Here is a 102739-nt window from a genome sequence, read left to right as displayed (position 1 = left end):
GTTCTTACCTTGCCATTTGTAAAGAATATTTCTTCTATTGTTTAGATAACTTTTGCATTTCACTGCATTGCTTTTTTTTTTTTTCCCCAGAGACTCCATAGCATTTAATTCTGGAAACAAGGGACCAGCCACCCACCTCTGACAACTGACTCAGCCCTGCACAGGAATAAAATGCTTCCATGATTTACAGTACGGGAAAAGTAAACTTCAAGAAACTCTCCAGAACAATATCTTATGCAGGGCACAGATGCAGATATTTGCATTTCTTAAACAATGTGAACAAAAGCAGTTACAAGCATTTGTAAGCTGACCTGAACTGTCACTCTACATGCTGCCAGTGTTTATTACTTAAAAGTCTTCAAGACTTTGAAGCCAGTTTCCCTAATCTTACTTATTTTTTACCTTCCCCCTCAAATACCTGCAGACACAGGCTTCCTATTACAAGCAACACAAGGTTCCTTGAACATTTTGTGTTCTCGTGTTGTCGTAAAACCAAGAGGGAACTGTTAAAGGCTCTGGTACCTGCGTTGTTTGTTAAAACAGCCTGAATCTGCTCTAATTTCCTGCAGTCATGCAAAAAGAAAAGGAATTACCCGAAGCACTGTTAGCTCCTGGCACACATGGACACCACTCACAACCACGATGCAGACAGTAGGTCACACAACATTCAGTAGAACAGAGACAAAACAGTGTTTTTTCAGCTTCTTCAGTCATGCCATTACCTGAAATCTGCTTCAGAGGAAATATTAATCACTCTGAAAAAGGGGAATTTCTTTCTGGGAAGCATCTAAGTGAAAACTGCTCTATGTCCAGGCTTGGAATAGCTCTTTCCATTAAATTCACCAACAGTGAGACACACCATGGGAATTCTGTTTTAGTTCTCTCTTCTACAGCAAGTGATAGCTTAGAACCTAAAATAGAAAGGCTGTTCAAGAAAGTGGTAATACAATACACTAACAGCACTGTTTGTCACGGAATGTTTTCTTTTTGGATATCTCACTTTAGGGTAAATATGACAAGCAGATCAATGTATTTTTAAATCTGTTGCACATTCAGATTTGTCAATGATGTCTTGGAAGTATTTCCCCCCCCCATACAATGTCAACATATCTTATTCTTCACACACTTAAAAATCCAAACAACCACTTAACGTTTTCTAAGATCATTTGGTTTCAATTTTCTTAGGAGCTACTTGCTACAGACTGTAGAACATGATGGTGTACAATGTCTTGCATGATAAAACACAGCTCTCAGTAGAAGGTAACGTAGCAAAAAAAATCCACTATTCCAGTCCCAACAGTTGCTATATTTATTCTTCCTTCTTTTGCGATTCACACTGTCCAGTTTTTGATCACTGCAAGTTACTTGTCAGGATCTTGGAATTTCTTGCATAGTAATGAGCACTATCCCACAGAACAAGTTAATGGTGCTATCCAAGAGGAAAGAGGAAAAGAAAAAGAACCACTCCATTATGTCCTTGAGCATAATAATGAAACACAGCAGAGAATAATTGCAATTTATCTGGACATGATGGAAGCAGGTAAGGAAGAATTCATAAAGGCTCTTGTGCATGCAACAGCTTTTATATCCTTTGAAGTTACTCCTTGGCAAACGACTTACTAGATCCATTCCCGTCCTATCATCTAAGTTTCCTCAGCTCAACTCCAACTACTGATTAAACCCACAGAAAGGCACATTGTAACAGTTAAACATGGCACAAGAACATTTTGTATAAAGCAGAGGATTACTTTTATTTCCAGGCGTGAGAAATTTAAGAGCAAATTTCTCAGGAATACAACTCATTTGAAAAAAAAAAAAAGCCATCAGCTTGTGGCACCACTGTTTTTCCTCTCCTCATACAGTTTATTGCACACATTTTTGTCAAGTGCAAACAGAACAGGGGTGAACAGCACAATGACAGACAATCTAAGACCTGCAAGATACATGAAGTCTTCCTAAAGAGGGAGGAAAATGAATAAGAAATGACTTTATGACCCGTAAAAACTTTAGAAATTTTCACCACGTTTGGAGTTAACAGTCAAAAATCGCCAGTACCAAAGAGGAGTATAAATTGCATTAGGCACACTGCTAAATGGTAAGGTAGGAAAAATACAGGGCTTTGAAGAAGCCCCTTGAAGCACAATAGAAAGGTTAAGGCATTACTGCAGGCTTGGTATCCAACCAGCTACGTAAAGGGCATCTTTGGGTCAGTGGAGTTTTTCATCTGGAGGAAATCTCTTCTTTACCTGTAAAGGAAGAGGCAACTTCATTATTCCTTTCCATGGAGACAATTTACTAACTGAAGACCTGGTTGTTAACAAACGCACTGAGAAATGGTCAAGAACTGCAGATAATTCATCTATGTGGATGTTTTCTTGGCAGTTTCATTTCTGGAGCTACTGCAAGTAGTTTTAGTTACATTATAAGCTGGTAGAACAACTATTTCCCCAGAATGTTTTCACTGCTGTAACAGCATCCAGTGATCTGGATGACAGCCCTTCTTGCACTTGCACGAAGACAGTTCCTGGTCTGAGAACACAGATTATGAATTAACCGAGTCAAGGAGAACAGGCAGCATTGGACCACATTCTTTGGAAGAGACCACAGCCCGTATTTACCATGGATACAGAGCTTTGTGTGCTCTTACGTGCTGCCATCCAAGCCCTTAACTTGGGGATACATGAAATGACGCTATATAATCATCCCTTGAATTGGAGGGAGATTGACTGAAAATACAGACCAAACCTGTGTAATCTGGCATGGATCAATCAGGTCAGCATATGTAGAGCTCCCCTCTAGAATGTGAGCAGCTCACTAGAGCATTTTTAATTTGCTCAGTTGGTAAAATAAAATGGGTTTGCTTAGATCACCTCTGGTTTTAAATAAGATCTCTCCACTTTGGGACTTAGTACTTCATTCTCTTTGCATTATCCATACTAATCCACCCAAACCTCAAGTGAAAGAAACAGAAGGCAGAAAAAAGTATAGTACTTTTATGCTGGAAAAGCACATCTTAAAAGCCAAAATTAACTGGTTGCTGTATTTATGGGAATCTGTGCAGCGTTAGAGGGATATATTCCAACTCTTATCAGATGGAATCTAATTCACAGCTCCTGTCTAGTCAAATTCCACAGGAGGCTCCAAGCGCACACAAGAGCAAGGAAAAGAGATGGAGCACCTCCCTCAACACTATGGGAAGAATTCTAACAAGACCATGTAGAGTGGTGTGTCCTGTGTCAGCACATTTCAAGCAAAAGAGAACAGATATTCGAGATTATTATATGCTTTTATTTTTTTAAACCATTCTTTTTCACAGAAACAAGAACCTTATACCAAAATTAGGCCAATGAAATCAGATGCACCAAAGGTTAAAACAAACTATGTCATGTAACACGACAGCATGTGGTATGCAGGTCTCATATTCCATTAAAAAGTTTAAAAATGGCAGTTCCTCACAAACTCTTTGGCCATGTTTGAAGATGCTACTTCCCTCTCTTCCTTGGTACTAATTTAACTTCAGCTGTCTGGAAAATCTTGGAGGGGGAAAGGCCTGATTCTTTTAGCAGGCACTTAAGGAGTTATATCTCACCTCCAGGCTCTCCTTGCTGGTTTCAACACACCATGAAGCCAAATTTTTATTTCCAAGGCATCTGCTTGTCCAGATAACCACATTTCAAGATCCCAGGCAAACTGAATCATCCTATGGGATTCAGGGATCTGTATGCCCATTACCAAAATACACTGTTCTCTGTTTTAGCTCACTAATTATATGTTAACACCCGAACAGTGAAATTGCTCCTAGGAAATTCTGCTTGACTGACTTAGCTAATTACAGGCCTCGACTTGAAGCAGGGCCAACTCTACCTTTAAATTCTGCTTGGTGCTTAAAAGAAGCTACAGACACATTCACGTGCCCCCAGTCTGACAACAACACTGTTCTCATGAAGCTTTCTTTGAAACAGAGGAGCTTTGCTTCAGCGTAACTGTCCAGGACACTTTACAGACAGCATTTAACTGAGCTATAACATCAGCTCTCACTGTCTGCTGTACTGGATTTCTGGGAACAGAAGCAACACCAGCAAGGGAGTAGGGGTAGGCAGTTAAACTTGAAAAGACAAAAAACCCCAACAACCCAGGTAAAAAACTTAGTGTGTCTGATTATTCAGTTACCAGCATACAAACTAAAATCATGCGTGCTTGTTTCCACATTTCCTTCATTTGAAACTTCAACTCCAAATGCTGCCATTCTGGAGAAACCCAACAGCATCAAGGTGCTTTCAGAACAACACTTTATTTTTGCCTGCCCTGTCAGAAAGCCCAGGAACTGCAACAACCACATTCCAGCAGCACAGCCCAGATATCAACCACCAGGCTCACCTGGGATTAAAGTTGCACACAGGCTGTCATTAAAAACATAATAAGCCATCCAGCTGTGAGCTCAGGGTTAGAGCTATATATTGACAGGAGATAAAGAACACTCTAATCACTGTTCTCGCTCTGACTTCCCAGATGAATGAGGGCAACTGTAGGTTGCCTTGGAAATCAGGACAGGTCTTAGATGAAATGGTAGTAGGCTTGAGGAGAGGTTTAACAATTGTTCAAGATTAGGAAATCCACTTATGCTAGCTATTAAAATTAACACCCCAGCCCAATTTTTTTTTAATGTTTTTAGATGAAATGTTTTGTTCTCCTTACAAACCCCTGAACACAGCACTACATGAGAGGACAGAAAGAAAAATAACTGTCAAGAATTCAGTCCAAGCTTTTCAGGTATCCAGTCAAGATTACCACCCAAAACATGTTTTGTGGCAGTCTACAGAGAGACAGATTTCTCCTGCAAAAGAGCTACAGCAGTTCTGATCACACTGCTTAGACCACCATTCAATTTCTCCTGAAGCTTTAACATACCAAATATATTAATAAATCTGATCATACTCACCTAGTCAATAAATTGCAGCAGAGGACAGACATCCTTAAGGCCAGTGATATTTAAGATACCAGATTGTTTCATTGCTTAACTGCGGCCCAAAGAGGGGGTTGAGTTGAGCCAGAATTGCAATCAGCCAACTGCAAGACAACCCCCCAACCCAACAGAGAGAACATCAGCCAAATTACAAACCTTATGATAATGGAAAGGCTTGACCAAAGCACAAGGACTGGCAGAGAAGAAAAGACCATTTTCAAGACGGTCTAGTAACAGATAAAAATTCTACTCAAGTTCATACACAAGGACCAGAAACAGGCAATGAAGTTATGGCACCAAATCTTTCTGCAACTGAAATAAATTGTCCTGTTCAATTTAAAGCAACACAAAACCACCTGACAGCATTTCCCTCGTACTTTGCCTTTGACAGGAAAGTGTTTTTAGATACACAAAACTCAGGTATTTGTGGGCTCAGAAGACAGAAACATAAAAGAACAGACCTTTCTTCAGTGCCTTTGAAGAATCCTTTAAACAGAAACCTCTGAGAAACATCCTCTCTCTCATTTGCTTTTCACTGCATGACAACCTGCTCTTGCAGAAAATGGTATATTTTCAGAGACTGAACAAAACTGAATTTCAACCTGGCCCAGAGGTCAAGGAATAGGGACCTGAAGCAAAAGGGTACAATGCTAGAGGAACACACACAAAAAAAGACAAAAAAATATACCACAAGAACAAACCCAATACGACAACAAACCCCAGACCCTGAGCAGAGCAGCCTTGTCATCAGAGCAGAGCACAAACTAACACTGCAGAAGCCACAGCCAGAACTGAGAACAAGAGGAATGTAGTTTGTGGAAAATATCCAGGAAAGCTAAACAGAAATAAATATTCCACTGTTAAAAGATATATTTGCTTTGTAAATGTTATAAGACTCAGAGAAAGCAATGGATGCTTCCATGGATTTAAATCTATGTTAAATACTAACTATATAAACACATTTAGTGAACACACTGGCTCATCTGTCTGCTATTTCTAGAATGCTTTGTAAGGAGGAGAAAAAGCAGAGCAGCTTTGTAATGGGAGCTGCCACAAATGTATCAGAGTGCTTAGGCAGTCATGGAAAATTCCACACAAACCTTGATGCTCCGACCAACAAACCAAGTGCAGGTCGGCTGCAAAACGCCTGGAACAGCCACAGGCAAAAGATGTGGGTCAGGCTTAAAGAAAACACATCAATCCTCTTCCAATTTACAAATATTTATTTACAATGCCCCTTTCAGTTTTGCAGAGAGTAGAACTCCAGTTAAAACAAGAGGCTGATCCTGCAGCAGCCCATCAGTCACACGAGCCTTGGAATACGCAGCAGGCTCTACTGAGGAATTAAAACGTCAGCGAGACACCTCCGAGAGCAGCCAACAACCTTTAGGTTGACACGTTTTTACTTTGCTGTCCAAAGCAGTGACAATGTGTTTTGAGACCATGTTAATCATTGTGTTAAATCTACTTAAGGGAAAAGCAAATTAGCTCTTAAAATTATCACGGAATTTATTTTGTGAGGGTTAATTTTCAGATACAACAGAGAGATCGAAAGGTGCCAGAGCACTGTGCCATCTGCCTTCAGCATCCTGAAGTAACACAAGTGGGAGGAGGGTAGGAACACTAAAAGCCTGTTAAAGCACATTATTCTTTTTCACTGTACAGCAGGAAGGAACTCCACGCACAAATCTCTCACCTCTCGCTGCTTCCCAAGTTCAGGCCCAGCATGGCTGTGAATTAAATGAGCTGGGAACACATTCAGAATGTCACCCTATGTAACCAGGCTTTAGGAAAAGCACTGTGCAGTTTTCAAAAGGCATTTGTTGGGGCCATGCTGGATACCCGAGCTCTGAGCCATGGTGGCATTAGGGCAATAGTACATTCCTTCTCCTGCTCTGTGAGGGCCTGGTAATTTAAAACAGTAGTTAATCTATGACTCCCTTGCATTCAAGGTAAGTCATGGAAAAGCTTTTCCCATGTTTTGCTTAAGCTATGCTGCTTTACACAATAGTCCATGGTGACAACACAAAACAAAACGCAGCATTCAGAGTAAAACAAACCTCTGTATCCAACGGGCAATGTTCCGGAGTTGCTAAAAGCAGGTATGGCATTTGAGCCACCCACAGGCCCTTAAATTCTACCAGATCCCACTTAGAACAGTTACTGTTAATTACCCAGCTCAGACAAGGAAATTAAAGTCCCTTCTGTTGTACCAGAAAGATTTTTTAAAAGGTCTTTCCACCATAACTGCCATCTGTCTGTGCTCGTGTTGCAAATTAAGGTCCTGCTATCTCTATTTAAATGTCAATTTGGGCATCCGTATTTTAATCCTCTTAGCATCAGTAGCAAATAATACCATTTTCTAAGCACCCTGCCCTCTGCTAGGACATCATGGTACTGTTCAGGAACTGCTTTGTAAACAGCAAAATAGATTTAGACTTTGACAGTACCTCCCAATATGGTGTAACCTATAATTTCTGCAGCAGTAAGACTTTGCCTTGTATTTTATGAGGTTCCTGAGGGTTGTATATTCTCCTTCAAAAGGCTGCTGGGTACAGGATCTGTACACAAAATAGGCACTTACCCATGCAAATATCTTCCACAGAACAACCAAATGAACACCATGTAATCAATATGGTTATTCAAAATTACTATTGTTAAATCTAAGCACAGAATAAACAGCTTTGAGTTGAAATGTGATTGACTTGAAATTTTGTTAGGATAAATTCGGTTTGTTGAAAATCAATTTGACAATCAAGTGGTGTTTAACGAAGACAGGAAATCATTTTTTTCCCATTTTCAACTGCAAAGGTAACTCAAGGAGCATGAAAGTAGATCCAGCAGAGTTCTAAACTCTACAAAAAGTAGATAATAGCACCAGCCACCTGCTAAGGACACACAAATACAGAAGACCATACCTGGAACAACAAGAATTATCTAACAAAGAATCCTCAGAAACCATTCTTTGGGCTTCCTTCAAGACTAGTATGAAAAATCAGTGTCTTTCTTTAGTCACCAAAAATTAAGGTCTGAAATGTTTTCAATGCCTCCTCTCCCCCAAAAGGAAGAGGACACAGGAACAACAAACTTCCATATGTTTGAGGAAAGAAAGGTTGGACCAGATGATCTTTCAAGGTCCTTTCCAACAAGGGCTGTTCTACAGTTTTATACGGAATAAACTAAAAAAAAATAAAGACTGTGTGACGAGGCAAGTTCTATCCTGGAATGTGAGAAGAAAAATCGGCTTTTTGTTGCATTCTGGCAAGCAGACACTACAAATGTCATTTATGTGGTTGGGTACAACTACTGAAGTCTTAAAACATCCTAATTTTTGGCTGCTTCTCTTTTTCCAAGATACAACTGGAGAAAGCCAAAGGGAATTTAGAAAACAAGTTGGAGCCTACAAAATTACCAACGAACCCTCTCACTGGACATGCAAGAACAGATTATAAAACATGATAATGATTTGTAATGGGTCTGTTTAGGTACAAAATCCACTGAAGTTACAAGGGAAATATCACTGTACATTCGAGAAGTTCACAGCATTCAGTCAAAATTTAAGAAATTCTACAACAGACACATTCCACATCATAATCCAGAGGATGCTGCAGATGCCACGTGGCCTCCACTTCAAGGAAACTGTCCTTCTTCAAACAATACAGACAACAAACCCTAAGCTTCAAGGATTTTAGAAGAGTGGGACATTATTTCTGTAGGACAAAAACAAGTGAGAACTTCAAACTCAAACAAAACCATAAAAAAGCTCAACCCTCCCCCTAAGAAAAAAACACCACCCAACTTACTGTAACCTAAATGCAGTAACCCAGTAAAAATGACCAAAAAGCTGCCCTTTCTTAGCCAAGCATTTGGGACCTACTGTGAAGCTGGGCTGCTACATACTTTATGTGCACGCAAGGAGACCTTCACAGCACTGAGACTCCCAGATTTCAATCCCAAATTCAAGCTGCTTGCACTGCAAAGCTCTTCTCAAGTTTCTATGTCCACTCAGCAAAACTTTAGTTTAAAAACTGTCATGGATATGAAACACAGAACAAAGTCTGCTGGACTTCGACAGTTAACTGATAGAATGATTTCTTAAGACTTCACCTGTCAAATGCTCTGAATAAAGAAATAAAGTTTAAAAGTATCTCACCTGTATAAAACCTGAATATCACATTATTAGACTAAACCAAACCTGTATAAGCTTGAACCCAACCCAGAACCAAACAGGCCTCTCCTGGAACATGCCAACACTGATAAGATCACATTTGGCTGCTGGTTCAGAATAAGTCTTGAGATTAGAGATGCATTTCTCTAAATATTCATATTAAGCTGCTTTGAGTAGCATAAAAAATGCCTAAATAGTTCAGGAAAGTGCAAATACTACTTGGGTTGAAATGGGACTCTAAATAATGATTTCTGATACAAGTTAACCCTTAAGATTGAACCAGACTTTTACCAATTTACTCTCCATAACAAATTCTTCCAAAGTTATTTCTGCATAGCACTTTCTTTTACAAACTAAGTCTCTAAAGTCTTTAAAAAAAGAGAGAGAGAAAACAACAAGCACACTTTCTCTTGCAGACTCCAGCTACAGCTGGCTTACCTCCTGATAAATAACACGATACAAGGAGCTCTCAGCAAGTCACTTTGTTATTGCTACTAACTCTCCCACAGAAAAGAGGCACCCTCAAAATATACTGTGCATTTAAACAGAAATGGTCTTAATATATCAAAGTATCACTAAAAAAATCCCCACGCAGAAGTTTTTCCACCCACCGCTCTACCAGATTTCCAGAATAAATTCAACCAAACTAAGGGCAAAACTCTTCAGTAGGTTTGAATTAGTAACACCTCAGAAATTAGTGTAAGGTATAAAGAAGGAAAAAGGCAAAAAACCCCAATCTGTGAATCAGAAAAATCCTAGAATTGAGCAACTGCCATTATACTTGTGAGTAAATGAGGCAGTGAACTAGAGGGAAGGAATATCGAGTCCTCACAGAGCACAGCTCACAGTTATGTGTCAGAGGACAACAAAAGGAATTCATTTTAATTCAGTGTTTTCCAATGGGAAAATGTTTTCTTTGGCACGTTGGAGGTCTTCACAACTAGAAATTCTAAGAGCTGTCAAAGAACACCATGTGACACATTCAAAAAGCTTCTTCCTGAATGTTCTGAGACTTTAAAAAAAGGAACCTTCGATTCCATCAGAACCGGGCCTTGGTCAGGAGGCAAGACATTATTTATACTTACAACAGGTAGCAGCAAACAGCACATGTCACCAGCATTGTGTTGATAACACTGCAAAGAAGGAGAGAAACAGCTGATCAGGTGTCATGTTGTGACTGACCACAAGATACATCAGCAAAAATAATCCCAGCAAACAAGAACAAGTTTAACTTTGATCATATGAAAGATGACTCAACATGAGTGTTCTGACTTCTTCCAGCTGAGTAAACTACAAAGGCACAGCACAGACTCTGCAAAAGGACTGACACAGCTCTGGAAACAGGATTTTACAGCTATATTTAACAAAAATCACTGTGAGGAGGAGCAAATCTGATGCAGTGTCCCTGCTCCATTTCACAGCCAAGGCTGCCAGCACAGTAAATCACTGAAACTGGATGTTATTGCACACAGCAAACACTTTCTTCATTTGCAGAATTCTATTTACAGAAAATTTCAGTGTCAAATTATAACTTTTCATTTCATAGAATAAATGAGGGTTTTACAAATTGAATACAAAATAAAATGTCAAAGCCACATGAAATGATCTGTAGTGTAAGATTTCCCTTTCTTGCTGAAAGAGAACTGTGTCAGAAAGCACAGTGAAGCTGAAAAGAAGGAAGAACCAAGCTCTTGAAATTGAAAATGGTAAAACTGCAGCTACACACACAGATGGTTTTGAAAGGGGAGGAAAGGAAATGAGGTTTTCTAACAGTGATCTCTGCAGCTCATGAAACTCAGTGGCAAAGTGGAGTTTTTTTTTTTTATTTTTAAGTCATAAAAAAGAATTTCCCTCTATGTCTTTCCTCCCCCAAATGAGTAACAAAATCTTATGGTAGGACAGTATCTTCCAACCCTTTTGTGACACAAGAACTTCAATATTTTTCATCTATCAATACACATCCACTTTGTCAACTTTCAAATGAATGCTACAAAGCCAACACAGCCTGGAACCTTTCCAAGGAGTCCCAGAGCCTTTGTTTGGGAGTTTTAACCTAGGCAATGGGAATTCTTAGGTCAGGTAAAGTTTGCACTAACTTCTTTTGTTAGGAAAACAGCAATCCTATTCAGAAACAAGCTTTGCATAATTCTTTAAAATGGGAAGTGAATAGACTACAAGGTATTGCTGCAGAACTAGAACACAGCAGTGCTCTATTCACACTTGTTAAACAATCACACTTTGGAATAAGGATACAACACCTGTTTGTGACCCACATATTTCACATACTTTCATGCCTGGAAGACATATTTCCAAGGTATTTCTGAGGACAGACAAGTTTCCAGGCATAAAAGGCTTAAAAGTGAGGCAGTAAATATCAGAGCCTGAGGAATATTCCTCTGGGTTTAGATAAACAACTGAGAGAAAAGACAGTTGGTACCTGTGGAGTAGAGGGGGTGTCAGAGAGAGGAAGAGAGGTTAAGAAGTCATTATCTCCTAGAGAAAAGAGAAAGACAAAAACTTGTCTGCTTTTTAATCTGAGCAGCCACAACCACTGCAGGAAAACCCTCTGCTTAGATGCCCCACTGTTGTCCTCTGCTACAAGGGCACCAGCACACATTTAACACAGAACCGAGATCTCCTATAGCAACTTTTCCAGTGTGAAACCAGAGGATGGTGGAGTAAGTTAGGAAAGGTTAAGTAAGGAAGGAAAGAGGAAGTTATTGCTCAAATACCACCTGACTAACAGCGAACCTCCTCGACACAGGGCGCTGTGTCTGCAGAGGTTTCACAGAAGGGTTTGGGTTGGAAGGGATCTTTAAGATCATCTCACTCCAACCCCCTGCCATGGGCAGGGACACCTTCCACCAGACCAGGCTGCTCCGACCTGGCCTTGGACACCTCCAGGGATAGGGCAGCCACAGCTTCTCTGGGCAACCTGTGCCAGGGCCTCAGGGGAAAACCCAAACCTGTGAGGGGTTGCGGGGGCACCGCTCGGCTCCGGGCCCTCCGGTCACGGCCCCGGGCCCGCCCGCGCTGCGCCAACACTGCGGGGGAGCCCGCGGGGCTGCGGGGAAACCTCCGCCGGGGCCTCCCCCCACACCCGAGGGGCCGGACGGGCCCGCGCCCGCCGCGCCCCGGTCACTCACCCGCGGTTCGGGCCCTTGGGGACGAGCCAGGGCAGGACGCCGCCGACCACCCCCCAGAACACGCTCATGACGATGATGGGCACGGCGAGGCCGCCGTACGCCATGGCCGGGCTGTGAGGGACCGGGGAGCGGCCCCGCCCGCGCCGCCCAAACCAACCCGCGGCCGCCGCGTCACCGCGGGAGCGCGCGGGGCGGGGGCGCGCCGGGGCCGCGGCGGGGGGGGGGGGGGGGGGAGTGATCCGTCTGTTCTGTGCTGCTTTAACAAAGACGTCAGTCTCTTTAAAGAAGAGTTTCAGCAGGACCCCGAAGGCTCTGGCGCCTTTCCAGCTCCAGAAGCAGCGAGGAGTTACCGGCTTCGACCCACTGCTCTACTCACCGCACCATATCATTTCCCTGTTTATTGCCCACCCGATGCTGCGACATCTCCGTTCGTTGTTCATAATCGGACCCCAGGAAAAACAGGCTGGCGGGTAAGGGGGACAGAGCTCCAAGGGCTGGTTCAGAGCTCCTCAGGAAACTGGGGACATGGGACAGGGTCCCACAGGGCAGATCTGCACCAGGAAAGGTCCCGGTGGCAAAGGAACCCCATGGGCTTCCTCAAGCACTGACTCAAGGCAGATACCTCGTATTCAGCAGCACGAACTGGAGGGACAAACATGAGCCTGCATAAGACCCTCAGTCACAGCCCACCAAACAAAGCTTTGCATTCAGGCTTATGAATGACTTCCCAAGTGCAAATGCAATTTTTCTCAATTCACAGCATCTCATTTTTCAGATCCTGTTTTGCAGGCAGATGAAATTCTTTCCCTGTCTCAGCAGTGAGAGGGCCACTCACTGAGGCAGTAAGTTCTCTTAAGTTCAGGGCTGTTTTCAACACACTGCAGCCACTGTCAATATGTAGGTAGAGAGTGCTAAAAAGAACTTCCTCTTACTGAAGAGTTCATCCAAAATAGCACCAGCAACAGCACTGAGACTGCTTCATCCCTACCCTTCTCAAACCAGTCAGCTCTACCTCACAAGCACTGGTGATAAACCCCCCTGTCAAGCTCTACCAATTATGTAAGGCCTGAAGAGATCACACAGCAAATTCAGTGCCTGTGTTTGCCCTCAACATGCCCACTAAACCTCTAAAATGTCATGTTTTATTCTCAAATTCATAAGACAGTTGAAAGATAATTTAAGAGGATTAGAGATGCATGGCTAGCAATAGCTTACTTCAAATATCCAATAAAATATTAAATATATACAGTGCACAGAATTGAAATGTTAATTTAAAAACATGAGCACATCCCTAAGGAACTGTTAAAGACCTGTGGAAGAGACAGAACTATGATGGCTGTTAGATTTGTGCTTTCAGGATTGCACTGCTCTTTCTACGGTTGGTTGAAACATTCCCTTATGGGAAAGAAGACGACATAGAAAGGTTTTTAATCTGATGGGAGTATTTCTTACATAGTCAGGACGCACCAAACCAAGACTTTCTAAATGAGAAGACACACAATAGGTTGAGTTTTAGCAGTTTTTTAATGGTGTCAAACAGGAACCATCTATTCTTGCATCTTTTCAATTGTTTCTTCTTTGTACTTGCCCTTCTCCTTCCCAACCTGGCGGGACTTCGCTTTACGCTCCAAGATCTTCTTGCGATCCTTGTCCAGCTTTAGCCTGGTGATCACCACCTGGAGAGAGGACAAGGAATTCAGTGTCCCTGCAGAGTTAGGACAGCAACCCGATGGACCCGTGGCACTGCAGCTCGGCCCTGGCACTAAAGTGTTATTCCCATGGATTATCTCATTTGGTTTGAGTAAACCCGAGGTACAGAATTGACTCTATTCCACAATTTTCCCAGGCACACCCAGGAATCGGACTACATGAACAGTTCTTTCAATGCAGCCAAAACATTGCACAAAGTGAAAAGCAGCCAAATTTCTACTGAACTACATTATAAAATAATGACTTAGAAGTACATATACTTTCTATTATTCAGCTCAAACATGATGGATTCCACATCCACCTGAAACACAGAAGAGCTGATCTCACCAAAAAGGCAACAAAGCACCACAGTGACTATAAAGACACTTTGAAGAACACCTGATATGGCACAGCTGTGATTATCAAATATGACTGACATATAAAGGGTAATTGTGCAGACCCTTCACTGCCACTGCCAATTGATGGGATTGCAAACAAAGCACCAGCAAACTGAGGCTCTGATTTCCAGCCCAAAAGCAGCCTTCAGTGTTTTTCTTGGATCACAGAATCCAGAAATAAGTGTGTTGGTATAACTGAAAGCAGTACTTAAAAAATACACCTGACAATCAAATCCTAGAAATCCCATAAAAGCTGCAGCAGCATTTCACACTCCTCCTCAGTTCCTTGTGTATTTAGGTCTCTCTTATTTGTAATTCCCACCTCTCTACCCAGCAGAGGTACAAACTGTTCATACAGCCCACTGCAAGTCTGTAACAAAACATTCCTCTGCTCCATTTGCATTAATAACTTGTGCAAAGCTTTATCAAGGTCTGGTTCCCAATTAATGAAAACCTTCCCAGAAATAAAGAACCAGCAGAAAATTCAATTTGTTTCACTACTGTTCACCACACAAGTATGTGCACAGGCTCCACCACAATGTCACCTTGTCCATCAGATGTTGTTGCTGCACACAAGTCGTGATGTTGTTTTGGAATAATTCTGCTCTCCCTCTGCTGAACACACCAACCATTTACTGCACAAAACCTGTTACAACTTGATTTTTTCCACCCACACTTCCGTATGTGTGCCCACATGGCAAGGCTGAAGCAGACTAAATTTATCTGCTTCAAACCAGGTTTTGGTGAGTGGTTCTGTTTAGTTTGAAATGTTTCCTGTTATGACCAAAACACACTTTGTCTGGTTTTCACTGACTCAACACTTCAGGCTAAAACCAGGTTCAGAATTTAGTTCACAACAGCCCACAAGAACAAATCCTGATTCTGAGCATCTATTTAAACATTTCTAACACCTCCTCAGCCAGTGCAAATGCCACATAGCAAAGACGAAGGATCATTCTAAACGATCTGTTCTGAGGTTTAAAAACATCAAGCCCTTTAAAGTGCTTTAGCAGGACTCCAAAGTCTCTAGTGGCTTTCTAACCCTAGAAACAAAGAGGAGTTACTGGTTTCAACTCACTTCTCTACTCGCGACACTATAACGTTTTTATTTGGGTTTATTACCCACCCAGTGCTGCAGTACCTCCATTATACATAGAATCACAGGATGGTCTGGGTTGGAAGGGACCTTAAAGATCATCTTGTTCCATCCTCCTGCCATGGCCAAGGACACCTTCCACTATCCCAGGTTGCTCCAAGCCCCGTCCAACCTGGCCTTGGATCCTTCCAGGGATGAGGCAGTCACAGCTGCTCTGGGCAACGTGTGCAAGGGCCTCACCACCCTCATAGGGAAGAACTTCTTCCTCATATCCAATCTAACCCTACTCTCTGTCAGTTTGAAGCCATATCCCCTTGTCCTGTCACTCCAGGACTATTGTAAATAGTCTCTCTCCATCTCTCTTGTTGGCTCCCTTCAGGTACTGGAAGGCCACAATTAGGTCTCCCCGAAGCTTCTCTTCTCCAGGCTGAACAATCCCAATTCTCTCAGGCTTTTCTCACAGCAGAGCTGCTCCATCCCTCTAATCGTATTTGTACCTCCTCTGGAATTGGTCCAACAGCTCCATGTCCTTCCTGTTCTGGGCCCCAGAGCTGCAGGCAGCTCTGCAGGGGAGTCTCACCTGAATGGGACAGAGGGGCAGAATCCCCCCCTTCCCTGCTGCCCACGCTGTGGGATCAGCCCAAGACACAGGAGTGTTCTGGGATGGGTCATTCCAGCCTCTCCCCCACCAGGACCCCCAAGTCCTTCTCCCAGGGCTGCTCTCCATCTGTGCATCCCCAGCCTGGACTGATCCTGGGGGTTGCCCTGACCCAAGTGCAGCACCAGCACTTGGTAACAAGTTCTACTCATACCAGTGCCCTTATGTGCCCCCCAGCTCAGCCCACAGGTGTCAGATCCCAGGTCCCACCGTACCTTGCTGGGGTGGATCCCCACGTGGACAGTGGTGCCGTTGGCTTTCTCCCGCTGCACACGCTCGATGTAGATCACATATTTCTTCCTGTACACCTGGACCACCTTCCCGATCTGCTGCCCTTTGTAGTGTCCCCGGACAACCTGAACACCAGCACAGGGAACACATTGACCCATGCTGCAAAAACACCCCTTGAACTTGAACAACCACCACACCTTATAAACCACTACTGAGTTATCCAGTAGGACACCAGAGCTGCACAGATTGAAATCCCATCTCAGTTCTTTTCACACACATGCCACAAAGACATCACCGACTTGACAATTCCTGCATCACTAAAATATAATGGATCAGAACTGTGCTTCGCCCTCACTCTCCTGCAGTAAACCCTAATGAAGCTCTGTAACTTTTCAGCCACAAGGCTTCAACTTGAACAGTTATCTTATTTTTTCACCTGTCATTGCACTTCATATAAAAAAAGCCACTTAACTTAGATTAATTTCCAAACCAATCTTTTAAATATCACAGGCAGCAAATAGTCTATAAAAAAAGAAACAATTTTTTGTGCTTTATTGTTGAAAGCTTTTAATCCAGCACGACAATCAATGCATATAAGTGAAGTGTAGTAAAACTGCCACCACACTTGTGTTTGTTCCTTGTATTGTCTTTGTCACTGATGTGAATTTGAGAAACAAAATGTGCTTGACTAAAGCTCAAGTCATGACTAGATTATCTTGGATTATTTCTGCAATACCCAGGGCAAAGCTGCAGCACCAATGTGAATTTGTCTCGTCCTTCCCTTTTGCACAGGCTACATATGGAAACAGAATAATTTAGGTTGGAAAAGATCTCGGAGACCACAGAGTCCAACCTGTGACCCATCACCACTCTGTCAACCAGACCAGAGCACTGAGTGCCATGTCCAGTTGTTCCTTGAATGCCTCCAGGGATGGGGACTCCACCACCTCCAGGGGCAGCCCCTTCCAGTGCCTGACAACCCTTTCTGTGAAGACTTTCTTCTGAAAACTAAAACCCAGACAGTTTCCCGTGTGACAGAGCAGCTCAGGGCAGTGAGGTACCTGGACCTCGTCGTCCTTGCGGATGGGCATGGAGCGCACGTTGTACTTCTGCCGCAGCTCCTTGGACAGGGGCGAGGACATGATTTTCCTGCGGATGTGGGAAGGGGCATTGAAGTGCCGCTTGCGGTTCTTGCTGCGGTCCGAGGTCACAAACGGGTTGAACTTCATTTTGCCTGCACAGAGAGGGGTAACAGCAGCTTGGGAGATGCTCATAACTCACACACACTGCGCTTCATCGTCCACCCACAGGGCCAGGGCACAAAAAAGCACTTTTAGCTATTTTTAATCCACTCACTGGTTAATGGACCCTCATAGCCTTGACTCCAAATGTTTAAGCCTCTTCCATGACTGACAACGACCCTGTTCCTACACATGTGCACATCGGACGCTTCTAATCCAAACCTCCCCATTCCCAGCACTCAGGACACCCGGATCCTGCCCTACAGTCACAACACTCTGACTTATCAACTCAATGGATATTTTGAGCTCGCGGAGGGAACTCGCCCTGCTCCGGCATCCTCAATAGAGCTCCTCTGCAGAGCACACAGGTAATACACCTGCAAATCCAAGACACTTTTGGCCTTTCCTAAATTTTAACAACTGCACTGCAAGACTGCCTGTCAGAGCACCACTCATCCTGCTGGCAAAGGATAAATTAAGGATAAATCAAATCAAAGGATGCTTTTGCTCAGCTCCACAACTTCCCAGTGCACAAACTGGCACCTCCTACGCGAGCTGGACTGTATCAACTTAATAATCCATAACCAAGGCACAGACCGAAGGAGTCCGAGCCCTTCCTGGAGCCCGAGCTCTCCCCGCAGCCCGAGCTCTCCCCGGCAAACCCGCCCCACAGCTCCGGGTGGGCCCCCGGTGACCCGGGCCCCTTCCCGCTCCCTCCCGCTCCCCTGCGGGGGCCCCGCAGGGCGCTGCGCAGGGTCCTGGCCGGGGATGGCGCGGGATGGCCCCCGATGATCCCGGATTATCCCGGATGCTCGCCCCGATCCCTCACCCGCTGCCGCCGCCGCGCCGCCCGCCCGGAAAAGGAGCCACGGGCGCTTCCGCTTCCGGGAGCGGCACCGCGAGACCCCGCGAGACCCCGCGAGACCCCGCGCGCCGGGCAGGGCCGCCGGCGCCCCCTGGCGGCCGGGAGGCCACACGGGCGGGGACAGAGCGGGGACGGACCCGGGACAGACCTGGGCATCATCCCCCACACCGACCTGGTACCAACCTTGACTTCATCCCCTGGAACCCACCTGATCGTCACCCCTGGTAGCCACCCGGGAATCATCCCCCGGTACCCACCTGGGCATCATCCCCTGGAAACACCCCAGACATCGCCTCCAGTACCCATCTGGGCATTGTCCCCAACGCCCACCTGGGCAGTGTCCCCCAATACCCCCCCGGGCAGTGTCCCCCAATACCCACCCGGGCATTATCCTACAGCATTCACCTGGGCATCATTCCCTGGTACCCACCTGAGCACCATCTCCCAGTGCTCACACAGGAATCACCTCCCATGCCCACCCAAGCATCATCTCTGGTAATCACCTGTGCATCCCCTCCTGTCCATCAGAGCTATTCAGCACCAGTTATTTCTCTCCATGTCCAGCCCCTCCCTGGCCGTGGATGAAAACAGGACCATACCACTGGTGCCTCCTCTCCAGCCCAGTCCAGCTCCCTCAGTGACACCAGCCCCATGTCCCTCAGCCCAAAGGGACACCAGTTCCCTGGGGCTTCTGCCAAGTTCAAATTCCCCAGCCCAGCCCCTGGTCCTGTGCCTGTGTCACCTGTCACCTCATCCTTTCCTCCATAAACCACCTCACCTGCACATACCACTTGCCTTTCAGGCAGATGTCACCCTAGTACCTATTTTCAGGACACAGATTAATTTATTCTCAAAGAAAATTGGTAGAAATAAACCAAGCAATTGGAGAAGATGCAGCACAGACATTTGGTTGGGTTTGGACTTATTAACAGAGGCTGGAAAAGTTCTGGACTGTTGAGTTGCAGCAGGCTGAGGTTTGGACAAACACCTTCCCCAGTGCCTTTACTCATCACTTACAGAATAAGGAACCTTCAGCACAATCCCACCACTTCTGGAAGTCTGTGTTCCAATCACTGGAAGCAGGCAGGATCTCTTCCTTCACAACAATGTTGTACAGCTGACACCAACATGAGTCAGCAACACCAGAACATAAAGGGAATTGGTTCCTTAAGATGGTGCAGATATCTCGAGCCCAAATTCACTGTGTTGTAACCCTTTACTATTTAATCTTTAATAATTGCCTCAGATACTTATTTCTAAATACTTATGAAGCAAGGCTAAATGGACATTAAAGGAGAGGGGGAATAAAAATCTGGTTATTTCATATACCAAGGGGCACAGTGACTAAAGCCAAACCCAGCAAGTCCCAAGCACAGTCCACTCACCTTTCATTAGAAAAGGGAGGTTAGGACACTTGGTACTGTACAAAACCAAGTACTGAATGTCCAGACATGACTCAGGGCCTATTACAAAAGAGCCTTGTGATAACTTTCACCACAGTGACCTGGCTTACAGCGATTTCACCGTGTGATAACATTCAGTTCACTGAAATCATAATTAAAAACAAAAGAAAAAAGCCCCCTTAGATTGATTTTGCAATGGTAGTGCAACGAGAAGCCAATCAAAACATGTAAGAGTTTTATTTTAATCACAGAACTAAAAAGGCTAATATTTTATTAACATAAGGTTGCAAATTAAAAAACAAATGCCAGAACTCCTCAATAGTCTCCACTGTAGAAATGCAAAAGACTTGTGCTTTGAACATCACTGTAACACACTGCAGGGCTGAGTCCTCCTCCCCTGCCCCCTTCTCTTACCTTCCAAGGGGAAACACCTCACTGACAGCCTCAGTCTGCAACTTCAAAGGAATATTCTAAAGCACAGACTCAACACAGTCATTGTCAGCCCCAACACTCTGTGTGTCACACAAACAGAGAACAACTTTAAATGAGAAATATTCAGGAATTGATAACTGGCCATCAAAACCGCAGATTTCAAGTTTTACAGCGCCGTAGTTGAACACAAGTATTTGAGAAACCAGATTGAACGTTCACAAGTGCATCTATTCCAATTTTTCATACCCTGTTTATGTTTTATTTTCTTAAAAAATCATCTTCAGCAGTCCAATACCGCCTAGAACACACCTAAGCACACTTTCCATAGATCTAAAAGTCTTAACTCCACCTTGCAAATGATCCTATGCCTCAAGTTCTCACCATGGGATGGAGTCTAGAGTTAGAGGGAATTTAAATGAAATTAATTTAAACTGGAAGTTCCAAATATTTTACTTCCCACAGGGATGTCTTTCTTGGAAATCCAAATATTTCTATCAAAATACTGACTTGAAAGAGCAAAGTCAGGAACAGGGATGAGCACCTATGATCAATGGTTCCCTTTGACTATGACCTGAAATTGGGTTTGTTTGCAATGATGTTTAAAAGCATAATTAAGCTCATTTTGTCTCTAGAAAGTTGAAAATAAAAGTGAAATCTACTGAGACATGTAGGCAGGGGCCGTAACTGCCTCACTTTCACATTTGGAGAGATGAAGAGCAGATTCTTCTGTAAACACATGATTCAGTACCATTGTGTGACCCACGTCTGAAGGACAAGCTCATCACAACCTCCAACAGCCCCAGAAGGTGGCCTTGGCTTGGCAGCACTCAAAGGCTTAGACATGGTTTAGAGAACCAAGGTACAGACTGTTTCTTCAGCCAAGTTCTGCCAGAACTTGAATACAATTTGGTTTTCACATCTAGCAAAAAAAAAAGTGATTTATGAGGTTATTGCAGGGGATATTTTGGCAGAGAAAGCAGGCACATGCATGTTATTTTGAAAAAAAAGCCAAATAATTTCACTGGTTTGGTTTAGAGAACTGGCCTGGACTGCACAGAAGGCAGTTTAACACAGACAGGGAGTGGAGGGAAGGACAGAAATAACACACCAGGGGACACAAGGAATCCGCAACCAGCTTCACTTGTTTGTGTCTAAGAAATTGTTCAAGGGGAGAAACTTCAGAAAATGATTGGTACAATCCACTGCACTGCAAAGATCTCCCCTGGCCCAGCTCAGGAGAAGGATGCACGACTCAGATATTAAAAATCCCATCTTTGTAATCCACTGGTTCACAAGCTGTGAGCAAAGACTCACGAAATCCAAAAGGAAAAACCAGGACATTTTTGCTGTAAGCTTCAACTGGTCACAGTGGATTAGAGGGAATTGCCATGGAAAATCCCGGCCACCCGGTGGGTACCAGTCGCAGGCACACGGACACACCCCCCAAATGAAGACAAGCATCTCATTTTCAAGTTGATTTTTGTAAATGGAAAAAAAATGTATAAAATCTATCCATACATGAACAGATACAGGAAGTTACACAATCCAATTTACAACTAAAGTCATAGCAATCAGTCCAGAATAAGAACAGGGAAAAATTCCAATGCTGTCGTTTGTCCCAAGTCACTACAGGGCAGATGACTGGCTGCTTCTTTGTGGTGCATGGATAAAACTGGCTACACCTTCCCTACTTCCACAGCAATGAGACAATTTCAACAGACATGTATTAAAATTGTTCTGAAATGCATCTGACTCTAACAATAACACTGAATATTCAAGGATTCATATCATTACAGCATAATGTTTGCCTCCAGGAAAAGGGGGCAGTAGATATTATCAAAGAGAAACCCTGCAACCGTCTTAGAATTTACAGCATTGAGTTAAGGATTTTTATTTTATGATTTTTATCCATCCTGGAACACTTAAAATTTGTGTGTCCTCAGCTCAGACATTCACAATGCATGCGGAGACTGTTACTACTCAAGGAACATGGATGGGGTCATGGAAAAAGCACTGGTGGGCATTTGGTCTAATTTTAGTGAACTCATGTCCACCATGACATGCAAGTCACACCTGGCAGTAGTTTTCCCCTCACGCCTCCATTTATTGGAGACCCCAGAAGACAAGGCTTGAAGGAATGGACAGGGAAGCTCAGGTACCATTTTAAGCAATAAAACAAAACTCCAAGCAGGGGCCAGCCTGTGGGAATGCTGCCCTGCTACTGCTGTACCTGTGGGAGAACAGTGTCAGCCCAGGGCTCAGAAAAGATTCCTGACTGAGTTTTTAAGGAAAAGGGAGGCACCTTAAATCCTGGAAAGTCAGATTTCCTGTGTTTGACAGGTGTACTGAATATACACACATAATGCAAGGAGGAAGCTGTGCTCATCCACCCAGAAGGCTGCACCGTTTTTCTGAGCACAGAGAATATACTACCTCTTTTCCACAAAACAACAGCAATAATAATAAAGCAGAAGTGCAGAATCCAGACTGTTGGGTGGTCTGTGTTTAAAAACATAAGAAAAAAATAAAAGCTTATGCTGTAAAGACAACAATTCCCTTTCAAAGCAAAGGCCACATAAAACTGTGTTGCTCAGTTTGGTTTTTACTTCATGCCACCTGTAAACACAAGACTGGATATTCAGTTTCTGGGAAGAAATGAAACCACTTTTAAATCCAGAGTAAAAGAAATGCCCTCCACTGCTGGGATCACAGGTTACCCAGGAAAAGGTAGCTGGGAGAAGGCTTCCTCTCCTCGTTTGTTCACTTCATTAAAAGGTTGTATCTGAACAACTGAGCTTTCAATAAAAGCACGAAACATTTCCTGATGTTATTTATGCCCTCTGTCTCTTAAGTTTGCCATGGGGACTAACACTTTCCATTCCTCACCAACAGATACATCACCTTTTTGGCACCATGGGTGGAATTTCTTCCTAATGTATAATTTTGCCCTATACAAAAGTCGATTGTCTAATCATGCAAATCCAACAGAACTCCAAAAAGTGCCACAAGACAGTTCAACTCTTTGCAATCTACTACCTAGTTTGTACACTGCCATAGGAACCTCCCAGAAAACACACTGTTGTCCTTATTTAGAGCTGACGGTGTATTTCATATATGGCATTTCAACCTCTCTTTCTGGGGGGAGGGAATCAAAATCCACACCCTGATTCCACTGATTTTTCCCTCTCAGAGCTCTGAAATGCATGAAATTTCTTTGATTTGTTGAAGACATCTTCACTGAACAGCCTGATTAGAGAAAAACATACTGATTCAATCAAATAGAAAATAAAGACAAAAACAGGTAGTGGTAGATTTCTCTATCTTTTCTCCTGTCCTTCGAGACGAGGGTAGAGTTTCACTGCTACTGCATTTTCCCCAGCTGGATCTTCTTCCAGGCCTCTGATGCTGTGAAAATGCAGGAGTCGAGGATCCCAGCTACAGTAAATGTTCCTCCAATGATGGCACATATCTGAAATTACAGAGGAAACACGTTTGTCAGTGATGATGGAAACTTTTATGCTGCTTAAACTGGGGGGAGGGTTCTACTGCTGGGGTATTTTCTAGAAGCACAGTAAGAACTAGGTAACTGGGGATGGAATTACATGGAAAATCATTCAGAAAAACCATTCCCTACAGCGGAATAAATTAGTGCTATCCTGAACTCATCACAGCCTGAGCCATTTCTAAATACCAGCTCCTACAGCACGAATTCTGTTCCTTTCCAGGCTAAACTCCACCTAACTCAGCTTTCTAGAAGCTCTGTGTTGTTCATATCTTCCTATTACTGTTTTCTACTATAAATACCACAGCCTTATAGTCTTTTCCCTATTTTACAAGATTCAGCATTTGCAAACAGGCAAAAGACACTTAAATAGCACGTGAAGGGCAGTGACTAACAGAGAAACCCAGCTCCCAGGGACACCCACGGCTCAGCTCGTCTAACACTTTCCATGACAAAAGGCTGCTCACAGAAGCCAATTTAACTCTTTGTGGGCTGAAGTTTTCCACACAAGGTGTCTTGGGTTGAATTATTTAAACACCAGTAAAAACAAAAAATCATTTTTCAAGAATAGAGTTAGGGAAAAAATTAATCTCCTGATTAGCATATCAGCCCACTTCTTAAGTGCTAGAAAAACACAGAAATATTCTGACACATCAAATCAAAGGTACCATGTCTTCAAGTATCGAAAATCAGGGGGCACCAGTGACAGACTTTGCAAAACATTGCTTCAATTTCCTTATCTATGAAATGGGGACAATGCCAAACTTGCCTCCCAGGGAAACTGAAGGAGAACACATCTGAAGGGTTCAACAGTAGTCTCAGTCTATGTGGAAACAGAATCCCAGAATCATTTAGATTGGAAAAGACCAACAATACAAAATACTTCCCTGATACCCTGCTACACTGGCTCACTGGTTTGGGATTCTTCTCTCTCTCTCAGCTTCTAGTTCATGGCAAAATCCCCATTTTTTCCTAGGCAGGTCCCCGTCAGGAGATAAGCTCTGTATCTTGTGCCCTTCCTGCAACCCCATGTTGTTATTCTCAGAACCACCTAGTCCTACACGATGTACAAGACCAAATTAAAAGAGCATCACAGTTACGAAGTAAAAAATGTGGGAGTTAAGAAATGCCAAGTCCTGTGTAATTAGAACTTGGCTGTTAACATTATTAGGTTACGTTATTGTGTATCATACTTTCCATGTGAACATTGCCCAGTGCAGTGCCCGGGCTGGGGTGGCACCCTGGGAGTTTTTTCCCATCCTGTGGTATTTGACTGCTGCCTCCTCAGGAGCAGGTGGTTTGTACTAACTCAGTATTCAGCATAAGTCATATGCTTTTGTGTCAAAAATAAGGTGGCCAGCAGGACCAGGGCAGTGATTGTCCCTCTCTGCTGGGCACTGCTGAGGCACCCTGAGTGCTGGGTCCAGTTCTGGGCCCCTCATGACAAAAAATACATTGAGGGGCTGGAGAGTGTCCAGGGAAGGACAATGGAGCTGGAGAAGGGTCTGGAGAGCCAGTCCTGTGAGGAGCAGCTGAGGGAGCTGGTGGGGCTCAGCCTGGAGAAAAGGAGGCTCAGGGGGGACCTTCTCACTCTCTCCAACTCCCTGACAGGAGGGTGGAGACAGGTGGGGGTCAGGCTCTGCTCCCAGGGAACAAGGGACAGGACAAGGGGAAATGGCCACAAGCTGTGCCAGGGGAGGTTCAGGTTGGAGATCAGGAAGAATTTCTTCACTGAAAGTGCTGTCAGGCATTGGAAGGGGCTGCCCAGGGAGGTGGTGGAGTCCCCATCCCAGGGGGTGTCCAAGGAACAACTGGTTGGTTGACAAGGTGGGGATCAGTCAGAGGTTGGACTTGATGATCTTGGAGGTCTTTTCCAGCCTTATTCTGGGATTCTGTAATATATATATTACAAAAATGCAACACAACTGGCACAGAAGACAACCAATGCCACACAACACGTTCCTTGCCACGTCTCTTCTCCCACACAGCACTATCCCCCATGGGCAAAATAACAGACCAAAAAAGTAACATAAGAGCAGCAGCAGCTCAGCAGGGATTCACAGCGGCAAAGGAACAAACAATTCATTAACAGTGAGTGAAGGCAGCAATAACTAAAGCTCATTTCCATGAGTATTTATAACCGAGATATGAGCATTTAGTGAGGTCAGTGAGACGAGGAGTTGCAGGATATACGGTTTTAGCAGGACATTTGGCATTCCAGCAGAACAAGGCTTCTAAAACCAGAGCACCAGCCTGAGGCAAAGTTAGTACTTTTAAGGGACAAGTCCAACTCCTACCCCTGTGCACCCCTCCTCGCTATCCCTCAGAGCATGACACAGGGTGACTTTTCAAGGAAAACGACCACCACAGAGCTGGGTTATTTCAGTTCAGAACAGCTCAGCTGACAGGAGATGTCACACCACAAATACAAAACCCGTCCAACACGAAGATTTTGCATCATATGGTAGGAAAATGTGATTTCAGTGCAGCAGTGTAAAGGGGTGGGGAATAGAAAAAAAATAAAATTCATCTGCACAGCTCTGTAGTGCTGAGTGTGAGTCACACACACCTGGCATCGCCTGGGGCCTGACCCCAACACAAACAGTCTTGGGTACTTGTGAATAAAGAAAGGCAGCACCAGCACTGGGCTCTAGGTCAGCACAGAAGCTGAGCCACAGTGTTCCTTTACCATCACAGTTCTAACACATATGGAAGGCAGGCATCAGGTATTTATTTATATTTAATGTGGTTTTATGCCAGGAATGATCTGCGTTTGGCTCTATGAGGTTACAGTTTGACTCAGGCCCAACCATTAAAGTATGAAGGAAAAGAAACACAGAAGTGGAATAATTCCAACTGTTAGAGCTCATGAAACATGGGGAATGCACGGGGGTTTGGAACAGAAGGTTATTACAGGAGAGCAGCTGGGATGCAGCCTGAGGTCTAAAGGAAAACATGAGTGGATATGTAGGAGGAGGCAAGGTTGCAAGCAAAGTGATAGAAAGGCAAGTGTGAGACACGACTGTGCACCTCTGGGATGTCCTAAAGTGTGAAAATTACTTTTAAGGACAGAGGGGACCAGTAGGACCCGTAGGTAATTCCTAGTATGGCAAGCTGCAGAATCCCACACAAAGATTTCTGGCTGATCTGCAGCACATCTTGCAGAATAATGCTGTCTTGTTTTTAAAACACCACAGGGCCGAATCTGATACCTGCCAGTAACAGCTCCCATGGCTGAAATTATTCTGCCTGCAACCATTCCATTCCAGCTCCTCCATCCCATTATTTTCAGTTTGATTTTCTCACACCTAGAGACCAGATGAGTCCTCTCATACCAGGAAAAAAAAATTTCTTTGGATTTTGAATGCTTCAGCAGAATTTTGGCTGCTTTTCTGCCTGCTCTCCCCTCCCAGCCCCTAGACTGACCTCATGATAAAACCTTCTTTCAGTTTGGCCACTTACAGGAACTCATAAATTTTCAGCAGTGAAACTTTCCCCCTTGCTCCATAACCTCAGCCATGAGGTCTTGAATGGCTTCTCTTTATGGGGAGATGCCTTGATTTTAAGCAGCACAGTTTAACAGGCAAAAGCAACTGTGTTTAACGCTATGCCACATTTCTGTGGTTAAACCCAGGATCCCTGGAAAACTCACAGAACAGTGACAGAGGCAGCACTGACCCACAAGTAACATAAAATCTTACTTAATACTGAACTTTTTGGAGTACAACATGTAAAGTAAAATTTATGCTAAACCAAAGCCTTTTGTCCTGCACAGGAAGCACCTCTCACATCGTACAGAAAATTAGGATGATTTTTCATACCACCAAAAAATCTAAGGAGCAGGCATGAGTTAGAGTGGGAACAGAGAAGATCTGGGAGTGCTGCTACAGTGCTATAATGCTGCTCTTAGCAGTGCTGAAGTTTTGGAGGGCAAACTCATTAGTATCAAAAATCATCATATCAAAGATAACCTTCTCAGCAGCAGGAGGAGATGCCTTTGGCTCTCTGCTGAACAGCCAACACCCCTGTCTCATCTGATCTCTCACATGGGGATCATCTCTCAACATTGTGTCCTTCCCTCTGACACCGTTTCCTCCCTAAAGTCTCTTTCAAGCCCACAGGATCATCCCCCATCCCTGGGACAAATTTAAATGTACTGAAAGCCACTTCATTGCCCAAGTAAACAATCAAAGAGCCCCATCCCAGAGTCTCCCTTGTGGTTTTTAAATTGAACAGCTGCTGCTCAGAACAAGCTGATGATTTCCATGGCCAGCCGGATTTGGGAATGACTCCGCATGCCCCAGCCCAGGCTCTGTCTGGCCCTCAGCCCAGTGCTGATCATCACTGACTGGTCTCCAGGGAAACTGTGATGCAAAAGGCCACACTGGAGATACAGGAAGGGGCTAAAGCACAAGGGAACAGATCATGTCATCAAAACAGGGCAAGGAAACCGAGGACGAAGGTGTTTTGATCCTCTGCTCCCCCTTCCAACCTTTTCAATGCCACCCTGGGCGCTGTACAGCTGTAAGTGTGGCACATCCACGGCCAGGGCTGCCCTCCTGCACAACATTCCTGGCCTAAATGAGAGGGAGAGCAGGTCACCTCTACCAGGGCCAGATGGGCCAGACAGAGCCAGGCTACGGCACCTGGAACAAGGATCTGCCTCTGCGTCAGCCCCGTCTGACGAGGGTCTGGTCACTGCAGCAGCCACTGCAGCACCAGCGTCATCCACAGCCTCCATGGGAAGGACGTTCAACTGGAAAGGCCCCAAGTGAGCTGCTTGACACTATGGCCATTTATAAGACCAAAAAAAGTAGCCAAAAATCAACTGTAAAACTCTTCTTAAGCAGTCCAGCAGTCAGAAAGTGCCTGGCTAACCTTAAAGACAGGATAGGGCAAAATTCAAGCTTGGGCCAGTGATGCAAAATTCAAACTTAGACCAGTGAGGAATGTGGCATGTGGAGAGGACTGTTATTTTGGGGAGGAAGAAAGGAGTAACTGAAATTCATATTTTATCATAATTCCTTATTTGATGAAAACTAATCAACCTTAAAATCTTTTTGGAAATAGAAGTGAATCTGTTGTTCTATTTTTAGATTCCCAGTAGGAAATAAGGGTTTCAGTTTTTGAGGTTACGAGATACAAATCCAAAAGGTCATTGTGGCAACCAGGGAGGAAACCCTCTCCTGTGGACCCCTCATGTAAACTCGGAAGCACGGTATCAAATTCAACAAAGATGCTATTTATATGCACACAATGGAATATCAGCAGTGAATCAATGCTGCAATGGATATGACAAGAATCCCACCTATTAATCATTTCCAAACCCTGTTTCCCATTAAAAACACCTCCCCACCCTCACCCCCAACAAGATGCATAGGAAAGCTCTGAGAGCATATTGTCAAGGAAGGATATAGAAGCAGTAGGAAATGCCAAGTCATGAAATGCTGATATTTGTCCCTTTTTAGGATTATGTTTTGAAATCAGACACGCTAAGAAGAGAAAGTCTTAAACCATGATGTTTAGATTCTGCTTCAAGTCCCTTTCTCTTGTTATTTGTGTATCCTAGAGATCACAAGCATGTCTGAAATTAAGTGAAAGGAACTTGCTGTTTATCAGAAGCTGTAAAATCAAAATATTGAAGTGCAACACAGCTACACTGTTTATGCTACTTCTAATTAAAATAGTTAAACAGTTTAAAAATCAAAATTTGAGGTCTTCATTCCAGCCAATTTATCAGCTCCTTCACACTCCACCATGCCTCACTGGCACAGCACACTGCAGCTTCAATTTTAAGCCAACTCCCTGAGGACTCATTTTTTAAAGGATCTTTAAATAGCTCTTTTCCTAACCAGCAGTTTGGACAGCACAGCTTTGTCATAGATGCTGAGATCAGTACTGCAGGATGCTATCTGGACAGATCAAAATGTAACTCGTCAGGAAAACACCTCTGGAATTTGATAATGCAGCTCTTCTCCACTTCTACCCAGAAGTAAATGCCTGGAACTGGAATTCCCATATTAAGCCAAGCAGCAGCACTGAGTAAAACAACTGCCTTGCATTCAGTGTCTTGCAGGAGAGGAGAGATGTGGCTGGTGGTAAAATCTCTGTTGCCAGTTTTGTCTCTATTTACTGTAAAAGTCATCCAAATAACCAGCAGACAGCAGGGACAGACAGCTCTGTGTCATCAAATAGTTCTCTTTCCCTCACATGAACTTTTCACAGAGCAAACCTCTCTAGGTAAGAAGAGGATGACTTCTGTGGGCTGGCACAAGTTGCCCAGAGAAGCTGTGGCTGCCCCATCTCTGGAAGTGTTCAAGGCCAGGTTGGACGGGGCTTGGAGCAGCCTGGTCTAGTGAAAGGTGTCTCTGCTCATGGCAGGGGGTGGAACAAGATGAGCTTTAAGGTCCCTTTCAACCCAACTATTCTATGATTCTCTGCACGTTTGATCTCATCATTAGCAAGCAGTTTATTGCAGCTTTACAGCACACCATGCTAGCTTTACTTCCAAGTTTCTGACATGCTGCAACAGAGCCCATTCTGCTTAGACAGAGCCTGGCACCTCTGGAACAACATAATTTTCCTTCTTTTTGTGCCTAGCTATTCAATCAAGTTGTCAGAGCACTGGACTTACCAGTCACCTCACTTACACTTCAGTACAACTGCAGTGATGTGCTGCTTTATCTCAATCATGTCACAATGCTCTGAAGCAGAAACTCAATTCTTCTGGGCAAGAAAGGCTCAGAAGATAAATGAAAGGCAGGCAGGAGAAGGGAGAATTAAAGGTTTAGAGTAACTCACCGACGTGATAAACCTGTACAAAGGCTGTCGCCTCTCTGTGTATTTCACTGTGATGGGGCTCAAATCGTAACGAAACCAGATGGCTGGGATAATGCGGCCAGTGTGGCTGTAGGCTACATACTCCTAGAAAAGAAACAGGGGGGAAAATGGCAGAAAATGTGAGTAATCTCATCCCACAGAGTGCCTGCAATAAAACTGCTTCTGTGGATTTGGCTCTTACTCCACGGTTTTGTACCAATCACCAGACAGAAAGACGCAAACAGTGAATTCATGTATTACTGCCCACCCCCCCTCCTTATCAAAGAGGAAAACAAGCTCTTTATAGTCTGATAATGATATAGCTGGGAACAGAGTGATGGTGATTACTCTCACCTTCATTCAAAGTTACAGAACTAAATGGAAAGGCTGACATTGATTCTCTAGTTTAGAGAAGCTCTATTTAAATACAAACAGCCTCTAAGTAGTTACAGGTGAAGTTTTTGCACTGTTAATCATATGTATGTATATATTTTGTATATATATCATATACTGGGATATTTATCAAACAAATGGAATTTAGTTTGCAAGAATCTGAAAATCCCTGCACTCCTCTGTAAGGCCCCCTTCCCACTGGGACCAACAATGGGAGTGCTTTGCCCACTCAGTATGAATCATGTGGAGCCATGTTTAAACCACGTTTAAAAATCAAGCTAAAATGAAACTGTATACAGAAAATATTGGCAAAGGTTCAAAAAATATTCCAGACTGGTTCAGGAGAGACATCTTCAGATTGCCAGTGATAATCTCCTTTAATCCATTTCTTTCCTAACAGGTACAAGGCCATCAGCCACAGGCCAGCCCCCCAGCAAGACACACTGCACAGTGCCCAGACAGAACAGATACTAACATCATATTAGTATCAAAAGTCATATCTTTTTGAGACAATATTTTGGTTATGCTCTCAGTGGAAACAGATATCAGTTTTCAATGATCAGGGCATTCACAGCTCAAAGAAAAATCCAAGAAAAGCAGGCTGGGGACTCAGCAATCCAAGAAGAGCCATCAGCACCAGCATGGCATACGATGCCTCTCTATCTTCCCATCTCCAGCCCTGTGACATGCTGCCAACTCAGATCACCTCTTCTCTTTCAATTCTCCTCTACACAGAGGCAAATACTTCAAAAAGATGAAGAAAAGACAAGCAATAGGACACTCACAAGCATGATACAAAAAATAAAATTTTGCTCTCTGTGAGCTCTGAGGGAGCTAATGAAACAGCATTTATCTTCATTAATCTTATATAAATCCCAAATTTTCCACTATTGAGTTTTTTTCCCATGGATGACAAGAGAAGAAGCCCCTAGTTATAATATTTTCAGGGCTCTTATTGGAGTTCTGCAGCACATCTTGGGACTGTGGTTATCTGGGGAAGTGAGGAAACAAAGGGTGTAGGAGGTAAGAGAGGAGACATAGCCTACACTTAAGACCCTCTTCATCTCTTCATACTTATCACTCTGTGCCAGACTATTGCAATGGCTTCCCATTTCTCTTTCCCACTGATCAGTCTGAGAGTAAAGGACTAAAGCACCAAAAGAAGAAAATGCAGATGCAGCACTGTTTCTCTGCACTTCAGTTTTGACAGAACTGACCTCATTTTTTCCTTCCTCTCCCCTTTTCCCCACAGCAATCCTGCCCTAATGAGTCAGTCTTGGCTGAACGCCCCCATTTGCAGCCAAGCTCACAGAAGTGTCAAAAGCTCCTCCCGTCTCTTTTCCAGAGTACTTTCAGAACTTCTATCGCAAGAGTCTTATCAGAACAGCAGTTGTGACATTAAGCAGAACAAATACATTGTAATCTGAACACAGGGAGATGTCCAAATCCCTGGGACACACCATACAGGCAAGCCCAAAAGTCACTAGACGGGAACATAAATCTGAGAACTAGTCCAGGAGAGTGTGTGCTTGATTATCAGTTGGGACAAACTAGCAGTAGTTAGATATTATTAACAGATTCTGGATTTTCATTTAGCATGCAACTGGCAAATAAGTTTAAACTGAAAGACGCTTTTCATCTTAAAGAGTAAGTAGGCTCTTTTTTTTTTCCTTTAAAAAAAATTCAATACATTGTATTACTAAAATGCTGGGCATGGCACTCAGTGCTCTGGTCTGGCTGACAAGATGGGTCACAGGTTGGACTCAACAATCTTGAAGCTCTTTTCCAACCTATATGATTCTGTGATAATCCACCACAACAAAGCAGGCACTGTGAAAGAGTCAACCAGTATATATTTGCTGCTACAGGTTCAGTGGCTTAATGTCTGAAATCAACATTTCTAAAAAGCTAAAAACTTGGCTAAATTATGTGTCTGATACATCCACCAAAAATGAGACTGCTTTATAACTGAAACCAGGTGTAAGTGATGTTTTTTATCTTCAGCTGGGTTACAGTTTCCATTCAGATGCATCTCGACACAAACAACAAGAGCTCCTGCAGCACGTGAAAACCTCCCATAAATCCAGATCAGTTAAACTGACAGATGAGAAAGTCAGGAGGAAGAATACCTTTCTCAGGAATGAAAACAATATCATCATCTGCTTTGACAAGCCCTCTCAACCCCAATCCTGGTAGATGCCAGCACCAGGAGCACCAGGAAGCCCCACTCTGAAGAGCTTCAGTTCCTCCTTCTCCCAGCAGAGGCTACTGCTCACCTACAAACACATGTACATGGCACAGCACAGAGCAGGGGGGGAAGAGAATGGTGACTGAACATCCTCCACACATCCACTGGGCTGCAACGAGGAGCCTCCTTGAGAACGACCTGCCTCTTTACCTTGTTTGCTACCGTGTACTGGTAGGAGTATCGCTGCTTCCCGCTCATGTCTTCGTACACCGTCGGGACTATCTTCAGTATATAATCGTGAGATGCAAGGGCTGTGGTCAAGAAAGGAAAGGAAAGTACACATTAGCATTCAGAGAAAGGAATCACAGCCTACACAACATTTCAAAGCAAAGGAAGTCACAAAAAAGGTACCTCCCTCCTCCTTATCTCAAGTTCTGTGACAAAGTGACAATTTCACATCCTACATTTATGTCCTTTGTACAGAACTTTGTCAGGTAGTTGGATGACACCAGAACTCACCCACCACTTCTGCAGGACCACAACCCACGGGGTTTGGGTTACCTGAACCTTCCTAACTGCTTGCAACTATAAATGGTAACACTTATCACCACCACAAAAGCCTGGTTAAATCAGGAACCAGCTCAGGTTAGAGCTGCAGCTCACTGAGCTCCTTTTGACAGAAGCAGCTGAGGCATCACCTGTGATTTCTTGTGCACCCATCTTTCTTTCTCTTCTTCCTTCTCCTACAGCTGCTTACCTTTTTTTTTTCATTATTTAAATGGCTTGTGTCATTTTTTGTGTCTGCTAAAACAGTTCTAAAACAGAATTCTACCTTACTTCTCTGCAGGATCCTTTAGCCAAGTGTAACACGACATTTGGCTCCTGGAGTAAAAAAAACCCCAAACCACAATTGTATAACTTCAGGAACAGCCACAGAAGTTTTGTTCCAAGAAATGGACAGGACTCATGTCCCGCAGGAGCCTGAACACTTGAGAGAAAAATCTATGCTGAATTGTAGCCTGCACTGGAAATTTCCCTTTGTGTGCTGGTCATAAAGCAGGGGAATGAAAATGCCTCTCCTTCCAGCCACAGTGTAGAACTTTAGGTAGGAGCTAACTTGTGACAGGAGAATAAGGGTAAGTTTTGGTGGTGGGGGAACAATAGGAATAGCACATGGATAAAAAACTGCCTAGTTCTGAGTCCGTCTTTACAGAGCTGGAAACAACGTCCAGTTTGCAAAAGGGCTGCAAAGGACATTTTGGGCTAAGCCTTCTCTGTAGTACTGGAGAAAATGGAAATGTCAGCCAGCAACATCTGGATCATTTTGGCTAAAGAGGCAAATGAAAGACTTCTGGATACAGCAGTGTTGTGTGAATGGCCCTGTTTTCCCTCCTGCAGAGAGTGGCTAAGACCTGTAATCACCAGGAATACATACGATTTGAGCTGAGCTTGTCTGCTCCCTCCAAGGCATTGAATGCTCCGTGAACATTATGGACCTGGAAAGCAAAAAGGTACATGAAGAAACCTGACAATACTCCTGATCTTTGCTTCCCTATCCTGTAACTAGATCAGCCTGATTCAACCTCTGCGAAAACAAAGCCTCAACCCAGTAAAAGATGACCTGAAATATCTTTCAGTGACCATCATCACAGAGGTTGGCTCCAAGTAAAAAAGTTGATTTCACAACACCCTACAAGATGAAACTCCAAAACCACTCCAAAGCTGAAGGAATTGCAGTTGGAAGAGGCCAGTTGTGAAATTTCATTGTGAGATTATTTCCTAAGAGCAGAGTTAACTGTGACATTAATTTATCAGGCTGAAAGAGAACTAAATGGGAGTCACACAGGTTAAAACTCAGGAGTTCTGCTGCAAAGGTAGCTCATGTCAGAGCAGTTGGGTTTGTACAGCTTGCACTCATTAGGCCAGTTGTCACACTGTGCCCTTGGAGATGGGAAGGACACATGCCATCATTGCCATCCCTTTAACTTTTCCTGCAGCTGATCCCAGGCATGCAAGTATCTGTTTGCCCAGAATAACAGGATTTCCATCCTGTGCCTTCCACATACTCTGATCTGCAGTTTGATGTCCACCAACAGAATAGTCAACCTGTGAACACTCCAGACAGGGAAATCCCCCAGCAAGAGCTGTAGGTTCAGACATTGTGTCACTCACACAATGTACATTAAGCTACACAGAAAGGACAAATAACTCCACAGCCTAGAAATTCCTGACCTTAAGTCAGACAACAGGGAAGAAGAGTTTGGAGTAAGTATTTGGTCATGGGTATGACAGGGTTTCACCTCACCAACAGGGCAGTGCAATCTCCTCCCCAGACCCTCTCAAACTGGCAGCACGTGGATGTATTTGCCTCATCCTAAAGGTCATTTCCCTATTCTGAACACTATGGAGTGGATGATGATTTGGAGGAAGCAGCAACTGAACCAGTTTTGCTCAGTAGAAAGGAAGTTCTAGAGAGACAAAATCATCACCAAGTTCAAGTGGAAAGTGCTGGTAACAGGAGCAGAGCAAGAGCAACAGATGAACCTGCTGCAGTGCCTTTCACCACATTTCAGATATTTTACACAGCAGCAACCATTTCTAAACTACATGTGAAGGCTGTACTTATTCTTTACTCATTGTAAAAGGCATATGAAGAAAGAGAAGCCCCTTCTTCAGTATTATGTTCTGTTCTTGATACAGGTAGGAAGTAAGTCTCTCTCAGCATATCTGAGCCAGAGACTTTAAGGTCCACTTCAAACTTCCTGTAGATGTTTCCCTCATGCAGATGAGACCAAAATTCAAACCAATGAATTCTTGTATGACAGGTAACCTAGTAAAGCCAGATGTGATAAGTAAGAAATTGTGCCTTTTAAATCATAATTTATCTTGAGTACTAGATCATGGTGTTGAATAATCCTGGTTTTAACCTTGTGAGGGGTCCTGTGTTCCCTTGATAGGTCAAGGTTGGAAGTTATTTTAGCCTGTTCTTCATCTCTGCTTGAGTTATATATCTAGTTATATGTCTTTGCATGTGCTTGTAGAGGTTAAAGCATAGGGTGTCCAAGGTCCTGGCAAGCATCTTTTTGAGGCCCATGTTACAGAAGAATTAAGTGTTGACATACAACATATGTGGACGTAAAACTTGGGCAGAGACCAACAGCAGGCTAAAATAACTTCCAACCTTGCATCTATTATGGGAAGACACCTCACAAGGTTAAAACCAGGATTATTCAACACCATGATCCAGCACTTCAGAGAAATCTACGTTTAAAAATGCATAATCTCCTACTTCCCACATCTCTTTCTTTACTGGGTTACCTGACATGCAAGAACTTCAACCTTGAAATTCGTCCTTGAATTTCAGTCTCATCTCAATGAGGGAAAAAATCTACAAAAAGCCTGCCACTACTGTGCATGAAGTACTGATGAAGACTTGAAGCTTCATCAGTAGATGATGAGATTCAAATCTGTGTTTCAAACAGACTGGTTTTTCTTAGTGGATCATTTTGGCAGGGTCAGTAACAACTTACAAAGAACTAGCTCCCAGCACATGACACAAGGGAATGAGAAGCTTCTCACCCTGTTTAAGAAATATAAGCATGTATTACATCAAAGCAGATGGAGACAACCCAAAATTTTCAAAGGTGCATCCAGACAGGTTTAAAGCTCTCCATACTTGCTGGCTCCAAGTGCTTGCTGAGTCTTGGTAGCCCCTGTTTAGAGAACATATCCTCCTTTAATTTGTGCTGTTGAACTCCTGTTTGCCTACAGGATCAGCAGCACCTACGTGCTCCCTTCTTGTGTATGGAGACGATGAGTAGTTATTTTGAACTCTGAAAATACTAATCTGAACTTGTCCAAATCAGGAGCCAACTACCTGTTTGCTAGACAGGTTTCTCACCACCAGAACCGAAGACACTCGCTCCTTTGCCCCCAACTGTCCAGGCTCCTCCTTCATGCTGATTCACACTTCAGCTCCCTTACTCCAAGACTCCACGATAAAACAATGGGAATGCTACCTCAGAGCACTGATTTCCCACGCAAAATGCAGAACTCCCTATTAGCGCTTACCTAATATTTTTCATAATCTCAGTGTGCTTTACAGACATTAAGCCAAGCTTATTTATATGCTAATATTTCACCGTTCCCACACAAGATATTTCCTAAAAGAAGCCGGGAGCAGAATCAGAAGACTACAAAGCAACGCTTAGACTTGTTAGCATGAAAAAGGGTTTTGGAAGTGGGTGTACAAGAAGCAGACTAATGAGACGTCTGTGCTGAGGAAGGAAGATTACAGAGAGACTATGGGTAAGCAATGTTTAGAGTGAGTCGCAAACTGGGTGTGCACATGCATAACTCCCACCTGTGATGCCAGCTCCTTGGAAGTAGGCTAGAGAAGTGCTGTAATCTGCCTTTATTGAGAAATCAGGTATTATTACATAACTTGCAACACCTGGTGAAATTCTATCCACTGGGCAAGTGCACACAATCAGCTTCTTCCCAGCAGGGAATTGGCAGTTCCAAGTCTAACTTGTGTTTCATAGAACAAATTTGACTAATAGGTGTCTGCTATACAAGTACAGTGAAGTGAATTAAAAAGAACTTGTCTGGTGCTTTGGTAAAGACAGTAGCAAGCACACACCTTCCCTGAGTACACTCACTGCTCCTCCACAAAGGCAGAAAAGTTTGTTTGCTGTGTTAATACTGAAAACAGGATTTTGCTGAGCCATGAATCCTCATTCCTACTCCCTGCAGGAAGATAGCCACACAGTTTTCCAAAAGCACTTTCAGTTTCAGAAGAAAAGAGCAAAGTTACTCTATGACTGGACACTGCTCCTCCCTGAAGTGGTGGCAGGGAACCAGCTGTGAACCCTTCCAGATATTGCATGGACACAAGTGATGGGCTTGCTGACCCAGGCAGTCCTTTCTTACGGCCTCCCCACACTGTACATGGCCCTTCCATAAAATCCAAAGTGTCTAATGCTAAACCCCTCTCATTGTATTCCCCTGCAGCCAGGGAATTTTCAGGGACGAGAACTCACCTGTAACTTGTCCCCAAAGGAGAGCTTGTGGATGACGTGAGTCATGTCGGGGTTCTGGGGCTGTGCAGTGGCGCTGTGCGTCGACACGTGAAAGTTACCAGGGACCTGGAATTAGTCAGGACAGGGAAGACAGGATTTCACATTTTACCCTTCAAGGCATTGCTGGGCTCTGTGATATGACATGGAAGTGCCTGGATCCATCCAAACTGTACCTACTGAGCAGTGGACAACCTCTGGCACGTCAGAGAAAGGCTCTGGGATACCTCCCTGCACTTGATCAACACTCAGATCGGATACATCCCACAGCCCAAGAGTTTGGCACCCTCATGTTGCTAGTGCTGCTGATTAGGAGCTGATGAGTGGATCACTCCCAACTTGAGGGATTCCCAACACTTAAGGCTATGTCTTTCATCCTATTAAAATAAAATTCCTGTCTCTGATAGGCAACAAACAGTTGCTTAATGTTTTACTCCCACATCTTGCATTTGTTAATGCGCCCCAATGCTGCAGAACAGCCCAGAAAGCTGTGGATATATTCTTCTTCCAGCACTGGTCGTGAGCAACTTTACATTTGAGATTGTGCCTAAGAATGAGTTTTAGATAAAAAGAGGAAAAACCCACCAAACCCAAGGGGCCTTCCCATACAAGCTAATCTAGATCTCCTCTTTCTAGCCCTGGCAGGAGACAGCAGGAGTCTTAATTTTTTAATCTTAAGTTTTTAAATGGAGGTAAATACAAAGTTCTGCAAAATACAAATTTCATTTAAGGACTCAGTTCCAAGACAGAAAGTGAGCACTGGTGTCATTCTGATGGGACCACTCCAGCATACACATAGTTTCCAGGTCACCAGCCCTGTTCCGTGAAGTCTTTCAGCAGATACAGCTCAATCACTGTTATGGAGGGTGCAAGAATATTTTTCTATTGAGAAAAGGTTGTGAAATGAAGCAACACTGAGAAGCAATGTGGCATGGCCTAAGACAAGAGTGGGAGGATGGTTATACAACTGGTGCCCACGGTGCTCTCTGCAGAGAGCACCAGCAGGGCCACAGGAGGCCACATGCCGGTTCCATGTGCTTTCAGGAAAGCTAATTTAATGACTTGAGGAACAGCAGTGCACTCCTGGGAACACTTTCAGGTGTGGACACCAGCTGTGTCATAAACAAGCTCAGTAAACAGGGCGGCAGACTCTGCGGTAAGAGGCACACAATCATCTCACTGTCACCTTGTCCTCCCTCCTCAGGCTCGAGAATAACACCCAAGTGCAACCCTCGGTCAAGTTTCAAAGCCTGGCCAGGTCCCACTCCAGGTCCCAGCTCACACAGAAGCCTGTACAATTCCTGCCAAGGGAATGCAGACCTCCAGGTCACACACAAGAGGTTCAGGTTGCCAGAGTCAGAAGTCCTGGATCAGGTCCCCTCCTCTGACAGCTGTCCCAGCCACTATATGAGACACAAATTAAGCACTGAAGGAAGTTCCTCACTGCCACATACATCACCCCCCTTCTGAGCTGCTTTGGTGATCAGGACACACGACATCTAGCAGACAAATCCCCCAGCTCCATGCTTTGGGAATTATCTGAACAAGAACTACCTTGCAAGAAGGTCTTTCCCAGTTTTGTGGACTATCAGTTGCCAGCAATCTTGGTGGCTTAGAGGTGAGGAACCAAATATCCTCTTTTTAAGTCCCTAATCCTTTCCATGCCACAGAATCAGTAAGAGGTTCTGCCTGTTATTTTTAGATATGATTGAACATGACCTGGGAGGAAAAGAAGGAAGTAGGATTTTGTAGCCTGTGGTACATGGAGAGGAGTGAATAAAGGGTGTGCCCTTCTTAGGACATCAGTGGGTCCCAGCACTGCCTCCCCCACCCCAGCTAGTCATCTCCAGCATTACATAGCAAGATTATTCAATCCTGAACACACCCATCCCAGAGAGGAGCCTCCTCCAGGCCTGGATTTTCATTCTTTGAGACAGAAGCGGAGCATCCCGGCAAAGCATGCGCAGAGGCCTCGTGCTGTATTCCAAACATCCCAGCACGGAGCCGCTTCTGTTCCGCTGGCACCCTCTAGTAGGGAACATTCCTGTCATTCTGCGGCTCTCGGAACAAAAGAGGGCTTGGATAGACATTGCCAAAGACCTCTCCACAGTGAGTCACATTCTGGAGGTGCAGAAGTTATGACAAGTAAACATAGAAGCCACTTGGCGTTTGTAGGGAGTGCACACACAGCCTAAACATTAGGCTGCTGCACTGAAAGGCAGCACTGGCTGCAACACAGAGCTGCTCTCTGCTGTTCAGCAATTCTATCTCGATTATCTGCTTTGGAGAGCAGAGAAAACCCCTGATCTAACACATTCCCTGTGAGTCTGGCCACGCAGCCTCCTCTCCCCACACCATCTGCAGCACCGAGATGTAACCTTCCCCCTGACCAGGGACATGAACATACACACGGCAGGAGAGGCACTGACACACAGATTTTTCAAGAGCATTTTACAAATGGATCTTGCCAGCATTTCCCCTGCCCCCACACACTCACCCACTGTCATTCCTACTCACCTTGTTGATGCTGAAATGGCCCTCAAACCTGCAGCCATCCCCATTATTGAGAGGGATCTTCATCGAGTTGTCGATATGACCCACTTCGTGCCTTCCCATTTCATCTTGGATGTCTAGTCCAACCACTGCATGGGTGGGAAGGGAGAAGACAAAAAAATCAAAACAAAAGACCAGGAAAGTTGCATAGGAAAAGCATACATTGCTTTTACTGGCAAAAAATCCATATCTCTTTTGTTGACATCTCAAATATTGTTATACCTGAAAGAACCTTGTCACCAAACTTTTCACACTGCCTATTTGACACAAATATACCTCCCATGTACTGCCAGCTGACTGCAATCTCAATTACACAAACAGAAAAACTTTAGGTAGACAAGCAGGTGATTTCAGAAAAACCAAAAACCAGCTGGTGCATTCAGTTACAAATGAAACTTGAGAGGTTTCTTGCTCCCAGACACAAAAAAGTTGCTATAAAAAAAAGGAAATGAGATTTAGAAAGAAGCCAGTGAGGGAGAGTAGTCACTAACACAGGCTGCAGAGTGAGCACAAGGTCCAAGAAAACAAGTGTCCTGGCCTGGAACAGAAAGCAATGGGATATTGGCAAAGGCTGCAGCTACTTGATCTCCATCCACCCTGTTACAGAAGAAGGGTCACTGTACCCGTTTGGGCTCATTTGAAGTATTACTTAAAACACAAAGAAAAACTGCTAAGTGAGAAGGGGTACTCACATTCACAATGCAGGTTTGGCAAACTGATGTTCAAATTCACTTCTATTTTACCTCCACTGTCTTTGTCTGGGTCATCCACATAGAGCTCATTAACTCTGGAGGGCAGAAAACACAGGTGGGTTTAGGCACACATTTCCACAGGGAAAGAACCAACAATTTGCATGGGGAGGGAAAAAAGGAGACTGGGAAGCCAGGGGTTGACTGTGATGTCTACAACCAAGTTACAGAGAGCATGGAGAGCTCTCCACAATGACATGGGGGCAAATCACTTAACTTTACTTATTGCTTGGCAAGTGCAGGGGGCTTTAAACAAGTCCCTTGTCCCAGCAGAAAACAAAATGCCTGTGCCCTTCCCTAACCCGAACTTCCAGAAGTGATAAAAAACAAGAACCTAATGCTGAAGAGGTGGCAGGCTCATGAGCTGCCCTCCACTCCCCTGGGCTGTTACTCCTTTTAGGAAGGAGGAAAGCACGTGCTTTTCCATTTGTTTCATAAATAGTTTTAGGAGAAGGCTGCTCTCAACCATCCCCCAGGAAAGCTTATTTGTGTCACTTTGTTATTGCCACCCAGCTGACAGAGCAGCGGCAAGAGAAGGCAGCAGGGCATAACTTGGATCTTCCTCCTTAATATCACATTTCAATCTATGAATGGTAATCAAAAGCAACAACTAAAATTGAGGAGAAGAGGATTTGAGCCAGGAACAGATGGGAAGACACATCCTGGACAGCAGGATCTAACACACTATACAACAATCTCCCAAAGAGTAATGCTGTTTCATAGCACCCACAGTGCTGGCACGTATTTCACAAGAGACAAACTACAGACAGAGAGTAAAAGGAATACAAGAGTATAAATATTTATTGTTGGCACATACAATCCATCCGACACATAAAAAATAAAGCAAAAAGACCCAACGCTGAATTAGCTGAACGGTCCTAGAGAATCCACTCTGGGGAAACTCAACAAACCGAACCAAGATGCTGCTGAGATTGCCTAGCAGCTCTTTTCCCTCAAAGTCCAACACTGTTCAATAAATAAGAAGATTCGGCAATTTATCTTCCAGTCAGACAGATTATAAAGTTATTATGGGAACTTTTGTTCAAACAAGCTACATAAAATAAGCTACCTTCACTAGCAAGTGCTCTGTATTATTTTATTTCACGCCCAAAGTGCATGAAACCCTTTGACAAGCCCTTGCTGAAGAGTCTATATGCTAACAGTCAAACCAGACTAAGGCAGCTACAAGACAGATTCAAAGTGATTTTGCTCTGGTGATACCTCTCTGGACCACAATGAACTGTTTGCCCCGTGGATTCAGAAGAAACAAACCTTCACACCGAGAAACACGCACGCTGCCAGTTTTTTCGGAGGCAATTACTCACAGGTCAGTGGGGTTTACAGACACTCATTTAAAACCAGCACAGCATTTGTCTTCAGCTTCACAGCCCTACCTTTCTCTGTTTTTAATTGGCTTGACAAGTTGCTTGCAATCATTACTCAACCTATTTTTCAAGTGATTAATAAAAATGACACAGAGGGAGGGGAAAGATTGCTCATCAGCGACCTAGTTAGAAGCTTCTTGGCTGAGCCCTCTTCTCCTGGGTGGAATGCACTCTGTCTTCTACGTGTTCATTACTGACAGATTGGGTAGGATCAGGATTAAGTCATATGTCCAAATACGGCTGGGAGGAGCAGCTCCAGCCAGGACAGGCATTAATCCCCCAAAGCAATGCACCTCTCAGTGCTCCCCGAGTCCTCCCATCAATATCCCAGTTGCCAGCCAACCTATTTCATAATGCCTGGCTGCTTCCCAGCTCTCTGCAGCCCAAGATATGAGCCATGCCCAGGCAGTGCCACAGGCAACTCGATGTTAGTGGCGAAAACAAGCATTCAGTGCTGGCAGAGAAGAGCAGCAGGTTCAGCAGCTCAGCTGAACATCCCAGCTCTCTGGAGAAAAGCTCTAGCAAGGTCAGTGTTTGCATTTGCTGATTTTTAACTCTGAACCTGTCAGAAGTCGCGTCTCCAGGCGCGCTCTGACGACAATGGTGTGTGAGCCTTTCAGTGATAAGCGAGAGGCGGCTGCAGGTAGAAATCAAAGGATAAACTGTGCACAGGGAGCCTATGGAAGCTCTCACATAGGAAGGCCAGTGATGAGGTCACTCGGTTGCAGACTGGATCACCGAGGCAAAGAGAAGTAGGCCAGTCTGTCCACGTCACACAGCCCATTAGCTGCAGATAAAGGAAACTGGTTTCCTGTCCCGCAGTCCGGTCACTGGACCAATGGTTCCCAGTCTGTCCCTTTGGCAAGGCTCACAGCCACTTCCTCCTCCTCCTCTTTACCTAGTAGCCCCCTGCCCCTCTCCCACTCACGTTCCAAATTTCATAATCCCATCTATCACTCTTTAGACATCTGACAGCTCGTGACAGTTGGTCCTTCCTTCCCCTCCCTTCAACTTGCAGAGCTGCCTTTCACAGAGCACCTGGCTGGATGGATCCTGCTTCTCTCTCCCAGCTCCAGCCACTGCCTCCTCATGGCAGCATCAGCCCTTGCTGAGGGCCCAAGCTGACAAATCTGGCAAGGTTTCCTATCAGGGGCTCCAGATTGAATCCTTTGTGTGTTATTGAGGTTCCCTCTCACTATGGGGAACCAAGGGCACAATGACAACACACCACAGGCTACAACACTTGCTGTGAGAAACATCAGAAGAAGCATTGCTTTCAACAAACTGGACATTTCACTCCCAAAATACATTCCAGAAACCTCACAGGTAACACAAACTTTCAGGGTCAAGGCTACTCCATCCAGGACCTCCCTGTGAACCACTGCCACCCAAGTCTGGATGAAGCTGGCAGAGGGTTGGCACTCACACCTTCCTTCCTATCCTCCTCCCCAGGGCCAAGAAGCCAAATTGCACACAGTCTTTCTCTTATTTAATCAGACTATCCTGGGATGTTGGGAAAAGCACTATTTACCACCTCTAGCCACTCTCCTATTCCCTGAAGGAATAATGCCTCTTGTGGAAGAAATGAAGCTGGCTCTAATTTATAACTGTCCCTCCCAGAACATAAAGTGTTCCAGGAGTAACAGTGGTTTAACAGTGAACGTGGGATGGTCACAACGGAAATAAAACCTGAGGTCAGGCAGAAGGACACTGTAAATGCAGCTGCTCCTATGGCTGTTTAGAGAGACAGTGTACAGGGTCATATTGTGACTCCAAAGACGGTGTGCACCTTCTCCAGATACCCCAAGTATGTAGGAGTTGGTATTTTTTACTGGTTGCTCCTAAGGAATATTTGAATAAAAGCAGCACAATAAAGCAGGGGTGAGGTGTAGAGCTCTGGAAGTACAACAAGGGCAGCAGGAGAGGTGAGAGGTGGACCTCTCCCCTGTGGAGCCTCCCACCACTGATCCAAGGAAAGGGAGGAAAGTTTTTCAGCGCAGCAGGAGCCGTGATCCACACAGAAGGAATCTGCTTCACTTCTGGAAAGAGCCACTTGGAAATACTTCACATTCCTGAGTGGGGCTTCTCAGTTGCTTATCCCATTTGCTTACAAACTTGCAGCATTACATGGAAAAAGTTGGAGGGACCCTTTGGCCAAGCGTGCAGATCATGCAAATGGCACGAAGGGAAGGGGAGAACCGCAGCGAGAGGGCAGGGCATCGCCTTCAGATTTTATCCAAAGAAAGTCAGACCCATTCCCCACACTTTAGGTCTCAGATTTATGACACAACAGCTTTGTTTCCCCAGAAACAAAACTTCCCCAGTAACCTATTTCCACCCAGCAGCCCTGGCCGCTAACATCAGACACTTCAGCACTTCAACAGCTGAAGAACCTGTGGCCCTTTGAATACAAGGGTGGGCACTGCATCAACCTTTCTGAGCTTCACATGCTGCCGGGGTGTTCTCTAAACAAATCCTCCTTGTCCTCTGTCCTCCTTGTCCTAAGTCTCTGCTTCAAGTTTTAGCCTTTTTTCTCCTTCTTTCTCAGCAAACAAACAGGCAGCCTCCTCCCATGTCATGAGCCATAGAGAAAATACAACCACTTACTCCAGCAAGCTGCATTTTACCTTGTCCTCCAACTCCCAGGAGGCACTCTCTGGTCTCCAGGACCCCAAGCTTAAGAGGGAAAAGAATTATTCTTTCTTGAGGGAGCCCAAAGCTTCTCAAAAGACTTTTTCAGACGAGCTCTCTTGGTTCCACTTGCCATTTCAGCTCTAAGCAACCACCTCTCAGAAATACAACCATCTAAAGCTGATATTTCTGCACTACCATCTTTTCAGTTGTATCAGACCAGAGAAGACCCAACACAGGACAAATAACCCATCTTCTCCTGAGTTTGTATGAAGAAACAACAATCAGGTCAGCAAGTTCTCTACTGTGTAATAAACTGTGCATGCGTCTATTGCTCTGCCATTTGTGATCTTCCTCCTGTGTCCTGAATCTCAATCAGTTCTTCATTGTGAAGGTCTTTGCCCCAGATTAGGTCTCGGCTCAGCTGTGAGGCACAGAAAACACGCTGTCCTACAAAGGAAGGAATTACAATTCTCCAGGAGGCAGGAAGAAGGAGAAGGGTTCGAAAGACGTCAATGTAGATTTGAGTCAGAAATTGCAAATGACATCATGACACGACCTTCCGCTTCCTGTAACCCACACACGTCCACGGGGACAAACGGCACAACAACCCCTCACAAATGTATAACACCTTTTATTAGGTAATCTCCAAGTTACTACGCAAACATTAATTAAGCTTCTTACCTGCCTACCTCTCAGGGCTGCTAAGTATTACATCCTTCTACAGAAAACTGCCTGTGCCAAGGTCAGTCCGTGGCAAGAGCAGGATTACAACTCCCATCCCCTTTTGTCCACAAGGCTCTACTGCCCATGCTGGTCTAGTCTGCTCCAGCATTTCATCTGCCTCAACTGGATGAGCTGGTAGAATTGGAGTTGCATCTCCAGCTTAATGTCAGAACACATGAATTGTGGCATTTCTTGGGTTATGCTCCAAGATTACGGTCTACAGCACAAGAAACCCTTGTTGCACCAGGATGACACTGCTGCACGTGCAGGTTGCTAAAATTTTTATGGGCCAAGAGCCACAAGACACATCCCACACATTTTGGAGAGTTCTGGGACAAAAAATCTCTGAAGGTACATTTGATAACAATTCTGCTTCACTGCAGGATCAGTCTTGGGCATGCAAATGAATCCAGTGTGGACAAGTAACGCTGGTCTCTGAAACTCCCAGTGTTTTGCTTCCTCCCACACTCCTGACAGCCTGAACATGAAAAGTCAGGGTGTGCTGCATGGGACGTGACCCCGGCTGAGGGGCTGAGCTGTGGGATATTCCTTCATCGGCCAAGGTATTTTCTGTAAGATTAAAGCAAGGAGGGTCCCCAGTCACCTTAATGATCCAGCCACCTTAAATGAAGAAATTATTTGGATATTGCCTGCCAGAGCTCAAGGAGCGTTTGGACAATACTCTCAGGCACATGGTGGGATTGTTGGGGTGTCCTGTGCAGGGCCAGGAGTTGGGTTTTGATGGTCCTTGTGGGTCCCTTCCAGCTCAGGATATTCTATGATTCTATGATTCATGATTTATGTTTTTTTGCAAAGACAGTAATTTTATTACAGATATTCTGCTGAAGTAATTAATTGGCTTGCAGGGGGCCACAGCCTTCCAATTAGCAAACTTGTCACTTTAGATAGGTTTTTGTCTGTTACTACATTACAAAAAAAAAAAAGAGAAAGAAAAAGAAAACACTGCCAGGAACAGTCTGTTGCTTTCTACAGTGAGCTGTGGCAGATGAATTAGTGTTGAGCAGCAACATTCATACCACAAGCACCACATTCATACCCTCCTACCCCTTCCCCTGGCTGCCAATGCAAGGCAGATGAGAGTAGGTAATTACATCTTTACTCCTTAATGATGGAATACTTGGAAAACTATTATTGATCTTACAGGACATAATTCATGACCTAATTACCGTGATAAAACTGCAAGATTATCATCTTGCCAGCTATTAACGTCTAGCGCAGATCTGAGTTAATTAGAAGAGAGATAGGTGATTTCTATGCTTTTGATTTGCAACACAGCAGCAGGATGAATGAGGACGGCTGCTGAAGGCAGGACGAGCCATTTCTATCCCTCAGACTACTCTCAATCTCTTACCCAGGAAATACCAGACACATTTAACACTTTAGCTTTGTTTCTTCAGCCACTTGAGTCAGTGGCTCAGTGGGACAACAGTGATGCTGTTCATTTTGCAGAGGTTCACATGTGGAATAGAGACCTCATTTTCTTTAGCTGTCTTTTACAGAATTGAGGGGATTCATCATCTAGGTTCTTGGTTTGGAATCATAGAATGATAAAGGTTGGAAAAGACCTCCAAGATCATTGAATCCAACCTTTGACTGTTCACCACCTTGTCAAGTAGACTAGAGCACTGAGTGCCACATCCAGTTGCCCCTTGAACACCTCCCGGGGGACTCCACCACCTCCCTGGGCAGCCCCTTCCAATGCCTGAAGTTTGGACTAAGTCTTCAGTGACTCTCAGTTTGGACAGAAAAAAAAAAAATCAAGAAGATCTTTGATTTCCAGAGATAAACTCCCCCTCCTCTTAATGTCAACCATGCGCCGTGTCTGAGCAAAGAAAAAACCCTCTTCCCTCACCAGCCCCTCATTGCGTTTTTCCTGAGAAGGATGTAGCCCCACCTAAGAACCAAGCTTTGATTTCCTTCATGGCTGCTCAGAGGCCTGTTAGGGTCACACGATAAACCTGTAAGATGAGCAGAGTTTTCTACCCTACTCAGGGCTCGTCTCCACAGGAAATCAGTCAGCAGCAAAATAGGATGTGTCTCTAAGTGTGTTACCTGTTCCATGAGCTTCCTGTGTGTCCCCTGGAACACACCACAGTGTCTTAGTTCGACTTCCTAACTGGAGTCAACTCCTGTGCACAGACACAATCTTAGTGCTCATTAGAAATGCTCACACGAGTTATGACACAGCTACTGTGATGCACACTGTCCTCCCCTTGTAGGTAATATTTGGGTTTAGTGTTATGACTGTGATCCTCGAGATGAGGGTGTAATTTTTTGGCTTTTTGCCACCCAGACAAGTCTTTAGCAGCTGAGACTATAAATGCTATGACAATGGGCTGGTCAAGGAAACACAGCTTTGAAGTTGGGCAAGAGTGACCAAACTGAGATTTCTAGTAATACCAGGAATTTAAGTTGCTACAGTCATATGAATGTAGAAGAAAGTCCAACAATGGGTAGAAGCCAGCAAGTATTAGGGGTTAGTGTGGTGCAGAGCAGACCTTCTTTTCCCACATTGCAGCACGAGTTCAACAAACCACAGTAACCTCTTGCTTTAAATGCAGACACCAAAGAAACCTCTCATTGGTGAGAGTCAGACAGTGAATCCTGTGGGCACCACTGCTGAGGTTGGTGCTGACCTGCCCTGCAGCAGGCTGGCCATGCACACACCACGCACAATTACTGGCTGTAACCGTGCTGTGAGGTAACCACGAGTCCACAGCAGAGAACCTGCTGTGCCTGACAGGAGGCACCAGGCCAAGTGCTCCCAATTTCACTTTGCCATCAAAAATGTGCAGCTATCCCCATTCAATCGTGCTTTGGCAAGCCATACTTCCCTTTAAGGGAAATATGACACAACAGGAGAAAGAGTGATGCATTCTCATAGTACAGCTGGCACTGGCGAAGCAGGAAAGTTCATCCCATGTAACTGCACACTCTTATTAATCATTCAGATCCTGGCTGATATTAGGAAACTTCACTCTGGGGGAGATACCTGTTGTGGGAGACTCAATACAAAGGAAACTTGAAGCTTGTAATAAAAGTTGAAGAGAATTGAACAGTTTGCACATAAGGAATCTTCCATATCTTCTTAAGTATTTGAATCATGGGCAAACAAGGCTCAAAAATCTTTGTGAGATAATATCTCCCCTGTTATTTGCTACCGCTCAGTTTAAATGGAGGCACAGAGTTCTCACACAGTTCCAGATCACGCAGAGCTCCCCTCTCATTATTCCCAGCTATGCTGTCACAACGCACTGCCAGTAATACCTGACTGAAAGGGAAGCACAAGAGGCTCACAACAACTTGTACTGGGTTTCTCAGAAGAGAAAGCAATGAGTAAGAAACGGAAAAAGAAAAGTTTACTCCTGCTTCACGAAGTCACTGAACTGGGAAGCACTTTAAGTGACTTTCTGAAGCATTTCCGCTGTCCCAGGGGAGCCTTTTCACAACTGCTGTGGGTGAATGTTCCCAGCAAGAGTCTGATGACTTGTAACTCATCACAAGGAGGTTTTCATACTCTCCGAGCTGTTGTGCTGGACGGCCCATGACGAATCAGGTTCCTGCAGTCATTTGTCTCAGACTCTTCCATGACACCCCCTCTAAAATTTTACTGCTTTATTGCTTGCAAACACCTTCTCCCCACACAGCTCCTGCTGGGAAAGGCAGTTACCATCTCTCTGAGGTTTTAATGAGGAACTTGTCAGCTGAGCATGCAGGAACTTACAGCACCTCCAATATCTTTGTGGAAAATGCATCATCTAGTTAAGAAAAAAGCATGAAGAGCCCTCAGAGAATCATACAATTCTCTTGTTCAAAAAGAAATTTCTAGTCAGGGAAGTACCACATAAAGGCATGTACATTCCTGGATCAAAATTAGGTAGATATTACTAATTCCTCCTGTAAGGCATTAACTAAAAGAAAAAAGAAAAGCAGATGAGAGAAGGAGATCTAAGAGGAGAGCAAGAAAAAGTGCTATTTTACTTGAAGCAATTTGTCCAGCTTTTCTCTGTTTTTTAAAACAAGAAATCCAAGGAAATTCAGCTCTGTGAAGTGACTGAAAAGGTGACCCCAGTATTTCACAAGCAAACACACGGAGCTGAATTCAAAGAAACAGGGAACGAGTAAGAAATCTAAGATACCATCTCGGAAGGAATGGCACAACAGGCACAAAAAATCAGCCAGAGCTTGATTACACTTCTGTCTTTAGGTTAAACATTAGTCAAGGTTAAAATTATTCCTGAAATTATATTTTTGACCCAAGACAGAGCTGCACAAAAACAATGAAAGAGCCTCATGGTTATCAGAATGGTCAATCTAAACACAGCACAGGAGCCCAACGCATTTCAGAGCCTTTTTGCTCAGCAGTGACATCTGTTGCTACCTGGACCATCATGTGAGTCTGACAGAAGTTCCACCCTTCCTAACTATCCAGGAACTGTGCATCACAGTCTAATGAGCTCACTGCTACATCAGCAGGATGATGGAGAACATTTCCTAGAGCCCCAAACAAAGGTACCTGTGTTAAAAGACACTAAAAGTTTACTTCATGGCAGGAGGAACATGAGAACAGGGAAAAAAATAAAATCTGATTAACTAAAATACTTGTTCTATGAGCAATTTTTAAGAGCAGGAATTATTTCCATTTTGCTCAAAGCTGTCTCTACCTGGGACAACTTCTCTTCAGGCACAAAACCTGTCAACAAGGTTTCCAAGTCAGGCTCAACTGAAAGAAGGAAAAACTCATACACTAATAAAGCCATCTGCATGTATCAGAGTCAGCTCTGACATTAAAAAAGGAATTACTTATATTAAACTAATAATAATAATTCATATTTTATGCAATTTATTTTTCACAAAAGCATCTGCATAAGTATCCAGGAAAGACTGGCAGCATGTGATACCCATTTATCCACAGGGAAGGGAGGGGAAAGAAAACACCTTGCCAGAGATCCCACTGTACCTGCAATGGGACCCCAGACTCAGAGCCATGTGAATCCAACCAGGAGGCACCACACACTTAAACATATGATATCACTGACAAAAAATACACAACTCTTTGAGAACCAATTTGAATCAAACAAGTACAAAGGAAAGTGCCTATTCAGGAGGAGAGGGGAAACAAATCTCAGGTGAGGACAAGAAATGAACAGCTTAAGGAATAAGAGGGAAACTGCACCCGATGGCACTGATCACCTTGGCACTCCTGTTACCTTACACTGGGTCACCACAGCACTGATGTGATCTGTGGTCATGTGAAAAATACTCACTGTACTCACAGAACACTCCAGTATGCAGCTAATAAAGGATCAAGCAGGTCTGGAACAGTTTTCTCTATCAAAAATATTTTAGAACCAAGTTCACTTAATGTATTTTAGTAAATTAAAAAACTGAACAAATGTTTGAAAATTTGGACTCAACCAAAAGGAATCCAAACCCCATCAGGTAACTAAGTGACTTAGTGAAATTACAGGAATATTTCTCTCAGGTAACAGTAAAGCTGTAAAGATCCATATATGCACATATATACAAACAAGGGAAAATATGACTTTTACTTACATTTCAGTGGCTATGAATCCGGTGAGCTCAGACAGGAAGAGAAACAGTATGAAGAGACAGCAGCAGACAGAGACTGGAACAGAGACAAGGAGAGGAAAAGGTTAGTTTTGCTTCTCTAACAAAGACAAAAACTGTTTTCACACAGGCATATGATTCCCTCCATGGATTTGTCAACCAGACACACTTGAGAACTATGACTCTCTAGAGTCCATGACCCAGAGGAGCCACCAGAGCTGTGACTTCACCGAAATGCCAACATCCAAAATCCTGAGGGGTATCATCATTTTTGGGCCACTTTTCCCACCATGATTTCCATCTCCCCATGGCTCCTGCATTCTCCATCTCCAGCACACAATGTTGGTCTGCCAGCTCTCCCTGTTCTTTACAGAGCTGCTTGACATGACTTCTTTGGAGCCTTGCTCCACATTTTAATTAATTAAAACCTCCAGAAAGGAAGAAGAATCAGCACCTCCTTGCTTCAAAAGCATACAGTCAGACAACACAGTGTTTTGTGGATTAGGAGACATTTTGGTTTCTTCTCAAGTTCCAAAGCTCTGTGTAAGTCATCTCACAGCTTGGTCTTGGCAGAGCTGGTACAGCAGAGACATGGCAATAATGGTAATGGACTAGTGTAGCCAATGCCTGATACTTCTCTAATTTCTCCATTTGCTGATAGATTGACTCTTCAGAGAAGGAAAATTCCCAGTGAAGGAATTGTGAAGTACCTGGACAAGTCCCACGTCTTTTCTAAGAATTTGAACCCGGAGTTCCACGGAGGGAACCCAAAGTAACTGGCATGTTACTGGTTACTCTTCATCAGGAAACTATTCAAACAATTGGGCAGTGACATTCACGCAGCAGTGACAGGGTCACTGACCCACACAGAGGGGCTGGAAGGAAGTACAGCCATAAATCCTATGGAGCAGGGATGATTGGAGTAGACAAGGCTGTGCCAAGTGAAGGAGACAGGGCTGCAATGTGTATCTGTATTTAATAAAATACTCGAGTCCACCATGAATCACTTGCAAAAGAGTAAAGCAGGAACTGGCAGGAGCTTCCAGGGCTGTGACCACCAGAGCACAATCCGGCTCATCCCTCCATCCCAGCACAGCTGCAGTGACCAAGCACTCTGTGAAATGACCAGTTACCAGAGCCACTAATTAGGATTGAGAAACACGTAAGAAAAACCCTGTTCCTCAACTTTATACCACATGACCTGTACATCCCAAATATCCATTCTTTCAGGAAGCTCAAGCAACAACAGGCTAGGGAATAATTTTATCACAACTGCATCAGTCCAAACTCCCTTGGTAGAGAATGTGAGAGGCACAGGAAGGAAAGAAGAGGTACTGAGACAGACCCTTGAGTGACCTAAAGCCTTGTGCCTCATTCCTCAGATTAGTCAGCTGATAGCTCTGAGGAAAGAGAAATGCGTTGTTTCCCCTTCCTCATCAGAAGAATTTCAAGGGTGGATTCGTTTACTCTGTGAAGTGCAAGGCATTAAAGGAGATCCCAAAGAATCCACTAGTTAGGATGAAGAATGAAAGAAAAAAATACAAAGACCAGTAGGAAAATGGGAAGCAAGAGGGGATATTAATTTCCAAAGAGAAGCCTCAGAGGGTCACACACTTGCTTCCAAGTCTTGGCTTTCAGGGCACGGAAGATCACCATGGCTGTGACCCAGCTGAGCCCCTGGCACGGGGCACCACACAGTGTGGGGGGAGGAGAAACTTGCTGCTTGTTTGCTTAAAGCACAGCAGCAAATTCTTATGAGAACTTACACACCTACGTAAGAGCCCAAAAAAAGTAACCGAGGCACAAGAGTCACAGATCCAGTGTTTCGTACTGTTGGTCACAGAGCAGCAGAGACATGAGATCTCTGAGCTCTGGCAGAATTCAGGGGAGAGCGTTTCACATAGACAACCCTTTCTTCTCTAATTGCTTCCCATATTCCTCACTGCTTGTTATCATCCCATAAAGGCTTTCCACAGCTTCAGCTAGACCTCTCTGCTCTCAAGTACTTCCAGGCAAGCCTGGTACTACTAACTCTAAATTCTCTCCCAGAGCTTCCTCTCTCTTCCAGTTTTTTAACTTTCTTCTCTGCCACTTGCATCATCAAATTATCTTCTTTTCCAGCACAGAAAGTATGTGCTGCCTGAAGTCCGTCTTTCAATTCAGCTCTTGCAGGGAAGGCTTATGACAATACTTACCAAATACAGCACAGTAAAATTCCACTAACCTACATCTAAAAAATCCTGCAGGAATGCCCTGAAGCACCTGGCAGGGACTGACTTTCAAAGCTCCTCAATGCTTTTGCCAGACTTCAAACTGCACAGTCAGTTTCCAGCCCATAAAAGAGATTGCTGAGGGTGGACATGAGAGGGGAATATAAAATCATGAGGGATCTGAAGGAGATGAATGGGCAACAACCACTCACTGTCTCTTCCAGTACCGGAACAAAAGGGAAAGGGGAGGTTAAAAACAGGAGAAGGTTTTCTTTTACAGAACACTTAACTAAATTCTGAAGATTTTTCACTGTGGGTGTTGAAGACGCTTAATAAATAAAATCTGTAAGATTTCAAAAAGGAATCATACACACCCTGAAGAAGAAATCCACTAAGGGCTACTAAACACAAAGGAGCAACTTATAGCTCAGGAATTTCAGAAACCAACCAAGCAAAGCGTGGTGAAGTGTTTGACCTGTCCCTGTGCTCTTTCTCTGGCATCTGCTGCTGACCACTCCTGGCAAGGGGACACTGGGCTGCACGGACACTTGCACCAACCATGGCTGCTCCTGTGTTAAACTCTTCTTGCACACACACATTCTCAGGACAGGGGGTGTCTTTGGCATGAGACTCACGTGAAAGCCTCATGATACTGTCTCCAGAGCTAGTATTTTCCCAGATGCAGAACACGAGCTCCTCTCCTTAGTGTGGAGCTGCAGGCACAGACGATGTTCCCAGTGTAAGAATTTATGCACTTCAGCTGCTTATTTCATAGTGAAGGCTTTCACTTGCTTCCATGCAAATGTGCAGTTCCACCACCCACATTTGACAACTGCATGATATTTGGAAAAGTAGATTAAAGGCTAGGATCAGACAGAATCAAACAATTCATGCATAAAGCTTCACGTAACTGCAAGAGCACTGCGACGTTCCCACAGAGCTCGAAGGACCATCTAAGACAGGTTTCTTAAATACCTAATATGATAACACAATCAATATATCAAAGGTAGAGACACACTGCTGTTGGCTAATCTTTAATCCCAAAAGGATGGGAAATTCTGCCAAGTTTCTCATTCCTACACTAACCTTTTTGTACATCTCTTCTGATACGTACCCCATCTACGTACATTCCTGACTTCTTCTCCCCACCCCACAAGAAATGAAAGAAAGGAAAAGTGTTTAACACATCACACAGACTGAGAATGTGGATCCATGTCTATATTAAGGCATAAAATTAATAGCATTTATTATTCAATGGAGCAAACTGTTATGAAGTCCAAGGAACGGGTCTTGTTACAGACGCCATGTGAATCATAACTTTGATATTTCCTGATGTGTATTTAAAACTCCAGCCCCCAAACAGCACCGAGTATTTCTGGATAGCATTTCCATGTGTGCATACAACATGTGCATGCAAACTATGCATCCACACGGATTGTTAAATAGCAGGATCATTCCAGCAGCTGTGTCCGACTGCTCCTGTCCAGCCAGATGCCAACTGTCAGCCAGCCAGGGCGTGTGCTGCTGCTTCCATACCCAAACATGGCCAAGCTGTCACCACGTTACTCAGGTCTGTTGGAGTGGCCCTGTGTGGCACCACGGACATGCTACATGGGGGTGGGAAAGCTGGCAAAGAACTGGTGGAAGAGGTACAACGAGGGCATGACTGGCTGAGGGTACAGGAATGCCGCCTAAAAAAAGAGAATTTTGTTGAGAAAAAGGAGTGAGTAACTTCTATACACTTTTTCAGAGAAGTCCACAGCAGGGGATACGTTGTTCTACAAAAACCTCTCTCCAAGTAAACTGCAGTGGACTGTTCCAGGTTACTTCATTCCTAAAAAAAAAGTTTGTAGCTGGAAGGGTTGCTACAGAGAGCTCAAATATCTTGTATGCAACATTCACTGCAACTTTGGAAATCACAAACCCACACCCAATAAAGCCTCAATAACCCTCCAGTTGGCTTCTGAACTTGCTCGTGTTCGAGATCACCTGCTCTCCTCCACCAGAATTCCCAAACACTTACTCTCCCTTAGCTGCTTCCTCCCTAGGAGCCCTGGCCTCTTCAGCCGTGGTGTCAGAAGCAGAGCTGCTCTTTTCCATCTCTTTTCTTCTGTAATCTGATCTCTGACTTCTTCCCTAATAAACCTCAAACTTTTTTTTAAAAAGGCCTTTTTACAATCCAAGAACCACTGCAGAAATCCTGCAGTAAATCCATTCCTATTCCAGAAAGCCTTCAGCACTAGAAGTGATCCTGAACTAAAGCCTCAGCAGAAATCAGGCAGGAAGGACCTAAAGTAATAGTTGGCTACTATGGACTATTTTATACCTCCTGTGTAAAACTTGGAGGACTTAAAGAGAGCCAAAATACAGTTGCAGTCATAGTCATTTCACATATTTACTAAACCCTGAAAGATTTTTTGAGAGGCAGAACCTTCCCCTACGCTCAAACTCCCAACGTTATTATGAGCTGACTTCCCTAAAGCATTTATCACAAAATCATGCAACCTTCCCAGGCTTCAAACTGGCCTGGCATTGGGTTCTCTCATTCATGGCCTCCTACAACATGTAAGATTAATGGCTTTCAAATTACAAGCCACAGGCTTGGTCAGACAGAAAGCCCATTAGGAAAGCTGCTCACCAGATCCTCACAGGCAAAGCCACCAGTCTGTTGGCTGCCTGTGTGGTTCAAAAGCTTCTATCTAAAGCCTGCCTAAAACCACTCTGAGGAAAAGAAGGAGAACCAGTTAGAGAAGAAAATCAAAGCCTGAGAAGCTGCAAATAACAATAGAGAGAAATAAGTCAGCTAATAATTTTAAGTAAGAGTCACCACCTTCAAGCCTTCCCACAACAGACTTATCACTTGAGCTGTTTACTGCAGATCAGAAAGCCTAACACTGGATGGCCTTTGATGGGCTTTTTTGTTTCTAAAATACTCTTTTGCAGGTGATTCATAACAAGACAAATTCTCAAAGGTAGCCCAGGTACAGTGTGGGAACTCTTAGTTTCCAAAACAGAAGGGAAGGCAGGATCACTCACAAGTTCAAAGTGTTCTTTCAAAACACTAAATCTCATAGCCCCTGAATTAGTAAACAGTTTTAGTCAAGCCCTTTGTTCACAGCTGCAGCAAACCTAAAAGGGAGTCAGGATACAATTAATTCAGCAGTCAGGAGAACACAGAAGACAAGGACTCTGACAGTAAATATTTAGGGTAACGTGTTATCTTCACAGGCACACAGGATAGTTGAGGCTGGCAGGGACCTCTCTGGAGATCATCCCATCCAACTCCCCTGCTCCGAGCAGGTTGCTCAGGGCCAGCCCTCGTGGTTTTGAGCATCTCCAAGGACAGAGGCTCCACACCACCCTGGGCAACCTGTTCCAGTCTTCAACCATCCTCACAGCAAGGAGTTTCTTAAGCCCACAAAGGGCTTTCCTTTGTGTCCACTGATTCACTGGCCCTGACTCAGTTCCATCTGCTGTCACCAAGGGATATGACATCACTCACGTCAGCGGTGACATACAAGACTACTGACCCATCTACAAGAATGGATGAATGGAGCACAGCTCTGTGATCAAAGGAAGTGCCTGCTCAATGGAACAGGAAAGCTGCATTAGGAGTGTAATTACAGGCCTGGCAGGATCAACCTGATCGATGTTCGCCCCGCACAGCAGCTCACGGCACATAATTGTGTGAAATTGCATTACTCAGCCTCCAGCCTCCCTCAGGAGCAGGAAGGAAGGAAAAGGGGCCCAAGGCAAGAGATTTGTATCAGCCAAAGTCTATGTATTGATACACAGGAGTGAGAGTGGATTGCTATCGGTTGCCCAAGCAATTTTAATTCTTTAAAAGCACGACAAATAACAACAAAATAACTCTGTGCTCATTAGTCCCACCTATATCATCAGACTAATTCCCTGAGTACACTGTGAGCAAAATACATGTTTCCCACATCATCTTCACCACTGGCCCCCCACACTGCTCCTTGTGGATCCAGAACCTGGATTCCCTGTTTGCAGTGGTTTAGTTCCTCAAGTCTCTTCCACAAGCACAAGCCTGGGAACAATCAACAGCGAATGCAACTATTAACAGTAATTTTTCACAGTGACTGAGGGGGTGCCTGTCAGAGGTAAATAAACCTGCAGTCATCCCATCCCAGTATTTGGAGCAGACTCCCAGCTTCTGTTCCTGGGAAGAGACCAGCAAAAAGCTCTCTAGCTACTTCAGGAGATAGCAGAGTGGGAATTTCAACACCAGTTTTTAGGAGCTCCCTTTCATGACAATATATATTTACTGTATTTTCTTGTTGAGATTTCATTGCTCTGGTGAGACCCCCCCAGAATACTGTGTACAGTTCTGGTGCCCTCAACATAAGAAGGAAATGGAACTATGGGAATAAATCCAGAGGAGGCCACAAAGTTGAGAAGGGGACTGGAGCACCTCCCCTATGGAGACAGGATGAGAAAGTTGGGGCTGTTCAGCTGGAGAAGAGAAGGTTGCGTCAAGATCTCACAGCCCCTTCCAGTATCTGAAGGGGCTACAAGGAAGCTGGAGAGGGACTGTTCTTCAGGAACTGGAGTGACAGGACAAGGCGGAATGGGTTCAAGCTGAAAGAGCAGAAATTTAGGTTGGATATGAGGAAGAAATTCTTCCCTGTGAGGGTGGTGAGGCCCTGGCACAGCTTGCCCAGAGAAGCTGTGGCTGCCCCATCCCTGAAAGTGTTCAAGGCCAGGTTGGACGGGGCTTGGAGCAACCTGGTCTGATGGAAGGTGTCCCTGCCCATGGCAGGGGGTTGAAATGAGATGGTCTTTAAGGTCCCTTGCAACCCAGGCCATTCTGTGATTCTCTGATTCTGAATGCATACAAACCACTCCACTGTTTGATGGGGCAAAACAACCTGTTTCAGCAACAAAGGACACCCTTTCCAATGTTTAATATCCCTTTAAAAAAATTTCCCAGAGACAGAGAAGCCAAACAAGTTTTAATTTTAGACCAGGGGTATGCAAGGACATCAAAAAGAAGTTACTTACTAATGGCCCCTGTGTAGGTTGGCTGTGTAAGGTCTTTTGGCACCTTCCTGTAGATGTCAAACCTGAAAGAGGAAAAACAACAGCCATAAAACAGGTGGAACATTTCAGTATAATTCATGTCCCCACAGGGATGAATGATGCTGAAGTTTTTCCATCCCGCTTTCCAACAACATTTTTTTCAGTACGCAGGAGGATATGAGAAGGAAAAACAAAACAAAAAGCCCTTTACTTTTGTACAGTTATGTAACTGCATTCTGCTTTGGCTCCAATTTCCAAAGCACTTCCCTCCGCCTCGCTGTCATGGATCTGTGCAATCTGAACTGCGAGAGAAGCCAGGGAAGAAGTCATGCTGGACAAGTTTATAGACCACTGTAAGGAAAAGGATACTCTGCAGACTCCTGAATAAAGATGCCTGGCAAAAAAACAGTGAGACACAACCTATATTGCAGCTTAGAGTTTGTATCCTGCAATAGCCCAAAATAGACAACACCAAAGTCAGAAATCCAGGTATTGAGACAAGAAACCATCCCTTGGACACTGGATACCCAAGAGAAATGAACCCGACAAGTTTGCTACTCCCCCAGCAAAATCCGGTTTAATATTAGATTGTTGTTTTGATTCAGTCATAGCTTTTAATATCCATATAGCTCAGCTTTGCTATTTTAAACTCCCCATGGTTAAACTTTCCCTGCCCTTATGTGTTGGCTATATTATTTCCTACCACCTTGTGTTTCTGCACGCCCAACCGCAATGAAGCTCTGACATCAGTTTTTCCACCACCCAATAAAAATTAATTAATGCATTAAAAACACCTACCCACCCTAAAGAAGGAAGTGACTGGTTCTCCCCCCAAAATAGACTTTTTTGGATATACTACAAGTGGGTGAGATCTGATGCTTTTTCCAGCCCTGGAGAGGCACGAGAAACACCGGCTCCCAAATTCCTATCCTACAGTGCACCAAGATGAAACACCCCCATGTTTAATCAGTAACTCCTACTACACCAAATACTATACTGGGACTTTAAAACTAGATCATCTTTGTTTTCTTCATTCTTTAACTGTTGAGATAACTTGAAGGCACCCTGGATGAACAAAACAGCATTTGCCTTGCATGAGATCAGAAGGACGTGGTTGTGTTTCATTCCGGAGCTGAAGCTGGAGGAAGGAAGGGAAGAGAGGGAAAGGAGAGCAGGTATATAGTTCACCTGCCCAGCTCAAGCTCTGAATGATCTATGAACTCTCTTAACACCCCAACAACCCACTGTGATACGCTTGACAGCAACATTGCTCAGGAGCTGTATGTTTTTATGACTCTACTCACTGCCATGTCCTAAACAGATCCGCAATATTCCTGAACCAAACAATCCATTTATGGTTTTCCAGCTGCCCTGAGAACATCTGGAAAGTGCTGTTCGAATTCTTTCCACGCACACCAAAGCAACAGCGGCGGATGGCAAAGGAACCCAAAGTAGCTGCTGACATCATGGTCTCACAGGCAGAGGAAGCTGCTGCTCACTCCTGCTCTCAGCCCATCGAACGCCGAGCGCTGGCGTCGTCTGGCCAAAGTCACAATAATAGATCAACAGGGCTAAAAAAGCTGAGAAAGAGACAGAGCACGTGAACACACGAGGGCTGCTGAGTGTGAGCGAACAATCAGAAATAGGAAACAGCTCCACACTGGATTCAGTAAAAACAGCAGTGGATACTATAAAAGGAAGTTTGCTTCCACAATGAGAAATATTTACTAGTATTAAAATGATGACCCATCACAGGACTAAAAGCAAAAAATCTAGTTTTTTAAACAGCTCTCTCTGGAAAGTTGATGTCATGGCAGGGTTCTCTCCTCTCAGGCTGTCATTTTAATCACATAAGGAACACCCAACACCACAAATTATTTTTTATGTGGCATAAGTAAGCTTGCATTAGGCAAAGACACTGCAGAAAGTGATTGGTGGCTCCCAGCCACATTTATCACCTGGCTTTAAGTGTTTAAAAGGCAGTGCACTCCCTGTGCTATTCTGCTTCCCATCTCTCCTACCACATTATGTTCCCTCTCTTCTACTACCATGACACACATCTGGGCAAAGAACATCAGACAAAGCATGTCCCAGCCTGAATTTACAGTCTAGAGGCACACACAAGAAGAGTACAAAACAACACAGGAGAACTGAATAGAGGTTTGATGGCTTTGTTTTGTAGATTTAACATGTTTTTAGATAAGGACAGACACTATGGAATAGCACAGAATGGACAATGTATGGAAAAGAGGCAACGAGATCAGACTGGATGTGGGGAGGAAGGAAGATGGCTCAGTTGAGGTCTTATGGATAAAGGCAGAAGCTTGAAGGATGACATCCAGAACCTGACTCAAGCAAAAGGGTAGGCAAGCAGGAAAGGTGTATTTAAGCTTGCAGAAGGATGCTGAAATGATCACAACAATCAACAACAAGGGAATGGAAAAAGACACATCTGGAATAAGAGGCAAACACTGCTGGCTAGATTTTGCTCACATCCAAATGACCACCTGCCCAAAGGAGAAAGGACTGTGTAAGTATCCTGGCAGAACAGTCATCTGCTTGGAAAACACATGTTCTGAGTTAGGAGGATTTATACTTTTTATACTCTTCAGGGTACCAAGCATCCTCTCAATAAGGCATCTGATATTGGCCACAATTTATACAACTTATTCAGTCTGCTCCTGGTTGGTGAAAACAGCAGTTGTGTTTACACATTCAGAGAAGGGAAAGGTGGAACCTCAAAAGACTTTGAGAAGAATGATGGAGATGGCACGGCCAGGAAACAGGGCTCCCTTGTTAACTCAGATTTAAACACCAACTTAGAAGAAAATGTGAAATGCACAGGATTTAATGAGAGCTTGAAAAGTATGTTTGTGAGACACAAGAAAGGTTAAATCCTAGCAATGAGTAGAGAATGGAACCCCAAAGAAGGCTTCATTAATTACATATAATTATAAAAATAAGTAAATCAAGCAAACTTCTCAAACAAATCTGTGAAGCTGACAAGAATTATTGTAACAGGAGACCCTAAGCCCAAAGAAATCAGAGATTTGTGAAAGCTCCAATCAGGCCTAAGGGTTAAAAATCTGATGAACTTCTAGTCTCCACTTGACAAACCTTTCTCTTTTTGCCACTGGCTTCTTGCCTACCTTATAGAGCTGAAAGCAATTTCAGGAGATCACTTACACTGTCCTGGGAAGAGGAAAGAATGAGGATTAGACAGCACAGATGATTTGTAATGTATGAGGGAGGAGGCCATGGAGCTGTATGAGTGGTAAAGGGGAACAGGTTTTACTTGCCCTCAGGTCAGATGTTCCTGCAAGCACCCGCAGTAAAAATTTCAACAAGCCTCCAGGTTCCTAAGGCATTGGTCACCTGGAAGAGCATCTGTACCCTGGGAACAGAGAGGAACTTTGTGCTCTGTCTATTGCAAAAGCTGCCTTACAGATTCCTACTTCATTCAAAGCAGTGGAAGGCATTACTAACACTGGAGGGAGACTGGATGTTCAGAGGGTTGTACCAGCCAGCTCATAGCACTGTACCACACTGTGAACACACTGTACCACAGTGCCAAAAACCACCTGGAGAGTCTTGGAGTCAGATCCTAAATGACCATGAGAAACCAGGGTGTAGATTTACAGCATGTCCTGCAGTCACTGCTGAGTGAACTCCCTTAACCTGCAGCCCTGAGTAGCAGCTCATGCTGCTCTCAGCAGGGAGACATCAGTTCACGCTTACAGAGCAGGCACATGTGCATTTTCCACTGCACAATGTTTATATTTAGCTTTTGGCAACTTTCTTCCTCCCCTCAGAAAGGCAAGACTCGTAAGGTGAAGCAGTATCTGTGAGTTAATCAGTTAACACCATTTCAGAGTGGAAACAACAAACTTACTGCTAGGAAAGTTTTTCCTCCAGGTCATACGTGTTCTCATAAAGGGAAGGCTGGACCTTGCAATTCCAGAATATGAGGCTAAAGATAGAACTAGACTGTCATCAGTATAACAAAGCAATTTCCTGACACATCTAAAGTGTCTTTTCTTTCAATGGAGAGCAGGGTTGCAAACAAAGAAATGAAAAAAGGCTGTTTGGCAATGTCAGAGGTTCGCAGGAACCAACATTCATAACTAACATGAGGGAATGGTATGATACCTTTTCCTCAATCCAATAGCTGAAAGGACGCAACAAAAAACTTTCTCACCTTCCTGACAGAAATGACAACAAACTGGTAAAAATAGTCTCTCTACATCTTTCTTGCAGGCTCCCTTCAGGTACAAGGAGGCCACAATTAGGACACCCCAAAGCCTTCTCTTCTCCAGGCGGAACAATCCCAATTCTCTCAGCCTTTCCTCACAGTAGAGGTGCTCCATCCCTCTGATCATCTTGGTGCCTCCTCTAGAATTGGTCCAACAGCTCCATGTCCCAGCTGGGTCCCCAGAGCTGGAGGCAGCTCTGCAGGGGGGTCTCACCTGAGTGGGGCAGGATCCCCCCCTTCCCTGCTGCCCATGCTGTGGGATCAGCCCAGCACATGGGAGGTTTATGGGCTGCCATCACACATTTGCTCTTCATGTTTGTTTTTCATTATCTCCTAGAGCCACAGGAAGCACTGAAGTGTTTAAAACCCAGAGCCAGACACAGCAGTGCTCACCTGAGCCACCATCACTTCCAAGGCTGGCACTGCAGAGGCAATGGTAGGTCAAACTATACTAAACGAGGTGAGTTGACATTATCAGCCCTGGGGTGATTCCCGAGTTTCCCTTCAAACCTCTGTGATTGACAGTGCTGGACGAGTGACAGGGAGGGCAGAAGATATCTACCCAAACACTGAAGTTTTTTCTCAAGTAGATACTTCAGCTGCCTGCCCTGAGAAGGGGATGAGCTCACTCCCTCAGCAGGAGCTGAGGCTTTCTTCCAGAGTGTGCTTTATGTACACTTGAACAGCTTCAAGTCTGGATCTGAAATATTTCAGGAAATGAAGTAATAAATACATTATTTCACTGAAGATTACCACACCTCCGAACAGAGAAACCTTCTCTGACATCTCTAGAATCTGAAAAGAGCTTTTGTAACGTGTCTGTAAGATGCTGCTAACTTTTTCATGAGCAAGAAGCAAAGAACATGAGGTTAAAAACAAATACTTGTAAGCAGAACTAACGGGACGGTGGTTAAATTTAATCACAGAGTTGAAAGGGATCAACCAGGATCATTGAGTCCAACTCCTGGCCCCCAGGAGTAGTTTATCCCTAAATTACTGATGCACTGTGTGAAGTTCCTGCAAAGAGACAGCAGAAGCTTTATCTCTGTGGAGCACTGAAACACAACTCTGGAGTGGGCAGCACTGGCACATCTTCATGTACCCTTCTGCAAAGTCTGGTTTTACTGATTTAACTAAGAGGTAAGGGAAAGACTGTTTACTGGACAGTATTTTGGATTCCAGTTAATCAAGTAGAAGTGCAACACATTCTCAAGTGGCACTTGGGTCACAGAATAGAATTCAGGCACCGTAAATCAGCAGCAAACAGATTAATTTTCGTCCCTTTCCACTCCTCAGATGATTCAGAAATTTATCTTTAATGCTCAAAGATAGGGGAAAAATGCTTTTGTTCTTTGGGCAGATTATGTTTTTCCCCAGAAGAACTGAATGTTTAAAAATCAGTCTTTTTGAAGCATACTGACTTTATCACAGCTACTTCTGCTGCACATCCTGAAAGTTAGAGGACATGAGCATTCATTACAGCAAATTACATTTTTGATGTCAAAGATGATTTAAAAAAATTAAAAACCAATCAGTATCATGGCTGACATTCCACCTTTAGCAAGTCAATGGCAGTGCAAATCCATCATGTCATCCTGTCTCAGCACCAAAGGGTCCATGGCTGTGATTCACACAGAAAAATGTGGATGTTGAAACAACACTTGATTCTTCACTTCCCATATTAACCAGCTTCTAGAAGTGGCATCTATTTTTCAGCAGATACCACACTTGAAGTTGAGGTCACTAATTCCTGGTGACATTACTCACTCTCAGTAACAAGTCCAGCGTACAGTGAACAACTACCTTAATTTTATTACACATCAGTAGCTTTGAGATCTCTGAAAAAAAGAGACAACCTGGTACTGCTGAAACAATTTCTTTCACTAACAAATAACTTCACTTGAAGGAACAACCTGCAGGAACAACATATTTTCCAGCAAAACCAGAACTTCACTATTAAGTTAACCAAACAGCTGGCAATTCTACAGCAGTTGTGACTAAATTACACAAAGGGGGAATTATCAAATACAGAAAGGTTAACTTTGAAAACACTATAGAGACTATGTTGTTACTGCAATAAGAAATTTGAAGGACTGTCGAGCCAGTGTTTGTATTCCAACATGCTTTATGTTAGAGACCCAGTGCTGGACAAGCTATGAGGAGGGAGAAACATCTCCACCATAATCTATCAGATGCCATAACGCCTCTCAAAGAAATGAAGAATAATACACCCTCCCAAGGTGAGATGGCTTCCTGGACCAACAAAACCCCTTGGTCAAGGGCTCAAGTTTAAATCACAGCACAAAGAAGCAAAGAAATAACAAGCCCTGTCTTCAGTGGCATCAACCCTTCAGTGGGAGGCTGTGGGCCATTGATTTGGGCTGTACCACTCAGATTTCTGTGGAGATTCCCCTTTCTCACACAATATTTATGTATCTGCAGTGCAGGTTCATTCACTCCCAAGGCAAGTGCCCAAGTCACAGCCTTTTCAAAAACACAACTGCCACTAAAACCACTCACCCTTTCACACACCAAGAAAGCAACCTCCAAAACCTGGCACACCAGCTAACACTGCATTTGTAGGCCAAGCTCTCTGCTCTACAAAGTGAAACTAGACTAAGCCAGTCTTTGAGGAACTATTTCATGCAAGAATTGTTTCCTTGACACTCCACAGGGGAATATAAGCCGGTTAAAGCAGTTTCCAAAACTTGTTTGCACTTCTGCTCATGTGCTGGTAATGCCCCTCCCCAGTTTGACAGCAAGTAGCTGCCAACTGGAGGTAAATTCTAGCAAAATATTCCTTCTGGTTTTCCCCATTTGTCGAGTCCTTCTCGCAAACCATAGAAAAGGGGATCAGAGTATGGCTGCAGACCTCAAATACCAAGAATTTGAGAAGGCATGAGGTCACTATTTCTCCACACACATGCCAATTCCTGACTAACCTAACAAAGAACTTGACTGTTCCTTACAAAGTCCACTCATGACACACTCACCAGTAAAAGGAGTTACAACGTGGAAGAGGCAGTTTCTACTGTAACACACTGTACTTGCCACATCCAAGAAATGTAATGACACAGAGGTAGCCCATGCAGACACATTAAGTTTTAAGAAACTCAGTTTTTAATAAAAAAAAAAGGTGCTTTTTGTCATAAGAAGATAAAGCACTCTATTTGTTATACTGGTTTTTCTTTTTCAAGTGGATAGAAAAAACGATGCACTGTGCATTTCTGGGAACATAAATTCATTCAAAACAACAATCCCAGACTGCTTTTGATGAAAACTACATCAAAAAAACTACATGCACAGTGGAAGATACACAAAGAGCAAGGCAGCTGCCAAACACAACCTTGGACAGTCAAGCCTATGCCAACATCCATTTCATCCTTGACAAGAGTCATCTTGAGGCATCTCTGTCTGATAACAGGTTAGAAAACATCTAGTGTCTTGCCTTCTTTGAGAGCATCTACCATTTAGACATGCTAAATAAATTCATTTTTAGGCCACATCCCTCAGAATTACACCAGACTCTCTAATTACTTCACATAGACATCAGTGAATCCAGCCAACTAACAATTTCTACTCAGCTGCTATTAAAGAGACAAATCATCCTTAACTTTGGGAAGGATTAGTTTTCCCTGGGGACAAGTACATAACCTTGGGATTTGTCCCTCTGCACACTTCTTTTCTTCCTCTTACCATTTCCTATATGCCTCATCGAACATTTCTGTTATATTGCTGTGTCCCAGACAGAAAGCAGAGATGTTCTGTTCTATCCCCCTTATTTGGTTCCCCACAGGAGCTACAGATCTGATGCAAAGATAGACAGTCAGCTCTTCCCACAAGATTTGTATAACTGTATGTTTTTGATTTCATGACAGAAGAGGTGCATTAGCAGTTCAGGAAACCAAGGCAGGTGTGAAGTGAGACGAGAATGAGCAACCTCAACCCCACTTCAGGAAACACGTTTAAGTGCACATGAAATGAGCTGGAATGATGGGTCTGAAGAGTCTTCCACCAGCCCATAGCATGGGCTACCACACAGCTTTGTTTCCTTGTATTCCTGCCACTACCATCTCTGGAAGAAGCATCCCTAGAGATAGCAGAAGAGTTTACAGACTGTGATTCATTCAATGCCTGCTACTATTAAGGCTCTTAGCAAAGATACCACTTACAGCTGAGAATCCAGCAGCTCTCTTTGCATAAAATGCTTTATCGTTTACAAAGAGGACATGGGAAGCAGGAAGAAACTCAGCCATGATAAATATAACTTGGATTAAGTCCATCTGACATTCAAAGATGACTGTGCACAAATAGAATCCATTTTTTCTCTCCAGGAATAAATACTTCAGTGGAGGTTGGTGTTACAAAGGGGAGATCAGAAGCTTTCCTTCTCCCCCTCCCCAAATCAGTGTAACCTGGAGGCAGAAGGGAAGGGGCAAAAAAAGAGACCACATAGGTTATCTTCCATTTGAAATCGTGGAATCAAAAGGAAGCTCTGACTGCTGTCAGAGCAAGATCATTCAGGCTGGAGACCAAATGGAAACGCCCTTCCTTTAATCCCCAGTGGTATTTCTAGAGAAACCTTCCCACCAAAGGCATGCTGCTTAGTGTCAAGGAGCATTTCTGTCTGTGTGATCTGCTGACTTCTCAGGCATCTTCTTTGGTCATTTAACCTAAGTGTAAGAATTAGAATTACTAAGTGTATAAGAGAAAACCTGCCTCCTCACCAGCCCAAGGTACAGTGGGTCTGTGATCACCCACTGAAATACTCCCCGTCCACTCCCCAGATGACCCACTGTGGTCCCTTCCAACCTGATCCATTCCCTGACAATGCTGCCCCAGGACTTTATCTCTCAGTGCTTCCTTAACTGAGACAGACAAAAAAATAGATTACAAGGTGCTCGAAAGAACTGAGAGAAGCTAGGAAGGCATAGAGAATATTCCAGTGCTACTTGAAGAATAAAAGATTTTAAATCAAAAATCAAGTCACTTAGCTAAGAGCTTCACAGTCATTTAACAGGCAGCAACTGTTCCTCTGTTTCCTTGGGTCACTGCTCTCAAACAATGATTTTGGGACAGTTCCTCCCCACTTTGTCAACATAGTTTCTGGGCAGTAGGCACCCAACCACACCCAGCTGAAGAGCACAAGCCATCAGGCACTCAGGTGGCTTTTAACATATTCAGAGGCCATTTAGCTCTAAATAAAACCAAGCAGGCTTATACATACACCCTCACTCCACCAGAGGCAGGCAGGTACCTCTGTCAGAGCATATTTGCTGGCTTTGTTCCTTCCTAAAAAGCACATCAGACACTTGTGGTAAGATCTTGAAAAGCAAAGCTGTTACTTCAGTATAAAGGAAAAATCTAAGCCCACCAATTTAGTTTTCAATGTGGCTGTTCAAGCTGAAAGAAATGTATAGGTAGAACAAACAGCCCAGCTGAGTCAGGTTTGCACACATGGTGCTCTTTTGATTAACAAAATACCATTTTTACTTAAAAAATAAAATCCCAGACACTTGTTTGAAGTAGTTGGAGGGATTTTTATTGTTCACAGTTGTTAAAACCATACCTAGAACTACTGTGCCCAGGACCAGAGATAAAAAGATTTAACCTCTTTACTTGGTAAATTGATTTTATCCAGTAGTGCAACAGCAGGCTGATTCCTGGGGTATGCAGAGATGGCCTGAAAGAACAGTTATCCTGTTCCATGTGCCAAACAACAGAATATGTGAAATAATCAAAACAGTGACTTGGAGAACAGCTGGTACCTGGAACAACAATGATAAAGGAACAAGCAGGACACAACTCCCCTCTGCATGGTGACCCTGACAGGGGCTGGAAATCACCAGATTCCCCTGGGAGAAGGGAGAGCAATGAGCAGACTGCTGGGCAGGTTACAGAGGCTGCTCAGCAATGCTGTGGGCTGGATTTTGTAGCTTGTAGCCCATGTGCTTGAAAGCTGCTACAATAAAAAGTCAGACCCGGTCTGACCAGCAGTTTGGAGCAAGTCTCTAAACTAGGAAAAGATGGGCTTTAATTGGGGAAACATCAAGAACAGCATGTCTTTTTAAGCAAAACCTCTCTTACTTTACTCTAAAAAAGCAGTGAATTCCAACTCCCTCTGGTCCTTCCTGTACCCGTGCTGGGTAAAAATCCAGAATTTTGTTCCACAGATCTAGCAAGAAGAATTTCTACGTACAAGTAAATTCACCCTAAAACAGTCCAAAGAAGTAGAGCTGCCTTGTTCTTATGTCTTCCTCTACACATGCATAGGAAGCACTGCTTTTTCACTTCTCATGGAGAAATATCAATTCAAGATTTCATTCCGAAATCCTTTCTTTAGCTCATGCTGCTTTTCTTCCCACCCAAAAACAAGTGCGTGCTCTGACAACTCTGCAGGAACACTTAGATCCTACAATCCAGCACAGACAAAAGGCAATAACTCTTCTTCCAGTACAGCAAAGTAGGTGAAATCTGTTTTACTGAATGGGAAAACAATGGTAGGAAGTCAGCAGCAGAGGAAGAAAATAGGAACTACTGATTTTAAGCCCTTAATTCGGCTAATTCTTTGTTTAAATGACATTTCTATGTTTCCTGTCTGCTGGCAGATGAGAACATAATGTGCAGAGAGCAGCTCAGGACAGCTGCAGGACAGCCACGCTACAATCCCAGGGATGGGATGCAGCAGTGGGAGCCAACAGACCTCAGTTCTGTTCTGCTCCCGATGCTGACTCACTGTGTAATTTCTGTTCCAGTCAATTAAATCTTTCTTCTTCAGCTTGTACATTTTGCACAGCAGCATCTGGTAACATCTGCCCACCTTTCCTCAAGCACATGTAAATCTTCAGGTGAAAAACTCTGCAAATAATGAAGCATCACTGAGCAAAGCTCCAACTTCCACCTGAGGGAATGGCTGCAGCTGTGTCAGGGGAGGGTTAGGTTGATTTTAGGAAAAGATTCTTCCCCCAGAGAGTGGTTGGGCACTGAACAGGCTCCCCAGGGCAGTGGTCACGGCCCCAAGGCTGCCAGAAGAGCTCAAGGAGGGTTTGGACATCACCCTCAGGCACATGGTGGGAGTGTTGGGGTGTCCTGTGCAGGGCCAGGGGTTGGACTTTGATGATCCTCATGGGTCCTTTCCAACTCAGAATATTCTGTGATTCTTTGAAAGCTGCAGGAAGGTGGCTTATGAAAACAAACTGGATGTGCTCTGCAAGAGCTGAACCTTGGTTCACTAACAGGTTTGTGCCTGGAGTGCACGTTTATGAACAATCTTGATGGTTTTGTGAGCTGGGACACAAACTTTGAAGCACATGGAAAGTAAGATAAGTGATCCTGTTAATCTCAGTTTCACACAGCAAGTAAACACTGAATATACAAACACCAAAGCCTGGCTGGGAATGTGAGTTCCAGATGCAAACACAGATTCAAAGCAGGACTAATAAGCCGATACTTGTAAATACCAAGCAGTTATTAACACATTTTATAAGATTAACACCTGCATTACAGCAGATAACACACACATCATTAAGTAATCAGCTAGTCCTTATTTACACACAATGGGATACTAATACATGTACTCCACAACTTGAGCTTTAATGGACAAACTAGCAAGACTTCAGAATTATATCAGAAACTGTTTAATCCTGAACCACTTTGAGCAAGCTCTGATACAGGAAGGACCAGACAGGGATGTGGAGGGGCTAATGGAGTTTTAAACCAGTTTATCTGGACTGCAACCAGGTGAAGACTGCAATTTTCAAATTCTGTATGACTGATTTCTAACTCACAACATCACACCACTTTTCAAAGCAAATAGTTATTTTTTTTGACCTGCTGACTCTCCACACTTTTAAGCCCAGGAATGAAATGTAGGAAGAGGTTTCCTTGCCAGCCAGCTCCTCCCTCTTAATTCTAGTTCCAAGAACATAATGAAACTAACAGAGGAAGTTTCTGAAACAAGGAGGAGTACTGAGAACAAGAAAACAAGGTTAAGCCAGGAGTACTGTCATTAATTATATAATCCAGCCTTTGGGTAACTGGACACAGGGAAAGGGGCTGAGAGAACATCGGAGGCATCAGCCTCTGCAGCATTATGTCATCTGGCTTGCTCCTTTACTTAGCAGGTAAAGGATTTGCACAGGGACAAAAAAACAAACCCATTTATTTCTAGGACAAAAGACTACGAATCTCCACAACAGCTGCTGGAAAAGGGCACAAAAAATTCATACGTTCTGCTCCCATTTAAACTGATTCCTTTCCAAGGAGCTGGTTCTCCTGCTTGCTCCCTCCTGCCAGTCATCACGCTGTCCCTCCATAACACCTTTTTGTCAACTACATTCTAAATTCTGTGCTTTTATTCTTTCAGTGCATATTAACCTTGTTCTCTGCTGCTCAAGAAGACACACGACAATTGTTATTGCTGAAATACGCCAAAAGTGCAACTATTTTAGGTGACACTGAAGGATGGAAAACAGGAAGCGGTACATCACCTTTTTTTTTTCCTTCCAAATAAAATATTAGGCTCAAACAAATTTCAAAAGCAATTAGGAGGAGGAGGAAAGTATAATCTCAAATACTCAAAGGTGGACTCTTGCCAGCAAGTATTTTCTTTCCTTTTAGGCAGTGAAGCAGGTGTCAAAATGAAGGATGGAAGAGACATGTATTTTTAATAAAGTGAACCAATTATACTCTGCTTCATCAAAACAGGAGAAAAGTGTCATGAAGAAAAATGTTCAAGTAAGGGGACTGGTATTCAAAAGGATCCAGCCCTTCTCTGGACTATGAACAAGAGCCATTGTACTCCTGAGTGGGAGCAGCATATTCTGGAGATCAGAAAGAATCAGGATTAACACACACGGCTGCTCCTCAAACTAAGTAAATTGTTCAGATACTTGAATGTCATAAGTAAACTAAAACTCAGAGATTCTTGTTCTTGCAGCTCCCCAGCACATCCCAACACCTCCCACCATCACCCATTCTTTCCTTTTTGAGACCCCTAGTCCTGAACATCCCTCCTTTTCCCAATTTGAGCCCTGCAAGCTCAGGGTTCCTCTACCTCCTTCACATTCACAGAATCACAGAATCATTGAGGCTGGAAAAGATCTCCAAGATCATCGAGTCCAACCTGTGACCAATTCCCACCTTATCAACCAGACCAGAGCACTGAGTGCCACGTGCAGTCACTCCTTGAACACCTCCAGGGATGGGGACTACACCCTGGGCAGCCCATTCCAATGCCCAACAACCCACTGCCCACAGCTGCTGGTTCCCAGTGTTGCCAGGCTACTGCCCTTACTGGCCAGCTCCTCAGCCCTCCCCACAAACAACGGTCCTGATCTCCAGCAGACACTGAACAAAATTCAAAGTTGGACTGTGATTTCCAAGAAATTCCCTACACACAACTTGGAGCATAATCCGGGCAGAGCTATGGAAAAAAAAGAATTGTACTGTAGTCTTTCCCGTAGCTTCCAGGAATCACAGAACAGTAAGATTCTGTTGCTGCCTTGTACTGCTGAACACCTTGAAACAAGATCTGGTGAGATAAAATTAGCATCAGAGACATGTAAATTTTATTTGTGGAAGCTACTTTCTGGTTTATGTCCCAGCTGCACTTGCTCAGCACAAAAGTCAGACATTGGTACAAAAGAGCAGGAACAAATGAAACATCTGGGGAAGGGGAAAAAAAAGGCAAGGGAGGGATGTGTGAAGGAAACAGCTCCATATTCTTAAAGCTTCCCTCAAAAGCACACAGACCAATCCATATTCTACTGCATGACAGAGATTTCTGCAGATCCATAAGGGAAACTCCTAGACATCATCTAGGCTCACAATCTCAGCCTGGACCAGTCCAGTTCAAACACTGCTCTGCAGAGCGAGCAAGCACAGGAAGGTTCCCTTGAAACAATTCAGTAACTGAGGCTCAGACAGGAACTGGTACCTGTCTAAAGCTGACACGGGTTAAGAGCAGCAGAACCCTGACTTGAGAGAGCAGACATTGGTATTCACTCACAACCAAGTCTTCCTTTTCCTCCAAAGGAATTTCTATGGGACAAAATCCATTAATATACAAGATTTACAGACAAAAAAGCATATCCTTTCCCAAAGCATCAATTGGGGATTCAAATATATTATATTTTTTCAGAATATGAATAAACCTGCAGCGACCAGCTCATGTTCTCCTATTTGAATTCCAATCTAAGGAGACAAGAATTCCTGTACATGCTTTTACAACTCAGTCCCACTTTTTATTTGCATGTAAGTGTATTACCTACAAGCAAGTACAGTTCTCCTGCATCCTCTGGCTTCCAAGTGAAGTTCCTGGTTTTGATACAGTTTCCAGGAAACATCTGATGGATGTTATCCCAGTAGAAAAACATAACTGATGCAGGCCCAAGAGCTGCAAGTTATTGTTGGGGATCAGGTTTACCAGCGGTTTCTAGTCCAGATACAACCTGTTATAATTCAGCAACCAGAATCAGATTTCAATGCAACGGGGTCACAGTTGACTTAGAGTGACATGGAATCTGACCAAGGCTCTGAAACTTCATGTTTATCAGAAAACAAAGTCATATTTACATTACTGGCTGAAGTGGTGGGCTTGCTTTATTCACAGCACCCAGTGGTCTACAGAGATGGACAGCAATTTGGAAGCCAAATGATCTGCCTTGGGATATGATTGTTAAATAAACACTAAGAAGCCATGACCTCCTGAAATCCTGTCAGCAGTTATACTTGCCTGCCTGCATTAACAGGGCATTTTGAAGGCTCTTCTATTAAATGCCAATCTTTCTGGCTTCTCTAAATTAAACTAAATAGATCTGATTTGGAAACATCCTTAAAAAACACCAACAGAAAAGCAAATACCCAAACACACACAGTTCAAACACAGCAAGTCACACTGTCACACGGACTACAGTCTTGTGTGTGTGTCTGCCATGATTACCACTAAAATACTCAAACATTTCAGTATGAGCAAGATTTTGTAGGTCATGGCAAGACTGTGGTTAATGTTTTGGCAGAACAAGTTTTCCATTTTGAGAGCAGTTGGCTCTGTACAGGAATACCTAGACAACAGTTCAGGGTTTGTGCTTGGATAGAAGACAAAAAAAACAAGACCATTCCACCATTTCTTCGTTCATTGCAAGACTATTCTTTTCTCACCACCTCCACCATTTGAATTACATGCCCAAAAAATACACAAGCAGTCTTCAAAATACAAGCTCAACAACATCCACAGCTTCCCCATCCACGCTGGTGGTATTGCTTCAGCTCTGTTTACAGTGTGATTCAGACATTTTCACAGCAATGAACTATGATGGCATGAAGAAAGCATCTGTGTCACCAAGGACTGAACAAAGGAGGACAGTTAAAGTTCAGAAGGAACAATACAGAACTTTCCTACAAAGACAGATTTTAATATTTCTATACTTAGGAAATCTCTACTCCAACTGTATTTCAAGAGAAATGATGTATTACGGAGACTTAGGAAGAAATATCTACATACATGCATGCTATGTATAATCAGTTATTTGTGGCACAAACATCAACAGACTGTCTGTACAGCTCTGCTTGCCCATCTGACTGCTGTGACTGCAGAATAATTTCTCAGGTGCCCTCAAAGGGCTATTGTTGAAACAAAGTTAGTCATGGTACTGCCTGGCACCAAAACCACTTTGGTAATTACGTAAGGTGGCAGCAACACCACTTGGAAGGGTTGTTTACCAGCGACATTGCACAATGTGAACTGGAACTGGCTCGCCAGACTGCAGTTCAGGATGAAATTCACTTGCAGTTACAGGCACTTTGGAGAACTCATATCACTTCGGTAGCCAGAGAGAAAATCTGGGTCCTGCAGAGCGTAGAGAGGCAACTACCCAACACACAGCTGTGCCAGGACACTAGTTATTGGAGTAGACACTAATTTAGGGAGTGCTGGCTACCAGCTCCATCACATACAGGATTTAAGATTGTGAACCAAATCACTGTGCAAGTGGCAACGTCTGTGGCAGTGACAGTGACTGTGCACAGCTCAGCACAGGGCACACACAACCCTTTTTGCTGTGCCACGGTTTGCACAAACCAGCAGCACAACCCATGCAATCAGGAGATGCCACAACAGCCAGTCTGAGCTGTTAGTTCTCCTCTCACCCTCCCCACTGTGTTTCAGCCAAGAACACGCCTCCCAGCTGCTATCACCACCATGCACCTGCTAACAAATGAGCTCACGGTGCCAGTCCTCCAAAGTAAGTTCAGCGAGTAATTCTGCCAAAGGAAGGAGTGTGTGTTGATGCAGCTGGTTAAAGGAGGTGCTGGGAAGGTGCCAGCAGGTGCACGGAGCACAAAGCACCCGGATCTGATGGTAAACGCGGTGCTGGCTCACACTGCAACTGAAAATTCCTGAGCAAACATGAACATTTCCACTAACATTTGATATTTATTAGGCGATGCCAAAGATTCGAGTAGTCACCATTTCTGCATAACGACTGGCAAATGTTCAAACACAGGGCAAACAAATCCCAGACAAGTTGAAGGGAGATTTGAGGGGCTACAGAAAGATTTTGTCACTTCTCCCAGGCAACCAGCAATAGGACAAGAGGGCACGGTCTTAAGCTGTACCAGGGGAGGTTTAGGTTTGATATTAGGAAGAAATTTTTTGCAGAGAGAGTAATCAGGCATTGGAATGGGCTGCCCAGGGAGGTGGTGGAGTCACTGTCCGTGGAGGTTTTTAAGATGAGACTGGATGTGGCACTTAGTGCCATGGTCTGGGAACCACGGCGGTGTTGGATCAAGGGTTGGACTTGATGATCTTGGAGGTCTTTTCCAACCCAGTTGATTCTATGATTTTCAATTGTGACCCCTCACAAACCTGCTGAAAGGAAAATGGTAGGATCATGAAAGTCAACTTGGTTCCTTCTTTTCTGAAGGCTAAAACCTAAAATAAGTTATTTTCCTTAAGCTCACAAGTGAATGAGAAGTTGTCCACGGGGTTGCTTAGTTTAGAAATGATTTTTCTCCTCAGACTCAAAATCACCTATAATCAATCTACTGGTTTGTCATCAATAATTTGATCAGGAATTGATTCCACAATTGTTCCAGGTCAGATGTCTGAGCATCACTTTGCCTATTTACCATCACAACTCTTAGGTCTAATTTAAAACCAAACATACTCTCTCTCCCAAAATAAGGTTGGATACGTGTCAGCTTCTGTTAAAACTGAACAATTTGATTTTAAAAAGGCCTTCGGGAACTGAAGCAAAGACCTGCCTGTGTCCCAAAACAATAAAAATGTACTTCATATCTGAATCAGAATAACTACATTAAAATACCATTTATCACAGATGTGCCAAAGAACAGCTGACAGTGGGGGCCCGTTGTACTGTGACAATGGAATAAGAGTCTTTGCCTTCCACACTACATCAGCATTTAAATCTAAATCCTTTCTAAGCCTGGTTCCTTTCCCATGACCTCCAAAATCTGGATATAACATGCTGTTACTTCATATATGTTATGACACTGAAAAAACCAAACCAAACCCCAAAACCAATCAACAACAACAAATCCCTAATGAAAACATCACAATGATTAATTGTGGGAAAGGAATTGTGAATTTCTCAGTCAAATATAAAAATAAGGACTCATGGATATTTGCCACTCTCTGCCAAACACTTGGCCAGGGCACAACTGAGAATTACCCAGAATTAGAACAAAAACTTGATTTCAGAGTGGTCTCTTTTAGTTTTTCTCAGTCTAACCAATTAAAGTTACCAAAATAGTTTAGAAGTTTCAGTATCTTAAAAACCCATCAGTAACTCCTTCATGCAAATAGGCAGGTGCAAAGAAAAGCCACCAAAGGCAGAGAACTTGCAGTAATGTTTCTCTTTATCATGTCCACATCTATTGCAAAGGAGCAACTTATTTTTACATCTGCAGTTTTCATTTTTATGTATGTAATTCTCAACACCAGAGCAGTTCTCAAGTCCCAGCACCAGCTCAAGCTCCTGCTAACTGGATCACACAACGTACGAGAAACCTTCTGGCCCATAATCACCACTCAAGATGACCCAGGCTTACAGTTTAATCTAATTATGATTTTAACCATCCTCAGATGCTGCAAGTGTGCAGGTGACACTGGGCTTTAAAGGCTTGAGGGGGAAATACCCTTTCAGGTCCAGTGAGATAACTCAAATCCCCAATAAAATAGGTACAAAGCTGCTTTGCTGACACAAGTTCTAAGGAACCAAGGGATGGGAAACAAGGAAAAATCTGCCTGCCTCTTGCAGCCAAATGGGTTTTAAAAAATAGGAAAGAACCAGGCCTTCTGGAAATACAAACTGATTTAGGAATTCTGTAGGAGGGCTGGTGTCTTGTGACATGCACTGAACAGACTTGCAGTGAAGGCTCCAATCTGGAAGCTGAAAACTTGGTTTCATACCAACATCACAGCAGGACTGGAGAGATTAGCGTGAATGAAATGCTTTGAAAAATGAAAAGCATTAGGTAAGTACTAAGTATTATTAAAACCCTAAAGATACTTGGGACAGAATTATTATTATTATTATTCACATGAATTTACTGTGGAAATATTGTTTTATTAATGAATTAAATGCCTTTGGTATCACCAAAGGGAACTATCGATAAGCCAAGGATACAGAAGTCCTACAGAAAAAAAAAGTACAAAAAATTACAAGTAACAAAACAAGATACTTCTAATATGGAACCATGATGTGAACCAATAAATATGGTTCAGATTAACTGATGGAGACAACTTCCAAGAAAGATGTTTAGGCACTTTGGATTCTTCAGTCATGCCAGATATGAACCTGTAATTCTAGGTGAGAGGAAAGAGATTTAGTCCCACAGATGGAAAGGCTTTCTTTGACTTTTACTTGGTGTAGAATAGGGATATTTTTGATCATGGGCTGTTTTAATTACTTGTCATTGGTGTCTCTATCGTCTCTAGATGAGACTCTGGAAACCTATTCATGCTAGAGCTACCTTGTGTGGAAACAGAGCTTGAGGTCTGAACTTCTCTCTGGTCTATGCCTCTCTCTACTGATGTCAGCTGTCAACATCCTGCCACTCTAAAACACCAAAAATAAAAGCTCTCAGTAAAGGGAGGATAAAACAACAACAAGACCTTGCCTTCCCAAATGTCCTGACAAGAGCAGTTAAGGACAGTGATTCTTTCAGCTGCATTAGCAACACAGACCTGCAAAATCTGTGGCCTCCAGAACACCAAAACTCCATTCCACTTGGAACGTCTGAATTTTGGGACTCTAGTGGATATAAAGGGGCACTTTTAAAAGTTGCTTAACAACTCAAACCTCTAATCATACACAGGCATAACACCCACTCCAAAGTGTGTGCTAAAGACAGGGTGCCAAACTGCACCTGCCACAGAGAACATCCAGCTGAAATCTCTGAGAGAAAAACCTTGTATTTCACACGATGAAAAAGTCACCTCTTCATTCAGAAACTCACTCAAGGTGTTAACCTCATTTCTCTAAGAGCACTGTATTGTATGTTCTAGAGTTGTCAGGAAGTACCTGTACATTTTTTTTAACATATGCATCATACTTCACCTACAACAGTAAAATTTTCCAGCCTCAGCAGATTTTGTTCCACTGACTGCACAATGAACAAAACCCACAACAGCTAAAAAGGGCTCTAACCTTTGCAACATTTTGGCCCTGAACTCTGTTCATGCTTCTAAAACAGGAAAGTGGTTTGTTGCACGTGACATTAGTTTCTCTGTAATTTAAATATAAAATTCCTGTTATCAACAGCAACCTTTTAAAAATTCATCTTTGCAGAAGAGTTGAACTTCAGCAAGCTTACGTTACTTCAGAAAGAGCTTTGAAGTGTCTATTTCTAATCCTCCAGTCTGAATGACAAAGAAGTTATTTGCAATTGTGAATCTTTAAAATGCAGATCTGAACTGATGCCGCTCTCTTTGTAACTCATTAACACAAACCCTGCCATTCAGTCTTTACTTAATGTCTTTGTTCCATTCCAAAGTGAAGCACTAGTGCTGTCTCTTAAGGTGATTATTCTCTTGGTGAGCCAGTGTTTCCACATGTGTATTCTGAGACCCAACAAAAATTACCTTTTCAAAGACATCAGAAATAACATTTGCTTTATCTGCTATTACAAAGTGACAGCCACAACCCAGGGTCCCTTATTGTTCATGTATTTTACAAGTCTGAAAATAGATGGTAATAAGATTCGCAGCTGGCAGAATGTCTCCAAAGCTGAGAAGACTTTTTCTATCAAATTTTATACAAAAGCAGAAACGAGGCTCTGGGCCCCAGATCCCACAAGATCCAGCAGATACTGTTTCCAGCTTCAACAAGTTTTCATTCAGAAGCAACTGCCTCCATGTTCAACAGTGCCCCATGGATCACACAAGATCCTGTCAGCCTGTATAAATGAGAGGCCTGGTTTAGAATTACAGCAAAAATATAACACACAACTTTTGTTTGGGAGAACTAAAAACCTGCATTATCACCATTTCCCCCTGTCATCTCAAAGGGGTCACATGTACAGGTCATGATGATCTTACATGGAAAGGACTGTATGTTCCCAAAAATGCATGTATTTTTTATTGTAATATTAAGTAAAATCTACATCAGAAAACTCATCTGTGCATCTCTGAACTTGGAAAGTTACAAATCGTTGGCTCAAGAATGGCTCAAAAACAAAATGAACCCATAGTTGCTATTTCAGCTCCATTTAAGTCAGAGGGGTCTTTTTCACTTGTGCTTTGGTACCTCACACTGCCTGCTATGGCCCAGGGGATGCAGGAGCCCCACAGAAAGGCCAAATCCTACAACTCATACCTGCTCAGGATGGCAAAGCCAAAGGTGGAGGCACCAATGTTGGTTCCCAGCAATCAGACACATAGCACTGCTTTCTGCACACTGTAAGGAATGACCCCCTGAGGATGCTGTGGGAGCTCCACCATAAGGAGTGATGCCCTAAAGCTTTGCGGGAGCCCTGCCGTGACCCCGTGAAGCTGCAGTGGGACCCCAAGGATCTGCGGGAGAAGCAGGGTCCCCGCACCTTCACCCCGATACCCTCTGCGGGGTCCCGTGGGACACACACATCCATGACCCCCGAGGTCCTGCTGCTCCCCGCGAGGTCCTGCCCGGGGAAGCCCCAAACAGCACACACCTCCTCTGGCTTTGCACAACCAACTTGCAGAACAACAGCCGCTCGTCGGACAGAGCCTCCCCGTTCCCACGGCCCTTCCCTGCCCACACCTACTTCACCCATCCACCCATCCATCCGTCCGTCCGCGCATCCCTGCATCCCTCCCTGCCCACCGGGCGGGGAGCGCCGAGGGGCGGGCGCGGCCGGTCCCCGCGGGGCGGGCGGGCGCTGTCGCGACTCACCTCCTGAAGTCAAAGGGCATGTTGGTGGCGGGCGGGCTGCGGGCGCCGCCGCCCCCGGCCCCGGCTCTCGCCTCGCTGCCGCCGCCGCCGCAGGGCCAGGAAGTGACGGCCCCGGCCCCGGCGCCGCGCAGCACCAGCCCATTGGGCGGCCGGGCCGGCCGGGGCTTCCGCCGCCGGGTTACGGGAGCGCCGGGCGCCGGGTGCTGGGAGCGGGATGCGGGATACGGGATGCGGAGTGCGGGATGCTGGGTGCGGGGAGCGGGATGCGGCTGGTCCCAGCCCGCGGCAGCGGCAGCACCCCGGCTCCCCCGCAGCTTGCCGAGTCCCCTGGATGCCCGCGGTGCCCCGCGGCTCGGAGTGCCCTGCCGGCACCGCGGGGTGCCCCGCTCAGCCCCGCGGGCACTGCCAGCGCGGAATCACAAAATCGTTTAGGTTGGAAAAGACCTCCGAGATCATCGAGTCCGACCTGTGACCGACCACCACCTTGTCAACCAGACCCGAGCTTTTGAGTGCCACGTCCAGTCTTTCCTTAAGCAACACCTCCAGGGATGGAGACTCCGCCACCTCCCTGGGCAGCCCCTTTCAATGTCTGATCACCCTTTCTGTGAAGAAGTTCCTCCTGGTGTCGAACCTAAACCTCCCCTGGCACAGCTTGAGGCCATTTCCTGTCCCCACTTGTTGCCTGGGAGAAGACAGTGACCCCCACCTGGCTACAACCTCCTATCAGGGAGCTGTAGAGAGTGAGAAGGTCCCCCCTGAGCCTCCTTTTCTCCAGATGCTCCTCACATGACTGACTCTTCAGACCTTTCTCCAGCTCCATTGCCCTTTTCTGAAGATGCTCCAGCTCCTCAATGTCTCCCTTGCAATGAGGGGCCCAGAACTGGACATATCACTAGAGCTGTGACCTCACCAGTGCCCAGCACGGTGGGAAGTGCTGAGTACAGGGAGCACTCCGGGGCGTCCTACTGTTCAGCCCCACTGTCCCCTCACTACACCCCAAGGGCCCTGTCGGTGCCCACAGACCCTCTCAGCACCTGCCACAGGGCTGGGGCTGCCCAGCGCTGACCATGCCCAGCGGAGCGGGCTCAGCCCAGTGTGCTCAGCTGTCTGCAGCGCTGCCCACGTTCCTTCGGCTCCTGGCAGCCCTCCTGCACTGCCTGTGGACACGGCTGCCAGCCCAGCGGGACTGCCCAGGCCCCCAGGCCGGAGCGTGGCTGCTCACATGGGCGCGGTGCTTCAGGCTTTGTCGGGCGTCCTTTGAATCCTCAGCATCGCAATAATAATGACCTGTGCGTGTGAATGCGCCGTGATCTGTGTCTGGAGACAGACCCAAGCCACGGTGACAGACCGGGGAAAGTCTCACGCTTCCCAGTGCCCATGAAGGAAGGGGGAGCACCCACTCCTGCACCTCCACGTATCCTTCCCAGCAGAGGATGGGAGACTATTTACAAGAGCAGGTAGTGACAGGACAAGGGGGAATGGAGTGCCTTCAAAACTGACAGAACATAGGTTAAGATTTAGAAATTCTTCCCTGTGAGGATGGTGAGGCACTGGCACAGGTTGCCCAGAGAAGCAGTGGCTGTCCCATCCCTGGAAGTGTTCAAGGCCAGGTTGGACGGGGCTTGGAGCAACCTGGTCTAGTGGAAGGTGTCCCTACCTGTGGCAGGGGATTGGAATGAGATGATCTTTAAGGTCCCTTCCACTGCAGGCCATTCTGTGATTCTATAATGAGCTCCTTTGTTGCCAGCATGGCTCTTTCACTTGCTCTTGACAATCTTTTTTACACTTTTACTGGGGGCAAGGGAATTAAAATAAGGAAAAGCTCTCCATTAATTAGGTGAGAAATTTCCCCAGTCTTGCCTTTTTGCCTAAATGCTTTTTTCTTGCATTCCTGCCAGGTTCAGTGCAATGCACATGGCTAATCCTGCATTGCTCCATGCACCACCCCAGGTGTTTCCCGTAATAATGTCACCAGCTTGTAGCATCCATCAGGGACTTTTTGCTGCAGGTAGTGTGATTGCTCCTGTATTCAGAATTGCTGTTGCTCACATACAGTGCATGTTAAATTGCAGTGCAGGAACAAAATACAGCTACTCTTGCTTTTTAAGTCTAAAAGCAGGGCAAGAGAAAGAGGGAAACGACAGCAATCTAAATATGCTGTGTGCAACATACTGCATTTCTAATTGATTCTGCAGCTTTCTTCCTCTTCCTCCTGCTGTCATCATCTCTACTTAGATATGCACATCTTTCCATTTTTAACTTTCACCCACAAACTAGGCACATACCTGGATAAAAAAAGAAATTCAGATTGAATTTACCAAAGACTCAGAGTTGTTAATCAATGCCATAGTCTTTCAAAGGAAGATATAATAATTCACGTTAGGAGTGTTAAAAACTAAACTGGAGCAATCACGAATATGAGATAACATGGCATAATCCCTCAGAAGCCCCCAGGGAATAGATAAAAATAGCTAATTCATTTTTTTTTATCTCAGACACCTAAATTGTCCAACCGCAGTGTGCAAGCATGTTCAGCAGATTGCTACCAGATCAGCCACAAATCCTGCTGCACTTTGCATTGTGCTCCAAAACTGAATAACCCACTCAAATTAATGAGACAATTCTCATCTCTCATGAGGTCAACCAATTGCCTTGTTATAGCCAGGGGGTACTATCTGTGGTGGAAAAACCCAAAACAAACAGTGCCTATCGAGTTAGAGTTACACAACCAAGTGCTCATTGAGCTTCTGGCAAGGCCCCGACATCATTAGCTGTTATTAACTGTCTTGTGCAAAGACATCAACACTCGGGAGAGTGCTGAAGGATTTACAGAAGCTCTTCACTTGTGCAGCAGACAAATCTGGAGGTGGCCTTGAAGAGTTCTTCCTCCTGCAGGCTCAAGTGTCAACAACACAACACAGCGAGAGCTCACGTTGTGGAGGTTTTATTTTCCACTAAAAGGTCAAACTCTGAAGAAAGCAATGGGCTCACAGCTGCTTTCCAGTTGGGTCCAGCTCACTTACATCCTTGTCGAGGGAAGAAGAAATTAATGCCCTGAGATAAGACCCTCGTCACAGTATTGTTTAATTACATAAGGCTTCTATCGAGCCTGAGATAAGAACAGGAATTTGTCAGCAGTCCAGCTGGGTGCGGCAGCTTAGCTCATGTTGTGTGTTAGAAAGGGAACCAAAAGCAAGGGGTTTATTCGAAGTGGTTGTCAAATCATTAGAACTGGAATGAGTAAACTGATACTGACAACTGATTTAAAAGTTAATTTTCTATTTCATGTGAGCAAAACCCAACACTTTCCTGACAACTGTAGACCTAAAACTATCGTTTCTCTTCAAATTGCATTAGGAACATTAATTGAGCCAAACTGCTACTCTGAAATCAAGTCAGTCAGTATTTTCAGAACTCTTTAACAGTGAAGAAACCAAAGCAGGGGGATGAATTGACTCACCTAAGACTACAGAGTAGGATCAGCTTCAGCTCTATAATTAGCAAACAAATCCCTTTATTAGTAATTCTGTGTTCATAATTCATGCAAAAAAAAGGAATATTTTCCTCATTCCAGTTCACTTTCTTATAGATAAATCAGATCATGGATGACTCTATCTGGATTCCTAACTAATGCCTCACAACAACAAAACTGGTACCTCCTTCCTATTAAAAAAAAGTGACCAAAAAGTGCTTTGTTTGAATCATCTTCCTGGATATTTATTTCATAAATTTGTTTATGGAGGTAAAATGATTCATCTTCAGGTTTCTGAGATATTCTTAATTTCTAGATTATACATTATTCTTTAGTTTTTAACTCCACATTAATAGAGTTTATATTAATGCTAATTTGTAGAGTTTATTTTAATAATTAGTAATTCAGCCTGGAAAAGAGGATACTGAGGGGAGACCTCATAGCTGTCTACAACTTCCTCACAAAGGGTAGTGGAGGGGCAGCACCAATCTCTGCTCTCTGTGACCAGTGACAGGACCCAAGGGAACAGCTGGAGCTGTGCCAGGGGAGGGTTAGGTTGGATATTAGGAAAGGGTTCTTCCCCCAGAGGATGATCGGGCACTGAACAGGCTCCCCAGGGCAGTGGTCACTGCCCCAAGGCTGACAGAGCTCAAGGAGCGTTTGGACAATGCTCTCAGGCACAAGGTGGGATTGTTGGGGTGTCCTGTGCAGGGCCGGCAGTTTCATGGATGCTCCTTGTGTGTCCCTTCTAACTCAGGATATTCCATGATTCTATCAATCTATGAACTTTGCTTATCTCTATTTTGTGATCTCAAGGTTTCCTCTTTCCCAGGAAAGTGTAACCTTGATCCTTACCTGTTCAGCATCATATAACATTGTGTGACACTCATATATGATTTCATCTGTTGTTTTGTTTGTGATTCCTTACACACAGCTGAGTTTTATTTTAGCCTCTGGCTCATGCTACATCTCTTGCATTGGGAACTGTGCTGTGACTGGGTTATGAGCAGCATTGTTTGCTAAAGGTAAAGCTGGGTACATACAGTCATCGTTTAGGTCAATTAGGCTTCGTTCATCAACTGGGAATGTGCAGTGACTGTTACAGAAGGTACAGTGCTTATTCACTTGTACCCTTTCTGCTACCGAGGTGTGTTTGCTCCCAGCTGAACTGTGGCTTTTTTGGGGGGGCTGTTGTGTGGCAGGGCCCACCCCAGGACATTTCCCCCTGTGCTTTTATTCACAGGATATGCTTGTAGCACTCGTGTCAGGGTGGGCTGGGAATTGGAGTGAGCGCATTGCTCTGCAGGGCGTGTGTGCTTGATTATGTGTTGTGTTCTGCAGGGTGTGTCGCTGGCTGCAAGGGGCATTGAACACAACTGCCGTTCAGGAAAAGGAAAAAACACTGTAGAGAATGAAGAGAAAATGTTATAAGGCATTTTAAAAATATAAATAACAGCGTGTGAGGAAATCTTTCTGAAGGAACAGGATGCGCATGGAGGTGAAGAATTCAAATACAAGTGCTGTGCTAAGTATAATCAGTGATGAAAGTTCAGCCCTTCCTCTTAGGATTTTGGTAAGCTACACATTGGCAGTACTTTCCAAATTCCGGGGAACAAAAAAGCAAGCTTGAAGTGTTGTCTTAAAGAACTTAAGTCTTTAAGTGTAGTATGGGTTTATCATTATTACATATGTTATGCTGTCCATCTATTTTTGTGAGATTTGACATAAAAGGACTAGACTAAATTTTTATCTTCTCAATTTACTTTGTAAGTTCCTTCTTTATTAAGTAGCTGAGCTTTTTCCTTTAGAAGACATAACAACAACCTCTCTTCTTCCTGCTCAATAGGTGGAAGAAATAATCTAATTATTTGATAGATCACAGGGCTGGGTACAGCTGCCATGTGTATGTTTGAGTATGGAGAAGAGGGTCTGTGCAGCCACGTGGCCTCTTCCTTGTCCTATGACGGTGAGCAAGCACATTGTTGGGCAATGCTGAGGGGAATCTGCCATTCTTAAATCCCCTAGAAAATTTACCCTGGTTTTAATACAATTTCTCTTCGTTTTCAAGTTTGTTTCCTGGCACCTTTTGGGTGCAAGGAATTTACTATGGGAAAGTCACAGCAAGCAGAACAATTTGCATTTGCTTTCTTTTTCCACTATGGAAATGAACTCCACAAGGAAGTTTCAGCTCCTGTCACAGGCTTACCTCATGCTTTCAGAGCATCCTATATTGGTGAGTGTTTAGTGTAGTTCAGGAGAGTGCAAACACCTGACCAAAGGTCATGGCCAAATGCAAGTTAACAGTTAACTAGGGTAAAGTCCTGTAATAGAGGACTTTGAACACTAAGAGGGCCAGGTCTTAAAGAGATTTGGGATTAGCAGCAAGGGAGAGTTGAGGATTAGAATCTGATTCTCAAAGGCACGGTGCTCTCAAGTGAGTTAAATGCCTAAAATTCCCTGTACACTGGAGAGGAATAGCTCAGAATCTCAGGGTTTGAGTGCCCTTAGCCTGTACTCCGAGTGGTGAGATGCCTAAATCAGGCAGTAGAAAATGCTCAGGAGAAGGGAACCTATGGATATCTCACTGTGGAACTCATACAGGACCAAAAAAGTGTTTGCTTATGTGTTTAAGTAACACATTTGGCATCAACATCTATATTAGTCTTGTCAGTGAAAATATGCCTGGCAGATGAGCCACCCCTCTGCTTTAAATACTCACCAAGTGCTGGAGAGCACTGCCCTGGAAGCCAGTTCTGGACCTTTGAACAGGGAGTGCCCTGAGAAACCTGAGGGCATGCAGGGAAGGGATAAAAATGTACTCTGCCCAGCTTCTGAAAGCTGAGCCACGGTTTAACCAGGAACACAAGATTTCTGGTGTCAGAATAGGGTGACAGGTTAGGGATTTTAGCGGGGAAACAGCGACGATACTGACAGTACTCGGATACTGGTGTAGGGGCCCATGACTCACTAATGTTAAATACCTATAAGTCCTCCTGAGAGTTCCATTCCGCTGTGTACAGCATGCCTGGCAAATTGAGTCCTTAAGGCCTTCGTGGCAACCCCCCCCACCTGACTTCTAGATGGACTTAGGCAAGAAGTAGATGACAGAATTCAGCCCACCCAGAGCAGCTGGGCACAAAAAGGTGCCAGACCTTGTGGCACCTAAGGAAGCTTTCCCCAGAAGCTGTAGGCACTTACAGCATCTGACGTAGCTGAGGAGGGGAGGCAGAGCTTTCCTGGGTTGCTCTCATGAGCACAGGCGCCAGCAGTCTGCAGAAGTTGCACTTTGGTGCCTGAGTGCTATTTTGGATCTCTCCCAGAGACACTGCATCGGCACGGTCTCCATGGGCACTCAGTGCACAGGCTCAGCAGGGACTGGGGTTGCTGTGCCTCACTTGTTGCATCAAGACTGACCTCAGAATGGGTGGCTTCTTTAGGTATGAGCTGTGGAAGCCAACTCAGGCACCCAAATGCAAGTTAGGCTGTGCTCAGGTCTAGCTCGAGGGAATGCTCTCCCGTGCCCAGCAACACATGGAAACCAGCTTTTTACGAGGGAATCAGTATGTGAGGGTACAGCAGCACTGGGTCATCACGAAGACCCTCAGGCAGTAAACGAGTTAACCAAAACAAAACTTTGGCAAGGAAGAATTTTCCAAGAAGGCAGTGGAAGTTTTGTTGGAAGATTTGCCAAACCCCACTGCAGCACTCGGGGCAGCCAGTGCTGCTGCAGCTGAGCAGGTTCTCACCCATCACTGGGCCCACTGGAGCCCATCTGTGCGTCAGATGTCAAATAGCACTTCACTGACTGACTTCTGGCATGTCCTCTGTGCTGCCTTATCAGCATTCTCAGTGGTTTCCTCCAGATATTGTGTAGCGTTCAGGGAGCTGAGTAAGCCCAGGGGGATGTTACAGACAGGAGGTATATACCTATTTTTTCATCTTTTTTGTAGTAAGGATATGGATTTTTAATTGCTGCCTCGCCTGCAAGTGGGACTTGTGTTTTCCTCATTCTCACTTGGTGTCTTGGCAGTGCTGTGATGGTCAGTGGATTGGGGAGGTTTTGTCAGTGCTAAAGAATCTGCTGCAGAAATCAGGGCGTGACTAGAGAAAATCTTTCATAAAGAGGTTTTATTAACCCTCTAATGAATTAAACCAGAAATCATTGTCTCTGGCCTTGTGTTGGTTTCACCTGGAGCCCATGGACTCTGCAATTTTGAAGTGTCATTGTTAGGGTATGATTTAGGGAACTGGGAAGAAATGAAAGCAGACACATAGGCAGGCTTGTGCAGGAACTTAGAGGTGAGGATAAGTTTCAGCTTATGGCAGAAGCTAAGAGGAGATGGACCTGGGGAGCTGAGTCATCAAAAATTAAGCTCAAGTGAAAGGTCCCTTTCAAATGACAATGTGCAAAATCAGAAATCACTAAACCAAAGTGACTTGAACAAAGCAACAGATAAACACTTCCAGCAAACTCCTCCATCCTTTAGAGGAAGCCAAATCCAGCAGTCTCCAGATTTCACCCTCGACACAGAAGACCCCTTTCACCCTGTCTCCTGTGAGGCCACTTCATGGTTTCTTTCTCAAGTTTCTCGCAGAAGAAAAAACAAAATCCTGCCCTCCTCATGCCGTGATGATAAGCCTGGAGTTAGCCAGGATTTATTTTAATTGGACTTTTAAACTTTTTTCCTGGCACTTTAAAGTTTAGAAGCGGAAAGGATCAGTCTGACTCAGAGACTGGGCTACTTCCAAACATTAATCTTAGCTGCCATAAGTTAATGTAGTTTGGCCGTGGTGCATCCTCTGGTGTAAAGATGTCTGTACCCTTTCATCTCCGGGGTCAGAGGCTACTAAAGGGAACATGTCAGAGACTTGGGCAGACTGTGATTAGCCTGTTCTCAGTCTGAAATATATATACAGGTTTTGGTTATCACAGAATTGAGCCCAAGGTAGTAAACCTTGGCATATTGGGTTGGATACAATATTTAGCCCCTTCCCTTTTGGTTGGCTTCATAGTATGGATATAAAGATGACTGTCCTGTTCATCATGATTTTTCCAGCACTGAAATATGAGTCTCTCATCATTTGTGTTTCACTTTCTTCCACTCTCCATCCCAAATGTTTCCATTCTACGGTAAATATTTTCAAATTTATCCAGTCTTTGAGGGTGTTACACTCAAAGTATTTGGTGTTTCCCTGTCCCTTCCTCATCTTCTTACTCACGTGCTCTCTTCCCTGAAATCATCATGGGAACAACACTATGCGAAAAAAAAAAAAGAAAAAGAAAGAGAACTTTCCAATTCTACTTATTTCAATGGAATTTCCCTGATGTCCTTTTTCCATATCAGTGGATGTTTTTTGCCAGCGACAGTCGTGTGAACAGCATCAGGAAAATGAAAACTTCATTACAAGGGCATTCACAAAGGTTAACGTTGGCCTAATGAAACCAATTTTCCTAGATTTCCTCTCAGGCCTATGTGCAGGGAAAGGTTTCCTCCAGAGGCAATTCAGAGCAGTAACCTCATTCCATGGAGAACGTAGGCTATCCAGAGAGATTAACTCCTTAAGCCTGAAATTTAACAGCTTAAAAAGATTGAAATCCACTCATGTTGAGGGGAGTTACAGCAGACATGTATCTAATCCCACTGTTGTGGACTTGTGCCTTTTGTGCTGACATGGAGAGAGATGTTCTTGGTTGAGTGACCACTGGTTTGTTGTACAGGACCACATCCCTCAGTCCTCTTCCCAGCTCTGAGACAATTTTCTAAGTGGTTCTGAGACAAGAGGCCTCCAGCCTTAGTTTTCTGCATGGGAAAATATGTAAATCATTATAGTAATTAATGTAAGACCTTCCTCCAAGAGGACAGAGGTTTGATGGACACTTGATGGGCACTCAACCACTCAGTGTTAGCAAAGGCTTGAAGCTGAGGTGTTGGCTTGTGACAATGTGGGTTGACAAATAAGAAAGTACGAGAAGCCAGACACGAGACTTTCCCACGCTGCAGGGAAATTTTCTGTGCGCATTTTACATTTTGCTGTTTCCCCACTGCAGGAGCTGGAACAGCCGGGCCGACGTTGGGAGCGTGTGATGACAAACGACACAGTGCGTTCACTTGCCACCCGGAGGCTCGTCAGAGTGACAAGCTGGAGCTGCAGAAGACAGAGATGAGTCATGACTGGAGCTTTATGTAAATGGGGAACCTCTTGCGTTTCATCCCGTGTGCCAGCGGGGCCACATAAAGTTCACGTCAGTGACGTTGCGTTCCCGTGTCCCCTCTGACTGCGAGGCAGGGCAGGGAAATGGGGTAAGGTGACTGTGGTTACCCCAGAGAGGGCAAAAGGTCAAAGCTGGTAGTGAACCCCTGGAACAGAAGATTCCTTCCCAGCAGCAATGCCTGGAGAAAATTTTCTGTTGCGTTTTCCTGTTTATTGCAAAAATGATTGAGCCACTGATTGTCAGTTCTGAGGGGGAAATATTGAATTAAGGCAGAGCGTTCTCTTGCTGGAAATAAGTCAGTTTTAGAGTCTTAGTAAGATTTATGGGTCATGTCTGACACAGCTAAGAATCTAATTTAGCTTATCCAAAGCACAAGAAAAAGTCCTGCTGCTGAGTGGCCTAATGCTGCATTCCCTGTCCTAACAGCCTTGTGTAGGCAGCGTGTCCCAGGCAGGAGCCCTGAGGAGGAGTGGAAGCGTGAAAAAGCAGCGCAGCTGAATTGTGTGTCTCTCCAAAGCCACAGATAATATTATTTCAAGTAGAAGGCCAAACTCCCTGACTCACCCATGCAAAAATCACGCTGAAGTTTACTGAAGACAATGGAATTAATCTAGTGTAAAACTAATCTGAGACAGAATGCCAACCTCCAAAATGTTGACCTCTTTAGCTGTTTTATTTCTAGGGTGCCTTGACTCATGTATGTGTATGGTGAGCAGAGAGTTCAACTGCTGAAGATGACTGCAAGGAGCCAAAAGGTGTGAAAAAGCTGACAAACTTGAAAGGATTTCTCTTGCCTTAGTTGTTTCAAAACAGAAGGAAGATTTAATTGACTCCGGTGGGAGTTTTGCTTGAGTAAGGGCTTAGGAGCTGAAGTGAGAGATGGAAAAAAATGTACCTTGCTAGCCCAGAGCTCACAGATGAGCAATTCCCTTCATTTACTCCACACAGTTCTCTTCAGGGAGATGCGAGTAACTTCCCTCAGGTCATTTCAGAGCCCATATCACTTTCTTTTTTGTCAGTATTCAGCATGTTTCCTCCTATATTTGATTCTGTTTCTTTATCTGTAGTTATTATCTGACTGATACACTATACAAAATTTTTCACATCCCTTACAGTCATCCTAATTTGATAGTGCTCGGTACATTTGTTTGTTACCTTTGTTTCATTTTTTCCCCTTTTTTAATTGATTCAGACGTCTGTGGCAAGCAGTCCTACCTAATTTAACCCTACTCATGTTAGTATTGCAGCTACAGCATCAATGTGTGCTTTGACTTCCAGAGAAGCCTGCAGTAAATTTTCCAGACAGGTGATGAATTTTTCACTGAATTTAAAGGTCAGTCTTATGATGCTAAGAGCTCCTCCATAAGCTGAGTCCTTCATATATTTTTGCTCTTTTCATTACCTGTTCCCCACTCTGTCCCACAGTGTAATGGCTAATAATTGAGCTCTTTTCAATGGTGTAGCTCCTGCTCCATTGAAGGTAGGACTTTTTTCTCAGCAGAAAGCTGACTCATAAGGTATGCTGCCTTCTATCCTTAGAAAAAGTGAGTCACTAATGGATTTTTCATTATACATTCAAGTACCATAGACTGAAATTTTGTCCTACCAGTCTCATCTTGAGGAAGTGTTTGGAAGTCTTTTGGATTCAGTATTTTAGTTATGTCTCAGTGAGGCTCTTGAGATACAATAGATGCTGTACAAGGAGCTGTTTTGTATCATATGCTATGAGTATTCCCATTAACTTCAGCAGTGCCATGGTTTCACTGTGTGTGCTGTGTGCTTCCTTAGCTAAAAAAACCATAAAACCGCCTTATACCTGCATCATGACATGTTCAGAGGCTGTTTGTACTCGACACAAAGAGTTTAGAGTTGATTTTTAGAGCTGTGCAAAAGCTGAGAAAGCTGGGACATAAACGAAATAATATGAATCCCATTGGTACTATTTCATTAATAGAAATAGTCCATTTGTTCAGGCAATACTAATTTGGTTTTCTTTCAGACTAGCAGTGAAGATTCACCACTTCTCACGATGGCCCACGACAGAAAGCTAAATGTTATTGTTTCCATTTTATAAACAGTGGAATTAAGGCTGGGGGAGATTAAGTTGTGATAGGGAGACAATGGAAATTCTGTGGATGGAACCCAGGAGTCCTGTACAATTTTTTTTCCCAATGTAACTACATTTTGCATGAAAGATTTTGTTGTGTTTACGGTCACTGCTATTTACCTTTGAGTGATGTTGATGTGAACAAGCATCTGGCAGAATCTGTGTAGAGTTGCAATTCACAGGAGGGTCCCAGCTTTTGCCTGTCCATGTTGTATTCTGTTAAACAGGCTTTGCAGGAGGCTTAGAGGGGGGAGGTCTGACTCTCTCTGCTACTGACAGGAGCTGTTATTTAAAACTGTGTGATGAAGATTCAAAAGGGATGCTGCCAGGGTGGTTGCTTTGTTCTTCACTACACAGAAGTGGATATGCTGCAATGACAAGTTTGTAAATCATAGTTAGTTCCGTTCTCACACCACCCAATAACCTTACAATCTCTCTGTCAACTTCCTGAGGACCTTGGGAAGCTATAATTTGTGATAAAAATGGGAGTTGAAATGTTATGTGTATATCAAAGCTGAAAAATTGTGGCTGGCTGACCTTTTCATTTTGAGCAAATGCACTCATTTCCTTTGCGTTGCTTACTGTTTCCTTCTGGAGCTCGGCATAATAGGAAATCCTCCATGATTGTTCTCCTTAATCAGTGGCTCCATTGTGCCGGCTTCTGTTCCTTTCAGGAGCAGTGCTTCTCATGGAGCATCGCTCTCAGGGCTGTCAAGCATCAGTGCCTCAGAAATTCAGATGATCCATTTCAGAGAGCGCGCCGGGAGCAGCATGTGCTAAATTCAGTGTGCTGTCAAAGTAGGGAAACAGCCCCCTGATTTTCAGTTCAGAAAAAAAGCACTCACTGGATTTTACAGTGATATTTCCCAGTGCTTATGATTAGGCTTAGATGAATAATGAAAATGAGGGGTTCGTAAATTTAGATTCTGCTTCATTTCCATACGTGGGGGAATGTCATTTGTTGTCATGTCACTGCTAATATTTGCATAGTCATCTGACAATTATAAAGCAGGCATATGAATCTTTAGGACAAATAACTTCTCCAGAAATATATTCTGCAATGCCTACTAATTATGACTAGCACATCATTTTTCATTTTCTTTTTCATTTCTCTTTGTCATCCAGTCAAGAAGTTCCACATTGTGACTGTACATCTCAAACTGCAGATAGTGTAGCATTTGTATACATGCTAAAAATTAGGCAAGTATTTAAAAATAAAAGATGCATTGGCAATCACTTAAAACAGTTTGTGAAATAAAACTAAGGCTGAAGTTGCCAAAAAGATTATTTGTATTGGTAACCTGGGCCTTGTAAAGCATAACATAAACAAAAACATAGTGACAGGTCAGTGCTCAGGAAAAGCTGATGCTTCAGCAAGTCTTATCTTTTGTTTCCTGTTGCAGCACGGAGGTGTTGACATCATGTTCCTGCACATGCAAAGTGCAAAAAGCTTGGGGTTCATAATTCTGTGCTGGCACAAATAAACAATTTTTGCCTGTTGCTATTGATTTTCTGCTGTCCTGCTTCTCTCCACTGAAGTCGATGTCTGTGGGGAGCCAGGTAGCCAGGCAGTCCCCGCAGGCATCTCACGGTACATCCAGTTTTTTGCTTTCCTATCACGTGGCTTTCAAGTGCAGCTTGCAATGAAAAAGAGCAGCGTTCAGAGGACTTTAGACTGTGTGTAACCCACTGCTTAGGCAGAAAGTTCCATGAGAAGCTGCAGGAGGCTTTGTATGACAGTATGGTTAACAAAAACATCGTGAATGCCAGGATAGGGCTTCATGCATTTCTACTGGAGTCAAATCTCTAGGGAAATGAGGTTAGTGGCAGTGGTGATGATTATGATAATAGTAAATAATGCACGCTCCCCTTGGATCTTGGCTGACTATCAAGACAGACTTCCTGATGATGAGATGCATCTGTCTGTCTCCAGTGTCTTCAAGGTATCTGCAAGGCACCATTTTTTGCAATTACAAAGGACTGCAGATGAGAACATGCACCATAAGAAGCAATCCAGGAGCATTTGTCCCAGACTTCTGTCTCTGATTTCCATAATTGTTCTCTTCTCAACTTCTCAGACATTAGCAAGCCAAATCTCAGAACAGCTCTGTCAAGTGCTGACAGGGGCAACCCAGAAGCCTCCAGGCTTTTCGTTTTGCTGGTCATGCTGTGCCTTGTTTGCACAAGGATGAGACAAGAGGGGGAGAGGTCCCTGTCACATCCTGCTAAGAATAGATAGGGGTCACTGAATAGATCTGTTTGCTTCCAGTGGGGACTGACACTCTGCAAGAGCACTTTGCAAAGGGATCCTTCATGAAAACCACAGAAAGCACCTGCCCCAAACTGTGCACCACCGCTGTCTGGGGAAGGGGCTCTCTGCCAGTTGTCAAACGGAACTGAAGCAAGACCACAATGATGTTTGTGGCTTTTCCCTTGGCCTGTTGCTGGCAATGTCAGGTAGAAAAGAGGAAGGGCAGCCCTGTGGGCAGTGCTGGTTTGGTTGCAAAAGGTCTGGTCTCACCCCAAACCTCTGCTCTCCTCTCCAGTCGTTCAGCTGCCACTGGCTGCGTTTCTCCCAGTAAAATGGGACCAGCTGTGCTCCCCTTCCTCCCAGAGGCCGTATGGGCCACTCTGCTTTCTAAGAGAACAAAAACCATCCCAGTGCACTGACATGTCTACAGAAATACCTTCTTTGCCGTTTCAGGGAACATCAAGTTTAATTCCAGCAAGTGATTAGGCAACAGGCTTTGGCAATAGCAGGACAGACCTCCCCCCAACACTTATGACCCTGCTGTGTGAGAGCAAACAAAGTCCAACACATCTCAGTGCACTCAGGTATCACTCAAAAACATCTCTTCATCTGCTAAAGTCCAAGTGGAAGTTGGTATTTGCCATAATTTGTGATCACCAGATACTTCTGGACTCTTCTATCTAATCACATACTCACCTGAGGTTGGACTCAATGTTTGTTTTGATTGTTCTCCGCATATTTGATAATATGGGGCAGCAAATGCTCCTTGGCCCATTGTCTCTCATTCTTGGGCTGGTTTATTATTCCTGATTTTTATGATTTTATCATTGATCTCGTGATATGGAGCCATTCAAGTTTACTCACAGGTGCATTTATCATTCTACATGACCTATTTAGATTATGTACAAACAAAAATAACCTTTGTCCAAGGCATTTGTCTTGATTCTTTTTTTATAAGCTGCTGTTTATCAGTGTTGTAAAATGGGGTAACTTTTCATGACATCAGTGTTAGAAACTGACTCTAGATTAATTTCCATGAATTACTTTGTCCCAGATACACTAAGAAATGAGCAGGATTTCTCCTTCTGGTCTCTTCTAGAAGGGAAGAAGGTTTCTTGAGCACACAGAACACTAGCAGGGCAGCATGCATGAAGCCTGTAGATCACTCTCAACTGAAATTTTAGGGGAGCTTTGTTACCTAGCTCCTGTTGATAGCACCTGAAACCTTGACAATCTCATCCTTAGACTGCATTGAGCTGTCTAATAGAAGCAGCAGGTTATATCCTAGAAAGTTACAGTGAAAGTGGCAGCTTCCCGAGCCCATGAGATGCTCAGGGCTGGGATAGTGAGGGTTGTTTAGGTGGTCTCTGTTCTGCCTGCAGGAGCATTTGAAGGAGGAAGGGGGAAGGAGTGCTCATGGCATTTCCAAGGCAGCCCTCTCCCAGTGGGAAATTGCCTGGCAGACAGAGCAGCTTTAGGACTCCACTGGGTAAGTCTGTCACCTCACCTCTCCACCTACTACGTGTAATGCTCTGGCACTGTAATTGCCACACAAGCCATCAGGCATCACTTTTGCCAGAGGATTTTTTTTTTCCAGCCTTTGAAAACAAAGTTAAATATAACCATTTTTCTCCTACAGGCAGAGAAACTGAGGCACAGAGGATGAGAAGGACTTGTACAAGGTTAGGCAGCAAGTCACAGGCAGTAAATCACCAGATGTCCTGATTTCCTCTCACCCATATGAATCCCTAGAACTCACTATCTCCTATAATAAAGCTTAGCTCAGAGTCTTATTTTGAAATGTAATTAATATGCAAAGTGCTTTGATCCCCTTTGATGGAAGACTCTATGTAATTTGCTATCATATTTTAAATTAATACCTCTAACTGTTATGCAGCAGTGAAACGAAATATGGATAATTCATTTGCTATTTTTAGGGAAAGGACTGAGTATTTTACTCCAGGAGTTTTAGGTTACAGACATTTTCAAGTGAAGAGCAGTGAGATTTCTGCTGCTGTCGAAACACTTAAAAAGTGAGGATTAGCAAATATACAGTGTGTTCTGGGATACTGCCTTTGTAGGGGTGAGTTCCCCCAAGAGGATGACTAACAGCAGGATGTGGGACATAATTTGCATGTTCTCTGACTCTGCTGCAATCATTTGTGTATTGGATACTTGAATTATACATTACACAGAAGGTCGCCCACTTGCCAAGCTGACAGCCCTGCTGAACAGTGCACAGCCCTGGATGGGGACTGATGTTATTTCAAGAAATGGTTAGTGTTGGGTTCAAAAAGAAATAGCTCTGTGGGTGAGAGGACTTGGAATTTGTCACTGAATACTTTGGGGGTTGTTTACTCATTCTGCACCACTCTGACTTTCACTTTTTTTGCATCTGCTTCTATTCTTCTCCTGAGGTGAATTTGATGCTGTTGGTAGGTGCCATAAGACATCCCTGCAGGCTCCAGTGCTCTCTGTACAGGATGTTCAGCCTGGGCAGTGGCATATTCCCCCTGCTCTGCCTGCTGAGGCTGCCTCTGTTTTTTCACAGAATCACAGAATGGTTGAGGCTGGAAGGGTTGGTGGGTCACTGGTCCCACCTCCCTGCTCAAGCAGGGTCATCCCAGAGCACATGGCACAGGATTGTGTCCACATGGTTCTGGAATATCTCCAGTGAGGGAGACTCCACACCCTCTCTGGTCAATCTGTTCCAGTGCTTGATCACTGCACAGGAAAGAATTTCTTCCTCATGTTCAGGTGGAACTTCCTGGGCATCAACTTCTTGTTGCCTCTCACCCCTGTTTTCTTAAGAAAACAAGACACTTCCTTGCTCTCATTGTAGCCTACTTGAACTAGGTTTCTTCACTGACAGAAAGATACCAGTGGTGCCTTTTCTACTATCCCACTCAGAAAAAGCCCCAAAAACTACTAATAAAAGCCCACAAACTCATTTTTGTATATTGCCTGTCCAGGAGGAAAGATCTGAAAGCATTTCCCATCTCAGAGAGCCAGCATCTCTGAGAATAATCTTTCAAATATTGAAATTCAATGAGAGAAGTAGTGATCACTTTTCCCCTTTGAAATATTACTTTTTCTGTCAGTACTGACCGCAAAAAAAAAAAAAGGAAGTTATTCTAAACTAACTGACAGAGCGCACTCACCTAATCATCTGATTAGCTTTCTGGCTGGTTGTCACACTACCTTGCTGTACCCTGGTTTAAAAGTCAAGGCCTTTAGAGCAATGTTTATGTTTTACTGGCTCATGTGTATGTACAGGTCCTGGTGATATCCGAACTCAGACGAAAATGCCATTGGCAGGTGATACTTTGTGACCTGCCCTCAAGGTGCAGACTGAAAGTTGCTGGCTTTTTTGGAAGAAGGTCACTGAGGCATCAGGTCACAGCTGAGGTGTCCAGGCTCCTGAGTGTCTGCTGCCAGTCATGGACAGGACATGACACAGCCAGGAAAACCAGGGTGGCCAGGCCCTGCTCATGTTGCATGCTCAGGTGTCCTCTCAAATTCTATTTCCCAAACAAAAGTGTTGTATTTAGTAACAGGTTCCAATAAGCTGAACTCATTCCCGTGACTCTCTTCTGCTTAGGACTGGTCACCACTGAAAGACCCGTGACAGTGGGAACCATTTATCAGCTGCCTTCTTCCAAAACCTGTTTTTCAGTTGGGGTCCATAGAAAAGACGTGAACAATTTTCTTCACTATTTCCACCGAGAGCTCAAATCTTTTAGTTAGAATTGCTCATTAGACCACATTCACATTTCCCCTTCCCTTCCCTTTCCTTCCCTTCTGCTAAACCCATGCTGAGAAAACAAATTGGTTGGTTTCAAAGTCTGAATTGAAGCTGCAAAACCCCAATGAGAACCTTTGAACCTTTCCCTATGGCATGATATTTTTTTCTCCCTGTGCGCTGGGGACTGCTGGCTGACCATCAGAGCTTTCAATATAAAATGTGTTATGATGAGTAATGCTAGATCTGCTTATCTTATTCAAGTCCCAAATGCCTCCAAGGCAGGTGGATTTCTGGGAACGTGACCATGTGCCTCATAAACAGTGGCAGTAGAAATCAGAACCTCTCATCTTCCCTTAGGTACAGAAGTGAGGATCTGTTCACACAGTTGCCTGCTCTCCTTCCCACTGAGTCAGGCTCCTGCCTTATGTAACTCAATCTTTTTCCATTGAGTCTTCTAACCCACTATTCCCAAATAGATTCCCAGGAAGACTGTGAGCACTGCACTCCCAACCTGCTCCAGGTGTAGTGCTTTGCAGGGCATGTGCTGCTGGTCTGGGTAGGGGCAGTGGCTCTGTGGCCCCCACAATGGCTCAGTACAATATTCCAGTGGATTCCAGGGAAACTGCAAACGTTTACACCAAGCAAGAGGCTGGCCTGGAGCAGCAATTCAGATATTTTGTCACTGACACTTTATAAACAAAAGTCATTGGTTTCAGTGTAATGTGCCATTCTCCTATTTCCAAGTAAAAGATACATCACAAAATCCTCAAGGGGAAAGGCTGTGTGAGTAATAGCAATGGCACAGAGCCTCCATCCCAACCAGCATGCCAAACAATATTCCAAGAAAATATTTCTAAGTTACAAAAGTTGCGTAAGAGTGATTATTATTTTTAAAGTACAAAAAACGAAGTCCAGTTACTAAAAAAGCAAACACGTATTTTTAGCCTTGCTGGTCTCTTGATCTCAGGCTAATGAGAACCATCTGCTCTGGGACTGGCTGACGTTCCTGGTAAATAACCTTTCGCTGCAACATTCCAGATGTTTCAAAGGCTTCTTTGCGAAGAAGCGTTTGTCTCCCTGCCTGTCAGTCTCCCTTTCTGCCTTTCCTGTCCATGTTTACTTCAGGAATATACATTCCTTTATTAAAAAGTTTTTATTAAAAATAGCTTGTCAGGATTTTTGGCTAATCTTCGTTAGGATTCTTGCCTGCTAGCAGAGAATGAAAGCTTTCATTCCTTAGGGCTGAAAGACTAAATTGGAGATCGGAGAAAGAAGCTGAAAGATTTAGACTGAAAAACACACCAAAACTTGAAGATGGATTTCTACCCCATCTTGATCCCTCTGAGGATTCCAGCTATTGAACAAACATGTTTCTTTTGGTAGTGAGAAATTTTAATGTGACAGACTTTTATGGAATGCACAGATGTACTTTATATGAACGAGATACCTCTCTACAAAACTTTTGCATCTCATTACATAAAAGAGTCTTCACGTTTGCTTTGCTGTCTCTGCTGTGATATATCCTGGTATAGGATATTTCCTATGCAAAGGAAAAGATCCCTGGACATATTTTTGTCCCAGCTGAGCTAAGCTGAGCCAGAAGGTTGGAAGGAAAAAAAAGGGGATTTAAAACCATCCTTTAACCTTTATGTTATCTCCACCTGGAGTCTGCCTGAAATCTGATGTGTTACAGCTTCATTAATGCTGTAACTTGGGCTGGGTACAATTAGATAAGAAAAGGTTCAGTGTCAAACCTCCCACTCAGGTCCCCAAGCTGATGTCTGTATCACCCGCTAACGGTGCTGCTCAGGAGAAATGAATCCTTACTCAGGAGTAATTACCCTGGAGAATGTACTCTCCAGTGGGTAATTCCTTTATTTTAAAAATTTCGTGTCACTGCTGAAGTGTAAAAGCTCTAGAAGGTACAGGAGAGTCTGTCTGTTGGTTTCTGGAGGATTTGGGGCTGTGAGGCTCCGCAGTGCTCTGCTGTGGCTGGGGCATTGCGATTGCAAACTCCAGTTCTCTGAGGTTCTGTGGGATGGGACACGCAGCAGAACTGAGCTAGTAAAGGGTTTTTAGCAATCTGTCCTTTGTTCTTTTGTTGCCCGTTATCAAATTTGTTTCATAACAAAGGCTTCCTGAGCTTGGGGGTTTTGTGTGTCTTAATACTGGTAATATGATTTAAATATTCTGATGATTCATTTTCACTCCGGAGAGCTGAATCAGCCATGGAGAACTTAACTTGCTTCTCCCAAACCACTACCTTTTCCATCCTTTCTCGTCATTTCTATAAGAGGATGATTCATGCTCCTCTTGTATTTACCATTTGAGAATGCGCCCGATTCCTTTAACTAATTTCACTTCTTGTTCCTCTTTTTCAAGAAAAAAAAAAGAGTGCTGAGGGAAGTATAGTGCTTGTTAATCGATGAGACATATCCCACTGGTGAACCTGGCACGTGAACTAAACCTGAACCGAAAAGAGAGGAAAAAGAGAGGAAAAAAAACCCCTTGAATTATTAAATTGATCAGAGCCCAAACTGTGAATTTCAGCCCCTGGCTCACATTTCACATGTTTTCGAAATTCTGTTCACTGTTCTGTTTCACTGTTAAAGTGAGAGGTTGTGTTCAAATATGTGTGTTCAAATATAACCAGTATAATGGGGTTTTTTGATTGTTTAACAGTATTTTATGTAGTTATTCAATTCTAATTTGTTTTCTCTGGTGCCTGATTATGGTTGTGACTGGCTCAACCAATTAACTGGGAGATGGCATTAATTATTGATTTACCTGATTACATGCGAGAGGTCTTGGAGGCGGCCAGAAGATATATAAGAACATAGGGAAATAATTATATCAGGCCTTGGGAAAACAGCTGGACTCTTGTCCCTGCTTTCCATCTGAGACACTGTGCTTCTCAGCACAACCTTGCAGTAATGAGATGAGTTTTAAACTCAGGGAACATCTCTGCCTTCCCTCTCTCACTGCCAGTGCAGCCCCTCACCAGACCCAGGGTCCCTGTCCAGCTGAAGCTGTGACCATCGTGGGGTTCTCTGGCTGTTCATGGCATCCAGGAGCTGCCACGCTCGAAGGAAAATCAACCCCTTCCATTTTAGGGCTCCCCTTATCCTGCTGCTTTTACATGATTTTAGTGGGAAGAGAGTTTTTTTTATACCACAGCAGCTGTAAAAAAACATTCTCAGAAGTGTGTTCCTGCGAGCGTCCCTTTGGCTGGGCCTCTGTCTAAACAGAGCTCTGGATTTTGTGTGGCAGCCGAGGTGAAATCACAGCTTGTGACAGGCTCCAAGAGCCACAGGGCGTCTGTCCACACGTGTGGCCACCCCCAGGAGAAACATCCCATGTTTGGGCAAATTCACTTGAGCCAATGCTGCTGTATGACCTCACTCCTCATTCATCCCCACCAAGAAACAGTTTGTCCAGCACTTTGGAGAAGGGCAGAACAAACAGTCGATGGACTCACCTGAAAGTTTCACAGCAAGGCAACGAGATCAGCTCAGTGCTGAATTTCATGGAGTCAGGTGGGCCATGAGCAGCGTGGGAGGGTCGTGGGTGGCCTTGACAAGGCATTTTATGGACAAAGAAATGGATCATTAGATTCCTGCCCTGGATATCATGCCCTATCCCACTCCAGTGACACTGAGAGGACGCTACACTGTGAGTCACTCTGCCCTGTGTGTTCTCATGTAATTCTGAAAACAACACAGTGGGCCAAAGTTTGGCTTTTTCCACAGCCTAAAGGTTTTCATATTCTAAACAGTTAAGTGTTATTCTCCCCTATGACTAACGCTGTGTTTTCACTAACCGCTATTACACACAAACATCACCTCACTCTATCACATGAGAGAATCATGTCATATTGCAAACATTTTCACAAACTGCATAGCAGAAAATGAATAAGCGGTTCTGTAATTAACAATATGGGGGTATTTTTTAGCAGTTAGAAACTAAATACAAAGATTGGCTATAAACACTTTGGGAGCTCATACCAAGAAAGCCCAGAAAAAGATACATGAGTAACAAAGGGACTCATCTGGAGCATGTGCAATGTAATATCCACTGGGATTTCATTGTGCCTTGCTTCCCTTACAAGTTTCTTTGTATTTTAACATCGATTTTTATGAAGTGTCA

The 102739-nt window shown here is 44.1% G+C and overlaps 3 protein-coding genes across 3 annotated transcripts; all 3 read right to left on the bottom strand.

Annotated features, from left to right (window-relative positions):
• Nucleotides 1-1725: 1725 nt before the first annotated feature.
• On the bottom strand, nucleotides 1726-12432 carry ATP6V0E1 (ATPase H+ transporting V0 subunit e1). The gene is made up of 4 exons (XM_027682663.1): nucleotides 12278-12432; nucleotides 10217-10264; nucleotides 4940-5067; nucleotides 1726-2246 (listed from the first exon to the last, which is right to left on the bottom strand). Exons 1-3 carry the CDS (start codon nucleotides 12379-12381, stop codon nucleotides 4974-4976), a joined length of 246 nt encoding a protein of 81 aa, XP_027538464.1. The 5' UTR covers nucleotides 12382-12432; the 3' UTR covers nucleotides 1726-2246; nucleotides 4940-4973.
• A 1350-nt stretch (nucleotides 12433-13782) lies between these two features.
• RPL26L1 (ribosomal protein L26 like 1) lies at nucleotides 13783-18488 on the bottom strand. Its single transcript, XM_027682657.1, has 4 exons — nucleotides 18420-18488; nucleotides 17411-17583; nucleotides 16334-16474; nucleotides 13783-13953 (listed from the first exon to the last, which is right to left on the bottom strand). The coding sequence occupies exons 2-4, from the start codon at nucleotides 17576-17578 to the stop codon at nucleotides 13825-13827; spliced, it is 438 nt and encodes a 145-aa protein (XP_027538458.1). The 5' UTR covers nucleotides 17579-17583; nucleotides 18420-18488; the 3' UTR covers nucleotides 13783-13824.
• Nucleotides 18489-20086: 1598 nt separating this feature from the next.
• ERGIC1 (endoplasmic reticulum-golgi intermediate compartment 1) lies at nucleotides 20087-80899 on the bottom strand. Its single transcript, XM_027682538.1, has 10 exons — nucleotides 80805-80899; nucleotides 59142-59203; nucleotides 51892-51964; nucleotides 41516-41610; nucleotides 40788-40912; nucleotides 38235-38339; nucleotides 34628-34688; nucleotides 33403-33503; nucleotides 30594-30716; nucleotides 20087-23759 (listed from the first exon to the last, which is right to left on the bottom strand). Exons 1-10 carry the CDS (start codon nucleotides 80822-80824, stop codon nucleotides 23652-23654), a joined length of 873 nt encoding a protein of 290 aa, XP_027538339.1. The 5' UTR covers nucleotides 80825-80899; the 3' UTR covers nucleotides 20087-23651.
• Between the last annotated feature and the right edge of the window lie 21840 nt (nucleotides 80900-102739).

Source organism: Neopelma chrysocephalum, unplaced genomic scaffold (assembly GCF_003984885.1).
Source record: "Neopelma chrysocephalum unplaced genomic scaffold, ASM398488v2 Primary Assembly neopelma1_63, whole genome shotgun sequence".
NCBI classification, from domain to species: Eukaryota; Metazoa; Chordata; class Aves; order Passeriformes; family Pipridae; genus Neopelma; species Neopelma chrysocephalum.
The sequence above is the reverse complement of the archived record's forward strand: the minus strand, read 5'-3'. Positions and strand labels throughout refer to the sequence as shown.

Excerpts from the sequence above, each read along its gene's own strand:
- ERGIC1 (XM_027682538.1), bottom strand. The coding sequence starts at position 80,824 with ATGCCCTTTGACTTCAGGAG. Across the intron at positions 30,717-33,402 it reads AGTACACGGTAGCAAACAAG|GAGTATGTAGCCTACAGCCA; the intron begins GTAAAGAGGCAG and ends TTTCTTTTCTAG. Across the intron at positions 23,760-30,593 it reads TGTACAGGTTTATCACGTCG|ATATGTGCCATCATTGGAGG; the intron begins GTGAGTTACTCT and ends CTGTAATTTCAG.
- ATP6V0E1 (XM_027682663.1), bottom strand. The coding sequence starts at position 12,381 with ATGGCGTACGGCGGCCTCGCCGTGCCCATCATCGTCATGAGCGTGTTC. Across the intron at positions 10,265-12,277 it reads CCCAAGGGCCCGAACCGCGG|TGTTATCAACACAATGCTGG; the intron begins GTGAGTGACCGG and ends CCTTCTTTGCAG. Across the intron at positions 5,068-10,216 it reads GCTGTTTGCTGCTACCTGTT|TTGGCTGATTGCAATTCTGG; the intron begins GTAAGTATAAAT and ends GTTGTCTTGCAG.
- RPL26L1 (XM_027682657.1), bottom strand. The coding sequence starts at position 17,578 with ATGAAGTTCAACCCGTTTGTGACCTCGGACCGCAGCAAGAACCGCAAG. Across the intron at positions 16,475-17,410 it reads GCAAGGACGACGAGGTCCAG|GTTGTCCGGGGACACTACAA; the intron begins GTACCTCACTGC and ends GCTGGTGTTCAG. Across the intron at positions 13,954-16,333 it reads TGGGGATCCACCCCAGCAAG|GTGGTGATCACCAGGCTAAA; the intron begins GTACGGTGGGAC and ends TCCTCTCTCCAG.